Raw genomic sequence first — 138,238 nt, 5'->3', positions numbered from 1 at the left:
TCGTCACAGGGGTGTTTTTTTCACACCCCTGACCGACAAAAGGTTTACCAACAAAAGTGATAGTACACCTCTACCCCGATATAACGTGACCCAATATAACACAAATTTGGATAGACCGTGTTAAAGCAGCGCTCTGGGGGGGGCGGGGCTGCGCACTCCGGCGGATCAAAGCAAGTTCGATATAATGCGGTATCACCTATAATGCGGTAAGATTTTTTGGCTCCCGAGGACAGCGTATTATCGGGGCAGAGGTATATAGGCAAAACCTAAGTTAGGACCAAGTAAATGTAGACCTTCTCTGACAGATGTTTGTCCAATCTGTTCTTAAAAACCTCCAATGATGGAAATTCCACAATCTCCCTTGGAAGCCTATTCCAGAGTTTAACTATCCTTATAGTTAAAAAGTTTTATCTAATATTTAATCTAAATCTCCCTTGTTGCAGATTAAGCCCATTACCTCTGATCCTACCTTCAGTGGACATGGAGAACAATCGATCACAGTCCTGCCCTTAACATAGTTGAAGACTGTTTTCAGGTCTTCCCTCAGACTTCTTTTATCAAGACTAAAGATGCTGAAAAGAGCCATTTTAAAAAAGTTTCAAACACATACAATTAAATAAAATAAAGTGGCAAATGAACCTGCAAGAGTCAATTCAGATCATTTCATTTTAATTTTTTCTTTATATAATTTTTACTGGGCAACATCTGGAGCCACAAGTAAAGAACACAGGTTGGATATTTGAAAGTCGAAGGGAGATGATGGCTGCTAAATCCTGGGACTTTTAAAATCAATATGAAAGCAGGACTTAAAATGTGTATATTTTGAGTGTACAGTATATTAACAACCATCACCTGGTGAAATTAAAGTGGAATAATAGACAATTCTTGACTGCAGCTCCCCATTCAGGCACTTGTTTGTGCGTAAGGTCAGCTTTGGCTGTAGCATAAAGGCTGATACAGTTGGTTGACATTTTTCAAAATTGCAAAGAAATTTTTTTGCAAAAACATTTGGTTTTGACCAGTGGTTGAAATGTTCAGAAATTTTGGACCAGAAAAAAATGTCAACCAGTTCTGCAGATTATAGATTAAGTGCAGACTGCAAAATAGTATCTGTAGCTTCAGAGATACCCCCAGCCATCAGCTATTCTGAGAGAAAAAGATGGGATAATCCCTCTTTTTGAGATGGACAGGCACACAGATCTAGAAAGACAGACACGTTTGCTATTTCACAAATGGACGGCTACATGGACAGCTATATTTAGCTAGATATTATTTATAATTTGTTATGTGATTACAATGTGACTGACACCTTTGTTTTACTCGCACTTGTTCTACAGTTGGACAGACAGAACTACGATCCAAATCAACAAAACACTCGCATGTATTTAACTTGAAGCATGTGCTTAAGTCCTGTTGAACTGTATATGACTCAAGCATGCATTTAAAATTAAATGCATGCTGAAGTCCTTTGCTGATTCAGGGCCCGGGTCTAGATCAAACCAGTCTATCTAGCCATTCACCCATTTTTACATCATTGGTAACTGCAAAACTTGACTGATATCTGACTGTGTTCCTATCAGTCTGCATGGTTTTGCTGGGTCTGAACTCATCTACTCAGGGTTTTGTTTTTTGTCTGTTTTCTGCATACATAGATGTGCTTTGTGGAGTGGGTCATTGTTTTTTTATAGGAAGCAGCTGCAATGGGGGCAATGACAGATTATTTCTGCTGAAGACATGGCAAAAGTATAACCGTATGGTGAATAATCAGAGAGTTAGTTTTGCAAATTTGCCTATCCTCGTGTGAAGTTATAGTATGAAAAAGCAAAAAAAAAAAAAAAAACCCCAACCCCTTGTGCTTAGTTATACTTCCCTGTTGAAGAGATCAGCACCTCAGGGTCGAGGAGATACTGTATCAACACTCTGCATTGCCACGGAACAGTGCCCCAGGAAACTTAAGTATAAGCAGGCAGAATGTTGTTCTAATTGTTATGTTAGTAACTTCTGTAGCCAATTAATGCATGAAACATTTTCATTTCAGTGCATAAGCTTGTGTGTGTGTCTGAGTTAAACATTTATGTTAATGGTATAAAAATCTCTGGCCTAGAACTTCCCTTATCATAAATCTTGCTTCCAGCTCCTGGCATGGTCAACAGCACAAACATTTATTTCCTGTGTGATTTATACTGAGTAGAAGAACTGGTTAGAGCAGAAGACTGGGAATCCAGACCCCTGTTTCTATTACCTGCTTTCTGGGTGACTCTGAGGAAGTTCCTTAGCCCCAATTTTTCAAAACGTTGGTGCCTCTTTTTCTGTGTCCAGTGAGGCACCTGAGGCCAGACAGTCGTGGGTGCTGACCACCCACAACTCCAAATGATGATAGCACAAGCTTTGGGTGCTCATTACTGCTAAAAAAACAGGGTGTCTCCAGTTAACAATTTTAGAAAATGTTAGTCTTACCAATGGTACCTCAGTATACTAATCTGTACAACAGTTACTATTTATCAGGCATGGCAGAGATACAGGGAGCTCTAAAATACAAAACACTCGGATCAAAAGAACAGACAAAGTCTTGGTTGCAAACAGTGACACTTAGCTCCCTCGCAGGAGTACTATGGGGCTTAACTTATTAATTCGTGTTCGTAAAGCATGTTGGTGTCCTCAAAAGAAAATGTCTCATGTACATGTACACCACTTGCTTTAGTGTACGTGTCATTGCTGGGCGGAGGTATGTACTTAAGCATGTGTTATAGACCCTATACTACTAATACCTGCTAATGGCATTCCTTTACCGGCTCAAACTTTTGGTGCAAGAGGATCTGGGTTCAATCCCACAGTCACAATCAAGTTATGAGTGGCTGTGCTGTGCAGCATAAACAGAGGTAGCAGAGATTTAGCTGTTGCAAAATTGATGATGCAAAAGTTAGTTTATTGTGTTTATTGTTATGCAAAAGTTGGCCAGTTGTGAGAAGCTGTTGCAACAGTTTCCTCTAAAGACTGGCCTTAAATTAGAGAAATACTTTCTACTATCATGAGTCATCCCACGCAGATCCAGGAAAGTCTTGTGTTGTTTGTAATTTAAGACACACACACCCTCTTTTTTTCTTTACAGTATAAACAGTGGCAACCTGGATGCTAAGAAATATGACAGAAATGCAGCCCATATAAATTCAACAATCAATATCCTAGAAGAATGGAAAATGATGGCAAGGCTCATCACTGCTTTATGTCTCACTGAGGCAGGGATAGTGGAAAAGCAAATTCTGTGCCAAAACAAAATTAATGGGAATATTGGGCCTGAGTATTCTGATCTCTCCACAGAATAAGCCAAAGGGGATTTTCACTTCAAAGTGATATATGTTCTTAGGAATCATTATGGAAATGTTCCGGTGATTGGTTGAGGTTGGCACTAAAATAAAAATAAGGTTTCTGCTGTAAGACATGCAATAGTAAGGTCTTGTGGTGAAAGGCACTTGATTGGCCCTCAGAAGATGTAGGGTCAATCACCCAATGTGACTATCAGACTGTCACTGTGACTACGTGAATAACGTAGCTGAAGTTGATGTACTTAGATCTACTTACCGCGGTGTCTTCACTGCAGTAGGTCATAAGAACATAAGAATGGCCATACTGGGTCAGACCAAAGGTCCATCCAGCCCACTACCAATAGTGACCAATGCCAGGTGTCCCAGAGAGAGTGAACCTAACAGGTAATGATCAAGTGATCTGTCTCCTGCCATCCATCTCCACCATCTGACAAACAGAGTCTAGGGACACCATTCCTTACCCATCCTGGCTAATAGCCATTAATGGACTTAACCTTCATGAATTTATCTAGTTCTCTTTTAAACCCTGTTATAGTCCTAGCCTTCACAACCTCCTCAGGCAAGGAGTTCCACAGGTTGACTGTGCACTGTGTGAAGAAGAACTTCCTTTTATTTATTTTAAACCTGCTGCCCATTAATTTCATTTGGCTTCTCGCTCCGGTGGAATACCGGAGTCGGCGGGAGAGCACTCGATGGTCGATTTATCATGTCTTCACTAGATGCGATAAATCGACCCCTGATGGATCGATCACTCCAGAGGTAAGTGTAGACATGCCCTCAGTTCCCTGTCTGTTAAAGGGGAATAATAAATGCTTCCTTCGTCTATTTAGCTGGTAAGCTTTTCAGGGCAGGGGCTGTCTCTTACTATGTGTGTACAGTGCCTAGCACGCACAATGGAGTCTGATCTTGGTTAGAGCCTGTAGGTGTATTGTTACGTAGTAATATTATAGTGCAACGTAAATTTCCCTCCCCCCTTGCTTTGTTGAATGAGTTTAAACATCTATCTCTGTGGCAATTACAGCTCCTGACTGGCTAAGAGTTCAGCACTTTCAATTATTTTTGTCCCTGCTCTCATTCTCACCCCCTTGTTTGTCTCATCCAGCTTGTCTTTGCGATTGTCAGCTCTTTGGGGCAGGGACTGTCGTTTTCAATATTTCATACAATGCTGAGCATAATGGGGCCTAACCTAGTTGGCCTTTAGGTGTTATCACAATAGAAGAAAAAGGAGGAGGAGCAGGATAAACTGCACACAGTATAAGATTTGTATTTTCCTAGAGCCGTTTTGGATGAGAGGACCAGGAAACCGATGAAATAACTATATGGTTGCATGACGGAAGCAAGATATCCCCCCTCCAGGCTTCCTAGACAAATTGTGGGGAGCCTGCACCTCCAAGCCACGTGAGTTACGGACCGGGTATAGCATGATATGGCCCATGGACAAAGGGTGCATAGTGCATATATATGTGCATGGGAGCCCTGATTAGGAAACGATCCCTATGCACATCCCATTGCACATTTTATTCCCATTTTTAGCAACTGCCTCAAATTCTTTTCCCCAGCAAGGGTCTTTCGCACCCTTGTCAGACCTCTACGAACCCTTCCCCTAGCATGACTGGTTCCCCCAAGTCAGAGATACTATTCTTCCAGCTGAGAGATTAGACCGGAGCCCCTCTGATGCCCACAGTCATCCAAAGGAACACATGGTCTCCCCCAACATCCCTAGGGGTTAGGCATGCAGCCTCCATGGCAAGCCCGGCCTTTTTTCCCCATCAAAGAGGCTTGCAGACCGTTTTACCTTTATATACAAGCACCAGGACTTTTCAGCTTTAGTTGCAATGACAAAGTCCCATGCATGGAGTATGGCAGGAGGCCTGACTTCTACTTCTGGCTCTGCCACAGGCTGGCTTTGTGTTACTAGTTTAATTCCTCCCAAGTGCCTCCATTTCTCGTTCTGCTCAATGGGAGATAATGACACTTACCCGCTTTTGCAAAGCACTTTGGAATCCTTGGCTGCAAAGCAATAAACGAGAGCCCCGGGTGGGATTTTTCAAAAGTGCTCAGCTTTCGGCCTGACTTTCTTCCCGTTGAAGTCAATGGGCCTTACTGCCTTCAATGGGAGCAGAGTGAGGCCAAAGCTGAGTGCTTTTTAAAACCCCACTATTCGTGTTATTACGCTAATGAAACAACCTGAAGTATCTACTAAGGCTATTTATGGAAAATGCACATGCACGGAAAGCAACGGCTCTACAACAGCCTTGTTCCCAAAAGACGATTGCTGCGAGCTACTTGCTGGAATTCCTTGAATTAGGGGTTCACAGAGCCAGGCGTCTGTTTTAATTTTGTTCTTGATTAATATGAGAAGCAATTTGCTTGGACAGTTTCTAAAAATGTGGCAGAATGTGAATGGCAACTAAAGGGAAGTTGCAGTCCATCTGAGATGTTTGGAGGGACAATTATTTGTGGCTGATAATAGCGCCTAGCTCTTATCTAGCACTTTTCATTGGTAGAGCTCAAAGCGCTTTACAAAGGAGGCATCATTATCCCCATTTTACAGATTGGGAAACTGAGGCACAGGGTGATGAAGCGGCTAACCTAAGGTCACCCAGCAGCAGAGAATAGGTCCTGAGGCCCAATCCCGGGCTATATATCCACTAGGCAACACTGCCTCCCATCATCATGGGAGAAAAGATGGATAACATTTTTGAGGCTTCATTCTTACCCCAGTGCTTTACTCTAGTTTTATCCTGACAGGACTACAGTGTAATCAATGGCATGACAATGATGAGAAACTGGAGTTGTGCAGGACCAGGCCTTTTAAATGTGTTTTTTTGAAGTCATTGTTTGGCAGCCTGGCAGCCTCCGAATCTGCAGCCCTCCATCCTTTGAACAGGTACAGCACAGAAACAACAGTGCAGGGTCCTCTTTCCCATCTCCCCGTCAGCACTGCCGCGGACAGCCAGCCCCAAGCGCTGAGTAGATAGGTACAGCCTCTCCTTAGCCTCCTTTCTAGCTCTGCCAAGAAACCGTCCCGGCTCTGATGGGGTGTTCTGTGATGTGGACCTGCATTGAGACACCCCTCCCCTATTAAATCGTAATATCTTTTGTGGCCTGCCAACCTGAGCTTGAACTGGATGGCACAAAAGATGCGGCAGTCCACTTCTTATTCATTGATCCATCGGCTCCTCCACTATCAAAGAGCATTGCTTTGGTGACGTGAACGATGGTGGGGGCAGAAAGATTTCGCACTGTCTATTTCGGTGAGTGCTGCCTAGTGGCTAGGGTAGGGTAGACTCATCACAAAAGGTTGGTCCTGTTCTTGAGTTTGCCACAGAGCTGCTATGTGACCTTGGGCTCCTCACATACCTTTTCCGAGTCTCAGTGTCCCCACCTGGAATATGGGGATAAAACAATAGGTGTCTGCTCAGGGAAGGTGGTGAGGCTTTGTGAATTAATGGTTATTAAAGCGCTTGGAGCTCTGGGGATGGAAGGCACACTAGAAATGCAGAGCATTATTTAGTGGTTGTTTTAATTTCCATCAGCGCTGCCTTCAGCTGTGAATTAGACCGTACAAAGGTTGGGGTGAGGGGGCAAGAAGCAGCGTTAATGAGTTTCTTGCATCACTACTATGGTAGCAGAAACCCTGCCCATATTTCATTATGCTGGGTGGCCAGTGATGAGCTGCCAAAATCTTAACAACCAGTTCCCTATACAAAGTTCTGATTTAAGGGGGGGAGCGGGGGAGGGGCCGGGGCAGGGGGAGACATACTCGTGGGGCTGGAGGCCCCTGCAGGGCCTGGGGCAAATTGCCCCACTTGACACACACACCCCCGGCAGCCCTAGAGCTTGCAGCCCCCTCCCCCCTTACCTTGCCGGCAGCCCAAAGCAGCAGGATGACTCCGGAGCTCAGCTGAGCTGCCCAGCTGGTGCCGGCGGCTGGCCACGCTGCAGCTGGGGGGAAGCGGGGGAAGGGCCTGGGGAGCCTCAGCCTCCCCAGCTGGGAATCCTGGGAGCAACAGGATGGTCTGGCCCGCGGACTGGAGTTCTTTGCCCACCCCCTGGCCCTTTAGCAACCGGTTCTCCATGGAGGTCTAATTTTAGCAACCGGTTCTTGGGAACCTGTGGGAACCGGCTCCAGCTCACCACTGTGGGTGGCTCTTTTTGCTGAAATCATTCATCCCAAAGCCCAGTTCTGTGCCAGAGACCAGCAGTGAAAATGCAGAAGGCCCACGTCACCTTTTATTGACCAGATGATTTTAGGTCTTTCTGATACCCATTCCATGCCCCTGCCCCACCCCTTTTCGAATCCAATGAATATGGTCTTCTTTTTGGTCACTGTTTGTCTTAAATAAGTTTGAAAACTAGAATAATACTGTAGTTCTTCAATGGTGTGTTCCATCTCCAGGGATCTCCCAGCTCATTAAGGAACAAGGCCCTGATTCAGCAAAGCACTTAAGCACACGCTTAATTTTAAGCATGTGCAGAAGACCCACCGAATTAAAAGTTAAAGTTCAGCATGTGTACTGGGGCTTTGTTGAATGGTGACCCTTCTCTGCACAACGTCCCTGGGAGTTAAGAAGTGTGTTATCCCCATTTTACCAGTGGGGAACTCAGCCACAGAGAGGTTAAAGGTCACATTTTCCAAAGTGCCCTCTCCTTTTGTGTCCAATATGAGACACCAAGGGCTGGATTTTTCACAACTGCCACATACCCACAACTCCTGTAGAAATCAACAGGAGAGGCGGCTGCTCAGCACCACTCGTAATTAGACTCTTGAAAAATTGGTGCTAGGTGATTTGCCTAAAGTCACGTAGGGACGCTAGGACAAGCTGGAAATAGAATCCAGATTGCTTGAGTTCCACCAACATCCTTTAACCACTAGGCTATACTCTCCCTCCAAGCTCCTAGGGCTTTTCTGCACTTAAAAAGCTGTCGTGGCACTGCTGTGCTGTTGGAGTGCTTCAGTGTAGACACTACCAACATCAACGGGCGGGATTCTCCCGTCGGCATAGGTAATCCACCTCCCGAAGAGGCAGTAGCTGGGGTGACAGAAGAATTCTTCCATTGACCTAGCGCTGTTTACACTGGGACTCAGGCCTGGTCTACTAAAGTTAGGTCGAAGGTAGCTGCCTTAAGTCGACCTGTTAATGTGTGTGTCTACACTACCGGGTCCTTTACGCCAACCTAAGTTGCCTTTAATGTCGACTTCTGTAATCCACCTCTGCGAGAGGCGTAGCGCTTAATTCGACTTTCATGGGTCGACTGTGAGGTAGTGCAGGCTCATTTGACTTCCCGTGGTGCTATGGGGAAGGGCCATTGTTCAACTAGCTACCTCTGCTCCCGACATGAGCCTGCCATAAACTTCATTAAAACTGTGATCGCCCATGACCCAGGGTGGGCTGGAGCAGCAAAACAGCACAGTGCATGGTTACGGAGTCTGATTATGTTATGGCTCGCACCTAGTGTAATAAGAGGTTGGGTTTTATATGAAAACGGCCTTGCTACCGAAACATTTTATTTATGTAAAATGGCTCCTTTATTTTTTCCCCCTGACTGACAGCTGGAAATGTATCCTTCCGTGTGTCAGCCCCTGAAAGCAGACTTTCGCTGGTTGGAAGGAGGAGAGAGAGAACGCGGGAGGACATGTTCACTGAGATCATGAATGCCTCCGGGACAGCTGCCACAGAGCTGAGAACGTGGAGGATTTCACTCTCCAAGAAGTTAGACATGGACACGTAGAGCAGAAAAACCTCCAGTGAGCAAGAGCATGTGGTGCAGGATGAGATGCTTCCAGGGCCAGTGCAAGGTTATTTTGCACCCTAGGCAAAACTTCCACCTTGCACCCCCCCCCCCTGCTCCCCTCCCTCCCCCCGGAGCATCGCTTATTATAAACTTTCAAAAATGAATATTGCATCATGTGGCATTGTTCATTAGAATTAATACGTTCGGCTTGAAAATTTATGAATTTCATGATTTAGTCTACATATTTAATGAAAAGAAATGGCCTTGGGTCTCCTGCACATGGCTAGAGTCCCTCCTGCCCCCCCACCCCATGGATCTGGAAAGGGCTGTTTTGGGGATCAGAGCACAGAGCTGGGAGTCGGGATCTGGCGTCTAGTCTCCACCCTGGCACCAGCTCACTGGATGACTTCAGGCAAGTTACGTCCCCGTTCTGGGCTTCAGCTCCCCTCAGCGCTAAGGTGTGAAATGGTTCCTTGCTCCTGGGCTGGAAAGTGCAATGCAGACGGGAGGGGGTGGCTGAAGGCCTGTCTTCCCCACAGGTGTGAGACGAGGACAGAGTTCCAGCCTCCATCATGACCGTCCTGGTTGCTTTACTCTGACCCATGCCAATCGCTGCTGAAGCCCCTGACTCAGAGAGCTCTGGCCTGGGGCAGAGGCATCAGTGTCATCCTGGGCCTGATTTTCAGAGCTGCTGAGCACCTGCAGTTCCCCCGATGTCTGTGGGAACTCCAGGGTTCTCAGTACTTCTGAAACTCAGGGCAATTTATTTTGAATGCTGGGCCAGGACTGAGCCTGCAAAGGCAGGTCCATATACGTCCCTCAATCCACAGCAGATCTCCCGTCAATAGCAATACAAGCAATCAGGAGAATGATGAGGGGCAGTTGGCCCAATGCTGGGAGTGGGGAGGATATGGCCCTAATGTGGTCACTAAACTTCTACCTAGTAAAGTTACTGGTGCATCAGTGGGAGAACAAAAATCTCTTGGGTGCTGCAGCCTGCCCAGGGTTCAGCTGCACTTACCCTGAGTTGCTCACACACTTGCAGTGGTTGTGCACCACACAACTGGTCACCCAAGTTACATGAAAATCTGGCTCTGATGGTGTCATAATTAGACTTAACAGTTACTGCCCCATTTCCTAGAGCTGTTGTCCCAGGCTGGCTGCAGACTCAGGCAGACAGAACTGTGTCAGTTAGAGGCCCATCACCTTTGGAAGATTTTCCTTGTAGCCATAAGGGCTCGAGACAGCCGTGTTTCTTCACTGAAAACTTGCAGTGTGCTGCCCCTGAACCCCAGATTAATACCTTGTGTGGGCAGGGGCACAGCTCAGGGCTTGAAGGCCTCTGGTCTAATGGTCTGAGCCAGCACAGAACTAGGAGCCTCGATCTCCTGTGTTCAAAGCAGGATTCCGACAATGACTCCCCGGGTGACCTTGGGCAAGTCACGTCCCTGTTCTCTGCCTCAGTTTCCCCCCCAAATGGGGCTCTATTTACCTGCTCCACAGGGCTGCAGGGGTGGATGGGGATAAAGCCTTGGAAGGTGGCACGTGCTGAAGACGGTTACCCTTTTGCAGCTCTTTAACCCTGTATCCTCTGGCAGGGCCATGATCCACCCCCGCAGGTGGACCGGTGGCCAGGGGCTCCTCTTCCTTTCCCCCCGCCCACCCCTGCATTGCTGTCAATAGGGCCAGCTGCAGGTGGGCTGATGTCACCCACTCCAATCTGCAGCCGGCAGCCCTTGGGCAGCAGCCGCTGCTGCGGCAGGGGGTCCGGGAGAGCTGGAGGGAGTGGGCTAGGGAGCGATGCAGGAGCCCGGGGGCTTGGGGAGGAGACGGCTCCGGGCTGGCAGGGGGGCGCGGGCGGGCAGTGATGTGGGGTGCGGTGCAGGGAGGCGGCGGAGCCCACGGTTGCAGAGGACGCCCGCAGAGGTAGGTGCTAACGTGGCTGTGAATGGCCCATCCCCGCACCGGGAGCAATAGAGTAAAAAAAATTTGGGGCACCACTTTTTGGCGCCCCCAAATCTTGACGTCCTCGGTGGCAGCCTAGTTCGCCTAGTGGTTACACCGGCCCTGGATGCTTCAGATTATGAGGGACCAAACAGACGTGTTGAGGCGTCTGCTTGAACTGCAGGAACAGAAGCAGGAGGTTAGAGTCCCTATGCAGACCCTCGGGGACAGCCAGCCAGCATCGCCTGGCACAGAATCACCCTCCCCCAAGCATTCCCCAAGGCATGGGTGAAAAGTCCATCATCCCTTTCACTTAACTCAGGGGAAGGGTACAAGGAGCAGAAGGTGCCTATTCACAGACCTTTGATGGTCTGGAATGCGGTATTATTTTACACAGCTGAAAATGTTTCTCCCGTTCCAACTTTACAACCCCTTGTCCCCAAGGTTACCGTTTTTTCTGTTCTCCTGCTTTACTTATGTTTGTTAAATAAAGTAAACGGATTGGAGAAATAAATGTTCTTTACTGAGTAGAAGCAGTGGGCTTGGGCGGGGGGGTTGGCTTTACAGGGACAGCGATACAAGGCAGGTGAAGGTTTGGGAAAGCACAATGCAGACAAGCAGTTCACATTACTGTGACTCATTATTGAAACAGCTTTTCAAAGCCTCGCGGATACACAGCGCAATCTGTCTCAGCTGCCCACCCCCGTGGAAAATCCCCCCCCCTTTTCTTTTACAGATATTATGGAGCACACAGCAGGCAGCTATAACCATGGGGATTTTCTCTTCACTAAGGTCCAACCTTGTTAGTAAACTTCTCCAGCGCCCTTTCAAACGACCAAAGGCACAGTCACCCACCATTCTGCACTTGCTGAGCCTATAGTTGAAACGTTCCTTACTGCTGTCCAGACGGCCTATGTGTGGCTTTATGAGCTGTGGGAGCAAGGGGTAGGCTGGGTCCCCCAGGATAACTATAGGCATCTCAACGTCATCTATGTTTATTCTGTGGTTTGGAAAGAAAGTCCTGGATTGCAGCTTTTTTAACAGACCTGAATGCCTAAAGATGCATGTGTCATGAACCTTTTCCAGTCATCCTATGCTGATGTAAGTGAAACCCCCTCTGTGATCCACCAGCACTTGCAACACCATTGAAAAGTATCCCTTTCGGTTTAAGTACTCTTTGGTAAGGTGGTCTGGTGCCAAGATGGGGACATGCGTGCCATCTATTGCCCCACTGCAATTAAGAAACCCCATTGCAGCAAAACCATCCACTATGTCCTGCGCATTTCCCAGACTCACTACCCTTCGTAGCAGAAGTCAATTAATGGCCCTGCACACTTGGAGCACAGCAGCTCCCATGGTTGATTTACCTACTCCAAATTGATTCCCACTGACCAGTAACTGTCTGGCATTGCAAGCTTCCAAATAGCAATTGCCACTTGCTTCTCCACTGTCAGAGCAGCTCTCATTTTTGTGTTGCTGAACTGCAGGGCAGGGGAAAGCTCTGCACAAAGGTCCTGGAAGGTGGCTTCCGCATTCAAAAGTTCTGCAGCCGCTGCTCCTCATCCCATACCTGCAACATGATGCAGTCCCACCAGTCAGTGTTTGTTTCACAGGACCAGAAACAGTGCTCAGAGTGCAGCTGCTCTGTGACTACCAGCAGCAACTGTGAATTGTTTTTTTCAATGGCTTGCAGTAGGGCTGCTTGCAGGACATTGCTATGTTCCGCGTGGTGGACCCTACTTTGGCTCTGGAAATACTGCAGGAGAAGGCACGAGGTGTTTGAGAGCCTCACAGCAAGAGTGCACAACTGAGCAGGCTCCATGCTTCTGGGGTTATGGTGTACACGCAGCAGTTTTAAGGTGTGAAAACCATTGGGTTGTTTGCTGTTGAGCACAGTGCATCATGGGATGCTGACATAATGTTCCCATTTCCCCCTGCAACAATGTTTTGGTCCCATGAGGCATTGCACAAAGTTCCCAAAACACACTGCGGCAAGTTGCACTTTGGGATAGCTACCCATGATGCACTGCTTTGTGTATCAATGCAGGTGTAAGCAGAGTCAGGATGAGCTCTACCCTGATATCTGGTGGTGAATTGTGGCGAGTTGTGCAAAAGAACTTCAGGGGCTGGTCTTGTTTGCATAGGCACACCCACCCCGCCTAGCATGAGCCCACAGCCGCCCAAATGGTTACTTTGGCTGCTGTGGGATCCCCAGTTTCTCTGTTATTGGGGCAGGAAGAATAAAGTGTTGTTACTCTGATTATGCGAATCAAGGCCAGTGGAACTATTTTATGACAGAGGGACTCACCATCAACTAAGTAGCACTTGCTAGACAAGGGACATGGGTTCCAAACCCTCCAGTGACTTGAGAGAGAGGTTGGGATCAGGTATTTGTACTTGATGGTGTGAGCCCCCTTTGAGGGCCTGAAACCCCAGTTACACTGCTTCCTCTCTCCACCGTTGAATAGCAGAGCTAATTTTGATTCCATTAAACGTCTAGATATAGGCTGCTATGCTGAATTCACTTTAGGCCAAGGGTGCACCAGCACTGGGGCTCCCCTACTATGAGCTGAAATCGCTAACGAGCTACAATTACTAAGAGCTGAGATCACTGAGTGCTGTGTTAACTAGTTGGGGAGCCTGAAGAACTATTGCTAAGCGGCTGGCCAAACAGAGCAGTTTGCGGGACGGTTAGTGGAGTGGAGCGGAGCGGCTGGCAGAGCAGAGCAGTTTGTGGGACGGCTGGGGGAGTGGAGCAGCTCGTGGTGAAGGCTGCAGCAGAACCGCATGGAGAGGTGGGGCAGTCGGCCTTGAACCACATGAGGTGCCCATTAACACCCCGCATGCCCCCCCTCATTTCCACCCAGGCTGGGGGAGTAAAACTCTGCAGATAAACTTTGAACTCGGGGGCTGCACTGACCAGGGACAGAGACTTTTGGGGTGTTGGACTTTTGGGACGTTGGGTGATTTTTGGGTTGCTGGACTCAAGAACCAAAGGAAAGGACACAGCCCAATTTGCCAGGGTGGGTCTTTGCTCATGGTTTGGTCTATGAACCCTAGTTATGGTGTTTTCCCAATTTAATGCTGATGTTGTTTACCTCATGTTATTAAAAATTTTCTGCTACACTGAGACTCTGTGCTTGCGAGAGGGGAAGTATTAATAATAATAGGAGATATACCTATCTCCTAGAACTGGAAGGGACCTTGAAAGGTCATTGAGTCCAGCCCCCTGCCTTCACTAGCAAGACCAAGTACTGATTTTTGCCCCAGATCCCTCAAGGATTGCGCTCACAACCCTGGGTTTAGCAGGCCAATGCTCAAACCACTGAGCTATCCCTCCCCCAAGTATTGCATCTTTAAGGTGCCATGGGGTGTGTGTAAGATTTTCCCAGGTCACTGGGTGGGAGCTCAAGCTGGTTTTGCGTTACGTTGTTGGGAGGGGACCCCTATGTACTGAACCCGGCCCTTGCTGCTATCAACTCTGCATGGCAGAAGGGTTACACAGGCTAGTGAGGACGCACTCCATCGAGAAAATGAGCATGGTGTGGCCACGCACAATCGACTTAATTCATTCGGAGGCTCGAGGCCAAATTAGATAAAGTCGACTTAATTTTGTAGTGTAGACAAGCCCTTTAGGTCGGCTTAACTACGCTGTTCGGGGATGTGGATTTTTCACACCCCTGACCGATGTAGGTAAACCGACCTAATTTTGTAGTGTGGAGCAGGCCTTAATAAGAGACAATCTCTGCCTCTAAGAATTTACAATCTAAATAGCCAACCCAGCTAAAGGGGTGGGAGAAAGGAAGCTTTGTTATTTCTAACCACATTTGGCAGATGGGGAACTAATGCACAAAGACATGAAGTGACACACCCAACGTCACGTGGGAAGACCGTGACCACGGTGGGAACTGAACCTAGACTCCCAGCCCAGTTTCATTGCCTGGTTGGCTTTTTTCCTGCATGCTCAGGTATCAGGCTGTTATGATCAGATGTTGCTGCACTGCCTCTTGTATTGTTTGGATAAATGAGTAAAAATAGTTGAAATTCAGTAACAGGTGAGAGTCACTGAATCCAAGAGATTAAGGAGCAAACACAAGGAAACGTATAGCAGCTGGAAGTGTGAGTCAGAGAGAGACTCATTCCCCTTTATTCTTCATTAACACCTTGAAAAACAAACACGGAGCTAACCCGCTATTCACCCAGTTCACAGGGCTATTTCTATGCAGTCAGTAGCACTGCTCCCAGAGAAGGACACGCAAGGGGTGGCGCACGCTCTCCAAGACGAGTTTTCAAAGATCTGCCTTTCTGGGTACGGGCCGAAGTGCAAAACGGAGCAAGCCAATATGTACAAAACAACGACATTGTTTGTTTTCCATATTCTGTTCTGCTAGGGGCATTTACACACCTATAAAAGAATGGAACGGAACTTCATCAGTTCACGCTGACAGCTGGGGAGCTCGTTGCAGGTTACAGTGATTTGCAAATTAGCGGCAAGGATATGGCATCACCACATCTTTAGTTTACTTGTATGTATTTCTACACTCATCCAACAAATGCATTGCAACAGCGTTAAAAAAAAAAAGAAAAAGGGAACTCTCAGTAATATGTGACCTCATGGTGGCCGACATGCAGAAACACACTGAAGCATGTGCTTAACTTGATGCATGCGAATACCGGTTAAGTCAATGGGAGTACCTGCATGCTTATAGTTAAGGCTGCAAATCTTCCACGGAGGTCACGTAAGTCATGGTTTCCGTGACTTTCTGGGCCTCCGGGACTTCTGCATCTGCAGCGGCTGACCCCAGGGCTGCCCCCCCGAGCAGCTGGGGTGGCCCTGGGGCCAGCTGCACCGGCCGCTGCTCCAGCGGCCCCAGGCACTGGTCCCGGGCGCTGCCCCACAGCAAGGCCGCCCCCGCCCGGAGAAGCAGCAGCGGTGGTGGGGTCCCGGGCTGCCTTCTGCCCAGAGTAGCGGCAGCAGCGGGGTCCTGGGTTGGCCCCTGGCCTGGAATGGTGGCAGTGGGGCCGCCCCCCACCTGGAAGAGCAGTGGGGCCCCGGGCTCCCCCCCCATACCATGGAGCAGCAGCGGCAGGATCCCCAGGCTACCCCCCTGCAGGAGCAGCAGCAGTGGCAGGGCCCCAGGCCGCCCCCAACCCCAGGAACAGCAGCGTCCACTGGAGCACCTCCCCCACCCCCCAGAGGTAAGATTTTGTTAGGAGTATTTTTACTAAAAGTTTTTGGCTATTGCCCGTGACCTGTCCGTGACTTTTACTAAAAATGCCTGTGACTAAATTGTAACCTTACTCAGAGTCAAGGTCACACAGCAATTCTGTGCAGAGCTGCGAACAGAGCCAAGGAATCCTGTCTGCCTTCTGCTTTAAGTCCCTTAACCAGCAAATCACTTGAGAAAATATAACTCAGTCCTGCCCCTTGTGAAGTCAGTGGCGGTTCCCCCACTGAACTGCATGGGAGCAGGTGCGAACTTTTACTGGATCTAGCCAGTTGAATATTCTTTTTGTTCAAACGATTTACTATGAAAAATGGCTTTTCTGGAATGAACATTTTCATTGTGGTTGGGTTTTTCTGGCTTTTCAGTGAAAAAAGAAATGGAATTTTGGAGGGGTGTGGTAAAAATATTCAGTTTCTAGTTTCGGAAACTATTTTTTTAACCCCAAACCAACTTTTCTTTTACCCAAAATGGCTTTCAGAAAGTGAAAATGTGTGTGTGTTTGCAGGGCGGGGGTGGCGAGGGGTTGTTGGTGGGGTGGGGTGGGGTGGGGTGGGGGGGTTTTCGGACCCTTCTTCCAAAAAGCTGCCTGAAGCATTTTGGAAGGAAACTTTGAAAAAAAGAAAAGAAAAGTACTTGGCATGTTTTACCAGGGCTAATACTACATTTTTGGTACAGACATAATTCCCTTGGAGTCAGCGAGACCATTCACATGCTTAAAGGTTCCTGAGACCAGAGAGGAGAGCTTGATTCCCATAGAATGTCAGGACACTTCCAACGTTCCATAGGTGTCTGAATTGGGTTTACACTTATGTCCCATGTTAACTTCACTATATCAAACAGCTTCCCCTCCTGTCTCTGCGGAAGCAACGTTAGGTTCCCTTTTTCCTTTCTGCTTACAAATGAAGCTGACTTCTCTATCTGGGCTTCAGGCATGGCAGACGGAGAACAGAAAAGAAGCTGAGTCCCTGGGGAAGTTATTGCTGGTGTATGAAGCAGTTTTGTTTCCGGGGGAAGTGACAGCACAGGGCAGCAGCAGCCTTGTTATGATTTACCCAACGGCCTAAACGAGAGGGGATTCTCAGGACAGTGGAACAGGATATCAACTGTATGATGCTGTTGATTACGCTGGAGGATCTGTTACATAACAGTGTCACTTATACGGGCAGATCAGCAATTGAACACTGTCTTTTACATTGGGGGAGACATTTAAACCTTCCAACGATATTGAAATACTTCTTAAAAACACCAGTATCCAGACCTGTTTCCTATAACAATGATCTACAAATAAACCTCGTCTAGCAAGACCTGGATGGAAAAACAAACATGATTTAAAAGTCACTTGTATTCAAAGGAGGTAAATATCACACTGCCATGCAGTCTGTCTCTTTGTCTATTAATGCCTGCATGTCACTGGCCAGATTTTAAATACAGCCAGGTTTTGAATGAGGTATTGTCAGGTGACGCTCCTGTGCGATTTTTATTGTCTGAGGGTAATCTGAAGCAGAAAAAATTAACTCTTTGGATCCTGTAACATGCATAAAAGATTAATCATTTTTTCTCCAATACTAAAGGTCTCTTTGCATCCCAGAGTACAGTGTACTGAATATGTGTGTATGCCTTCTATGGAGTGGAACCTAACTGCGCCATTGTGTCATCTGCCCGATAGTGCTGGCATTTTAGCTCAAGTCAGGGTCCCATGTACAGAGTAGGAGCATCTCCGTTAGCTCTCCACTGCTATCATGAAGTTCAGGATGACCACAATGTGTGCAGAATAGTGACAACTCTGAAGTTTCTAGGTGGCCACAGATGGTTACCAAATAAAATGAGAACAGAGAAAACTTTCGAGCAAGTATCTCAGACTGGAAGTCATAACCACCCAGCCCGTCCCATATTGCTAAATTATCCTTCACAAACCTCCTGTGAAGTAGATAACATTTATACCCATTTTAGAAATAGGAAAATGGAGGTAGATGGGACAACTTGTAGTTCAATGGTTTAGAACAGTAACCTAAAACCCAGGAGATCGGGGTTCAAGTCCTTCTGCCGCAGCTTTCCTGGGTGATCTTGGCTAACTCACTTAGGCCCAGATCCTCAAAAGTTTTTAGGCACCTAACTCCCATGGAACTCAATAGAAGTTATTATGCAGATCTGGGCCTTTGTCTCCTTATGCCTCTGATCCCCATTGATCAGAAGCAATTCCTCACTTCCCAGAGGAACTGTGAGGATAAATACATTAAAGACAGCGATCACATCCTGTGGTGGTAGATCCATATAAGTACCTTAGCTAGATGTGAGCCAATGGCAGAGCTAGCACTCGAATGAAGGAATCCAGACACCAAGACCCCTGCTCTAACCACAGGACAACACTCTCTTTTACGACTGCTCAGCAGTAGAGCACATATGCCAAACCCATCTCTTGAGTGTGGTTGAGGCTAATTACCCACTCTGGCACTTTGAGTGCTGAAGGTGGGGGCCCGCAAGGATTCTAAAAATTAATACTGGCCACTCCAGGCTTGTATTAAACTTCCAAGGTTACAGCTTTTCTCTGACCTTGGATGGGTCAGTGCAAAACCCCTTTGGGAACCCAGGGAGGCGCACTTGGGAATTCCTTCCTGTGGGGTACCCTCAGGCCCTTTCACACACCCCTCTGGGGAAGGACTGAGAAAGGGAAAAAAATGAAAATCAGCTGTTGCCACCAGCTAATTAAACAACAGGTGCACAATTCCTTCTACAATGAGATAACTCTGTGGATATGGGGAAAGTGGTGGGTGTGATATATCTTGATTTTAACAAAGCTTTTGATACGGTGTCCCACAGCATTCTTGCCAGCAAGTTAAAAAAGTATGGATTGGATGAATGGACTATAAGGTGGATAGAAAGCTGGCTAGATTGTCAGGCTTAATGGGTAGTGATCAATGGCTCGATGTCTAGCTGGCAGATGGTATCAATAGGAGTACCCCAGGGGTCGGTCCTGGGGCCGGTTTTGTTCAATATTTTTATTAATGATCTGGATGCTGGGATTAATTGCACCCTCAGCAAGTACGCAGATGACACTAAGATAGGGAGAGAGGTAGATATACTGGAGGGTAGGGGTAGGGTCCAGGGTGACCTAGACAAATTGGAGGATTGGGCCAAAAGAAATCTGATAAGGTTCAACAAGGACAAGTGCAGAGTCCTGCACTTAGGAAAGAAGAATCCCATGCACCGCTACAGGCTGAGGACCGACTGGCTAAGCAGCAGTTCTGCAGAAAAGGACCCGGGGATTACCGTGGATGAGAAGCTGGATATGAGTCAGCAGTGTGCCCTTCTTGCCAAGAAGGCTAATGGCATATTGGGCTGCATTAGTAGGAGCATTGCCAGCAGATTGAGGGAAGTGATTATTCCCCTCTATTTGGCACTGGTGAGGCCACACCTGGAGTATTGTGTCCAGTTTTGGGTCCCCCACTACAGAAGGGATGTGGACAAATTGGAGAGAGTCCAGTGGAGGGCAACGAAAATGATCAGGGGGCTGGGGCACATGACTTACAAGGAGAAGCTGAGGGAACTCGGCTTGTTTAGTCTGCAGAAAAGAAGAGTGAGGGGGGATTTGATAGCAGCCTTCAACTACCTGAAGGGGGGTTGCAAAGAGGATGGAGTTTGGCTGTTCTCAGTGGTGGCAGATGACAGAACAAGGAGAAGTGGTCTCAAGTTGCAGTGGGGGAGGTCAAGGTTGGATATTAGGAAACACTATTTCACTAGGAGGGTGGTGAAGCACTGGAATGGGTTACCTAGAGAGGTGATGGAATCACATGCATCCGACGAAGTGGGTGTTCACCCACGAAAGCTCGTGCTCCAAAACGTCCGTTAGTCTATAAGGTGCCATGGGACTCTTTGCTGCTCTCCTTCCTTAGAGGTTTTTAAGGCCCGGCTTGACAAATCCCTGGCTGGGATGATTTAGTTGGGGATTGGTCCTGCTTTGAGCAGGGGGTTGGACTAGATGACCTCCTGAGGTCTCCTTCAACCCTAATCTATGATTCTATGATATACCTCTTAAGACACAAAAATCCAATTCTGTTATTAAAAAAGGTAAATTTTATGAATTAAAAAAAAATACATCTGGGAACTCGGGCTAATGCTAGATTTTAAAACAGCAACTACAAGGATTAAGCACCAGGAATAGCTTTCTTGAGGTCCAGCTTAAAGGTTACAAGCAAAACAAAAGCACCTGGGGTTAGCACAGAGGAATCCACAAGCCATAACGAAATAAAAGGGATAAACCTAATCGCATCTTCCTAGACATTTCCTGATTTACTTATGTATCTGGGGTTTCAAATGAATAGTTTCTAGGATTTTTTCATACCTGGCCCAAGCTTCTTACAGCATAGCTGCTGCCCTATCCATCTCCCCCTGGAAGAACAACAGACAGACAAAAGGGGAGTCTTTTTCACTTTGAAAAAGTTCTAGCCTTCTCATTGGCTCTTTTGGCCAGGTGCCCACTTCCTTCCTTTTACCTATGCAGAGCAGTGAGACTTTTTAACCCTTTATCGGTAGAGCAATTAGAGAAACAGCTACTGAGAGGGATTTTATAGCTACTGGCTGGTTGGGTGTCCATAAAAGGGAGCTACCCCCCTCCCTTCATTTATCACAGGTGTTAAGAGGTGGACTATCAGGTTGGCTCTGTTTGCACATGTGGCCCTCATCACTGGAGTACCTGAGCGCCTCAGTCATCCATGGATTTTATCCTTACAACAGCCCTGAGAGATAGGGAAGTATTATCACCATTTTACCGATGGGGAACACAGGCACAGGCAGAGGAAATGACTTGCCCAAGGTCACCCATAAGACTGTGTCTGAATCCAGGACCTTATCCACTAAGTTGCCCTTCCTACCATAAAAAAGCCCATTAAAATGTTAATTTCCTTTGTTTGCCTTTAAATAACGCCCAGGAAGATCAGCACAGCAACCGATAGATTTATTCCTGGAGTGAGGGGGGTTTTCCTGCCATATTTCAGCTCAGCTCAAACTTCGACTAGCTGGGTTTCTAAGCCCTGAAAAGAGAGATTTATCACGGAAACAGCACAGCAGCTCAGTCTTAATTATAATAATAGATTATTTGTACTTCCCTTTTCAAGTGTCGCTTTCACTTCCCACTCACGTCTACTTTCTCAGTTGTCACCTCCACTTGTCTCCCATTTACACTGAATCTTGTCAAACACGACTAGAAAAGATTTTTCAGTGTTGGGCTTTTTTTTGTATAAAATCTGTCTAATAGTTTGGAGCCAACTGCAGCTCCCATTGTAGCCAATGGCAAAAAAAACCCTGATGCCAATAAAACCAGGATTTGGCCCTTGAGATAGACGAGGGGGAGCAGTTTTTATGGGTTTTTTTTTGGCCAGGCAACATATTTTTGTGTGGAGGGTTTCCACCACCTACCAGTTCCTAGGCTGAGGATGGCATTCCCTGTCCATTCGGGATAAATGGAGAATGCACTAAGATGGTGACTAACAGAACAAGTGTATCACAATTATTATTGATTTCTCCTAGGTTAGTGCCTAGGCCAGAGGTCCCTAAACTGGGGGTGGGCCTTCCTAGGGGGACATGGAGGAACGTCCATGGGGGGGGTGCAGTGGGGCACAGGCGAGCCCCCATGGGGGGCAAGGAGGGAGTGCCACCCAGCCCTGCCCCACCCCCAGCTCTGGTCCTGCCCCCATCCCCGGCTCCCAGCCCCATTCCTGGCCCTGGCCCCATCCTTAGTGCAGCTCCGCTCCCAGCCGCACATCAGCCCCCAGCCTCAGCCGTTGGCCACAGCTCTGTTCCTGGCGAAGGACCGAGGCTGGGAGTGAGGCCGAGAGCGGAGCCACACCTGGCCACAGGCCCAGCTGCTGGCCCCCACCGCAGTCTGGTTGTGGCTCCACTCCCATCCCCTCTCCCAGCCTCAACCCCTGGCCGCTGCCCCACTCCTTGCCCCAGATTCACCCCCAGCTGCAGCCCCAGACTCGGCCTCTTACCCTTGTCCACATTCTCCCCAGAACCACATCTCCACTCCCGACTCCGGCTCGAGGCGGGGGGCAGGGAAGTGTTGACAGGGATAAGGAGGGGAACCCTCAAAAGTATGGGGACCGCTGCCCTAGGCACGCCAGTCAATTATCAGGGCCCCAGGGTGCTACCCGCAAATCACAGAAGACAGTCCCTGCCCCAGAAAGGTCATAATCTAAGTAGTCTCTCATTACTCAGCCACAGAATTGCATTAATTCTTTGCCAAGAGCCTGATTGTTCTTTCTCAAAACATGGGTTTCCAGCAATATTTCTAGGAGACCGTTGTATTATAAATGCAAAGGTTATGCTTTATTGTGGGATTGTGTATAACTTCTCTAGCGGGGAGACATGGCCTATGTAAACCCTGGGAAGTGTTACGAGCTTCAGAAGACGATGTGCCAGACAAGAAGGAACTTTTGGGACAAACAAAGTGAAGAGGGTTTCCTAGTAAATACCTGGGGGAGGTAAAGGCAAATTCCCACCTCCAGACCCCATCTTTTGAAGCTAGGCCTTGAGGAGAAAACCATTTTCTGCCGATTACCTGTTCACGCTCTCAGGAGATTGACGACCTAAGCTGTAGAAAGGGAAGGCTAACCTATGCATAGGGGTGCATGTTCTGAGCTAAAAGCTGTTATGAAATTGTAACCACATGAAAACCCCTGTGTGGGGTTTGAAGGATCTTCCCAGAGCCCTTGTTGGAGTTGGGGGAGATCTCTGGTAAGCTTCTTATAATACATTTAATTATTGGAGATATACCTATCTCCTGGAACTGGAAGGGACCTTGAAAGGTCATTGAGTCCAGCTCCCTGCCTTCACTAGCAGGGCCAAGTACTGATTTTTTACTCCAGATGCCTAAGTGGCCCTTTCAAGGGCTGAACTCACAACCCTGGGTTTAGCAGGCCAATGCTCAAACCATTGAACTATCCCTCCCCAGGTAGGTTCTCTTGTTGTTTTAAATATGTTGTTTTCTCTGTAATGCTTTCACTTTCAGAATAAATGTGCTTGCTTAGAAAAGGCGGTGCGGTAGCTTACAGCTGTGGGCAGTTACGTTGTTCACAGCTTTCAAAGAGGAAGCATTGCACCGATGCAGGCCAGCCTAGCCAGTCTGGCTTGCTGGGAATAATACAGTGTAGGCAGGGAACTGTGCAGCCTGGAAAGCCCCCAGTCAGAAAGGGGAGAGATGTGGGGCTCTCCCCAAAAGAGGTGACAGCTGGGGAGCAGAAACCTAAGAGTGCGTGCCCTTACTGGACTACGGAGGGGGAATACGGGTGCAGTGCTCTGACTGTGACCCTCTCTGCTTCTGGGAATATGGAAGGGGCCCAGCTTGGGCAGAGGCTGGTGGTGCCAAAGAAGAGAGGTGGACTGGCTCCCCGATATTTTTCTCCTCACTTCCTTGGACCTTGTGGAGGCCTCTCTGCTCGAGCTCAATGGAGTTGGGGCTCAGTGGCCCTGGAGTGCAGGATCATAGTGGGGGAATAGGGAGCATGCTATGCTGTGGAGCATGCTACCACGCGTCCAAAAGGAGTCCCCGGGGGACATTCACCTGGAGGTTACTGCTGGTTGGACCAACAGCAAAGCCCAGCGAATGCCTGCAGCTGATGCAGGAGACTTGAGGCTGCAGTCACTTTTCCAGAGCCATGTTCTGCCTCTTGGGGGAGTTGGGTGCACTGCTTTGAAGATGCCAAGGAGCCATGCTGTCAGGGAGCTGAGGGAGGTTCAGGGGAGCCCAGAGCTGGGATACAGGCACAGGACCTCCACATGAATGGTCTTTGCTACATGGATCCTGGGGGGATGGAGATTCCTCACCCCCAACCCCATCCTCGGAGGCTCCACCCTCACAGGAGGGGGTGATCAAGGCTTGCGGATTTATGAAGTGCTTTGAGATCCTCAGCTGTACGTTCAATCATTAATGCAAGGGCCAGGAGAACCAGGAAGGCTGTAATAGTCACAACTGAGTGAATTGCACTTTCCAGTTCCGGGAGCAGCTTTCTCTGCCAATAGCAGAGAAACAATGAAGATACATTGATCTGAATAAAATGTAACACCCAAGCACCTTGCCATTGTAACGATCAGGATTCTGATGAAGAACCATCAAGAGCAGGTTCCTAGGGCATGTCAGTGCTAAGCCAAAGCAACGGAAAATGTGGCTCGGCCTATTTGATTATGCGATATTGGTTTCAACAAGCTCGGGGATCGGGCGTGTCAGACTGGCAAGTGTGGTCAGAAATGAGTGCAGCTGTGTGTCTGAGCTGGAGAGAAAGGACTGTGGGGGCGTTTGCCCAGCAGGCACGGAGAGGCTGAGCCGAGGATGAATGCAAAGAGAAAAGGTCAGTGCGGTGTTTCCCTCCCCATGGGCACAGCCGTCTGAAATCTGAATGAAGGATGAAGGGCCACACAGAAGAATTCTCAATGCCAAGAAACCCACCCGTGTTTTCAGACACGGTTACAGCGACCTCGAGCCCTTCCTCGTAATGCTGAAGATTGTTTCCGCGTGGGCCTAAATGCATGTGCTGATATAGCCTTTGAACTGCTTTTAAAATTGTTTTAGTCCAGGGACCCTCTGAGCCAATAAACCCCGCATAAAGGCAGCACACTGTGCTCTTCCGTTCAGTCCTGCGCGTGACAGCCAGGATGTGGTCAGAAAGGCAACATCAACGTGAAGGAACAAGCCATGATTTTCAAAAACAGAGGCCTAAAATGAAGCGCCTACATCCATACCGAGATAGCTAAATATTTGGTCTGATTGAAAGGTGCCGAACGCTTTTTTTAATGAGTGGAGAGGGAGGGTGGCCCAGTGGTTAGGGTATGAGCCTTGGACTTGGGAGACCTGGGTTTAATATCTTGCCCTCTGTGACCTGGGGCAAGACACCTAGTCTCTCTGCGTATGTCTACACTGCACTGTGGACCTGGGTCTGTGGGACCTGGGCGCGTGGGGCTTGGGCTAAGGGGCTGTTTCACTGCAATGACTCAAACCAGAGTCAGATCCCACACAGATCCCAGGCTCAGTGTAGACATCCCCTTTGGGTCTCAGTTCCCAATTGGTACAATGGGGCTAACGGCACTGCCCTACCTCACAGAGGGGTTATGAGGGTGAATATATTAAACACTGTGAGGCGCTCAGGCACAACAGTAATGGGGGCGAGATAAGTACCGTAGATGACTATTTAGATATCTAACGATGGAGATGGGTGCTTAATTTCAGGCACGCCTCTTTGAAAGCCATGGCCCATATGTGTGTGTTTAAGTGGCTGGCATGTGTTACAAACAAGCCACAGGGTGATTGAAAGTGAAAAGATATTTTAAAATTCGGCAACGTTGTGTGATCTCTTGGAGAGAGGACTTGACTGGGACTGAGGACACCTGGGTTGTATTCCCAGCATTGCCACGAGCCTGATGGGTGACCCTGGGCGAATCACTTCACCCCTCTGTGCCTCAGTTTCCCCTCCCATCCTTTGTCTGGTCAGACTGTAAGTTTTTGAAGCAGGGACTGTCTCTTCTTATGTGTCCGTATGGTGGCTAGTACAATAGTGCTCTAATTTCAGTTCGGGCCACTGGGTGCTTCTTTAATATAAATAATAAATGTACTTTTTCAGCATTCATCTGGTTCTTTATTTCCTGTATTTCACTCAGTCTGAATAGGGGAACTCCACGGGACACTTTCACTTTCTGTTTAGTCACTTTCACTTTCTCATGAGCTACACCAGAGACCAGATCCCCAGTTGGTGGAAACTGGCAGAGTTTCACTGATATCTGGCTGAGAAGCAGGCCCACAGGGTCTGGCTTTGCAGCAATGGAGAGGAATGTTTACATACATAAATAAAAATACCTGTTTGCAATGAACATGAATCAAAATGTAAGGATGGCATTTCTGTCCATGTTCGTGCTGGAAACTCCATCCCTTCCCTTTACCGAAGCACAATCTACATTTTAGATATAAAATGAGAAAAAAGTATGGTCTGATGATCACCTTGTGAACCTTCACTCCAGCTGCTTCAGTCCTGGCCCTGCTGGAGAAGGTAACTGTTACTGATGACCACTGCGGTGGGTTAGATTCAAACAGGAACGCAGACCCAGAAAGGCTAGTTAACCCAGTACCAAGGCCCTGAGCTATCCAGCCCACCTTTCGTCTGCCCTAGTGATCACTCTCTCGATTTTATCACGAGTCTCAACATATGACAGTCTCCTAAAGACTGAACTCCGGGAGTCATGTGATTATGAGAGAATCTCAGTGTTTATTAAAGGAACTTTCTAGTGCTCATGGCTACTGAGAAAAGATTGAAAACATGAACCTTAAAGGCTCAAAAACCAGAAGGTGGATAAACAGTGCCCCACATTTATTATTACTGTTGGAAAGCTCCTGATGTTAAAACCAATCTCATCATTTTGGGGGGCCTGATTGGGGATTTTTTTGAACAGTTAGGGTCGGTGATCTGTGTGCACACGACTATGAATATATCTTCCCATGGTGCCAAGCATTTTCTCATTTCAGTTTCAATGGTGTTTTAAGAGTTAATGTTTGTGCTGTGTTCATTTAGTCCTCACTTCTGCCACCCTTATTTGCACGGAGCAGTACTTTGCTCTCAGCCGGTTTCTGATCCTGTTACTTGTGTCGAGAAGCAGCTTACTGTCTCCAGGCAGGGTGGCCTAGTGAATAGCGCAGTAGACTAGGCCTTGAGAGACCTGGGTTCTGGTTCTGCTATTAGTTTGCTGGGGTGACTAACTGAGGCCTGGGGCAGGTTAGCCCAGCCTGGCTACACCGGTGCAAAGTGTGGGAGTTAAAAGGAGGAAAACCCCAGAGTCAAGCACTGGCTGGGGAGCAGAGTGGATGGGGTGTTTTGATGTTGGCCTTGAGGTGGGAGGCTGGGATGGTATGTCAAGACTGAGCCTCAAAGGAGCCAGAGGTGTGTGGACTGGATTAGCACTTGGGGACTGAGGAAGAAAGCCTCTCAATTAAGTGCTAGCTGGGGTGAGACCAGACAGGAGCTCTGATGTGAGGCAAGAAGCTGGGCTTGAGTTAGGAGCTGGCTGACTGCTATCACAGAATCTCAGGGCTGGAAGGGACCTCAGGAGGTCATCTAGTCCAACCCCCTGCTCAAAGCAGGCCCAATCCCCAGACAGATTTTTGCCCCAGATCCCTAAATGGGCCCCTCAAGAATTGAACTCCCAACCCTCAGTTTTGCAGGCCAATGCTCAAGCCACTGAGCGATCCCTCCCCACCTTCAGCCTTGGAGCACCCATGGAAAAATAATAGTGCGTGCTCAGCACCCACCAGCTACAACTGTTTGGCAGCACCCACAATTAGCTGATTGGTGGCGCTGCCAAACAGCTGTTTGGCGACTGAAGGAGAGGGATGGGGGAGAGCAGCAAGCAGGTGGGAGCCTCAGGGTCGGGGGGTGGGGCCTCAGGGCAGATCAGGGTGGAGCACCCCCGGGGAAAAGAAAAACTCAACATCTACGGTTGTGAGGAAGATGAGCCACCAGAAAATGTAACGAATTCTCTGGAAGCTCTCACGGGGAAGGTCTTTTTTGAAAACTCCATTGTCCCGTCCCTGAATACCCTGCTATGAGATTATCAAACTGTCCACAGTACGTTGTCTGCAAAGCGACAATCAGTATGGATGGGGATGAGCATTTCCAGACTGAACAGCCCCAAGATTCTTTGTATCTTGACTTTTATCTGAGCCAAGAAAATAAAGACACGTAGCAGCCACACGGGGAGAACAATTGTCTTGTCCCTTCACGTGCTTACATTTATCTGCAAGCATTATACCCTCAAGAGGAGTGCTGGCTGATAGCTCTCAAGCTATACAGAGATGGGCCCTGTGGGATACGAGACGTCACAAGAAGATGCAGTGTTGCGGATCCTGTGGTGGTGATCCAATAGCTGGCACTGTTCTCTCCAAATGTGTCCCAAACCAAAATCCAGTGAGGTGCTAATGGAGGTGCCATCTCTCTGATCTGGCACAGTGGGACCCAATTTGATCAGGGGCTACTGTACTGATGATAAATCACAAGACAGGTTTTTCAAGAGCAGGGATATAATCCCAACAAGTATCCTGGCTTCATTTTTAATGCTTTTAAGTACGTGCTTAATTTTAAGCATGTGCTGAAATCTTATTCCTCTCAATGGGACTTAAGTAGGTGCTTAGCTGTCTGTATGGGCTGAAGTGTTTTCCTGAGTGAGCACCCGATCCAACCCATATTAAAGTCCATGGAAAGATTCCCAGTGTCTCTAATGAGAGTCAGAGTAGGTCTAAAATAGCCCATAAAAGTCATATGGTATCACTGGGTGCTGCTGAGAGCAGCTGTGACTCACCACCCTGGTGACAGGGAGGATTCCACTCTGTTCGAAGAAATTAGCTTCCAGATTGAATTTCCTTAATGCTTCAAATACAAAACCTCCACTCGCTCCTGTCAAGTCTTTCTGACATCCATTGATTGTCCCATCTGGCCAGGCCACAGTCCCTCCTGCTGTCTGCTGCCTGTCTCCCATTTATCAACCCCTCAGGAACATTTGATATCACTGAGTGTTACAGGCCTGTAATTTGAACCACTTAGACACCACTGCATTTTTAACAGAATAAAGTAACTCTTTGTGGCTGTCTGTACGATCCCTATGGGCTGTAACGATCCATTCGCGTAGGGACAGTAGCAGGATTAGCTACAGATGAGTTCGGTAGAATGTTGCACTGCAGAAATGCCTGAGTTTTAAGGCCACAGAGCTAAGCGCTCTCATGCTGACTCGTCTGGAATGCTAATGGGAGCCTGACTCTGCTACAGAATACAGGCCGGTAGCGCTCAGGAGGTTGAGAATATACACCGCATTTGTTTCCCTGGCAAACGTTAATGGGTGATGCCTGTGCTCCGGGAGCACTCAATGCAAAGCCGCGTAACTCTCTAAGGGAAGGTTAAAGGGGTCTGGAGACGTGCCTGCAAATACCCAGTGATAGGCCTTGATTAGATATCCTGAGCCAGTCTTTATTGTCAATGATGAAGAGTCTAATCAGATTACTGGATGCATTTCCACCATTATGAGGCTATGTCTCTGAGACTATAACAGGGTTCAAAAAAGAACTAGATAAATTCATGGAGGATAGGTCCATTAATGGCTATTAGCCAGGATGGGCAGGGATGGTGTCCCTAGCCTCTGTTTGCCAGAAGCTGGGAATGGGCGACAGGGGATGGATCACTTGATGATTACCTGTTCTGTCCATTCCCTCTGGGGCACCTGCCATTGGCCATTGTCAGAAGACAGGATACTGGGCCAATGAACCTTTGGTCTGACCCAGTATGGCCGTTCTTATGTGCATACACTACAGCTTATGTCAGCATAATTTTTGTTGCTCAGGGGTGTGAATAAAGCACCCCCCGAGCGACACAAGTTACACTGACATAACCATCAGTGTGGACAGCCCTATGTCGGCGGGAGAAGCTCTGCTGCTCGTGGAGGTGATTTTATTATGCCGACGGGAGAGCTCTCTTCTGGCAGCATAGAGTGTCTTCACCAGCCACGGTGCAGCTGCGCCACTGCAGTGCTGTACGTGTCCACATGCCCTAAGAGGTCGCATGTTCCGCTTGGCAGGGCACCAGATTGTTACTTAGGAGGCCTGGGTTGTGTTTCCAGTTCTGCCACTGACTGGCTGTGTCCTTGAGCATTAGAGAGGCAAGGTGGGTGAGGTAATATCTTTCATTGGACCAACTTCTGTTGATGGGCAAGACAAGCTTTCAAGCTACAAGCGCTCCTCAAGGTCTGGGAAATGTACTCAGGGGGTCACAGCTAAATGCTAGGTGGAACAGATTGGGCTAGGCACTTGTGTTATAATGTACATGATTAATAAGAGAGTTGCGTCGGTAATACTGGAAAATCCCTGCATTGCCAAGATTCTCTCCGGTACTGGTGCGTAGTATCAGAGCGCCTCACACGTCCATGCGTTTATCCTCACAACGACTCTGTGAGGTAAGAAAATATTATCCTCGTTTTACAGAGGAGGAAGCAGGCCCAGAGGTGTAAAGCGATGTGCCCAAGGTTTCGCAGGAAGTCAGCAGCCGAGCCGGGATCCGAACCCACCTTTCCACCACGCCGTTGACCAAATGCCATAAATGAGACCGTGCAAAAAGCAAAAGGATTTCCAGGATTGCCAACCCCAAATGCTCAAAAATGATGAGTCAGGCTCACCAACAATCATAAGACTGACTTTAAAATCATGAGATTATGTAAAAATAATAGATGTGGGGTTCTGCTTTTTGAGCCTTTAGGGTGCACTGGAGTCACACTCTGAAGCTTCCTCCACCACCATGAGGGCTAGGAACTGACTTTTCCTTTAAGAATGAAGGCTGAAATCATCACAGCTCCACGTGACTCCAGGAGCTGGGGCTTTAAGGGAAACAATAATTATCATGAGACTCATGACAAAATCATGAGAGCTGGGAACACTGGATTTCAGCATGCAGCTGAGTCTCTATAAATAACGGGGACGGACCTGTCACAGGATGAAAGCTTGTTGTAAGTGTATGGTTGCCCATAAAGCCAAGTGAATGCTCTAGATTTGTCCTTCAAGCTCTATGTATTTTTAAGGAGCCATCAAACAATGGCAGGCGGCGCTATATACAACAGCCTTGCCCAGGGGCTTTATGTAAGGATGCACTTTGGCTCAAGTCCTGATCACGCCGCCAACAAAACCAGAGGAAAACTTTGCAGGGGGAGGACTACGCAGGAGTTGTAGAAGGAGGGAGATGGAATGACCCCTCCCACCTGAAGGCAGCAGCAAAGCTGAGCCATGGTCCCTACCACAGCTGCTTGATGTGATATCAAATGTGGCCGGCCATGTTCCCCACCCGACCATGTGGTCATGTGCCAGCAGAACCACACTGTGCATCAGCCCTGCTCCTGTCTGCTCTTCATTGTCCCAAACAGTGATCCATAGACAGAAACCCAACCCCGTGGTTTCTCCACAGAGCATCCATCTCCCTGCACCAGGTTTTCACTCCTTTAATCCCTGCTGAGCTGCAGATCCTTGGCCTTTAAATTCCTTTTGATTCTATGGCCCCCACTTTGCGGGCCCAGGATTTGGGTCTTTCAAGACCATATTGGGTTGTAAAACAAAAATGTATCTTCGATTGTAAGCCCTTTGGGGCAGAGACCATCTTTTTGTTCTGGGTTTGTACAGCCCCCCCCCAGCACAATGGAGTCCTGATCCATGAGTAGGGCTCCTACAAACTACAGTAACGTAAGTAATACTAATGCTAATTAGTATTAGGTGGGTTTTCCCCTGTCTACTTTTCCAGGTGTGCAGCTGTACCGTGGTTACTTGCTTTCTAATGCATATATCGGACCCTGTACAAATGATGACAAGTTAGTTTGAGCATCTTTTTATTGGATGAAAGATCAGTACAAAGAGTCAAAAGAAGGATAAACGATAATTTTTTATTGCCAGAGACAAGTTATTCTATCTCTTCTTTATACAAGGAGCTTAACTCCTTAGACCCCGATCCTGTAAACTATTCCAGAGGTGCAGAACCAGTATTACCAATGTCAAGAAAATTCTTTCCTGGGTGCTGGCTGGTGAGTCTTGCCCACATGGTCAGGGTTTAACTGATTGCCATATTTGGGGTCGGGAAGGAATTTTCCTCCAGGGCAGATTGGCAGAGGCCCTGGAGGTTTTTCGCCTTCCTCTGCAGCATGGGGCACGGGTCACTTGCTGGAGGATTCTCTGCAGCTTGAGGTCTTCAAACCACAACTTGAGGACTTCAATAACTCAGACATAGGTTAGGGGTTTGTTATAGAAGTGGATGGGTGAGACTGTATGGCCTGCATTGTGCAGGAGGTCAGACTAGATGATCATAATGGTCCCTTCTGACCTTAAAGTCTATGAGTCTATCAGTAAGTGTTCAAAAATCATGAGTCAGGCCCCAAAAGCACAAGATCAGCTCTAAAAACATGAGATTTTTAAAATCATAGATGTTTGGGGGGGGGAAAAGGGGTCTCTTTCCCTTCCAGTTTCTGAGCTTCAGGATGCACTTACTTCACGTATTCAAGCTCTTCTCTGCAGCCATGAGGGCTAGAACCGTCCTGTTTTGAATAAAAGCAGAGATTCTCAAGTAATCTCTTAACTCCAGCAGCCAGGGCTTAATTTCTCCCCCGGCCCCCAACTATTGCAAGACTCATGATAAAATTGTGAGAGCTGGCAATGCTGCAGACCCTTCCACTACCATGGAGCAGCTTGCAGGGTTCAGTACAAAGGTATTTAGGCGCCAAAGGATGCAACTTGGCATCTAGTAAAGCGTAAATCGCAGTAGGCGCCTATCTGCATTTCTGAGCACCTAAATATTGCTTATTTCATCTGGCCCCAGATGCGTAAACCCTTACTCACACAGCCGGAGTCGTTCCAGCTGAAATCAATGGGACTGTGTGGAGTCAGGTGCTACTCAGCATGAGTAAAGGTAGCAGAATCGGCGCTCACCTCCCCGTCTGTATACACACGCATTCTTCTCATACAGAGCCGCTGACTGGGCTGAAATGTTAAAGAGCCATCTACAGTACAAACGTCTTCACAGAAGAGAGATTTTAAAGTTTCTTCTTCATAATGTCTCCCTCGAGGGTCCCTTGTTGCCAGGCAGATTATGGTAGAGTGTGTGGGTTGTATAACTAATTAAGTGGAGGTCATGTGGGCAGGGGGACTTCCCCTTACTCTCTTGGGGGGCCCTATCCCAGGTGTTTGCATTTTAAATGTACTAAAAAAAACCCTCAAGACACCTAGGAGCCATTATTTTTATGGCGCTTACAAAAGAGAAACCCATAATGCATTGGGCTGTCTCCACTGGCGTGGTAGCAACTGCAGCAGCTAGTTTACAAAGGCTATTTCAGAGCGACAGTGGCATCATCCAAGGATTCTAGTCCACAGAGGTTTGGAAATTATACGGTACTATTGTCATAAAACAAATACAGACATGTCAATTTCAGCTCTATTCCTAAGGAAGGAAATATATGTAAGAATATATAATGATAAAAGACAAAAACACCATACCACCCGTGGGCAAACACTTTTCACAAACAACCCCTCCATATCTGATCTTTCGATAGTTGTCCTCAAAGGAAACCTGCACAACACCTTCAAAAGGCAACCCTGGAGAACTTACATGCTTCACTCTGCTAGACACTATAAGCCCTGGACTTAAGAGAGACACTTGTTTTTATGGCTCATTACAACAAAATTTGTAACAAATCTTGCTGCCTGCTACCCTTAATGGCCCACTTCAGACCCTTTATGCATAACAAACTAGCCCCTAATTGCTCACTTCATTTCAAGTGACCACCTCTAGTATGTTTCAGAGTAGCAGCCCTGTAAGTCTGCATCCGCAAAAAGAACAGGAGTACTTGTGGCACCTTAGAGACTAACAAATTTATTTGCGCATAAGCTTTCATGGGCTGTTTAACAATCTGTCCCAACCTGCTCAAACACTCTGCTTCCTTCCCCAGACCTTACGAAGAGCTCTGCATAGCTGGAAAGCTTGTACCTTCCACCAACAGAAGTTGGTCCAGTAATAGATACTACTTCACCCACCTTCTCTCTCTCATATATATATATAACCACACTTTTCATTGTAAGAAATATTCCAAAATTATTATTCATAGATTCTAGGACTGGAAGGGATCTCGAGAGGTCATTGAGTCCAGTTCCTTGCCCTTATGGCAGGACCAAATACTGTCTAGATCATCCCTGATAGACATTTATCTACCTACTCTTAAGTATCTCCAGAGATGGAGATTCCACAACCTCCCTAAGCAATTTATTCCAGTGTTTAACCACCTTGACAGTTAAGAACTTTTTCCTAACGTCCAACCTAAACCTCCCTTGCTGCAGTTTAAGCCCATTGCTTCTTGTTCTATCCTTAGAGGCTAAAGTGAACAAGTTTTCTCCCTCCTCATGACACCCTTTTAGATACCTGAAAACTGCTCTCATGGCCCCTCTCAGTCTTTTCTTTTCCAAACTAAACAAACCCAGTTCTTTCAGCCTTTCTTCATAGGTCATGTTCTCTAGACCTTTAATCATTCTTGTTGCTCTTCTCTGGACTCTCTCCAGTTTCTCCACATCTTTCTTGAAATGCGGTGCCCAGAACTGGACACAATTATTGCTGGGTTGGCACTCAGTGTGATCAGTAATCCACAATTTAATGAAGAATGGGATCCCACACTGAAACTGCTGCTAATTTAGGACCTGACAACTTCTACTGAAGTCAATGGGAGACTTTCCATTGACTTCAGAGGGAGTTCAATTAAGCTCTCTGGGCCGAGTTCTGCCAACAGGGAGCCCGATGGCTCGTCTGAGAATTCCACACCTACACCCAAGCTCAGTATTCGACTCACACATTTTCTGTAACACATACTCTGGGACAAACTGCGACCTGATTAACTCCAACAGGTGCAGGGCTTTGGCGCTGAAAGTAAAGCAGAACAAAACACATCTGGCTACAGTTCTTTTAGCATCTGCTCTTACATGGGCAAGCAGGGTGTGAATGAGATCTCCTCTGACAACTTCAATGACTTCAGGAGCAGGCCATGTTTGCATAGACATGCCTACTCTGCCTCAGTGCGCAGCATGATGGAGCTGCTTTGCCAAAATGATCAATTTTGGCTGGTTTGGGTTACAAATCACTCTAATATTCGAATGTAGGGGTGACAGAAATATTGTTATTCTTATTGTACAAGTAAAGGACAGCAGGCCTGTGCTTAACATGCCCTGATTAAGGGGGTCACCCTAAACTGAACCTCACTTGCTAAGTAGAGGGGTAGGGATGCCAAAACCTAACAAAAAGAAGATTGGTGGTGGTGGTAGTAAAAAATATGTATATATGCTATTGGGGAAATCTACCTAAGGAGCCCTAGATACCACTTGACCTGTTCCACTCCAGCATTTAATAACAGAGCTGATTAGACTCAATTAAGAGTCCCTGTTGGTGATTCCTATATGAGTTTAGGAGCTAAGCCTTAGCTTTTGTGAGGAAACAGTGAAAGGTTACATAGAAACTGCACTGACAGTGAGAAGCTGAGGCAAAGGACAGTGCCTCGTGCTCTGTGGGGGTGGGTATTTGCCTATGGTTGTGGTGTTTTCCCAAATTAACATCAGGTTCTTTTTTCCCTTGTAACAAAAGTTTTAGTTTGTTGCAAAAAGACTCAGTGCTTGTGAGAGGGGAAGAATTGTTCTTAGAAGTGCCCAAAGGTGGTGTTTGGTTTTCCCAGATTATTGGATGGGGGCTCAAGCTGGTTCTATTTTCTGTTGTTAAGTGAATCCCTTAGGCATTGAAATCGGCCTTTGTTGGTACCAACTCCACTGGCAGAAGGGTTACACATGAAATTGGGATGTGCATTTATACCCATCCTCCCCCCTCCCATGAAATTGAACAGCATCTGCTCTGATGCTTCCTATCTAATTCCAGAATGAGCGTGTTTTACAGTCTTTAAAAACAAAAAATATAAAATCTAAACAACTCCTGTAGTTCTAGCGTGGTTCAATGTCCCAAACGGTGAGATGCTTACAAGGAGAGTGTTAAGCATACAGCTTATTTCCTGAATACTTCAAAGAGGAGGATTTCTTAATGGTGGTGAGACATGTCAGACTGACTGCAAGGGTTGTGGTGGATTCTCCATTCCTGACCATTTTTAAATCGGGATTGGATGTTTTTCTAAAAGATCTGCTGTAGGAATTATTTTGCAGATGTTGTAAGGGCCTGTGTTATACAGGCCGTCAGATCAGAGGATCACAATGGTCCCTTCTTGCCTTGGAATCTATGAATGCATGTTTTGGATAATGTATTTCTCTCTTTGAGCCTGATGCAGAGGCCAGTGGAAGTCTTCAATGTTTCTGTTGACTTCAACGGGCTTTGGCTCAGGCCTCTGCTCCACAGAAAACATATCACACGGGCAGAGGCTGTGCAAGCTTCCCCATGCTACTCACCAATGTTCTTCCATCCAGAGCTAGATGGCTGAGGGGGATCATTTCTTAGTGGAAAGGGTAATTGGTTCTCTGCCACCCTTGGCCTCTCGGTAACAGCTGCCAATTGTGGCAGTGGTTTTGTGCTGTCCCACCAGAAATTGGCCAGGTCCCACCAGCTCATTTCATACAGGCCATCGAACAGCCATCCAATTGTAGAACTATTACTATTAAACATTTATATTACAGTGATGTCCAAAGGCCTCAATGAAGATGTGGACCCCTCTGCGCTTGATGCAGTACAGACAAATAAAGAGACACTTAGGACTTGTCTACAAAAACACCACAGTGGTGCCGCTGTAGCGCTTCAACGAACCTGCTACCAACACCGACGGCAGGGGTTCTCCTGTCAGCGTAGGTACGCCACCTCCCCAAGAGACAGTAGCTAGGTTGGTGGGAGCGCTGGCTACACCAGGGGTTAGGTCGGTTTAACGGCGTTGCTCAGGGATGTGGATTTTTCAAACCCCTGAGTGACAGTTATCCTGACCTAATTTCCTAGTGTAGACCAGGCCTAAGTATGTGCGAACCAACCCAGCAACCAAATAGCTGGTGCGGGGATTGGCAGAGATCCTATGATGATGGAGCACTATACAAGTGTCTGTAAGTCCCATCCTGTGGAGTGTATTATCCCCATTATACCCTTGGGTCAAAATCTATTTAATATGAGCCATTCGGATGTAGCTTTATTCCTAATATATTTCCAATGAGTTCTTGCACTCAGCCCTTACTCAGCACAACTCCCATTGTCTTTGCCTGAGTCAGGCCCTCAGGATTGGCCCTTTGCGAATAGTTCTATCTGGCACGACACAAAACAGTGATGCTGAAAACAAACTTTTATTCTCTCCTCCGTCAGTTTCATGTGCTAACATTTATTCCCTTGAAAAGCTGTAGGACGTCCGGTTTCTTGGCAAGCTGCCGTGCAAATGTTCCAGTGTCGTCCAGGGAGTCCTGCAATCCAGCCTGCAGGAGAAGCCACGCACAGGCTGCGTGCTGGCCCGCACAGGCCATGTGCAGGGCTGTAAGGAGACAGGACAGTGACATGGAAATGAAATCCGCAAACAGGGATTTGTATTTCACATGCAACGCAAATGTCAGACTCCCCGGAAAGGGAATTAATTCAGGAAAAACTGGCCACAAGTGAACAATGACTTTAATTCCTTTTTCAATTATCCCATGCAATCAGCGCCCTGCACTCTGCAGCGGTGGGCCTTGAAACTGCACTGCTGTGTCCATTATGGAGGCAGACAACCGCGGTGGGAAATGAAGTAAGAATGTTTCCGTTTGTTTTGCGCAGTAAGGAGCTGCCCATTCAAATAAAGCACCATCCGCCTAATCACTGTACAATATCACTAGCAAGAATGACACTCCAAGATCCTTCCATCAATGGCTGCCACTTTAACAGGAGACTGGCCCCAGCAACCTACAGAATGTGGCCCTGAGAGTCCTGGCAAGGAAAGAACAGATTTGTCCTGTGTGTGGGGCTGGAATGGAACACACAGGATCAGCTTCGGTGTACACTGATGGCTAGATGCTCCACTGATTTCATGGACACAGGCCCTAACCATACAACGTAACGTGTGTGGGGGGGAGGGGTTTGTGGGGCCTGGGACAAATCCGCCTGTATGGGCCCTCCTGAACATTTTTCATACAGGTGAAATCTGGTGTGGGGAGTGGACACCAGTGCTGGGTGACAAGGAACGATGGACAGTCATAGGGTGGCACCTGTGCTAGGGGTGAGGAGGCCCCCTGTGCTGGGGGGGGTCCCGGAAAAGAGAGGGCTCCAGGGTGGAAAGGCAATGGATGGGGGCAGCCTAGCACTGGCGTTAGGACACTGGCAGCTGGTGCAACAGCGACCGAACAAGAAAAATAAATACAAGGCGCACTTCCTGCTGGTGAGTGTGGGCCTGATCCCTGCTGCCGGCACCAGGCCCCCAATTAACCCCCCGAACCTCTAACCCCACTCCTCGGGTTGGCCTACCGCCCCCCCCATGCACACTGAAGTGCAGGGCGCAAAGCACAGGGCCCGGAGCAGTCACCCCGATTCGCCATACCCAAAGGGACAGCTCTGACCATGTGTCAGTCCTGCAGAGTAGCAAACCTGCAGCGTGTTGACCAGGCTGCAACTGGGTTCTAGCATGGCTGTTGTACTGGTAGGAAGTACTGTCTGCACTTTGTCTGGATAGCTAGGTTAGCCAGTCTGCCTGGCTCCTTTCTTGGCCCAATCCTGCTAGATGCCAAGGGCCTTCTCAGAGTGCCAAGAGCCTTCCACTTGCTCTCAAATCAACTGGGAGTTGAGGATGTTCAGCATCTTGCAAGAGACACTCAGCACCTCACAGCTCTCTGTACAGGAGGATACCCCAAAATACATGACAGACACCCACAATCCTCTGTCACTAGCACAACCAGCTGAGGCAGTGTGGGACTGAGGTCCAGATTAAGCCAGTACGTGCCGATACTAATACAGTACGGCATCAAGGAGTGGATGAACAAGAGTGGCTGACTCAAGGTCATGGAGGAAAAAATGCTGCTGTACAGTGACCAGAACCGCTTGCACTGTAACCGGGGCGGGTGAGTGTAACAGAGTCTGAACACACCTGATCTATGTGTAGCCTGGGAGAGAGAGCGTCTGTGGGAGAAAGCAAGAGACTGACTGATTGACTGGCTGAGTAGGGGACTGTTCATGATGATTCTAAAGACAAGTATTTAGTCCAACCCGATCACTCTGGAGAAGCCGTGAGTTGCCAGTTTTGGCTGCGTTGAAAACCATTTCATTTTTAGAAACACTAATCCGAAGGGTGACTCATTTATTATTGTGCACAGATCATGACATTGCCAACTCAATGCAATTACTACGGTGACTAGCTTTGCATCCAAATTCCACTTACTATTCATTTACAAGTCATACGTCTGGCACTGGTTGCAGATTAGGCATTAAACACACTGTGCTGTGATCTTTCAGGGGCAGGGATCCTGTCTTCTTACCTGTTTTCAAATTGCCCTCTGCAGTATTGATGCTCTAGAAACAACAACCACCCAACCGACCAGAGGGCCTTACCAGATCGACTTTTCCCATCTTTAGCATGTAGATCAGCGCCGAGGGACAACAGCGTTTGGACGGTACTTGTATGTCCTTCCTGCATTTTTAAGCACAAACACGTCTGTTGCATGATTGTTAAGTAGAACCAGCCCTTTACATCTTTCACTTGTGAGCCTAATATAACCTACAGGAGTGGGAATAGAAAAATTCCTCTGTAAAGCAATGTTTAGAAGAGCTCGCTATATGGCCAATGAGCACCACCATAAGCAAACTGGCAAACCTGTGGAGAGCTATAGATAACTTAGGGTGACCAGATGTCCCGATTTTATAGGGACAGTCCCGATTTTTGGGTCTTTTTCCTATATAGGCAGGGGTGAGCTGCAGCGGGTTCGCACGGGTTCGCGGGAACCCGTTGTTAAATTTTAGCAGCCATTTTAGAACCGCTTGTTAAGGGCTGCTAAATTTAACAAAAGTTCCCGCCCACTCCTCTCCTGCTCCGCCCCCTTCTCCTCCCCCTCCCCTGCTTCCCGCGAATCAGATGTTCGCGGGAAGCCTGAACAAGCAGCATGGAGGCAGCCAGCAGGTAAGCTGGGGCGCGGAGGGGGAGGGGAGGTGCGGCTGGCTCAGCAGCTCCCGGTCCCAGACCGCGGCTCCCTCCAGCCCAGCGCCGGCCCGGGGAGTCGGGCCCCACGGCTGCCACCGAGCGGCCGGGCCCCCGTGCCGGCCCGGGGAATCGGGCCGCGCGGCCGGGCCCCGGTGCCGGCCCGGGGAGTCGGGCCGCGCGGCCCGGCGAGTCGGGCCCCGGTGCCGTCCCGGCCCGGGGAGTCGGGCCCCGGTGCCGGCCCGGCCCGGGGAGTCGGGCCCCGTGGCTGGGCCCCGGTGCCGGCCCGGCCCGGGGAGTCGGGCCCCGCGGCGCCGGTCGTGGTCCTGGCAGAGTGGACCTGGTCCCCAGGCAGTGTGGTAAGGGGGCAGGGAGGGGGTGGGTTGTGGGGGGGTGGATAGGGGTCAGGGCAGTCAGAGGGCAGGGAACAGGGGGATTGAATGGGGGCAAGGGTCCCGGGAAGCAGTCAGGAAAGAGCAGGGTTGGATGAGGTGGTGGGGGCACTCAGGGACAGAGAGAAGGGGTAGTTGTATGGGGTAGGGGTTCTGGGGGGCCATTGAGAATGAGAGGAGGGGTTGGGTGGGGCGGCAAGGGGCAGTCAGCGGACAGGGAAGGGGGGGATGGGTCAGGGGTCTCGGAGTGTGTGTGTTAAGGAACATGAGGGGTTGGATGGGGCACGACCCCCCCCCACGGAGGGGGGGGAAGGAGGGAACCCGTTGTTAAAATTTTGGAGGGAGGAGGGAACCCGTTGTTAAAAATTTGGCAGCTCATCACTGTATATAGGCTCCTATTACCCCCCACCCTCTGTCCTGATTTTTCACATTTGCTGTCTGGACACTCTACCCTAACTACAGCTGCACAGCCCCATAGTACAGACCACAGCCTATGGTGACAGACAGGGTTTTTCTGTCGCTGTAGGAACACTACCTCCATGAGCAATGGTAGCTAGATATACAGTATCCTTCTTCCATCAACCTAGCTGTGTTTACACTGGGGGTCAGGGCGGCATTGCTATGGTGCTCAGGTCTATGGATTTTTCATACCCCTTAGTGCCATAGCTATGTCAGCCTAAATTTGAACTGTAGACCAGGCCTGAATCAAATTGCTTTTATCATCTGCTGGCCAGTCAGCCCTAGAATCCCGATTTACTGTTAACAATACAAACATTGGCAGCTGATGATTTGTTAAAAGGATTAGGCTTCATTAGGAAACTGTTTTCTCCCATACTAAAAATCTGGTCTGATTACTACAGAAGTCTACGATTGCCACCATTGCATGTGTGCGTTTTAGATCAGAGACCTATGTCTTATTAATAGCTTCCAGCTGAGCTGGATTTGCTATCTATTTGCATTAGCCCATAGGGCACTGGCATTTTCCAAAGGATTTCTATGAGATTTGTAGAATCTTAGAAGAACACAGAGAGATTGCCTCAGTGACATGGACTAATGATCCATTGAGTCCTGGATCTTCTCTCTGGCTGTAGCCAATTTTGGATGCTTCAGAAGAAAATGTAACCCTCGCATTTCCCCTAAATAATGCATCTGATTTGGCTGTTTCTTCCTCACCCCTGTTAATTAGGCTTCGTTCTGCAGCATGAATGTGGATAGCCTGTATTTGCACCTCCCCATCCCTTTCTATTCCCCCGGTTCACAGCACCCAGTGCATTACTGCATGCACACACTGACAGCAATAAAAGTCGTGAGCTAGCAGATGGCTTAGCTACAACGGTCTTAGCAGCAAATTGAGTTGAAAGCATAATTTGATTTTAATGTATTTATAAATGCAAAAAAACCCAACAGCCCTAAAGCAAATTATGCTGCACAGTGCAAGAGACACTGATTCTCAGAGAGGAAGAAAAAACCGTCAAATGTTTTTGCAGATCAGACGGTGTAGCTGTTTGCCATGGCAGAGCTGGGATCTTTTCCAAAGCACATTTACATTCGCCCCCCACAAACACATGCTGGCAGCCAAGAGGGCTTTCAACAGAATTTCTCAGTGAATAAGGCAGATAAGCTGTGAGAAAGACCTCCTGCCATGGATGCGATGGGATGGGATAGAGGAGAATAATGTTACTCCTCTCGGTAAGTGCCATTGTTGCATTTGTAAATGAAGGATAAAGTATCTAGATTGTGCCCTCAAAGCTGCATGCTCGAGTTCCTGAGACCATGAGCTCCTCCAGGCAGGAACCATCCCTCTTTGTGTGGCTAGAAAGCACTCAGCACATCCTGGGGGCTGCTGCAAACACACACAATAATAGAAGGGATGCAGCAGGGCTGTACTTCCTGAGCCCCCAGGAGGGCTTCCAGACGACAGCCTCCAGGCTCCTGGGTAGAACACACTGGTGAAGCAACAATGCCACCACTCTTAGTACCGTATGACCAATCCTCTGTGTTCAGCCAGCACTGCTGGTCGATGCAGGGAGGCTGGGCAAAGAGCCATAGCCCATCCACAACCCGGCCCTCCTTCCCCCTTTTCATCCCCTAGGGGCACAGAGGTGTAGTAGGAAGGAGAGGACATTCTAGTCCTTTATTGGAATTCAAGACAGCCCCTGTGCAAGGGGCACAAATGGGAGTGTGGGAAGCTCCTCGTCCCCTCTCAGACCTTGTTCACCTGCCCAGGGTCTGGCCAGAATCCAACCCAACCTATTAGCATAAAGGGCTTCCCCTCTCACCACTGCATTGGCTGTTTCAGTAGGGTACCGTGCTACGGTCTGAAATTGATAGTTGCACTAATAACTTGCTAGTGCAGAGTCCCAAACTGCTAGGGAGGCAGGAAGAGGATAAGGAGGAAATTCAAACCCTGGGTTACTTCCACCTCCACTCCAACTACTGGTGAGTTGGCAAATTAAGCTGCTGAATCAGTCTACGACCAAGGGGAACCTCAAGCAAACATACATGCCAAAGGTCAGCCCTGCTGACTCCTGCTCTTGAGAGGTGTGTTGGTGCCATTAGGCATATTCCTAGGTAATTCAGGAGGGTGGAAAACCACAGTATTAATGAAGTCTTTCTGTACTAGGCCTGAATTGAACCAAAGTTATTTTATGCTGGTCTAAGAGTCCCTTTATGTTAAACTCTAGTTGAATTCCCAAGTTAGAAGTGAGAATGGAATGTGTAACTGCTTCTTATCAGTACAACACGGACAGCAGGAGATAGTAAAAAGAGGCCCCTTTTATTACTTGTGTTTAGTTTATAAAGAAGGGAGACAAGATAATAAATTCCGAAGTGAACCAGGCTAACAGCCTTGAAAAGTTACTAGCAGATAGATTGTTTGCTGTCAAGAATGATTTAACCTGTTAATGTAAACGCTAGCTATACAATGTGTCTACTATATGGGAGGAGGAAGGGGGGGGGTAGTAAGGGGAGGAGTGTGGGGGGTAATAGAGATGTGTAACTGAAATCATGTATAAGAAGAGACACACAGCTTGCATCTGTGTGCAGGATCTGAGATTGTAATATCTCCCTGGCACCTTACTTGAGCTCAAATAAACTTTTTCTGCATTCTCCACCCTGGTGTGATAATTAGTGCGACGCACACCGGGCAACGAACCACTGTTTGCTGCCTCAGGCCTTTTTGGGCCGGCAACAGTCTTGGCGTCCCTGGGTGGGCTCGAGGCAAAATTATGCCTTGCCCGGACTCCTCCAATGGCCGGTGGACGACAGTCACAGCCGATGCCAGCGCGCACCGGTGCTTTTACCGGGGGCCTCGGCAGGGACGTGTCAGACCGACCTTGGAAGGCACAACGGTGCAACGCACTCAGATAGTGGAGAAGCAGCTGCGGGCGACGGTGAGGAACCGGTCCTGTGGAAAAGGTAGGAACAGTTCAGTGCTGTTAACCTTTTGTTTGCCTGTTAAGACCTGGGGACGCCCAGTGTCTTCCCATAGGTATGGGGCAGGGATAGAGTACAGGCAGGGCACGGTGTATGCCCCCAGAATGCATTCTAGCAAATTGGAAAGTGTTTGGTTTGGATCCAATGATTAAGGGTAAACTAAAAAGGTTCTGTACAGTTGACTGGCCTCAATATCAACTAGAGAGCCAGGAAAGGTGGCCACCAGAAGGATCACTTAATTACAACATGATCCTTCAATTACTTTTGTTTTGTTAGCAAATGGGTAGCTTTTGAAACTGTTTGTATAAAGAGCTCTTGTAAAAATCCCCCATCATATGCCCCAGAGCTGCACTGGGAGGAGAACTGTCCCTGGGGATGTCTGTCTCTGTTGGGCTCATGCCATCTGAATTTATTGACTGTGCAGCAAGATAAGATGCATCGTGGTAATAGGAAATAATGGCTTTGGGGGGTGTGTGTGTGTGTGTGTGTGTGTGCACCCCCCCCCATTACTGGAAGACGCCCAGATTAACCTGTGAAGCAAATGCTAATGATCAGGAGTAGTCTAACGCAAGCCCAGTAACTAGTGGATCTTTAGGAGATCCGACCCACGGTGGGCTGACTCAGCCTGGCATCGTCCGGCGAGGAAGCTGCCTGGGTCTAGGAATGTGTGAACCTATCTTCCCTCCCCCCCCTTCCTTTCCGTGTGGGCTACTGACAGTCTGATCATCTCATTGAATGCAATTAGAGTATACGGCGTTGTGTCTCCCAGAGACTAGCCGACGCTCTTTGCTGAAAGGAGATGTAGAAGAGTCAGTCATCCTCGTTAATCTCTCCTGTGTGAGTGTCCTGTAGGGAGAGATTCTTAGTTTATGAGCCGCTAGCGCGGACAGGGCCCCCCTCTTTGTGTGTGTAAGTGGAAAAGGGGGGAAGGGACAGTCTAAACGTTCTACCTCACCCCCTAAGGGTACCCCAGCATAGTACATGTACGTACATTATGGTCCTGAAACCTGCAGGTATTTAGAGAATTGGAATCTTTACACGCGTAAAAATCCATCTAAACAATGTCCATTAGAAGGTACCTTCAATCTAGATAAGATCATATATCTCAGAGGAGCTTTTAATTACCAAAGGAAAAGCCTCTGACACGGTGTGAGCAATTCGTCTAGGAATGGGTTAATTTGAAACTCTGCTAAGGCCAGAGATAAAGAGAGAGCTGCTCTGCGTGTTAGGTCAGACTATGTTAAGTATAAAGAAAAATTTTTAGCCCCAGCTGGCTGTGGGAAAATATAGACAGAGGTAAATTAAAGGTAATCTAAGTTACAGAACTGAGATTGCATTTGCAAAGCTTAACTGTTCAGTGAGATTTAACAGTCTTTGCAATCCCAGAGCTGGTATGGCTTGGTGACCTGAACTGGGATCTCTGAAAGAGACACTGCAGGAGATTCCAGGGTGTAAAAGAACAGCTCTCCCAAGAGTGGAAGCATGTTGGAAATACTGGATAAGCTGTATACAGAATAATCTCCCGTCCACCTATTCCCCTTTTCTGAATGTTATATACAGACGTGGTCAGTCTGGATATGTGTGAGTATTAAAGTGGCTTAAGGCTTGGGGAAGCTTTGGGGTTTGGTTATATGGTGTGTTTTGTCCTCCCCCAACGTCCTGCAGTAGATAAATTGGTAACAGATTTGTTACAGTTTGGTGAGTAATTGAGAATGGGGGAGCCCTATAGAATTTACACCATCTATTTGTTTTACCTTTGTTATGTTGTGTTTTCTTTTGTTTGGAACTGTTGGTGTTATATGTTGAGGATTGCATGATTAAAGGTGAACCTACTCTCAGCTGCAGTAAGTCTGAGAACTAGAAAGGGGTTCTACCCCCAGTTGCAGCAGGACTGGGCAATAGAGTAGTTGGAGAAAAAGAACAAATATGTACTTGATAACTAGAATTGAGCAATTAAGAGCATAGATCATGACCCAGACAGCAACTCAAACCTGCACCCAGGGCAAGTTGCAGGCTTTGAGACAGGATTTCCAGTTAGAAAAGGAAGCCCTGGTTAAGCAAGTACCAGTCCTTCAGGGACTTGCCAAAATTTAACTATTTGTGCTCAGCATACACCGTAATAGTAGTGTGTTTGCTACAAGGGGAGATTAAATAATTAAACACCAGTGGGCCATGTGTTTTGCCCAGGTGGCAAGCCTCACAAGGGAAGACTTAGGTAGTCTTGTGAGTTAAAATGTTTTAGGGAAAAAGACCAGAAGGGTGGGGGCTAGTTGAGAAGCCAACCCCCCCCTTAGTTAAAACTGGCAGTGGAGCAAATTGGTGTCTAGGGAAAGAATGGTTCAGCTAGAAAAGAAGGATCGGGCCCAGGCAGGCAAACAACAGACGGAGAGATTGGAAAACGGGTTGGAAACTTTTGAGGGTCTAGTGGAAGAAAGGAGTAAATAGGTATAAACATGGGGATTTCAAATATCCAGGAGGATACTTGTAATAGTGATTTAAGTTGAGAAAAATGGTTGTTGAAGAAAACAAGTGAGTGATTTTAAGGCAGTGTGAAAAGTTAACTCCGTAGTTGCTGGAGGGAACAGCAGTTGAACTTTGTAAAAATGCTAAAGAGACAAATTCTTGGTGTTTTGGAAATGTTTGTAAATAAATTCAGGCAAAGAAATTATTAGATTGCAATCATTTGGTTATGACCCATTTAGTTGAATTATCTAAAAAATGTTTATATAGTGCTATGTAATTGAAATCTTATTAGGTTCTAAAGGCACTATAAGTGATGATGTTTTCTTTCAGTGTTTAAAAGCAGGAGTTAAAAGTACAAAGCAAGTCAGGAAGCATCTGTATTGATGCAAGTTATCTAACTGATAAAGTAGAAGTCACTGAGACCAAAGCTGCCTATGAAACATATATATGAAAATATGGGGTAATTCCCCTGTTTTGCCTGAAATCAACTAAGGTATTTGTATATTTTCAGTGATGATTGACTACCCAGAAAGGGTAGACTTCTGTTTTTGTCTTTCAGATAATCAGAGAAAACTGATGCTAGCTGAACAGCATTCAACATACCATGCCTTTGATGGCACAGTAAAAATTATGTTTTATGTTTTATGTTCTGTCTTGTGGTGTCTGTCTGGTGGCCAAAATTATTTTGTTTATGGGATGGTCTGGATTGGAATACAGATACTTGTTTTGTTCAACTTGGAATACAAAGTGCTTGGATAAATTGGGAAAAATATGGTATACTAAAGTCTAATACATCTCCTTAAGTAAGAGAAAGAGAAACTTTATTGGCCAAATCTTTTAATTGAAAATTGTTAATAAAACTTGCATACTAATAGTTTTTGGAAGCAAGGACATGGAAAGTTAACCCACTCCCCATATTGTACATGGGATCCTTCTGGCTATCTCAGATTTCTAGCCAGAGGGCTGGGGATGGTGGGAAACTATTGGACTAGAGGCTCTATGAAATAAACTCATCAAAGTGGGTGTGCTTGTCCTAACTTGTTGTCCCAAAGCTCTGGAAAAAGTTATTTTAGTGAAAGGATAGATGTGACAAACTTTAAATAATAAGACTAATGTACTGTATAAAGGCAATGTATATGTGTTCATTGTTAGAAAAAGATGTATAAGTGAAGACTAAGTTTCTTTTGTAGGTTAAAAGAAGCCAAACAGGACAAAGGAAGAAGGACGAGTTAACTGAGGAAAAATATCTAACATGCTGAGTTTAAAAATAGGGCATTAGCCCCATTTCAGGACACTGCTCTCAGCTAAGACTTAGCTAACAACCAAGACAAGGGAGGCTTAAATGTGCCCACACAGCTGTAAAGTCTGCAAATCGCTGACAGGCACTAATGCAATGTGTTAGGTTTCTTTTTTCACAGGTAAAGATGCACTACACAAAGACCCTAGGAGTCCTGCCACCCTTGGAACCAGGAAACTGGATCGATGTAAAGCTCCACCAACGAAAGACTGCTTTTGCTCTATGCTGGAAAGACCCTTATTAAGCCCTGCTGACCACCAACAGCGTTGTGCAGTGTCAGAATCCAGGATTTCCTGACCATAAAGGACATTAAGGACTGACCCTGGTGTAGAAACCAAGAATTATACACTGGCAGGAGGAAATTTGTGGGACCCCTGTTTGAGACTGTGGTATTGATTAGATTTTGGGGTTTATTCTACAGGCTGCGCCCTGTGGTTTGGATAAATCCTTCAGCATGTATTGCTCACAAGGGGCTGCCATACGATTAACACAACAGAGAGCCTGGGTTGTTTCCTCTGCAAGAAGAGGGAATTGATCAGATCTCTGTGGACTCAGGCCAATAATACAGCAGCCATTTGAAATATTCTTACAAGCTGGGAACATGATAAGTAATTGGGCCAACTAGAAGGGGCCACTAGCCTTATTTTTAGAGCTCAGCTATCCCAAATACAGGCTGGAGTTGGTGGGTTACATGTCATTTCCACCCTCAGTTCTATGACCCAGAAGTTGCTGACAGAGATGGTATTGAGAATCACTGAGACTGGGAAGGTATTGCAGTGGGATCTGGTATATTTAGATGGATCTTGAGCACCAGACTTGGCCCACTGCCCTTACAGACTATCAGGAACCATCTGATCTGTGGTCAGGGGGATGACATACTTGGACACTTTCTGGATGGAAGTATGAACATTCACAATGCTCCTTCCAGGCATGAGGACCGGTTAGGGTGGGTGTGGGCTTCCACATACCGAATCCTACCGGGTCCATAGGGAGGATGAATGTGGGACTGAATACCCCAGCTCCCTAGAGTTTAATTGTTTTTTGTCTTCAAAGTATGAGAAAACTCAACCAAATGTTTGTTGAGTATTCTCAAAGGGGGGAATTGTTGGTGCCATTAGGCATATTCCTAGGTAATTCAGGAGGGTGGAAAACCACAGTATTAATGAAGTCTTTCTGTACTAGGCCTGAATTGAACCAAAGTTATTTTATGCTGGTCTAAGAGTCCCTTTATGTTAAACTCTAGTTGAATTCCCAAGTTAGAAGTGAGAATGGAATGTGTAACTGCTTCTTATCAGTACAACACGGACAGCAGGAGATAGTAAAAAGAGGCCCCTTTTTATTACTTGTGTTTAGTTTATAAAGAAGGGAGACAAGATAATAAATTCCGAAGTGAACCAGGCTAACAGCCTTGAAAAGTTACTAGCAGATAGATTGTTTGCTGTCAAGAATGATTTAACCTGTTAATGTAAACGCTAGCTATACAATGTGTCTACTATATGGGAGGAGGAAGGGGGGGGGTAGTAAGGGGAGGAGTGTGGGGGGTAATAGAGATGTGTAACTGAAATCATGTATAAGAAGAGACACACAGCTTGCATCTGTGTGCAGGATCTGAGATTGTAATATCTCCCTGGCACCTTACTTGAGCTCAAATAAACTTTTTCTGCATTCTCCACCCTGGTGTGATAATTAGTGCGACGCACACCGGGCAACGAACCACTGTTTGCTGCCTCAGGCCTTTTTGGGCCGGCAACAGGTGCTAGGTACCTACTGCTCCCATTGGCTCCCTTCAGCTAGCAGACATCAGTACAGACCCCTGCAGACAACAGATTGGTGGGGCAACTCCTGTATATGGCAGAAGTCATGGGCAGAAGGTTTTGAAGGCCGTGGCCCCGCCCATGCTCTGTCCTGAGGCCTCACTCTCATTCCCCCTCTCCCCTGAAGCCAGTGGGGATTCAGCTCCAGACGGTGGCCTGGAGCTCGGGGTTCGGGCTGGCCGGCGGCCTGAGGCAGCTTGGGGTGGCCAGGGGGCTAGCTTCCCCAAAGGGGGGTTTCTTCCGCCGTCCAGGGCAGAAGTTGTACCATTCTGCAAGGTGCTAACAGCCAGTCTTCACGGCACTCAGGGCAAAGACCATGCTGACATATGCCATAAGAGAGATGATGGGGTGTCAGCTTACAGCCGCATTGCACAGGGAGCAATCGAAAGGAGACAGACCTTGGCTGCGTAATGTAGCGCCGTGAGTTGGACTGATGTTGCTCTCTCATTGACATTGGCACCGAGATCGGAGACAAGGAATCGGATGGCTTCGTCCTGGGCCGTGACTGCCGCCTGGTGCAACGGCTGAGCACCTAGTGCATCTGCAGCTGTATAACAGGCCTAGCGGGTGGGAAATAAGGAGCCATGAACAGCTTTGTCAAATTGCCATGAACGATTGCCAACTTGTGTACAAACGACGTGTCCGGCCATGACAATGACAATAATGAAAACACATGATATTTTACTCGGCCAGCAAAAAAAAATTACTCACCCTAGTCCAGCAGGATTCCGTAATGCTGGTATAAAACCTATGTGTGTACAGTTGCATCAGCTCATTTACCAAGCTTTGGAAATGATTAGCAAAGGCTTCTGGGCCCAGTTCTCCTTTCCTTTCCACTGGTGTAAATCAGGAGAAACTTTATTGACATCAATGAAGCTACACCTTTATAAAACCAGTACAGGCCCATTGTCTTTCCAAACGCATGCAACACAGCAGTCTAGCTACAACAAGCTCATCATTGCACAGGATGCTGACATTTTGATAAACATCTAGCAAATCAATGGAATCTGGTCCCAATATGTAAAGGGACACCGTCAAGTCGCATTTGGATTTGCAAATGCGTTTGTACAAGGAGCCCCAATTCTCATGCGGGCCTTCAGGCATGTGTGTTATACTTAATCATAATCATACTGTTCCATTATTTCTTTTCATTAAATTTCAGTTGAACCAGTTTAAGGTAAACATTCCCCTTTTCGGTGCTGCCAGGTCGCACAATTTTATAGCAAGTGTTGTGCCTATATTTAGTATTTTTCTTAAAACCCCAGCTTCTGGAGTCAGGTGAACAGCTTTCATTGAAAACACAAGTATGTTTTTAGCGTTGATGGTAAGCATAGAAAATTGTGAAGACCAGAAGGCAAATAAAAAGAATGCAAAATGCATTAATACTGTCATGGACCAGGATGTGTGTGGTTAGGCCCAGTGGCTGGAGCAGCAGCAGTCAGGCCTAGTGGTGGGAGCAGTGGCAGTCAAGAACTAGAAGTCAGAGTCAAGGACTAGAGCAGGGCTGGCACAGGAGTAATCACAACTTGCAGGCGTGTGCACTGAGCAGCCATTGGCCTAACGCTGCTGCTGGGCTTAAGAGCCCATCTCTTGGTTCTTCCGGCCACTTGGGCTGTCTGGCTAATCAAGTGATTCTGCCGCAAGCCACCTGTGCTTCAGCTGCGAGTCCTCAGTTGCTCACTAGGGAGGCAGAGCCAGCTGGTCCCAGGCTCAGCTGCAAACCCTAATTCCTGACAACTTTTTAAAAACAAATCTGATGGTTCTTAAGCCAATTTTCTGATTTTGAAGGCCTGACGCTTGATTTTTGAGAACTTGAAGTTGGCAGTACTGCCTGTTTAGCATTTGCCAACCAAACACTGCAGCACCAAGCTAGTGCACGAGGACCAGAAATGAAACTGTCTAGAAAACGAACAGTCTCTTCCCATTGTCCATGCAGGGAGAAATGCGAATGTAAACCAACCTCACAAACGTTGAGAAATAAATTCGATTTTTTAATATTCTTTGAGGGTTTCATAGTCTATGTTGACAACAGGACATAAGTAATGAAGTGTCTGTTATTCTGAATATGCAAATGGATCTAACAACAGCCCTATGAGCCTTTTAGAACAGGGGTGGGCAAACTTTTTGGCCTGAGGCCCACATTGGGGTTGTAAAACTGTATGGAGGGCTGGGTAGGGAAGGCTCCCCAAACAGCCTGGCCCCTGCCCCCTATCCGACCCCTCCCACTTCCCACCCCCGACTGCTCCCCTCAGAACTCCCAACCCATCCAAACCCCCCTGCTCCTTGTCCCCTAACCACCCTGTCCTGGGACCCCCCCGCCCCTAACCTCCCGCCGGGACCCCACCTCCTATCCAACCCCCCTGCTGCCAGTCCCCTGACTGCCCCGCCCCCTAGCCACACCCCTGCCCCCTGAGAGGCCCCCCCGGGATTCCCATGCTTTTCCAACCACCCCCCCATTCCATGTCCCCTGACCCCCCTCCAGAACCTCTGCCCTATCCAACCGCCCCCTGCTCTCTATCCCCTGACTGCCCCCCCGGAACTCCCCGCCCTATTCAACCCCCTGGCCCGCTTACTATGCCGCTCAGAGCAGCATATCTGGCAGCCACACCACCCGGCCGGAGCCAGACACGCTGCTGCGCACAACCCTGCTGCCCAGAGCGCAGCCCGCGCAGCGGCATGGCTGGGGGAAGGGAGGACAGCAGGGGAGGGGCCGCAGGCTAACCTCCCCGGCCGGGAGCTCAAGGGCCGGGCAGGACGGTCCCGTGGGCTGGATGTCGCCCAAGGGCTGTACTTTACCCACCTCTGTTTTAGAAGGAAATCAGAGGTCATTGGGAAGAAATACTGGGAGCTACAGCTGTTATAGGTAGGGAAAGTTCACTTCCTACACAGCCACAGCAGGAAAATCTACTGGTCCTCAGAAATCTACTGCCAGGAGAAACTCTACATGTGTGGTCTAAGCATAGGCTAGAGAGCCAGGAATGCCTGGGTTTTAATCTTGGCTTTGAGGCCAGCTCCTTCTGTAGCTTTGGGCAAGTACGTCGCTTTACCTACTCCGTGCCTCAGTTTCCCCATCTGTAAAATGGGGATGAGACTTGCATCCCTATGTCACAGGAGGGTTTGTGATGATCTGTTACCTAGCAAGTATTTATACAAATCATTCCGAAGAGGTAAAGCTCTAAGGCCCAGAGTCACAGGCACCTAGCTTCCACTGAAATCATTGGTTGTTAGGCGCTTACACACCTTGGGGAATCTGAGCCTAAGTATTGATCCTCGGGCTGTGACGTCCCTTCTTGCTACTCATGAGTAGCCCCACTGAGCCGGTGCTAACTTGGTAGCAGCTCACCAGTGGGAGTCGTGGGCACACATTCTGGTCTTTAGTGGAATCACCATCATTAGCCACACCACTCACTTTTTACTCAGTCCTTCTGTTAGCTTCAGTGGGAGCTTGCCTGAGTAAAGTCCTCCAGATATGGCCCCATACAAGTACAAGAGCTAATATTGTTCTCTTTGGTGGGTGGCGTTTTGTATCCAGAACCTGGAGAAACGGCAGTGTGGGTCTCTTGACACCATACCTTATGCTTTTCTAGAAGCAGCTGGGCTATGTCGATGTGCCCGTTCTGTATCGCATCCATAAAGGGAGTCACTCCACATTTGTCCCTGCTGTCAGGTTCATATGGGCACCTTGGAAAGATCATAAAACACATGCTTGAGACGTGTGCTCCCGGGCCGCTTTGTGTTGTTGGAGCAGTGCACAGCAGCTGGAGTATCCCACTGTATTTGACGGGAAGGCTTTAGATCTGGACGTGAGGCATTCCAGCTAAAATGATCACATGCTCCTCTCTCTTTGTCCTGTGTTGTATCGTACTGGGTGCTGGCAGGTGCCTTTAGAGTGACCCTGAGCTCTTTGGGGCAGGGAGCCGTTTGGCTCAATTCCCGCAAGGTGAATTTCTCCCCCAGGCATAAGAGGGGCAGAAGGTCTATGCGCCACTTACATCATTGGCCTGCTAAACCCAGGGTTGTGACTTCAATCCTTGAGGGGGCCACTTAGGGATCTGGGGCAAAAATTGGTCCTGCTAGTGAAGGCAGGGGGCTGGACTCGGATGACCTTTCAAGGTCCCTTCCAGTTCTAAGAGATTGGTATATCTCCAATTACAGTTGAACCCTGTTATGTCGCCGGCCTAGGGGTTTGCCAAAAATAGTCCAGATAACCGATGATCGAGATAAACCCCTATCCACCCCCCCACCCCTGAACTCCCCTGCCCTCTCTCCAACACCCCCTCCCTGCCCCCTTACCGCGGTGCCTGCACGTGGCTGGATCCAGCGAAGCAGGACGGGGAAGCGGGGCCGGGCGGCCGTGGACGGGGACCCGGAGCCGGGCAGCCAAAGAAGCGGGACCCGGTAAGCGGGCCGGGCGGCAGGCGAAGCGGGGACCGGGTAAGCGGGGCGGGCGGGCGGGGCCGGGCAGGGACCGGGTATGCGGGGCCGGGCTGGCGGGGATGGGCAGGGACCGGGTATGCGGGGCCGGGCGGGGACGGGCAGGGACCGGGTATGCGGGGCCGGGCAGGGGCTGGGCGGGGACGGGCAGGGACCGGGTATGCGGGGCTGGGCGGGGACGGGCAGGGACCGGGTATGCGGGGCCGGGCGGGCGGGGACGGGCAGGGACCGGGTATGCGGGGGCGGGCGGGCGGCTGGGGACGCGGGGAGCGGGCGGCTGGGGAACCGCGCGGCTGGAGAGCCAGGGAGCGGGCGGCTGGGGACGCAGGGAGCCGGGCTCGAGATATTAGGGTTGGGCAAATCGACGTAACGGATGAGAAACCCATAAGATAAAGAGGGAGTTTGGCGGTTCCACTTGTAAAACCTCGAGTTAATAGGATTGGCAAGTTAACCGAGGTCGAGATAAATGGGTTCGACTGTATTACCTTATTACCTTTATCACACTTAAAGTCTCCGAATAGAACTTCTGAGGGAGGTAAGTAGCGCACAGGCCATGGGCTGGCACAGGGATGAATTGCCCCAAACATGGCGCGACATACATCATTATTATTGCGAGCCAAATCCCAAGGACCCTACTCAGGCAGAACTCTCATTGGAGTGAATGGGAATTCAACCTGAGTAAAGACTGAGTCAAAACTGAGAATCTGGCCCAATGACAACACAGTGGGTCAAATCCACCCCATGCCAATTGTAAACCAGGGTTTAGTGGGGCTGGGAGGGGTGTGAAGTTTGATACTGGGAAGACTGTGGATGGAGATGGCGACAGCCTCCCTTCTTCCAAGTGCAGCTTCAACAGTGGGCAGCGCTAGTCAGGAAGGAAGTGTGGCCAGAATGATTCAATGCAGCTTCCCAGCAGACGCTCCACGGCGAGGACTCTGTGGAGCCCCAGGCAGAAAATACGGCTACCCCTGGCGGAAAGCAAGAAAGAAGGTGGTGCCCTCATCTCAGGGTGAACCCCTGCATTGTGGCACAGTGGGTCTCACTGGGGCAGGCAAATGCAGTAGCTGGGCTCAGACAAGCCCAGAGGACAAAGCCCAGATGGTTCTCTCCTTGTCGCAAGGACCCAGCCTGGTTTTGTAATTGGGGCCTATGTCACAGTGAATTCTGAGGCAACCCGGAGAGTAAATACATCTGAAATCACATAATCAGCTGTGAAAAGTGAGAGGAAATTGATAGGTTCTCAGGGTTCACAAACGTGCAGCTGGGATTTCTAAATGGCATCAATGTTCTCGGTGTCTGTTTAGTCAAGCAAGCCGTGTGCTGTAAATGGAAGGGGGGAGTGGGCTGGGAGGAGGGAAGGGAGAAAGAGAGCGTGTGGGTGGGTGGTTAAATTTCACAAAAAAATGAGGACAGGAAGCCTGCTTACCGCTCAAGAAGTGCTTTCACTACGTCAAAACAGCCGTGCATTGCTGTGAGAGAGAGGAAGTGGATGGTAATTCATGTTTTCATGTTTCCTCCCACCTACAAAGGAAAAATAAGTGGGTCTGTGCCCCTTTGGGCTTATTTGTGAAGTATAAAGAAGCCCTGAAAGACTTTTAATTAAAACCTTTTACTCCTTGTTATTTTTACGTTAGACGTATCAGGAATATCCAACCGTCTCTATGTCCTCCAAGGATTCTCCAGACAAAACAGGAGAGAGAAGTGAAGTGGAAGCTTTGTTTGCCTTGAACTGAAGTGTGCGTGTGTGTGTGTGTTTTGAATCTTAACAAACGGATTTTTCCCCCCCATTTTGTTAGGCCTTTAAGTTAAACAGGTGCTAAGCAACACTAGCACAGAACAAAGAGTTTTAAACAATCTGGAAAATATTCCTTTCCACTCTCAATTACTCAGGTTTTGCTTCCTTGATAATTCAGCTGGACATTTTTGGTGCACGGCACAGTACACCACACTGACCATTGGGAGCTGAGAACAGGCATGCTAAGAACATGCACTTAGCACATCTCCAGGCATCGAGCCTCCTCGGGATAAAAAACCCAGGGTAAAAAGGATCTGAATTGCAAATGTAAAATCCTCTCTGGCCTTCTTAATACATTATATTGATTCTATGATATTGCAGCAAAATGAGGGAGGAACTCTATTTTTTATTTTGTAGGCCACCTTCATATAATAAAACCAAACTCACAGCTGCTAATATCAAGTTATTTACTCATTTTGATTAAGGAGGACAACATAGTACATGTTTTGGTCCCAAAGCCAAACACAGAACTGCAGTTGAAGAAGGGCTCTCAGCATATGTTGCAAACTAGTGATAGCCTTAGCTTTAATAGCAGCATTGCCAACCTCAAGAGATCAAAAATCACAAGTCAGACCCTCAAAAAAATCACAAAATTGAAAAAATCATGAGATTTTTAGTTTGTCTTTTAACTTTAACTCCTGTCTATTCTTCTGCCAATATGTGAGAGGCAATTTTGGGTTGAAAAGTCAACCTCTAATGCTCCCAAAATGCACACCTCTCCCTGGCTGCTCGGATGGAGACTTCTGCCTCATCCCTAAGACAGGGGAACTGGCATCCTTTTCCTACTACTGTCTTCTGTTTAGATACAGCAGCAGCACTTCCCTGCCTCCCGCTACCCTGGGACCTCGCTACCTGAGACCCAGCAGTGCTACTTCCCTGACGTCCCATCTCCCAACCTCCAGCTGCCCTAGGACTCTCTCCCTGCTGTAGGGCCGTATGTGAAGGCAAGGCTCAGTGGCGGGGCAGGTCTGTGTCCTTAGCCCCAAGGTCCCCTCACAGAGCTCTGCCCCCATGCCCAGCCCTGAAAATCATAAGATCAGCAGAGTTTCTCATGTTGGGTGCCTGCAACAGTTTCTCCTGCAGGCACCCAAATCCTGTGACATGATCCATTTGCGAGAGGAGGCAACACTGCCTTCCCCTGGCTGCCGGAACAGGACTTCCCTTTTCCATCTCCATCATCATCCCCAAGCTGGGGAGCTGCCTCTAAATCCCCTCCATCTCCTGCCCCATCACGGTTCTCTCCACCCCACTCAGCCTCCCTCCTGCCCCCCGTGTGCCTTTGCTCCTCCCACTCCTCTGAACTCCCTGCAGCCTTCCTGCTGCCCCCACCACCTGCCTGCAACTCCCTTCTCAGCCTTTCCCTGCATCCCATTCATCTGCAACCCCTAAATCTGCCCCCTGCTCCTCCTCATTCTCCTCATCCACCCTTCACAGTGTCTCTGCTGGGGTGACCAGACAGCAAGTGTGAAAAATCGGGACGGGGGTGGGGGGTAACAGGAGCCTATATAAGAAAAAGCCCCCAAAACCGGGACTGTCCCTATAAAATCGGGACCTCTGGTCACCCTAGTCTCTGCTGCTCCTCACAGCCCCTTTGTTCTATCCAGCCCTCTGGGCCATACTGTGGCAGCCATTCTGCCTGTGGGCACGGCTTCTATCTCACTGCAAACAGTGGGAGGTGGCAGCCAACTTTATTAAGGGCAGCCTCCTTCCACATGCGGACAGACTGTAGGGAAAGAGCGGCCGTCTTGCTGGCTTCGAAGCTCAGCCCCATTGACAATTATAGGAGATGGGGGCCATTTTGAATAATTCACGAGTTGGCGCCCTTTGCCGTGTTTTCACCCCCAAAATCACTAGGGTCATGATAAAATTGTGGAAGTTGGCAATCCTGTAATAGCAACAGTCGAACAATGAAGCTGGTGTGTTGTGGCCGCGGTTTATAGCACTGATCAGTCCCTGTCTTTTGTGGTACCCACCCACTGTCTTGTCTTATACTCAGACTGCAAACTCTTTGGGGCAGGGACTATCTTTTTGTTACGTGTGTCTTCAGGGCCCAGCATAATCCTGATCGCTAATTTGGGTATCTAGGCGTTACTCTTGTCCTGGCTGAGCGGGGTGGTGGTAGGTATGTGATGTCTCCCATTCACACCCACATCTCTCAGGACGACAGCTGGGTGCCAAATGGGAATGCACCTCACACAAATGGGAGGGGGGCTTGGGGCAGCAGCAACCCTCAGCCCTGGGGAGAGCTGGGCACCCCCATGTGTGAACCAGTATCTACAGGGCCCTACTTCTTTGGGGGGGGGGCAGAGCCGCTCTCTCTGCCCCGCAATGTGAGCTGAGATCTAGAGGGGGCAGAGCATCCCATTTCCCCATGCTGCCTCCAGCAGCAGGGAAGGGCCTGGAGGCTCACCCTTCCCCTAGTGCTGCTGCGTCTAGGGGTAAAGGGAGGTCAGAGCAGTGCAGGGGAGTGTAGGGAGGAAAGGAGGAGGGGCCAGAACTATACAATAGGGGATGTGGGGCCTTCAACTCTGACCCCTCCCCAACCCCCCCCCCATCCACACACCCTATTTCTGTCCTCCATTCAAAACAGGCCCCCACAGTGCTGAGACCGGGATGGGGAGCTGGGAACAGGCATGTTCGGTGCATGGAACAGGCACATAATGCAAAGACTGGTGTGCAGAGCTGAGAACAGGTGTACTCTGCACATGCACTACACACAGCACTGAGATTGTGGTTGGGAGCTGAGAACAGACAGGCTCGAAGCATGTGCTGAGACCAGGGTAAAGAGCTATTGTAACAGGCTGATTTCATCTCCTGTGGGGTGGTCTCATGCAGCTGACAACATCTCATTGAGATGAATGGGCCATTTCACGCCTGGGTCTGTTATGCTGCAGAAGGACATGAGAGTTCATTCCCCATACATCAGGCCCAGATCTGCATTTCCATTCTCCTGCCACCCTCTCCTGCCTCCAGCTGGTATGTGCACTCTTGACAGCCACACCATCTTCCCACCTCCCCATGCCCCCTCCAAGCTTACCAGGGGCATGGAGTGGCAAGGAGCAGAGTTATGGTCACCCAGTGGTGCCTTGTGAGATTCAACAATATTTAGTTCAGCTGTATTGAAACCTCTGAAAGCCAGGAAATGAAGAGTTAAAGAAAAGCAAACAAACTTCAGAAATCCAGGAAGCACAGAAGGCGGATGCCACCCACACAAGGCAACCTTAGCTCTGTCTGCCCTCTTTGAGTGATGATCCAGTACACCCATCGCACACACTAGCACTCTGCAGAGCACTCTGAGAACAGAGCACGTGAGCACTGTTGGACAACGTCTAACTAACACTTTCTCTTCGCTAAAGCAAAACTCAGGTTTAGATCAGGTGTCGCAAACTGGAGCTACCTATACTACACCTGGGCCCACACTCAAACACGGAGCCACTCCCCACAGATGACCCTAGACTTGATAAATGTGACCATCCCTTTACCCTGGCCTTGAGGATTCCTTCTGATACATGGCCTTCACTCGCCCCTCCCTAAGCCCCAGAGACCACCACCCTGCTGACAGTCCCCACAGCAAGATGACCCCTATGTACTGCAGGTCGAGGGATGTGATCATTCCCCTCTATTCGACATTGGCAAGGCCTCATCTGGAGTACTATGTCCAGTTTGGGGCCCCACACTACAAGAAGGATGTGGAAAAATTGGAAAGAGTCCAGCGGAGGGCAACAAAAATGATTAGGGGGCTGGAGCACATGACTTATGAGGAGAGGCTGAGGGAATTGGGATTGTTTAGTCTGCAAAAGAGAAGAATGAGGAGGGATTTGATAGCTGCTTTCAACTACCTGAAAGGGGGTTCCAAAGAGGATGGATCTAGACTGTTCTCAGTGGTGGCAGATGACAGAACAAGGAGTAATGGTCTCAAGTTGCAGTGGGGGAGGGTCTAGGTTGGATATTAGGAAAAACTTTTTCACTAGGAGGGTGGTGAAGCACTGGAATGGGTTACCTAGGGAGTTGGTGGAATCTCCTTCCTTAGAGGTTTTTAAGGTCAGGCTTGACAAAGGCCTGGCTGGGATGATTTAGTTGGGGATTGGTCCTGCTTTGAGCAGGGGGTTGGACTAGATACCTCCTGAGGTCCTTTCCAACCCTGAAATTCTATGATACTGCTACTGACACAGCCTACAGAGCTCAGCACTGAAATAAGGTATTCTTGATACCGGAAGGTACATGTGGCCTTTTCTCATATTGCAGTCACAGCTCTGCCAAGCTATTCTAACTGGTCCCTCTATCATTCAGTACACCTCACACAGTGAATGCAGCCGCAGCACTTGCACATTAAATGCTGGAATTCCAATCTATGGAACACAACACAAACAATGATGGCACGTTCTCTTAGTCCTTCCTCATATCTACTTATTATAGACTCATACATTTTAAGGCCAGTGGGACTATTAACGAGTCTGACCTCCTATATAACATATGTCAGAGAATTCCATACAGTTCCATGCTCTGTTGCACCTAATACCTTGTGTTTGATTCTAGCATCTTCCAGAAAGGGTTAACTTGAAGATTCCAAGAGATGGAGAATCCACCATTTCCCTTCGCTGTTTGTTAAGTTTTGCACCATCCTTACTGACCCATTCCCTGTTGTGGGAGTGATGTGAACCTTAACTGTTCATTTCTTGGTTTTCAGAGGTTTGAGCGTAGCTGAACTCAACGTTCTGGAAGGGCACAAGACACAGCCAGGCAACCTTAACTCTGCGTTAATAAAATTTTGGGGCACTTAGTTAATTAATCCTCAAGGTACTCATGTGAGGCCTGGTAAGTATTATCCCCACTCACAGATTGTTAAACTGAGGCACCGACCTGTTAAGGGACACTGAGAGAATGAGGATCCGATCACTAGACCCCACTCCCTACCATGCGTATGACTAATGTTATTAGAATATAAAGCACACTTTGCACAGGTGTCAAAGTGTATGTAACATATAAAAGGTGTATATAACATTCAAGGCAGTGGAGAATCAGGCCTGCATGCTAATCCAAGTATGCTCCCAGTTTAGTAACAGCCCCAACACTGATTATTCATACCCCTAGCAGGAATACATTATCACCCTTCACACAGGCACAGATCAAAACTGCTCTTTTAGGGGTAACTGCAAGTGATAAAAATTATAGCCTTATGCGCTTCTAATCCCCGAATGACACAAACTCTTCTGGGGCCATTAGAAGTAGGGTCCATACCTGCCGTGTGCAGAGGAGTTCTCTTGATTTTGCTTTCTGTGTTCCAGCTGCTCGGAGACACAGTGAGCAAGTACTGGATGATCTGGGGATCACCCTCTCGACTTGCTATATGGAAGCAATTCCAGCCATCTTTGTTCTTTAACAATGGGTTTGCTCCATGCTCAATGAGATCTTTAATCACCTCCACATTCTTCCTGGTGCAAGCCATCATGAGAGGAGTCCTTGAAAAGAGAAGGGAGAATAAACACACAGTGCATCCTCATTATACCACCAGCTGCTCCACAGCAAGCCCCTTCCGAGCCAGACTCCATTGCTGTAACAATGGAGTCTGCAGCAAGATTTAAGGTTGGTTATGGCCAAAGAGGGTTCTAGCACAGCGTGTGGGTGCAGGTTACTTGCCAGGATTATTTGGGTATACCTCATTGGGATGATTTAGTTGGGAATTGGTCCTGCTTTGAGCAGGGGGTTGGACTAGATGACCTTCTGAGGTCCCTTCCAACCCTGATATTCTATGATTCTATGGTCATTTCCCTGGCATTTGCAGGAGCCTCCAGCAGGTCCCTCCTGTTCTCTGCCTATGGCATGAATCAGTCTAGTCTCTTGTGGGCTGCAATATTTTGGTCTCATTTTGGTTGTTGGGTTTAGTTTGAGGGTGCTGGATGATGTTGATGGCCTGTGACATTCAGCAGGTCAGATTGGCTGATCTAATGTTTCCCTTCCGGCCTGTGATTCTATGACAGTTTGGCCAGCCAGTGTGGACTAGAACTATGGACCCAGGGAACATGGTGTTGTCATCTTATCCTCTTGCAGCCGGCCTACAGACAGGATAGATGACCTACTAAAGCCACTACAAGCTGGGTGAGATCTCCTTTAGTTCAAGTGATTGAGGTGCTTTTGAAACCAAAGTCTGGGATTCTATCCCCAATGCCACATGTGGATGGTTTGGCTGATCATCAACATGCCTATACAAGTGCAGCATATGAACTCACGACAGATTCTAGAGCACCATTTTCTCAGTTAGTTTGTTCACTGTGCCCCCTGGCTGGCTGTACCACTTGGGCCCAAGTGAATTTAAACCAGTTTAAACATTGCTACAGCAGAATAACCGGAGAAAGAGCCAAAGGGTGACACTGGAAAATCTTGTCATCACAAGCAACCAATCAATTTATGTGCACATGTGCACAACACGCTCTTGTTTTCCACTAAAATAACAGAAAAGAAAGGCAGTATGTACTTGAGATTTTCTGTTGTAGCTGCAGCCGGTCAGATCAGTATTTTTACCCCTTACTGTCCCATTCCCTTCATCAGCATCAACAGGTGTGACTGTAGATAACAAATCACAAATTGGACTTTTCCAAGTCAATATCCGCTAGCCTCACAGTGAGATACTTATGCGGGGCAATCAGCACAAGCGTGATGCTTCATACAATTATTTTTTTAAACATTCAAGACTGTTCTTGTTACATTGTGGTGTGAAAACTTCATAAGACTATGGATCGCATTGGCATCTTCCTAAGGCCTTGAGGACCACCCCCAATTGGTCTATATAATAAAAGTAATGACTACTTGTACTTAATATTGTGACCCCTCCATCTGAGAATCTCAGCGTCCCTCATAAGCATTAACGACCACACTTGCATCCGAAGAAGTGGGTATTCACCCACGAAAGCTCATGCTGCAAAACGTCTATTAGTCTATAAGGTGCCACAGGATTCTTTGCTGCGACCACACTTATGGCCAGTAGAGAAGTAAAGAATTATTATTCTCCTTTAACAGATGGGGTAACTAAGATACAGTGTGATTTGCTGAAGGCCATAGTCTGGCAGAGTCAGGAACAGAACCCACCTAGCTTGACACCCAGTCTGACGTCCTAACCGCAAGACCCTCCTTTTATATGTAGGTAAAATAAGTGCACACAACTGTAATAATATTTGATTTCATGGTATCGCCCATTTTTTAATTTAACTGCAATAAACTACATTTGATCAGCTGTGGCTTCACCCTGCTGCCACAGTCCACATTTGAGTAGCAGGACACACTTTGGGCACCACCTGACTAGCATCTGATTCTTGCACTCATTTATGCACATGTTTAACTTTACACGCGTGAGTAATCCCATTGACTTCAAGTATCAGAGGGGTAGCCGTGTTAGTCTGGATCTGTAAAAGCAGCAAAGAGTCTTGTGGCACCTTATAGACTAACAGACGTTTGGGAGCATGAGCTTTCGACGAAGTGGGTATTCACCCATGAAAGCTCATGCTCCCAAACATCTGTTAGTCTATAAGGTGCAACAAGACTCTTTGCTGCTCCCATTGACTTCAATGGCACTACTCACATGCAAGGGTGCCTAGTGATTACAGGGTTAGGACCTACATTTGCAGTCTCCTAGTATTTCTTTCACCCTTGCAGCGTGTACTTTTTGAGCATTCTCGTGTGCTCTAAGCAGATCAGAAGACACGGTCCCTGTCCCCAAGCAGTTTACAACCTAAACTAATCATCTGCTGCACTAACATGTCTCCAGAAAAACAGCAGCAGCAAAGGTGCCATCCCTACCAGGCAGCACCACATTCAGCTCAATGTTAAATTCAGTCTAATTGGACCATATAAACACTAATGTAATGAAGAATTGACAAGTCTGAACAACACTCCACTAAATCCTCTCCCTTTTATCCCCAGGATGGGATTATAACCTATTTATTCTTGGGAGATTTCTTCAATCCAATCTAGGGCAGACACCCTGGAGGCTGTCTCTCTCTCTTCATCCTTAGAATGTTTCTCTTTCATTTTACAATCTCACCTCCTCTTTGATGCCATTAGGGAGCGACACATGGTGTCTTTATTTTAACAGCTGCTACAAGTAGTCTGGCATCTCAGGGGGCAGAGGCGGCTCTAGACATTTCGCCGCCCCAAGCACGGTGGCATGCCACGGGGAGCGCTCTGCAGGTCGCCGGGAGGGCAGCAGGCGGCTCCGGTGGACCTCCCGCAGGCGTGCCTGAGGAGGGTCCGCTGGTCCCGTGGTCCGCAGGTCCCGCGGCTTTGGTGGACCTCCCGTAGTCACGCCTGTGGTAGGTCCACCGGACCCGTGGGACCAGCGGACCCTCTGCAGGCATGCCTGCGGGAGGTCCACCGGAGCCGCCTGCTGCCCTCCCGGCGACCAGCAGAATGCCCCCCGTGGCGTGCTGCCCCAAGCATGCACTTGGCGTGCTGGGGCCTGGAGCCGCCCTGTCAGGGGGCATGCTGTATAGTCATACACGGTCTCTGCCTTAGTCCTGGCAAGACCATTGCATTACCCAGCTCCTTCCAAGGAAGACTGATTGCTCCAGATTGCATGCAATTTGCAGCAGAAGACTGCCGCTTGGCTGGCTGGGCTGCTGCCAAACAGTCACCCTGAGCTGCTCCTTCACTGACCTGTTTAGTCATCCTACATGCCAGTTTAAGGGACTATAACATGACATTGTAAGTAAGTAACTTTTGACCAAATACAGGCCAATCAGCATTGTCGTTAAACAATGAGTGCATAATAAATCATAATGTATAACAAAAGGGAGGGGGGAAAATCCCTTAGAGTAAAATCTTGAAAATCCTCCACTGATTTCCATACCCCCTGCTGCATGTGATGTCCAGTGGTAGGTACAGAACCACACAAGTTAGAGATGGAAAAAGACATCACCTGCTCCATCTTCCTGACAGTATTGTCTAGCCTTGTTTTCAATGTCCCAAACAAAGAGGCCTCCACCATTTTCACAGCATGAAGAGTCTAAGCTCTTTACTCAGGTTATATCTACAGTACAGAGCCTATGCTGGCATTGCCCCTACTGTAGATGCAATGTACCCTGACCAAACCAGGAATTCTGCTGGTGTAGGAACAGCCCCTCCTCAAACAACATTAGCAATGCTGACAGAAGCACTCTTCATTTGGCATAGCTGCGTCTACACTGACCATTTTAGCATAGCTATGTCACAAGGAATGTTGTTTTTCCACAACCATGACCAACACGGCTACCCAGTTTAAGTTTTAAGTGTAGATCAGGTCTCTGGTTTTAAACTGGGGCATAGGGTGAGTGGATGTATATTTCTGTTAAGGGTGAATCTTTTCCCTGTCCCCCAATTTTGTCATGCGTTGCATGAATAGTATCTGTGCGCCCAGAGAGTTTAGTAATTGGGTAAATAAATAAAGTGAACACTAGATCTCACTTTTAGAAAGTTTTCCCATACTACTGCTTACATTTATCTTTTTACCGCACTAACCTGATATTAGCAATGATTTAACAATTTAACTGCTAGCACAGATGGGACAAAACTCTTTGACATTTACAGAAAGCACGATCAGCAGAGAGTCCTGTGGCACCTTATAGACTAACAGACGTATTGGAGCATGAGCTTTCGTGGGTGAATACCCACTTCGTCGGATGCAAGTGGGTATTCACCCATGAAAGCTCATGCTCCAATACATCTGTTAGTCTATAAGGTGCCACAGGACTCTTTGATGCTTTTACAGATCCAGACTAACACGGCTACCCCTCTGATACTAGAAAGCACGATGTATTCTCAAATAGGTAGAGATTTAATCTTCTCTTTGCTAAACTATGCAATATATAAGGCCACAGATTGGTATGCATCTTCAATCCCAATGCAACTGTATTCCAGGGCCAGAGACTGGGAAAACAAGTATGTATTGTTGCTTTTGGAATTCGTAGGAATGAAAGATGCCATGGGAATATAAAGGTATCAACACATCTAGATTTGCTATATGAGACAAGTATCTTCTTCCCCTGCTCACACTTATTATGTCAATGTCAGGAGTACTAAACTGACTAAAGAATTTGTAATGATAAGGATTAGGTCAGTGCTCTAATTTCAACTTTAAATATTAACTGAGAATTCTTTGCTGCCTCATGTGATGGAAATCCTGTCCCTCCACCACCTTGGTGAATAATGCAGCTTCATTCTCTTGCCATAATACTTTACATTTATATGGCAATTTTCATCTGAGAATATTATTATTATTTGTATTACCGTATTGCTATTTGTGTTATCAGGTCCCCATTGTGCTAGCCATTGTAAGTGCTTTCCAAATATCAGTTAATTAAGGCTCACTATACCACTCAGAAGTAGGTATTATTATCTGCCCATGAATTTCTCATTCACTCATCCTTTTATCTGGGCACCCTAGATTTTAAAGGCAGAAAAATGAGCAAAAGAAGTTTAGTGATTTGACTGGGGTCATTCAGTGAGTCAGTGGGAGATCTGGATTAGATTATGATTCCTGGACCTATGTGCCAATTATTAGACAATGCTTTCTCCCCCCCTCCCCCCACAAACACATTTCAAACACTAACCAGATCCTACAGTGAAACAAGCCAGTCACTTACCAGTCTGCCTTTTTCAAGCAGTCAATCGTTGCACCTTTATCCAGCAGATACAACACGCAGTCCCTGTGACCCATGGAAGCCGCTTCATGGAGGGGCCTTTTGTAGTCATTATTAAACATCTCGATGTCCATTTCCAAGGCTTCTACTAAATGGGTCAAAACATGCAGGTGACCGTGCCTGGCTGCATAGTGCAGTAGAGTGTCCCCAGATTTCCCATAGTGTTTCCGCCTCACTTCCTTGCTCATTTCCTCATCTCTCTGCAACTCCTCTTTGAAAAGGTCTAGCCTGCCTTCTTGAATCAGCCTGAGAAGTTGTTTCTGATTTTCTGCTTCAGCCATAGAGGAACGTGTGGCTCCTAAGACATTAAAACAAACAAACAACAAGCAGGTTTGGGGGAGGGGGATTTCAAAATAAAATTAGTGATGCGATTTTGAAGGCTAATTGGAAAATCTATTATCATAAAAACAGTCTTAATTTAAATCCAAAACAAAGGTGTCTCCCACCCAATGAATCGAAGGTGGCAAGTCTCTGATATCTGACATCACCGGCTTAAAATGTCCACAGGAAAATATCCAGAGACGGTGTATGTTTGTGAGCAAGTGGAGGTTCCTAAGTTGGCAGGGAAACTTAAGTGGATAAGAAATTCTTACAATCGGTGTCATAAAAAAAGCTTTTATAAATAAAAATGCTCCCTCCCATACCTGAACTGAAGATGCAGTAAATAAGTCAGTATAGGAGCTTATGCATAAAGACAGCAGTTATTATTTAATACCAGGCTTTTCAACCGTCAGCTGTAAAATTATCATCTTAACAACGCTAAAAAAGCTTGCCGGATCAGCTACACAAAATGAAAAAGACCCAGGCTACTTGCATGTGTCACATTAAAATGAGTAAAGGCTCACATCAGATGCACCAGAGTCCACTGATGACTTCTATAGCTGCTGCTGCAGGGCTGTGCTGCACTGAATTCCTTCCCCTTACACAAGCTGTCTTCTTCGTGTGGACAAACAGTGTTTGCCCTGATGCTTTATTTTAGGCTAGTGGGTAAGGCTGCAACTGGTAGGGGACCCATATGTCCCATTTTGGCCAGGATAGTCCCTTTCTTAAGCCCTGTCCTGGTCTTCCTGACTTTTTTTTTTTGCCAAAAGGAGGCATTTGTCCCATTGGTCTTGCCAACTTGATCAGTTGGCAAGAGCAAATGGGGCTAATCCCCACTTTTTTGACAAAAGTGGGGTGTTGTGCGATGGAACATGGGGGGGAGGGGATAGAGGGGGGGCGAGGAGTTCCAGCATGCAGGGGAGGGGGCTGGCAGGGTTCCAGCGACAAGCAACAGCCTCCTGAGGGGGCCCCGCAGGGTTCCAGCGATGGACAACAGCACTGAGTGGGGGTTGGATGAGGCCCTCTGCCAAGCAGCTCAGGGCGTCCCGTTTTCTCTTTGGGAAATATGGTCACCCTAGCAACTGTGGACTTTGGAGCCCTTAGTTCAAGTCCCTGCCTTGCTGGTAGCCAGATGGGTGATGTTGGGCCAGTCACTTCACTAATCTGTTCCTTGGTTTCCGCATCTGTAAAATGGGGACCCCAAGCTCTTTTGTAAAGTGCTGGGAGATCTACTGCTGAGACGGGCTGGAGAAGAGCCAGGTATTATTATTACCGGCTGGGCTAGTCTGGCACCCGGCTTCCCCCAGCGGTCACTGCTGGCCGCGGCCGATGAAAGCCTAACACCCCCCAGCAAGGTACGGCGGGGGCAGGAGAGAGGGGCCATCGCTTCCCGGCTCCAGCACCTTGGCCCACTGCCCTATATTGCCCCTTCTGAGCAGGCTGCCCCCGAATGCTGGGGGGGGGGGTCTGTCTGAGCGGGGCAGCAGGCCCCTCGAGAGACGCTCGGGCCCTGGCACATGGTGTGACCCGGGCCCCACCCGCCGGAGGGGCGTTAGTTACACAATACGTCCCCCCTCCCGTCAGCCCCACGGCGACGCAGAGCCCAGGTCCCTGGGGCTTTGCCATGGCGACGCTCCCCATCCCCCACCCCCGCTGCAGGGTGACATCACCATGGAGTGGCCTGATACCGCCACATTACATCAGCGTGACGTCACAACTGCCAATGACGCCAGCGTGACGTTGCGATGACATCACAGCGTGTGACCTGCGGGCGGGGCTGTGGATGTTACCGGCAGCCCCAGCGTTACGGCCCCCGCGTTTAGATTAAACTGGAGACGGGGGGCGAGGGGCGGCAGCGGGTGAAGTAAACAAACTCTGGGAACGTTTTCGCTCGTCCCTTGGCCGCGTCCCGCCCCTCACTGAGCCAGGACGAGTCTCATTGGATGGGCGCTGAGCCCGCGCGCTCTCTGATTGGCGCGCGGCGGAGTCAGTCAGGCGGGGGCCGGGAGCGGGATCCCGGGAAGCCAGGCGGGTTAGGCGAGCAGGACTTTGGAGTCGGGAAGCCGAACTGCCCCGGCAGGCTCCGAGCGCCGGCGGGACCAGAGTGAGGCTGGCTCGGCTCGGGCGGGGCTGGGACACTGTCCGGGGGCGGGGCTGGGGTCTGCGTTGGGGGCAGGGATCGGGGTCTGCATTGGGGTGGGGATAGGGTCTGGGGGTGCAGGGATCTGCATTGGGGGCAGGGATCGGGGTGGAGGGGTCTGTACTGGGGGCAGGGATCGGGGTCTGCATTGAGGGCAGGGATAGGGCCTGGGGGTGCAGTGGTCTGCATTGGGTTTGGGGCAGGGATTGGGGTCTGTACTGGGGGCAGGGATCGGGGTCTGCATTGGGGGCAGGGATCGGGGTTTGCATTGGGGGCAGGGATCAGGGTGGAGGGGTCTGTACTGGGGGTAGGGATCGGGGTCTGCATTGGGATGGGGGGCAGGGATCGAGGTCTGCATTGAGGGTAGGGATAGGGCCTGGGGGTGCAGGGATCTGCATTGGAGTGGGGGCAGGGATCGGGGTCTGCATTGGAGTGGGGGCAGGGATCGGGGTCTGCATTGGGGTGGGGGGCAGGGATCGGGGTCTGCCTTGGGAGCAGGGATCAGGGTGGAGGGGTCTGTACTGGGGGCAGGGATCGGGGTCTGCATTGGGGTGGGGGCAGGGATCGGGGTCTGCATTGAGGGCAGGGATAGGGCCTGGGGGTGCAGGGATCTGCATTGGAGTGGGGGCAGGGATCGGGGTCTGCATTGGGGTGGGGGGCAGGGATCGGGGTCTGCCTTGGGAGCAGGGAGCAGGGTGGAGGGGTCTGTATTGGGGGCAGGGATCGGGGTCTGCCTTGGGAGCAGGGTGGAGGGGTCTGTATTGGGGGCAGGGATCGGGGTCTGCATTGGGGTGGGGGCAGGGATCGAGGTCTGCATTGAGGGCAGGGATAGGGCCTGGGGGTGCAGGGATCTGCATTGGAGTGGGGGCAGGGATCGGGGTCTGCATTGGAGTGGGGGCAGGGATCGGGGTCTGCATTGGGAGCAGGGAGCAGGGTGGAGGGGTCTGTACTGGGGGCAGGGATCGGGGTCTGCATTGGGGTGGGGGGCAGGGATCGAGGTCTGCGTTGAGGGCAGGGATAGGGCCTGGGGGTGCAGGGGTCTGCATTGGGTTTGGGGCAGGGATCGGGGTCTGCATTGGAGTGGGGGCAGGGATCGGGGTCTGTACTGGGGGCAGGGATCGGGGTCTGCATTGGGGTGGAGGGCAGGGATCGGGGTCTGCATTGAGGCCAGGGATAGGGCCTGGGGATGCAGGGGTCTGCATTGGGGTGGGGGCAGGGATCGGGGTCTGCATTGGGGGCAGGGATCGGGGTCAGCATTTGGGTTGGGGCAGGGATAGGGTCTGGAATGGGAGGGGTCTGGACTGGGGGAAGAGATCAGGGTGGAGGGGTCTGCATTGGGGGCAGGGATTGGGGTCTGCATTGGGAGAAGGGATCAGGGTCTGCATTGAAGTGGGGGCAGGGATAGGGCCTGGGGATGGACGGGTCTGTACTGGGGGCTGGGATCGAGTTGCGGGGGGTCTACATTGAGGGCAGGGATTGGACCCGGGGGTGGGGTCTGCTTTGGGGATGGGGGTGGAGGGGGCATGTAGAATAGATAATGCTTATAGGAGCCTTGGTGTGGCATTGGAGAATTAATGTCCTGGATAGTATTCCCAAGGTGGGGGGCTTCATTCAGTTGTTCATTGGGAACTTTAAGATTTTCAACCATTAAAGCAAAAATGCTATGATTTGGTTTTAAAATAATAATTCAGATTGGTATTCCTGTTAATGAAGTATTTGCATTCCCTACTTTGACTTCTGTGTCCACCCTCCTTTTAAGAGAGAAACAATTTTTTTTTTAATTGGAATATTTTTCAAAAGCATCTGATCTTGAAGAGCAAATCATTTTTCCTTCCTTAGACATTTGCTTCAGGTATGTTTTGGGGCAGTGAAGTGTTGGTTGTACACCTCTACCCCGATATAACGCCGCTGTGGGGAGACAAAAATCCCTACTGTGTTATAGGTGAAACGCCATTATATCGGGGTAGTGGTGGCAGGGCTGCAGCTGTGACTTAAAGAGCCTGGAGCCCCAGCCGCGGGGAGCCCCAAGCCCTTTAAATTGCCGGCAGAGCCCTGCTGCTGCAGCCTTGGGGTAGCAGCGGCAGGGCTCCAGCGGTGATTTAAAGGGCCCGGGGCTCCCCGCAGCAGCCAGAGCCCCGGACCCTTTAAAGCACCGCCGGAGCCCCGCTGCTACCACGCTATATGTGAACCCAGGTTATATCGGGTCGCGTTATAGTGGGGTACAGGTATATAAGGCATCAGAAACCCCAGGGGTTGTTGCTAAAGCTCTTAGTGGTGTGTAATAGCTCTGAGGCAGAGGAAGAAGTGAAGGAAAATGACTTGATCTTTTGATGCTAACGTAAACCAAAAGCACTTACTGGCTTCATAGATATCCTGGGTATGGTGTATGTATGGGATCTCCTTCTCTACCATGTGATTATAATAAAGAACCAAAGCCAAGTGATCAGTGTGGGCTGGATGCTTTTATTGCAGCTGGAAGCTTTATTGCACATGGTCATTTTAGATGTTAACTCATCATTCTGTAACTGGAAGTTAGGTCATCTATCTTTGTCAGTCCCTGTTACCAAAATAAATGTGTTCTTGCACATTTCTGTTTACAGTATAACATTTTAAAATTGCTCACAAGGTTTTCTAGTTTACTACCAACAGTAAAGATAAGAGCAACACTGCAAATATATCTGAGTAGAGGGCCCAGTTACGAATTTGCAGCTTTTGTGTGTAGGTAAAAGTTTAACAGGCCTAATGTCCTGGATATATCCAAAGCTTTAGCCCATTTATGCAACAGGCTTGAAGACTCATCTACATTACAGTTTTTTGGTTGTTGTAACCAAATCCCTAGACTTAGGCCTGGTCTACACTGGAAACTTAGGTTGACCTAGCTATGTTGCTTAGAGGAGTGGAAAATTCACAGCCTCGAGAAACAGAGTTAACCTAAGCCCAGGTGCGGCTGCCACTAGGTCGATGGACGAATTCTTCTGTTGATCTAGCTACTGCCTCTCCAGGGGGCAGATTTACTACAGCATTGGCAAAACTCCTTCTGCCGCTATAGCAGCTGTCTACAGTGGCGTAGCCAATTCATACTGGAGGATATCCCAAAGTTCTGCACAGTGATGAATTAGACACCAGGAGTGAAGTTATTGTGTAAACGTTATAAGTTCCACATAGCTTTGAATGTTGCCAAGTGTCTTGATGATGTATTTTACTCTCCAGTGTATCTTCAAAGCTCTGTATAAATTTCTGCATAGGCTACTGAAAGAGAGTATGTTGGCTAAGATGTGGGGATCATCGCATAAGGCTTTTATAAATGAACTGATCCCTGATGAACTGATTGTCGCAGTCTACGAAAGGCACAGCATGTCACTTGAAAATAAACATAAACTTAATTCAATTAACAGCCGTGCGATTTTCTTTTCATGTTGGTGACAGTGAGAGCATTTAAACGAAAGCACCTTACAGCCAGTGACTGTGAAGCATTCAGCCAGAGCAGAGACGGCTCATCTTCCCTGACACAGCCTTTCAGTCAAAGACGGGCGAGCGGAGATCTAAACAGGGGCCTCTACCCTACATACAGGACCAAGAAACTGCAAGAAGGTACAGGGTTTCCGAACAGGTTAAGAGCTGAGAGAAAACTGTTAATATTGCTTCTGTGCAATTTAACCCCAATTACAGCTCTACCCCGATATAACGCCACCCGATATAACCTGAATTTGGATACAATGTGGTAAAGCAGTGCTCTGGGGGGGCAGGGCTGCGCGCTCCAGCGGATCAAATCAAGTTTGATATAACGCGGTTTCACCTATAACGCGATACGATTTTTTGGCCCCCGAGGACGATGTTATATCGAGGTAGAGGTTTACTGTCAGCAGTTACTGAGGGAAGAGCAGTGGAGGAGGTTTCATTGAATGTCCACAATGAAAGAAGTTGATTGATCCATACTGTAATCACCCTTTGGTATAACTGTACTTAAGCAATGACGAGCGATTTAGGAGAGAGCTACTTTTAGAGTCATGAATCCTTTCTCCCCCCAAGGTGGGCGAGTCCCACACCAGGGCGGCGCTAAGTCCTGGTTAACACCAACTCCAAATGTCTCCTGCCTTTCTCTTGCTTTGAAAAGCTGAGCTGCATTCACCAGCCTCATTAGACCAGCCTGCTTGGTGCAAATGGCAGCCCTAATTGAGATACACTGCAGCATCTGCAGTTACGGAAATACTCCTGGATATTCATTATTTAATATGTGTTCTCATTTAGTTCGTTCTCTAATTGTTTGTTGGCTAATACTCTATAGCACCTTCCATTCAGGATCTCAGTGCACTTCACAGCATTAACTAATGAATCCTCACAACCTCTCTGTGAATGAGGGAACTGTTGTTATACCCATTTTCCACACATGGGGGACACTTTTCAGAAGTGCCCAAGTTTCATTTTCAAAAGTGATTTAGGTGCTTGGGAGCCTGAGTAGTAGTTAAGTTGCTTTTGAAAGCGAGACTTAGATTCCTAAGTCACTTAAACATTTTTGGAAATTTTCCTCGGGGGAACTGAGGTGAATTGACTTGCTCAGCATCAGAGAGAGAGAGTCTGTGGCTGGGTCAGGACTAGAACTCAGGGCTCCTGATTCTCTGTTCTGTGCCTTAACCGGTGGATCATGAGTCATTTCCATTGTAGACTCTGAATACATGTCTTCAGCCAAGTCATTTTTGAAAATTAGTAATTTTTGAATGCTGTACATTTTGGGTGTTCAGCTCAGGCCCTTTAAGGCACGCCAACATGGGCATTCAAAATCAGCAATTGCTTTTGAAAATTTTGGCCCCGTTTGTTTTTCCAACACTGCTTCTTGATTAAACATTAGGAAGCACAAAATAATCGCTGTGAGTTGCAGACTAGGAAGAGTATGGAACTTGCATGGACCAGAAAGGGTGTCTAATGTCAGCATAGGTACGGGCTAATATCCAAACCAAAAATAGGATTGCTTAGGTGAAGTGCACCTCTAGTGTGGGTTGCTGTGTTAGTAAAAGGACGGGCTGCTGAGGGTAGAGTCCATCGTATACTTTCAGTTTCACTTCTGTGCTATAATCTTTTTGCAGTCAAATCAATGGGTGGCTGGTAATTTAGCTTAATTACTTTTTAAAAAAAAAGTTGATCTCTTTTCTTAAAATTTCAGTAAGTAGTTAAGGCCTGTTCCATTTAGGGCCAGGGTTCTCGCAACAAAATTTTGGTGGCTTCAGAGTGCGGTTACTGACTCTTTCTGTTGGCCATTCTGACAATTTTTCCAAGCTGGAGTCCTGCCGCCTCAGGTTGCAGCCTGAAGTGGGAGCCCCAGCCCTGCAGCCTGAGCCCCACCGCCCCCAAGAAGGAAGGTCAGGAACTCATCAGCCACCTGCGGAGCCCCAGGTTCCTCTGGTACCGTGCACACCAGCGCCATGTTCTCTAGAGACACTGCCTGGAGGCTGCACGGTGCAGGGCACTGAACCCTGCTGGCAGCGCCAAGGGAGCTCATCCAGGAGCAAAAGCTGGGTGCTGCAGGGTGGCACTGCTGCTTTGTCCCCCTAATCTCTGCCCAGGAGGCTGTTGTGGCTGCAAAAAATGCGCTGGTGGCCGCAGATGAGTTATGGTGATTTACAGTTTTATGCTGCGATTTTTCACATTAAGCTCAGAACGGTTTGCGGCTTTGCTGTTGTTTCAACTTGTTTTCTTCTTCACCGGAATCTGAAAAGTAAACTGCAGCAGGGAGAGCTTTATACTGATCTAAGAGGTTGACCACGGTGGTTCTATTTATCGTCCTATCTCTCTGCTTCCTTCCTTTGTCTCCGTGTTTGTCCGTTCAGAGGAAATAATTAATGTGAAGTAGAAATTACATCGTTCTTTCTATGTATTTATTTGTGTGTAAAGATCATGGTGGGGGGCGGGCAGTAGCGGGATGTTAGCATGTTGCCTTTTTGTTTTAAAGGCTCCTAGAGGCTTTCAGGCATTGGATATCCACAGAGAAACACATTTTGCTTGTGTTCTTTCCTCTTGTCTTCGCTGTAGGACAGGGTCATCAGAGGAGCATCACTGATTACTTCAAAGTCATTAAGACGCCACCCCCCGGTAACCAAGTGGCAAAAAGCAATGAAGTTGAAGAAGAGTCGTTGGATTCCTTCTTCATGGACGAGGGGTTGGAGGATCACTGTGCCCTCCTTGGATGTGATGGAGATGCTAAAACGGCTCCCTGGGGTCCTGTGGCCTCTAGGAAACGGCCTCTCTGCTCAGAAGGAGCTGGCAGTAATTATACAGAATACAGTAAATGTGGTGGGACTGATAAGAAGCCCACGATGGACAGTTCCCTCAAGTATTCTCCAGGACACACAGAAATCAGACAAGACCCTGATGTCATAGAAATTGATCCAATTCCTGATTCATATTTTGGGCTCCTAGGGACTTCATGCGGTAAAGAACCCCAAGGACACATTGACCAGCTGCCCAGTGAAGTCCTGAGCATTATCTTTGCTTTCCTCCCTGTGACCGATCTCTGTCTGAACCTGAGCTTGGTGTGTCATCGCTGGAGAGAGATTATCGGTGATCCATTGGTGAGAGTGTTGTTTTACTGATTTAATCCAGATTCTTTTGCTGCCGTTCTCACGTCCCGTTCTTGCTGATGCACTAGGAACGTTCTCCCTGTTCTGGTTAGCTAAGTGACCTCTCTCTTTCTTCCTCTGAATCCATTTATCTATCCCATCAGTAATCGCCACAACCTCCCTTACTTCACTCTTTTGTGAAGCCTTGTCTATGGGGTGCCTCGTGTCTGCTAGGAGGTGACACTGAACATCCTCAATTCCTGCCCCCATCACCACCACCACCTGGTCAGTGACTCCAGCCTTCATCGGCCACCAGTTACATTTTTGAACCCGTTACCTTTGTGCTTTCTCCTCTGTGGGCTCCACCTGCTTTGGAGGAGCTGCCTGTAAACATCTGCAAGGCCATCCCACTGTCCTTAAAACAGCCCTCTGCCATGATCCCTCTGTTGTTAGCTCGTGCACTGTGACCACTGGCTGTCTTGCTGAGCAGTATTGCCTCACTGTTACCAGGCACTAGTCCATCTGCCTGCATCCACCCATTATCACTTGCCTTACAGGCAGGCTGTTCGTTTTTGGAGGCGAGGGACCATCTTCTGGTTCTTTGTTTGTATAGCGTCAAGCACAGTGGTGCCCTGATCCATGACTGTGCAGTACAAATAATAAATAATGGTGAACTTGTTGGGAGTTGCTTTAGATTTGGAGACAGTAAGAGATGATGAGCCCTTAGCATTGTCTACCAAAAAAGTCCCAAAGGGGTAGTTACAGTGGAAGGGCTCGTGTGGACAGGCTCCAGAGAGCCGCAGGATGTCTGAAGCACGATATTTTCTAATCCTATTCAAAGTAGGTCTGAGTGACGGTGTTAAAAATGCTGGTGGCTGATAGTGCCTTGCCAGCATTGGTGCTTCACCTGTGTGGTTAAGCCAGGAGTACCTATAGTGAGAAATTCTAGAGAAACAAGCCTTTTGTAGACAAGTCCTTAGACTGCAAGGAGCAGGAATTTTCACTCTTTCCTCCTCCATCCCTCCTTTTTCTCCATCTTCTTTTTGCCCCATCATGAGCCACCTGCTTGTTTTTATCGAGCTGCGGGGTCTTGCTAAACTGAAATTACATGTCTCCCCCAGGAGCAATGCTGCTTCTTAGTGCTTGTCAGAAGAAGCCTATTTATAAAGTGTTTAGGGTTGTAAGGTGCTGTTCAGATAGGGGCATTCATTGATTTGCATTTTAGTTTATCCTATGGAAAAAGCTGTACCGTCAGTACCTCATGAAGGAGGCCCAGGCTCTGCTCACAGTTGAATGGATTCTGGATCATTACGGTATAACCCAAGAGCAGGATCAGTGCATGCTGGGATTTATAAGGTGAGTTTGTTTCATTGTGTGATTTTACAGCTGTACATCAGCAGGTGGGGGAAGCAGCCCCGCAAGTGCTTTGCCTTGTTTCCAGTCTCTTGCTGTAGGTTTGCCTTCATTTTATGCTGTGCTTTGCCAAGAAAGGTGATTAACTTCCTCTCACACATCTACCACCTGCTTCACATGATTGGGGTGTGCAGGGGAGAGGAGGAATTAGTTATGAGAAGGAAAAATGATCAGTGGACCTCCTGGGCTAGGCAAAAAATGCCGCCTTCGCTCTCCCCACTCCACCCAAAAATCTCCTGTTTCCGTTTTCTCTTACTCGGATGCCTTAACTGCTCAAGTTTTTATGCCATAAAAAGATAACCTAGAGGTGATGCTCTAAATGTCCAAATCATTCCATTTTCTGGCTACTATTATTTATTATATGTATTACAGTAGTGCCTAGGAACCCTAGTCACGGCCCAGAACCCCATTGTGCTGGGCACTGTACAGATACAGAACAAAAAGACAGTTCCTGCCCCAAAGAGCTTACAATCGAAGTATGAGATAACAGGTGGATACAGACAGACGGGGAAGCCAAGGAAACAGTGAGACAGTATAGCTCAGCATGGTAGACAGTGGCCTCAGCACACCAGAGGCCTAACCATTGTCAAGTGAATTGTAGGTAACGTGACAAAGGAGAGTTTTAAGGAAGATAACGTGTTAGCTTTGCAGGTGATTGCTGGGAGCTCCTCCCAAGTATGAGAAGCAGCATGGGAAAATATTAACAAGTGGGCAATGGAGGCTGGCAGAAAGGCCGATTGGAGGTGAAAGTTGACATCCAGATAGCAAATGAGAGATGATACGTAGGGTGAGGAATAGGCCACGAGGCCCTTGAAAGTGAAGAGTAATTGCTTGTGTTTGATGCACTAGAGAAGGGGGAGCCCGTGAAGGGGTGCAAAGAGAGGGACGACGTGGTCAAAGCGATTGACTAGGAAAGTTATCTTTGTGGCACCATACTGAATGGATGTGAGCAGGGCAAGATGGCATTTGTCAAGGCCAGAGGGAAGGATGTTACAGTAATTGAGACGTGAGATGATGAGAGCCTGGCTGAGAGTTTGAGTTGTGTGGATGGATAAGGCCATATGTTAGAGGTGTTATCCTGAAAGAGTCTGCAAGATTTAAATACAGCCTGGGTCTGAGGACCTAGAGAGCGGTCTGGGTGACAGGCACAATGGTGGTGCACCAGCGAGCATTGATTTTAAATAAAAGCGATTTAAATCACTTATTTTAATCATGATTTAAACCAGCAAACACTGATTTTTAAATCAACTTTAATCATGTATTTCATTTGTACTTTATTTGCCTAAGCAAAGGTTGATGCTCATTGGCTGATAATCATTAAACCACTAAACAGCCAACTAGATAGACACGCCAACCAATTGGATGTAACTATTTAGTGCTGGTCCGGAATTCTAAGGGTTAAAATTATTAAGGGTTAAGTTAATTATTAGTTAACAAATGGTAACCATTAGAACGTGTTGATTGGCAACTAAATATAGCCTTCACACTAAATTTGGGGCTTCTTTTTGCTAGTCTTGATACACTATATCTATACACATTTATTTAAACAATTACATAGCTTACCTTAACATATAGTCATTCTTAATTTTTATTTTTTTATTATGTTAGTAAATGGTGAATAATGCACCTCTATTTATTAGATTAATAGTTTATTTTTGATTTACATCAGACTCGCTGGATGGAAACTCAAATTCAATTAAAACGGTACAAACAGCATTTTAATTTTGTAACCTTTAAATGTTCTGGGTACATAAGAAAAAAGTTTACCAAAACATGTTTTTCATTTAAAACTAACTGATTTATTAAACAAAGGAAGTATGAACTGTAATTAGCGAATGGTATTGATTGTTTCTGGTCACCATGTCCTTCAAGATTTTGATGCTAGTAGATCTCATCCTCTCACACACAGTTCTTATTAATAGATTGGAAGAGGAAAACGAGCTTTCCTGCTTTTTTCAACACCCATTTGGTTTCTTAACTTTGAATCAACCAGTCAGTGAACTGCACTAGTTGAATAAACAGATACGAAGAAAATATTCTCTCTGCACCTGTAGAAGAGGCTACTGCTGTCAAAAGCTGTTTTAGCATTTCAACAAACTCTGGTTCCAGGTGCTTAGCTGGTGACTTCAGTCATTTGACTTTAACACTTGGCTGCGAACATTTTCTGCTTAATATTATATTTTTATTGATTTTAAAAGATTATAATAAATGTAGGCCTTAAAATAGGTTGTCAATTTCAAATTTAATTTAAATTTTTTTTTAAAACAAACCAGTGTTTAATTTAAATAAATAAATCGGACTTTTTATTGTTTTTTAATAAATCAATTATTATCCACCCTGTGTTGTCCATAGTGATGGAGAAAAGAGGTACCAGGAAGGGAGTGGTGGGAAGAGTAAAAGCTCTGTTTTAGCTGTGCTGAGCTTTAGCTGATGTCTAAACGTCCACAAGGAGATGTCAAAGAGACAGGCCACAGTTTTAATGTGGACAAAAGGAGGCAGGGCTGGAGTAAAGAGGTAGATTGGAGACTCATCAGCATAGAGATGGTGTCTGAATTTGCATTTGTGGATGAGATTACCCAGAAACAAGGTATAGGGGGAGACAGACTGCTGTGGAACCTCCACAGGAAGTTGGAGATGGGATGAGGAGAAGCCTTTGAAGGACACACTGAAGGAACAATGGAGGAGGAGGAAGAGAACCGGGAGAGGACAGTCATGGAAGTCAAGGGAAGACATGATTGCAAGACGAAGAGCATGGCCAGTGCTATCCAAAGCAGCTGACAAGCAAAGAGGCTGAGGCTGAAGTACTGGTTCTGAGCTTTGTCTAGGAAGAGGTCTTAAGAGATTGTGGCGAGTGGTTTCAGTGGAGCGCCTGGGCCTGAAGCCAGATTGGAGAGGGTGGAGGAGAGGAACTCCAGACTGTGATTGTAAACTGTGTATTCTGTGAGGTTGGATATGAAAGGGAGAAGGAAGATGAGGTGGAAGTTGGAGAGGCAAATGGGGTCAAAAGTAGTGGAATTTTGTTAAGATGTGAGAGATTGAAATACCCAACGTGTAAAAGAAGTGATCTTTTCTCTGATCAGTGCACGCTGGATTTCCACAGGCCATCCTCATTACTAGCAGTAATGGCTGCGAGGATCACAGCTCCCTCTCATCTCCTTTCCCTGTGCATTATCATTTATACTCTAGCGCCCACAGCATGCTACACGCTGTCTACACGTGCAGGAAGACACGATCCCTGCCTTGAAGAGTTTACAATCCAGGGCCCTGATTCCACAAAGTACTTAAGCACGTGCTTCACTTAACTTTTAATCCCTGGAAGTCAATGAGACTAGGAACTGGTCACATGCTCAGGTGCCTTGCTAGATTGGAGCCAGAGTGCTCAATGCCTGGCAGGATCGAGCCCATCTGGCTACATGCATACTGTAGGCTAAATGGGGTACACAACAGGGCCGGCTTAATGGTACTGCAGATGACCTAACTCATTCCTTGACTTTTGGGCACTTTCTGCACAGGTATATGGCCACCTCCAACGCTGCCCGGAGAATGGACCCTGATGCAGTTCTCAGATGCTTGAAGCAGCACCATCTATTTACCAAGGCAGAAATATGCATCATCCAGAGACTGCCTGATTTACAGGGCGCTGCGGGGGTAGGTTAAAGATTCCTTGGGGGTTTTTTTGGTCTTACATTTTACTTTGTGGGCAATGGGCATAAAGGGTTTTCCTAAGGAAAAGCATTTGCTAGTGATAAGTTGTTAGCGTAAATAGGAAATGTTAAATAGTCGGGGGGCAGAGGGGGATTGGCTGAGGAAATTTGTTACTGATGCTATTAATAATCACAGGGATCTTTTTGCAATGCCTGCCTCTCTCCCTCTCCTTCCCTTCCCCCAATGCCTTGAGCAGACAAACTGTGTAGTCCTCTTGGTTCTCTCCATTCTTCTTTTTGCCATCACCCTCTCTAGGCTGTGAACGTGTGGGCTGTGATGGCAGCTATTGTGCTGTTCTCCGATGGCGTTCGTGACATCCAGAAGCTGATGGCTTGTCTTAGGAGACCCAGCTCTACCCTTTCACTCCTGGACATCACAGAGATGTTGTACTGTATGGCCACACTGCTGAATGCAATGAGGGAGAAGGGCATCAATATAAGTAACAGGTGAGGAGGGTGAGAGTCTTGTATCTTAAAATGAAAATCTGCAGCTGGAATGGTTATTTATTGTGAGCACATCCTTGCCCCATCAAACTTAGTTCACAGCAGCTAAGAGTCCAGTATATTAGTAGTTCAGGGTGGTTTTTAAGTGCTGTTATTTTCAGAAAAGTGACTGTATAAAACAAATACTTCCATACACAGATCAACTGTCTGGAGTCCTTGTTGCTTATCCCAGTTATGAAAGCCAGTTGTTGTTTCTGCTCCTGTTAGTACAGCAGAATTAACCCAGCTATGAGAAGCAGTGAGTTTCTAAGGAAAGTTATGAGTTTCAGTCAGCTATCATTGACTCACCATGTAGGCTCGGGCAAGTCACTTCACATCTCTACCTGCGTTTTCTAATGCACCTTCTGTGGGTGTTGCGAGGATTAATTCGTTAATCAAAGCATTGTGTAGACATAATGTAAAATGCTATCTGTGATTATTATTCTGAGTGATCTGGATTCTCTTATAACTCAGATATCAGCAACGGGGTGATTAATTAGGCTTCAGTTGCAGAATATTTATTCCAGGTGTTGACCCATGAGAAGGAAAGGACCCAGCTTGATTGGCCAATCCTTGGTTATGTTTGTGGAGCGGATGGTTATAAAGATAATCTTTTTACAAGATGGGCGAACTTGCTCTTGCGTCCGTGAGAGGCAGTAAGCAGGGAGCCCCCTCCTGGCGGCTTTTACAGTCACTTTTCAGACTATAACAGCGCTTTAAATGATAACGTTGTCTCCCTGTTTCGACTCATTGAATGTTTGTGGCCTGCCTTGTTTTCCGATTTGTGTAAGCGATGGCTGTCTACACATCTGATGAAAATCTTGGGTACGCTAATATCCCAAATGCTGCCCACTTAGGGGACACTTTGTTATATAGTGATGGGAAATCTCCAGTCTGTCCACTGAAACAGGAAGGATCTTGGCTGGCTGTTTTCCTCAGCACCTTCAGCTCTTTATTGCTGGGGGCGCTATGTTATCTTTTCATGTGCATCTTATCTCAGAAACAAATTTGAAGTCCCCTGGTCCAGTCTGGCACCTTATTGAATAAGTCAGCTAGCGAGCTCTCCGAGTATTGCTTTATTGGCAGCATAAACAGCTTCTGGGGTCTTTTGTAAGGGCAGAGGGAGGTAACTGACATCTAATTGAGCGTTGTTAAAGAGCCTCTTACATTAGATTTGTTATCTGTCTTTATATTTTCTGTTAGGTTTCACTACAGTATTTTCTACTGCTTGTATTTGATGGAGAACTCGTGCCCTGTTACTAAGACGACCACGCTGGAAACACCCAGTTCAAACTGTGGCAGAGGCGCTTGGCCCAGGTACTGCTCATGTGTTTAATCTAAATGAGAGGGCCAAATACACAGATCCCTGTAAAGTCCTGGAGACTGAGCAAACACTTCACAGAAAGGGCTCGTTTACAGAGTCTCATTCTCACTGGCGACAGAGTCGCTTCTTTGTCTCATTGGAGTGTCATTAATCTGCACCAGAGGGACAGCAGAGTCAGACCCATAAACTATAAAAATTCAATATATTTTATTGCTTTACTAAAATGAGGGATTTCTGCTCATTACAATGACTGCAGTTGGTAAAAACATCTATTAAACACAGTTATCTGCCTATAACATGACTACTGCTGGCTAAAATGACTGTTCTCACCCCAGGTTCCTGGGGAAGACTCCTGCCCCCTCCCTGTCCATGGGGATGTTTTGGGGGATGAAGGGAGTGTGGCTGGGCTAATTTAAGCTTGATGGTCCCTTTAGAAAAGCTTGTTTGTTTTGTGTGTGTGGCGCCGAGCACAATGGGGTCTCAACCCCTCATGTTGCTACCACAAAGAAAATAATAAATGCATGTTTATTATCATCGCCTCCTTATTCAAGAGAGACTGAGGCAAACCAGCCATCAGACATTTGCTGATATATCTCTTGCCCACGCAAACTCCATCCTGTCATCTGTATTGATACAAGTCGCTGAAAGTTTGCTACTTAAAGGAGAGATTGTCCAGTGGTTAGAGCACTAGCCTGGGCCTTTGGGAAATCAGATTCAATTCCTGCTCTGCCACAAACATCCTGGGTGACCCCGGGCAAGCCACTTAGCCTTTCTGTGCCTCAGTTCCTCATCTGTAAAATGGGAATAATAGCACTGCCCTACCTCACAGGTGAGGTGATGGGAATTCCATAGGTACTTTGAACATGTGGGATTCAGCCCTCTTGTTTCCCAGGTCTTAGTTCCATTCCCTCACCCAGAAATCTTCATTTAACTATGGTTCATTCACAGTTGCAGTCAGTAGAAAGGGAGTTTTCTGGGAATAGTCATTTGTTAATGAATGGCTTTGGAAGAATCAGCAGGGTATACCTAGGTGGAGGAATTTTCTCTTGGTATCTCACACCAACTTTCTGGAAAAAGGTAGTTTGCTGTGTAGGTTTATTACAATTAATTATATTTTTATTTATAAAAACAACACTGAAATGCTGAATTGCTTTACAAACGTTAATTAAACCTCACAGCTTCTCTGCGAGATAAAGGATAACGATCCCCCATGCTATAGCTGGGGAACTGAGGTGAGGCAAAGAGAGGTTAACAGTCAAATGTTGAAAAGAGCCTAAGTTCTGTTTTCATATGGGGCTCAGGGGACTGTCTCATTGAATTTTTTCAGTGAGATTTAGGAGCCGAAGTCGTTTTTGGAAGTGGAATTTAGCACCCGAGTGACTTAGGCTTAACGGCTCCCAAGTGACCTTATACAAGGTCAGACCCCTTCTTTCTCCCATCTGCAGTCATGTTGTTTTTTTTCTCTCCAATATCCGCCCGTTCTGCACGGTCCCCACTGCTACAGCCCTCCTTCTGGCCCTTGTTATCTCTGGCCTTATACGGCTGTAGCCTTTTCCTGTCTGACTTGGCTGCCTCTTATCTCCCCCCAGTCCAGCCTTTCCAATAGGAGGGCGTTATCATTCCATGCGCAGGCACGTCATTGCTATATGTTCCTCATCGTTGGTTGTGTATATTAACACAGAAAAGTAATTTGTTTTTCTCTTACTTTATTTTTAGTAATAAGCTTGACATAAAACTAACCCACGAACAGCAAAGGATCCTAAACCACACAATCTTGCCTGGTCAAGTAGTGAAAATTATGGCATTTGCAGGTAAGAAAGCTGACTGTGAAACAAGTTGCAGGGATGCTTTATCAAAATATATATATATATATAGGCTTATTAGACAATTAAGCGAACTCCAGTTCTGTTGTGTAAAAGCAGCAAAGAATCCTGTGGCACCTTATAGACTAACAGACGTTTTGCAGCATGAGCTTTCGTGGGTGAATGCATCCGAAGAAGTGGGTATTCACCCACGAAAGCTCATGCTGCAAAACGTCTGTTAGTCTATAAGGTGCCACAGGATTCTTTGCTGCTTTTACAGAACCAGACTAACACGGCTACCCCTCTGATACTTGAGTTCTGTTGTGGTTTTCCTTTGTTGGAGCTGACAACATGGCCTGGCAAACACTGCCGACAGCTAACAAAAATGAATCAAGAGGTAGATTTTTTTTGTGTAGAAATCAAATACCTGTTTAAACATGTAGGCAGGAAATAAGCAGCGTTTCAGAATACTCGTACACAACTCTAGCTCCTCATACAAATGGAAGAAAAGTGGGTGTCTTATAATAGCACAAAAAAGAAATGAAGGGCAGTAAATTATAAAAGGAAATGCATGTTTGACCTCGCTCTTAGTAGCAGTATTGCAGTAGTGGCAGTTTTAGATTAGGGCTCCCTTGTGCTAGGCACCATGGAAACAGGTAAATAAAGCAGCCCCTGCCCTGGAGAGCACACAGACCAGGATAATATGATGCAATAGGTAGAAATAATAGAAAAGGGGTGGGGAAGGGTGAGGAACACATTATGAAATGTTACGTCCTGAGGTCGCCCCCTTGGGGTGAGAGAGGGCACTTTGCTTATGTCATGCATAGTTCTCTATGTAGCTGCAAACCTCTGATCTGGGTCTGGGGGACAGTCCTTTAGCTGTGCCTTTTAGGGAAGCTGTCCCCTTTTGGGGGATAGAAAGCAGTCCTGACAACAGGAAAAGACTCCCATAGCCTTTTTCCTTGAGCCAGGGAGAGGGAAGCAATCTGTCAGGCCCCATAGGCAGTCGAGGTTCCCACTCTTCAGTGCAAGCTGGGGCTGAATCTGGGAGCAGGGCTTCAATGCAGAAAAACAGATTGGCCCGTCGTCTTCCTTAGAGGGCCAAGGCAGGCAGCGTTTGCAAGGCACAGGGTCACAGTCTGGCGCCCCGGCTCTATTTGCTTCTGAGTGCCGCCTCAGCTGCGTGAGGTCCTCCCTTTTGAGCGCCTGCCTCCAACCCTGACTTGCCATGTGAGTTTGGTCTGATTGTGACCACAGGAGTTCCTTAGCCCCTGACTGGCTGGTGGGGTGTCATCTGTTCCACCACACCCACACAAGACAGTAAGATCAGCTTACCACCTGTCTAGACAACTGGTGCAATTCATTTTCCCAGAACGTTCTCATGTCAGGTAGGTTAGCTGGAGTGTTTCAAAAGTACTGCATGATTTTGTAACTGTTCATAACATTTGTGGCTACAGGTTGAGCTTTCCAAAGCTGCCTTAGCCATGCACCTCCCATTAATTTCACTGGAGGTTGGTTGGCTAAATGCCTTAGATGGCTTTGAAAATCTCAATCACATTGCGCAGGCTAAGCTAATGATATAGGGGTGATAAAGAGCCTGATGGGAGAGAAGTGCTGAGAATACAGGTAGGATTCTGACACCCTTTCTTTCTTTTGCTCTTCAGGTACGGGAAAGACCTCGACTTTGGTCAAGTATGCAGAGAAGTTTCCCCATCTCCGCTTTCTGTATGTGGCATTTAACAAGGCCATCGTGGAGAACGGAAAGAGTGTCTTCCCCCCTAACGTTATGTGCAAGACTTTCCATTCATTAGCATACGCGAGTGTTGGCAAACAGTAAGTAGCAATCTTCTCGTTTCCCTGTTCATAGAGCAGGGTGGGGCAAAGTGTGCTGTTCAGAATCTCAGCATGTAGGCCACCAGCCAGCGCCTTCCTCTGTGGTCAGCAGAGAAACCAAGGACTGAATTAGCCTCGGAGCTGTAGGATGATTCTTCTATATCTGTCGAGGGCAGTGCATGGGGGAAGTTTGCACTGTTGCCTCCTGGATAATATAGGCCACACTTGGAAGGGCACTAAATTGGCATAGAAATCTTTAAGGTATTTAAAAGGGGTGAATAAAAGAAATGGCCATGGGCATCTTGCAGGGAATTTTGCAAAACATCCTATTTGAATTTCATTTCTGTTTATGGGCATCACCTTTTATATTTCTTTTTCATTGTTTTGTGGGGTTAAAAGAAAAAAAAAGTATCTTTCATTGCTCCTTTCTGAGGTTTAAAGAAGACCTGTGAGGGATTTTTTGTTTTTCCTTGTTTTTTTTACGCTAGAAATATGTGTCTCGTCTTCCCTGTCTCTTCTTGGATGAGCCTGTGAATGACTGGATTGCTGGTAGGATTAAAACACTAGAGAAACCATATAATCAGGCTTCCTTATGTCCCTTTGAGCACATCCTCAAAATTAAACATGTGCTTTCCTGAATTGGCTTTTGATGCCTTGTCTGTATTGAAAGTCACAAAAGTTTAAAATCGCTAGTTAAACCACTAGTTAAACCGATGCAAAGTCCTGTGTGGACACACTCTTAATGCTGTTTAAACGTGGCATACATTGAGGGCATGGCTACACTTGCAGATGTAGAGCGCCAGGAGTTAAACCAGCCCTCGGAGACAGCAACCAGGAAAGCGCTGGCCATGTGTTTACACCGTCAGCCGCAAGCGCGGTGGCATGGCCACATTAGCAGCTCTTGCAATGCCCCAGAGAGCAGTGCACTGTGGTAGCTATCCCAGTGTGCAAGTGACTGCAGCGTGCTTTTCAAATGGGTGGAGGAGAGGAGGGAAGTGTGACAGGGAGTGTGTTGTGTGTATGTGGGGGGAGAGACTTTGTGCTTTGGGGGGCTGAGTGTGTGTCAGAATGCTGTTCAGACAGCCACAGGGGGAAACTCCAACATTCAAAACAATGTCAAGAGTGGCCACTTGTTGTCAAGGGATTATGGGAAGTTTCTGAAGGCCAATTGGAGATATACCAATACCAATCAATCTGCTAGAACTGGAAGGGACCTTGAAAGGTCATCGAGTCCAGCCCCCTGCCTTCACTAGCAGGACCAGTTTTTTTGCCCCATATCCCTAAGTGGCCCCCTCAAGGATTGAACTCACAACCCTGGGTTTAGCAGGCCAATGCTCAAACCACTGAGCTATCCCTCCCCTATCAATCACAGCACAGTAATGCAACATGTCGTCTACACTGACACCTGGGCGTTTCTATGTTTCTCGTGGAGGTAGATTTCCAGGAGCGTTCCAGCTGCAGAGTCCAGGCGCTCTAAGTGCCTTGCCGGTGTGGACAACTTAGGAATTAGAGCGCCCAGGGCTGATTTAATGCACTTTAACTTGCAAGTGTAGCCAAGGCCGAGTTAGCTTTAGACCACACAGTTTTGCACTGGTTTAACAAAATCAGTTTTAAACTGGTTTAAAGATAAACAAGAGCAATTTCGAATATAGACAAGGCCTGAGCAGGGAGAGGCTTTTTTTTTTTTTTTTTATCAAAAGGGTTTAATGTCTTTTTGTTGTTTGTTAAAACCTGTTTAACCCAAAGGCCTACAATAAACAATTGGAAAGAAAACCTCTTTTGTTAAAAATTCAGCATCTTCCACTCCTTCAGTTAAGGGCTGTGTGGGCACCAAATCAACATATCTAGGTCCTCCATAAAGTCCTCCAGCAAAACATGGAAGACCAGAATTGACAGGCCTGGTATTTCTAAGGTAAAAGGTGTGGAAGAAAAAGAGCCCTTCTTTTGAAATAGCCTTTCCAGACTTCTTAGATATCAGGAAGAAGCAAACAAGGGCTGGCACTCAATTTTCAACCCCTCACATGTCACCTTTAAACCAGTTTGCAACCAGCAGTTTTTGAATTCTTTCATATAGGATGGCCCAGTGGTGGTGCTGCTAGGCTGGGATTCTAGAGATGTGAGTTCAATTCCCTGCCCTGCCACAGATTCCTTATGTGACATAAGGAATCTGTGGCAGGGCAGGGAATTGAAGGGTTGAAAATTGAGTGCCAGCCCTTGTCAGATAGGGAAAACTGAGGCACACAGAGAGGCTATCTGTAAAATGGGGATAATAGGACTTCCCTACATCATAGGGCTGTTGTGAAGGTAGATACATTAAGGATTGTGAGGTTCCCAGATCTGTAGTAATGTGGGAGGGCCATATAAATACCTTAGATAGCTCCTCTTCGCTCCTTTGAGCGTTAGTAATAGAAGGAAAGGCTATGACGCTTCTCAGATAAGTTTTCTTGCAAACTAATAATGTGGTGGGTTTTTTTGTTTTGTTTTGTCTGTGGCACAGCTATAATGAAAAAGGCAAACTAAATTTTTCCAACCTGTCACCCTACACGATCAGCTTCATCCTCAAACACCGCACGGGACAATCTCTCTTCGTAAGAGCAAAGACAGTAACTCAGACGCTTGAAAGCTTTTTTGCTTCTTCAGATGAATTCATATCAGTGGAGCACACCCCCATATGGTGCAAAAATACACACGGTATGAGGGTCCTAGTCTGTGAAGAAGAGAAGCAAGTGAGTATTGATGGAGAGGCCAGCTGGGAAGGAGTGGAATGTGCATCAAAGGCAGACTCCAGTGATACAGTGGTTCTTATGATTCAGCAGTCGGAAATTACCAATCAAATACATTTCTCTTGTTTCTGCTGGGTTGGTCTATGAAAAAGGAATACGTCTTCCTTGTGTGATCCCCTTGCAGGAGAAGAGACAAGAAACTCATTGTAGCTCTGATTCAAAGTCTTTTAAAGTCATTGGGAGATTTTTCCAGTGGGTTTAGACCAGACTCAGGATACGTATGAGGAACAGAGGGAGAAACTTGAGATCCCATGTATTTCTGTTAATATTTGGAAGGCATTTCAGTACTACAATGTTGACAGTGGTAGCAAAATAACTGGATAGATTTAAGAGGGCCAGTTCTGGCTTACGAATACAGTTCATTTACTGTGTCTAAAAGTAGCTGTATGGCTGAACAAAACTTTGGCAGTAGTTAGTTGATTGGCTGGGACTTTTTATTTGAGTTTTGTGTTTTAACCCATTCATACACTGTTGTTAAAATCACATCATTTTATCATTTAGGAAGAGTCTAGAACAGGTTTATTTTTAACCAGGGCTTTAGTTTTTTATTTTGGTTTTTTAATATTTTGAATGCCTGTAATTATCACTTAACATGTTAATTTTTTCAAGTACGTAATTTTTTATTTCATCATCCAAGTACATAATAGAGATTCATTTCTAGAGGCCAAAACTCTGTCAGTTGATAAAATGAATTTTCACAAGGACTTAAGTTCTTCAAATTATTTCCTGTAAAGCACAATTTTTAACCCTCAATAAATGGGGTCTGGAAATGAGATAATGAGTCTTCCACCTCTAGATCACCATTTCAAATCCACCTCAGGTCAGAATTGGCTGACTGAAATTCATTTCACAGAGGGCTACTAAATGACTGCATGCTGAGAATTAAATACTGGACTCAGTCCAGTTCCCAGTGACACGTGCTGGCATATTAATTTAGCGGTAATATATAAGCCCAAAAAGTTAAAGGTGCCGACCTGACTCTGTCACCGTCCAACATTAAACAGTGTTAGACGAAGTTTGGAGTTGGATATACAGACGCCTCGATTTGTTTCATGGCAAACGCACAAAGGGCTGGTCTACACTACAAAGTTGGGTTAGCTTAACTATGGTGTTCAGGGCTGTGAAAAATTTCATGCCCTGTGCAGTGTAATTAAGCCAACCTAAGTCCTGGTGTAGACACCGCTAGGTTGGTGGAAAAACTTTTCCTTGACTTGCCTATAGCCTCTTGAAGAGATGGATTTACTGTAGTGACAGAAGAACCCCTTCCATCAGCGTAGTGTCTATGCTACTGTAGTGTTCCTGCTATAGACATATTCTAAGAATATGATGCCAACATTTAGGAATTTATTAACTAAAATACGGGTGTGAGGGGGAAGGTAAAACAAGTTATTGAAATTAGAGTACATGAGACAAACTTAATCGGCACTTATTAAAAGACCATTTTAAAGAAAGGACATCAGTTAGAGTCCCTTTATTTTGCTGAACAACCCTTCTAAGTGTGGAGGAAAGGCATAGTTTTGTTGCTCAGTTTAACGATGTAAAGGATGGTTACTTTTCCTGCTTTTATAAACAGACGCAAGGGGAGGAAGAGACAGGATAGTAAAGGTGAAAGAAATTCGGCTCTTGTTGATGTTCTTGGGATTCCAGGCAGCAAGTCAGTCATGGACAGATGCTCTGGGTTGGTAGGTTACCCACAAAAACAGCTCATGGGGCTCTGGCTCATTTCCCAGTCTGGAGTCTGAGATGTCATCAGGTTGATCTGGTTCCTCTCTTGTACCATTCTCTCTCTGGCTTGGCGGGATGGGCTGTCTCATCCCATTGTGTTGGTGCTATGTGTTAGTTGATTTCAGGATCCGATGGAAAGCCAGAGAGAACAAGAGGAAAAATAGGGGGCAGAGAGGAACATACAAAGGAAGGAGAGGCAAAGCAGGATCTCACCTAGCTCTGCTGGTTCAGCAGTGAGGATCAGGTATCTGATATCAGGGTCTGGACTTCACATTGATGCAGTGACCTTCGGGATCCCTGGATGAAGGACAGTGTCCTTGGAGTGGAGTGGGACGGAGGCCTGATGGCCTTCCCCCTCCTGCCGGAATTCCGCCAATTGATTTGCCAGTCCCTACCCCCAACAATCTTTTTATTAAGGGCCCTGAAAGAGGGGTGATGAGTGGAGTAGTCCATCCTCCCATTTTGTTCACCCATCAGGCCTAACTTCTGACGTGCCAAGCGTAGTCCACTGATTTCCAGTCCCACACCGTTCTCGTTTACCAGGTGCAGTCTTCACACAGTCCTTGAGGTATATCAGTAGCCCTTTCTGTTTGGATTAATTTAGTCTCTCTCTTCTGCACCTTTTCTCATCAACCTTTGTAATTGGTTATTGTGACCTTCTGTGAACTTTCACTCATTTTTTACAATGGAGCTTACAATGAGGTTACATTTGTGGGCCCAGTTCTCCCAACGTTGCCTACACCACACAACAAGCAAAGCAACCTGTACAGCTGGGGCTAATGGGCAAACTTACCAGAAAGGCCAAGGGATGAATAGGCATGAAGACGGGACTTCCCATTCACCCTTAGAAGCCAGTGGGACTATTCCCGTGCACAAGTCTTTGCAGAATTGGGACCTACGTTTTAGATACGATGGGTGACAAACAAGAGGATTGGGTGAGGAAGAAAAAGTGTTACAGCAAAATGGTCACATGGCGACTCTTGATTGACCACATGCATATCCTGAGTTTCTGCTCTATAGAAGTGTTGTTTTGGGCTATTTCAAATTCACTTTGTGGCATGGCAGACGTGAGGTTTTCAGGAGGGATTTCAGTTAGGAGTGGACAGATTTAACCAATAAGTCTTGGGGAGGGAGTTCCCCATGCCGGGGGAGCTCAGTGTTATTTGCCATGTGGAGGGTCCACACAGGAGGGAAATATGTCAGGAGGTGAGGTCAGAGATGGAAGCCAGGGGAAGAATGGCTATGATCTTTCAGGGCTAAGTGAGAAACTGAAGCTTGATAGGTGAGTCATTGGGGATACCAGAGGAGGGATAATGTGATTAGGCATGACACAGACTATAGGTTTGTCATCTCAGTTATACCAAAGTAGTTGAGGCAGCTGAGAGTGAAATTTTGTGCATAAAAAATCTACCTGGATTCTTCTGATGTTTCTTTCCAGATCATTGTTGAAGAAGCAAGACGGATATGGGACAATATGAAAATGCTAAATGGAAATACAGAACTGAATTGCAAAATGACATCGGATGGTATGTTGTCACAGAGCGTACAGATGTTAAAAGGGACATCATCAAACAGCAAAAATAGTAACACCTGCGATGGCTTTTACTGGCCGCAATCAGAGGGAGAAGAAACCGATCTTTTCCCAGTTTGCTTTGTGCAAACAGCTCTTGTGTGCCTTCGATAGTTCCTGGAGTATGGTCAGAATTGCAGAAACTGTAGTTAGTTTCCCCTTTGGTGGTTTGTCTTCCACAAGCAGCAAGGGAGAAGGCGGCATACAGGAGCAAATAAATAATATGGATAAACCCACAAATCTGTGGTCAGAAACTGCTTTTAAATCACTCTTTTAAAAACTGATTGGCTTTCAGATTGATTGTGTCTCATGAAACTGAAAGTAATTTGCCCTTAGTTGTGACTTTTACATCTGAATTACCTGATAGTCTCATCCTTCTTCCAGGGTATTTGAAGCTTTGGCAGCTTAGGAAGCCGCGGCTTTTTGCATATGATGCCATATTTGTGGATGAAGCACAAGACTGCACGCCAGGTGACTAAGGCAGGAGACCAGCTGAACAAATAGTGACCTAATTAACTCTATTATTCCTATGCCACCAAAAGGGAAATAAAGACACCGAGGGCATTGGTAACTGAGCTAGGAGGGGAACTTGGTTTCTCTGCCTGTGCTCAGATCACTAACCCACACATATGGAACTGGTTGTTTGGGGTAGGGGGGGTGCATCAGGAGGGGTGGGGTTATGTTTTTCACAAATGCCTTCCATTTCTGTACAGCATCATCATTATTATTTATAAGTAGTGCCTTGAGGCCCCAACCAAGCTAAGGACCCTGTTGTGCTAGGCCAGAGGTGGGCAAACTTTTTGGCCTGAGGGCCACATCGGTGTGGGAAAATTGTATGCAGGGCCATGAATGTAGGGCTGGGGCAGGAGGGTGGGGTGCGGGGTGCGGGAGGGGGCTCAGGGTTTGGGGTTGTGATGCGGAGTGCAGGAAGGGTTCGGGGTGCAGGCTTCGGCCTGGCACTGCTTATGTCGAGCAGCTCCGGGGTGACAGAGGGGTTAAGGCAGGCTCCCTGCCTGCCCTGGCCACTCGCCACTCCTGGAAGTGGCCCGCATGTCTGGCAGTGGCTCCTGGCGGTGGGGTGGGAACAGCAGCTCCCGTGCGCGCTGCCCTCGCCTGTGGGTACCATCCCCGAAGCTCGCATTGGCCGTGGTTCCCCTTTCCCAGCCAGTGGGAGCTGCGGGGGGCGGTGCCTGCAGGCGAGGGCAGTGCACAGAGCCCTCTGCTCCTCCCTCTTCAGGGGCCGTAGAGACATGGTGCTGTCCGCTTCCAGGAGCGGCGCAGGGCCAGGGCAGGCAGGGAGCCTGCCTTAGCTCCGCTGCACCACAGGGCTGGCAATCCCGTGGACCGGATTGAAAGCCCTGATGGGCCGGATCCAGCCCATGGGCCGTAGCTCACCCTCCCCTTTGCTAAGCCCTGTAGAAACACATAGGGGACAGTCCTTGTGCTGAAGAGCTCATGGTCTCCGTAAACAAGACCGATAAAGTGGCGGGGCTGGGGAAAATGGGAGGATTGTTCTGGCTTTACAGTTGGAGAACTAAAACACAGATGGTGATTTTTGCCTAAGGTTGTCACACAGGGAGTTCACGGTGGAGAAGGAAATTGAACCCAGGCGTCCTATGTCCCTGTTCGGTATCTTAACCACAGAACCGTCAATATGTTCTAATAATTTCTTGTCATTTATGTGGTTAAAGGGCTTGTTTATTTCCCACTTCCTTGTTTGGGCTGGAGCCATTTTCTTAACCACGTGAAGTTTGTTTTGGTTTGGCGAGCGGGTCCCTTTGAGTTTCGTTCATGCTTCACTTTTTGCTGCAGCCATCATGGACATTGTGCTGTCCCAGACCTGTGGAATAATCTTTGTCGGAGACCCACACCAACAGATCTATACCTTCCGAGGTGCTGTCAATGCGCTCTTCGCAGTGCCACACACCCACATCTTCTATCTCACACAGGTAAGACTGGGCAGTGTGTGCATATGTATCCCAGTGCTGAAGACCCATCATTCTCTCCAGTAATAGGCTTACATCAGTTTAAAATTTAAAAAGGAATGACCGTGCCTCTTCCAGGCGCTAGCAGCGAGAAAACGTCCCATGTTGTCTGTTAATCAAAGTGGGTCATCTTTGTTTCATAAGCTGGTGTAATTTCCTGTGTACTTTTGGTGTAGAATTTATTTCTGTTTGCTTGACCTCTGCTTCCTTTGCTCCATCTTGTAGAGTTTCAGATTTGGCCCCGAAATAGCTTACGTTGGATCTACTATCTTGGACGTCTGCAAGAAAATCCGAAAAAAGATGTTAGTGGGTGGAAATCAAGAGGGTAAGAAATTAAATTGTGTTCATACAGCGCCTAGCACAGGTCCTGATCCAGGACCGGGGCTCCTAGGCACTATTGCAATACAAATAATAATAATAATAATATGCTTTTAAAAAAGAATTTCATACTTGCTTTTCTTCATCTCCCAGGTGATGTCAGAGGCAGCATGAATGGGAAGACTGCTTTCTTATCACGGGGCAATTTGAATGTGTTTGAGAACGCAGTGACAATTACTGGAGGAGAGAGACCAACAAAAATACACTTGCTTGGGGTAGGGCAGATTTCTTACATTGTATGTGGAAGCTGTGAAAGCTTCTTGGGGAGGGGGCATTGAAATGACTCTAGTTGGAGGCCCTCCTCTCTCTAAGCAGTTTCAGTCACAAGTATAAACTCTTGTTTTGAAGTATGTGTCCCAGATCCTCCAGAGTCTATAAGAACGGTCATACTGTGTCAGACCAAAGGTCCATCTAGCCCAGTGTCCTGTCTTCTGACAGTGGCCAATACCAGGTGCCCCAGAGGGAATGAACAGAACAGGTAATCCTCAAGCGATCCATCCCCTGTCACCAAATCCCAGCTTCTGGCAAATAGAGGCTAGGGACACCATCCCTGCCATCCTGGCTAATAGCCATAGATGGACCTAACCTCCATGAATTTATCTAGTAAGCCACAAAGCAAAGTAATTCATGGTGAGAGCAGCTGCTCTCTCACTAATGGGAAAAGTGTATTATAGTTGATCAAGGTGAAACTTTGAACATTGGGACCGATAGTCTCCACAAGCCATGAACTCTGCTTGCCTGTGTGTAGTGACACCTAATTTTCAGTTATACTTCTGTGAAGGAGGCAGTATCAAATTTAACTCTTAATTCTCAAGCTTCTCTGGGTGTACGTCAGTCTATAAAAGTTATCGGTGCACTCAGCATTGTCCTAACTCCGCTGCTATTGCAGTCATTGGTAAAGCTCCGATTGGCGTCCGTGAAAGCAGAGTTAAGCCAGCACCAAACGCTTTGATGTAGTTCTTGTGGTTTCAGTTAACTTTCTTAATTTTCAGATTGTTGTCACAGGATCCTAGTGGCTTTCACCTATTGAGCATTTTGTAAAACCCAGAAAAAATGTTGTTGTTAATAATAACTGAACAGGTACTAGTAGTATCGACAAGGTGTTTGATTTTTTGCATTTTATCTCTATGTAGAATTTTTTTCAGGACTGCAGATAAAGGTGACTAAAAGGTTTTTGGAGTCGTGTTTTCAAAATTCGTACTAATTTTGCATCTGCAAAAAGTGTGTGTGCACTTGTAGTATGAGCATAAACATTTATTCGTGCTGTTGCATGCTCAGATCTTGCAGGTGCACTTTAATAATTATACTTCACACTTGAATAGTACAATCCCTCTGAAGCACTCAGAGTGTTTTACAAAGAGTTATGAGGTAAGGCCCTCCAATCCCTATGCAAAATGGGGGAGTTATTTTCATTGTACCAGTGGGGAACTGGAGGCACAAAGAGGTTAAGTGACCTGCCCAGGTTACTCAGCAAGTCTGTGGCAGAGCCAGGAATAGGACTCTGATCTTTTGAATTTCAATCCTGTGCTGTTAGCACTAGACCATCTGGTCTTTCCTTTAGTCATGAAGCTGTAAACTAACGCTGAGCAAAAATTGGAATCTCCATCCGATGGGAAATTCCGATGTGTCAATATTTTTGCGTCCTGAGTTGGACTGAAAAGCCCCAAAATTTCCTGAAACAAAAACTCAAAAAAAAATCTTGATTTGGAAATGAGGAAATGTTTTATTTTGACACTTTTTTGATTTTTAAATGAAAGGTTTCATCATTATCAAAACTAATGTTTCCTTTTGGTTTGTTGAACCAAATTACAACATCAAACTGCAGTTCCCTTTAATGCTCCTCTGTCTCATGGGAGTTGTAGTTCCAGTGTCTCATGGCCTCGTTCTTCCCTATTAGTTGGGCTCCCTGGCCAGATTCCATCTCCCATGATGCCCCATGGTCCTGTGACTGCCATGATGCATCCCACAGTTCAGGGGGGACAACATGTGGTGTGTCATGGGAGATGAAGTCCAGCCATGGAGCCAAGGCTATATGGGAGGATAGAGTCATGAAGCACCCAGAACTGCAACTTCCATGGAGCAAGATAAGGGAAATGCAATTTAATGTCAAACTGACTTGAAATGAAATGTTTTGTTTCAGTTCAACAAACAGAAATATTTCTATTTGAACTGAAAATTGTTGGAAAATCAAAATTTTACTGCAAAATTGACATTTTCCATGGAATTTTTTTTAATTGAAACTGCATTTTCTTGAAAAAATCATTGTGATGAAAAAATTCCCAACCAGTTCTAATGCAAATTAATCCACAAAATACATTCCTGGCCACAAAACATGATGACCAGCTGGGATTTTGTTTTCCATTGCTCATTCTGTGTGTTGTTGGTTGGTGTGTTTCATCTGGGATCATCCACTAGTTTTAGCCTAGATTATTTCTTTCTAGTTTAATATTGATCATGCATACTATACTGTGCACTTTAGGAATATAGTTTCACCTTTGAGTCTTCTGAGTTTTTTTCCCTATTTGCATGCTGGTGAATCTGATACATTTTGGCAGGAAACAAGCTCATTTGTAAACTTTAAGTATAACCTTCAATTAGGTCAATTTTAAGAGAATCTTTATCTGTTTAGGGGCCTAAAAATTTTGGACTAGACAAAATTCATGATATTTGGAAACTCCTTCAACCTGAAGAGGCCCGTGTGAGATGTGAGTATATTCTCCTGTCTTCTTCCCCTAAAGTTATGTACCATGATGTTAACTTTTCTAGCTTCTACTGTATCTCCAACTGCCCCAGCTGATACATGTAAACCTCTTTCCCTTCAGTGTGACTGGGAATCACGTTGTTTGTTCATCTTCTGGGTGGTTGTGTGACGGGAACGGCTATCGGTGATGGTTATTTCTGTGTTTCTACTGGTGCAGTGGAAATGTGGAATCTGACCTCATAAGAACAGTTTACAATTCCAGATCCTGTCCTCCTGAGATTCTTGGTCTCAACTAGAAAAACTATGTTTTATCTCCGTCCTTTCCATTTCTTTGACATAAAATGGAGTTATTTATTAGACATTTTGCACGCAGGTGAACACCTTTTATTTAATTTGAGGGTGTCATTCAGAAAAACATTGTCCAATTCACTTAAAAAACAAACAAACAAACAAAAAAAACCCCACAACAAACTACCTCCACCTTGGACCTAATCTACCAGTATTTGTTTGTTGATGTTAGGTGGAGCCTGGGAGCGAATCAGGGGTTATAATGGAAACTTAGTTGCAGCATGTAACATGGGAGTGGCTATAGAATATGAGCCATTAGGCGAAGTGCCTTTGTGTAAGAACATAACCTCTATGGGATTGGATGGATCTTGGCTCTCTATAAGTTAAAAATGTGATTTGTCCCCTCTAAATTCATTCATAAATTCAGTCATTGAGTCCAAGGCCAGAAGGGACATCGTGATCAGCTACTCTGACCTCCTGTGTAACACAAGCCAGAGAACTTCCCCAGAAGAGTTCCTACAGCAGATCTTGTGTAGAAGAACATCCACTATTGATTTTAAGAATTGGCAGTGTTGGAGAATCCACCATATCCTTTGGTAGATTGCTCCAGTGGTTATTTACCCTCACTGTTAAAAATTCATGCCTTATTTCCAGTCTCAATTTGGGTAGCATCAACTTCCAGCCACTGGATCTTGTTATACCTTTCTCTGCTAGATTGAAGAGCCAAATTCAGAGATAAACTAACCTCTCTACTCCTAGTTGAGATTCCCCTGTTTATGCATCTCAGGATTGCATTCACTCTTTTGGACACATCATCACATTGGGAGCTCATGTTCAGTGATTATCCACCACAACGCCCAAATCTTTTTCGGAGTCACTGCTTCCCCATATCGAATCCCCAATCCTGTAATTACGGCTGGCATTTTTTGTTCCTATATGTATACATTTAGTCATATTAAAATGCATATTGTTAAAAGCGTAGGGCCAAGAACTCATCCCTCTGGTAACCCACTGGAAACACACCCATTCAATGATGATTCCCCGTTTACAATTACATTTAGAGACCTACCAGTTAGCCAGTTTTTAATCCATTTAATGTGTCATGTTAATTTTATATCTTTCTAATTTTTTAATCAAAAAGTCAAGTCAAAGTATTACATCAACACCGTTACCTTTATCAACCAAACTTGTAGTCTCATAAAAATAAGATATCAAGTTAGTTTGACAGGATCTGTTTTCTATAAACCCATGTTGAGTTGCATTAATTACATTGCCCTCCTTTAATACTTTATTAATGGAGTCCCAAATCAGCAGCTCCATATCTTGTTCGGGATAGATATATGAACCATCTCCAATGGAGCCTTGCCTGTTGACTTAATTATTTATCCAATTTTAGAGTGAGTCTTGTCTCAGCTTTGGGAAGGCAGCCCACTATCTTGTTGTCATCCTGTCCACCTTTTTTTAATTCTTCTTAGTATTGAATCTCCAGTAAGGATTGTCTGTTTTCCTTGGGTAGTTGGAGAACTCTTGGCGAGTTAGCTTGATTTTCTTACATATTAGGCTGAGCTGCCATCTACATGAGTATTCTGTACATCTCTCTGTTTCCTTGGAACTGCTTGATCTCAAGAGGTATTTTCCAAAGTTTCCATGCTGAGGACCTGGTATCAATTTTAAAGCTACTAGCTGTGTGGAATTCATCCCAGTCCTCTTTCTCCAGCCATGTAGAATGCTGCCGTGATCTCCTGCGTCTCGTGGTTGTGAACCTCCAGGTCTCCTCTCTGACTTCCTCTCTCTCCGATTCCTGGCTGGCAAGCATCATGCTCCCTTGAGCCTGTTGTTTCCCAAACCTGGCTGTCTAGGAATGCCTCAACTTCACTGATTTTCAGTAGTGTCTCTACTTGTCCCTTCAATCCAAGAACCTTTCCCTTCAGTACAGCCACCAACTTGTACTTTGTGAACAGAAAATCCCTTCTGTCAGGAAAGAGAATATGGCATATCCATTTCAGCTCATCATCACTGGCCATCTTCCTAGCTATAAGAATATCTTGACTTCTGTAAGAATCCACCCCATATACTGTTCTGCTAACCTAAAAGTATCCCAGTATCTCCAAAAGGACATCTACCATTTAGAAAAATGATAAACATAGGCTTTTTGAGACACTTGCTACTGCTAATCATACCTAGCTCTTATATAGAACTTTGCATTGGTACAACTCAAGTGCTTTATGGTAAAGGAGGTCAGTATCATCATGCCCATTTTACAGATGGAGAAACTGAGGCACAGTGAAGTGACTTGCCCAAACTCTCCTAGCAGAGCAGGGTTGGAGTTGGGAATAGAACCCAAGTCTCCTGAGTCCTAGTCCAGTGCTCTCTCCGCTAGGCCTTGTTGCCTCCCCTACTCGCTCTATATCCATTTCATTTGAAGTTAAAAATGCGACCAATGGTGCCTTTCTTGTGTATTGACATTATCCAATGCGCTTCTCACTAGTGAAACTCCAAATTGGTGACCACTTTATCAAAAAGTGGGTTGAGAAGGATGGCTTCCAGGGTTTAAAGAACTATGCAGCCAAAACTGAAGACAGGGAGCTGGAGGTGAAGATCGCAATAGTGGAGAAATACAATGTCCGCATTCCCGAGCTGGTGGCGAGGATAAAGAACAGTCATGTATCAAATATAGCATTTGCAGGTAAAGCAAAACACACCTTTTTTGGCTTTTTTCCCCCCCAAGAAGGAAATTGATTCCCTTTTTTTAATCCAACCTCACTTCCCCCTGCTCCTCAGAAATAGTGCACTTGGTCCAAGATCGTCTTGTGCCCAGGAAGGAATAAGACAGCTCCTTCTGGGACATGCCTGGGGTCACAGTACTGATAAGTGAGGTTCTGCTGGAGCTGAATGATGATTCAGTCAGTATTTCCTGGGATCTAGCCCTAATGCCTTATCTTATCCTGCCTGTTAAAACTCTCATTCAGTACATCTCCTGGATACTGGCCTACATTTGCAGTGATTTCTGGAAGAATACTGGTGGACTATCAAAATACAACAAACCATTCTTGTTTAAGTTCAGGTCTGGACTGGGGTGTGAGGCACCTGGGCATTTTCTTGAGGGGGCCAGTCCTGGTTAATGGGTTGGTGGATTAGTGCAGAACAGGAACTCTGGTCTGGGGGGGGTTTCCCTCTCTCTCTGCTTTGCTTCCAGTTTGCAGTGTTGTTGTAGCTGTCTTGGTCCCAGGATATTAGGAAGACAAGGTAAGTGAGATAATATCTTTTATTAGACTAAAAGCAGTTGGTCCAATAAAAAATATTACCTCCCCCACCCTGTCTGGCTTCCAGTTCACATTTAAAAGGAAGTGAAACTATAAATGCAGAATATCGTAAATTAATCTGTACATCATATTCAGTAAACAAGAAGATATAAAAACAGCAGTACAGATATATTGGCTAATATCCCCTCTCTCTCTCTCTCTCTCTCTCCCCTTCCCCCCCCCCTTGTTCCCTGATGTTTGTTGGTTCTAGATTACGTGATAGGCACCGTGTACAAAGCCAAAGGCCTGGAGTTTGATACTGTGCTGGTTGCAGATGATTTTATGAAAGTCCCTTGTGCCAGGCATAATCTCCAGAGGCTGCCTCGCTTTATCACTGGTAAGGGAGATCCTTTAGGGAAAAGAATGGTTCCAGTATAAAGGGAAAGGCGATGCATAGGCATACCCATTGGCACTCCCCTATCAGTCAGCACTCTTTGGAGGTCGGCTTGGGGTTGTCTCTGGCTGTACCTAGCAATATCCTCTCTCAAGCTTACTGTCATTTACTGACTTCTTACTTGTGGTGCAGTTTCTTTGTGTAAGTCTGTACCTGGGAAATGGACATGGCACTTAAGGGCAGGTTCATCACTCAGGGAACAACGCATTGTTCCTGCTTTGATCAGCAACGAATGTGTATGCTCCAAGGGGAGAGAATATTGGTTCTGTTTGCTGTCACTGATGTCTCACACAAGTCCTGTCGTGGTTGTGTAACAAACACATGGCAGGGTACCGTGCAGCCATGCTACTCTGCTTATTATCTCCTTCTTAACAGAGACACCAACCATGTTTCTGTGACATACCCAGCTCTTGTCTTAAATGTTCATCCTAATTCAGCAGTGAATTAGAACTAGCTGAAATACCAGAACAAATTCGGAAGTTTTATCAATCAGTTATCTTGTAACACTTATTTTTTTTCTGACTTCTTCTCTCTAATCTCTGCCTAGACATGTCTGCTGAAGATGAATGCAACTTGCTGTATGTTGCAGTGACTCGTGCCAAAAAGCATCTGTTAATGACAAAGTCCCTGGAATACCTTTTGACTTTGGCCGGGGTGAGTTAAACATGCCATGGCAAAGTGACTGTAATTTAGATCTGTGAGCAGCTGGAGTGGGATATTACCATAGGCACTGACTTTTCAAAGTGCCGGGGGGTGCTTGACCCCCAGCTCTACCCCAGGCCCCACCTCCACTCCACCCCTTCCCTCAAGGCCCCACTCCCCTCTCTCCAGAGTGCACCACGTCCTCCCCCATCCCTCCCAGCCTCTCTGCATGCTGCAAACAGCTGATTTGCGGTGGGTGGGAGGCATGGGGAGGGAGAAGGAGGCGCTGATCTGCAGGGCCCACTGGTGGGTGAGGGGCACTGGCGGTGGGGGGAGGGGAACTGATGGGGGGATGCTGGTGGGTGCTCAGCACCCATCATTTTTTCCCTGTGGGTGCTCCAGCCCTGGAGCACCCACGGAGTCGGCGCCTGTGAAAGTTACAATGAGTCATTGGCAAGTTAACAAGAAAACAGTATATGTAACTTTGAGTGCTTGCTCCGTGTAGAGAAGTTAGCCCGGGCTCGTCTCTCTCCGGGGCAGCAAGGAACCACACCGCCTAATTATGGTCTGTTAATGTATTTGGGAATCAGCTCGGCCGCGGGAGTCCTCCCTGGTGAGGGCAGAAATAAGTCCAGTTAGGCCGGGGCCCTAGGTCAGGGCGGGGCAGTAATGAGTCCGGAGCTCAGGGCTGAGCAACAACAGTAGGCCCAAGCCTCCAAACAGCCTGGGAGAGGGGGAGACGGTCACCCGTGAGTTGGGTGGCAGGGGGGACGCAGGCCCTCCCACTCCACTGCGTCCCAGCCTGGGGCCTAGCAGTGGCAGAAGACCCGCTGCTGTGTCAGTAAGATCCTGGCCGCAACACACGGACATCGGCTCTGGCAGTGCTGCAGCCAGACTAGGCTCGGCTGCCCCCAGGCTACTGCCTAACTCCCCCTCGTGTGGTACCTGGGTCGGGGTGGTGTCCTCTGGGGGGGCCAGCGCCATGGGCTCCGCGGGGTAGCTGGTGAGAGGCAGGCCCGGCAACTCCTCCGGGTGCAAGCGCAGGGCAGGTCGGGCCAGTCTTTGCATGGGCTGTGGGTCACTGGTGCTTCCCAGTCACAGCCTAGGCCAGAGGCATCTGGCCTCTCCAGCGGCTGCTTTCCCAGTGAGCTCTGAGGTTTAGCCTTTATACTTCCAGGGCACCATCTGACCCTCTGGGGGGCGGGCTCAGAGCTCCCTAGCTCCGCCCACTCTGGTGTCCGGAGGGGCTCGTCTCTCTCCGGGGCGGCGGAAACCACACCGCCTCACTACACTCCCCATAACATCTATGCTAAAGTGTCCTATGCTTGAGGGGTTTAGGAGGTCTGGTGACTGGATAGGAGCAGAATAAAGGACGGTTAAATTAAATAGTAAGGAGGGAAACTAAGATTCATATTGTTCCCTGAACAATGGGCTGAATTCTCCTCTTAGTTACACCAGTTTAGGTCCAGAGTAACTGAGGAGATATTTGGTTCTTAGCCTTCCCGTTTCCTGACGCTGTGGTTTTCAGTGCAGCCTTAGTGTTGAATGACTACTGCTTTTAGACTCGTATCTGACTGACTGAAATATAGCACTGATTCTGCCTCTCTCCCTTACCACAAGTGGACGTGTTCCCTTTCCTGTGTGTCTAGGCCTCATAGTCTCGTTCCAGTTCCTTCCTTTCAAGTGTGTTCTTGTGGTTGGATTTTTTTAAGCTCTGATGTTGCAGATTACCCCCACTGCTCACAGCGCATTCTGATGCACTGAGTTCACCGCAAGCCTTGTTCTTTCCCTTTTCAGGAGTATTTCTTGCGGCCAGAGTTGACTAGTGAGGCCTTAAAGGAAGGGGCAATTCATTGCTCCGTGTCACAGTGCCACAACGCTGTGCCTGCCGGCTCGATTCTAACCATGAAGAAAGTGCCCCTCACTTACGTAAGTCTCCTCTCCTCTCCTTTCTGCTTGTTAGTTGTGTTTTTGTGACCTTGGTGCCAATGAAATGTGCCAGGTTGATAGCCCTGGAGATGTCACTTATCAGCCTTTTAGCCATGGGCGGTGGGTGAACCCCTGGCTTGGGGAGGGTAGCTCCCCCAACCCCACCCCTTCTGCCCAAGGCCCCACCCATTCTGCGCCCACTGGAGCCCAGCTCCCACTGTGTTCGTTGGCCCCCGCCCCAGGCTAACACCCCCAGCCCTGGAGCACTGGAGAGCCGGGCAGTGCGGCCACAGCCTCCCTGGGTGGCGCCGCCTGGCCCAACCCCCATCTGGCATGCCTCAGCCTCCCTGCACAGCGCTGCTGGGCCCAACCCCTGGCCTGCAGGCCTCCCGTCCCAGAATGTGTCCCCTGGCCAAGCTGCCAGCCCCAGCACGGAGCAGGTGGCACAGCCGGAGAGGCCCCAGCGCTGGGCAGGCGGCGTGGCCCCAGCACCAGGAGGACAGGCACCGTGGCACGGCCTCGGGGGTGCACCGCAGCCCCCAACCTACCTGTCCCAGGGAACAGCAGGCAGGATGGAGACTGGGGGTGGAGCATGGGCGGGGGGACATCAGGCTGTTTGGACATCAGGCGGGGGGACATCAGACAACGCCTTCCCGTGCCTACCATACCTGCCGCCCATGGTTTTAGCCATGATCACAGAAATAGCAGATCAGATCTGCCCGTGCACAAAATGGACTGGCACAAGGCAGCCATCTTCCACCATTGTAACTCAGCCCTGTCCTGGTCTCTAGGCTTCTGAGGGGTATTTCAGTCTTCGTGGCTCATTCCAGCCTTGCCCTCTCAGCCATGTCTACACTGCAGTTAAAAACCCACAGCTGACCTTGCCAGCTGACTCCAGCTCACGAGGCTCAGATATTCTGGCTTGTGCTGCAACCCAAGCTGTAGGACCCTCCCACCTCGCAAGGTCCTGGAGCCTGGACTCCAGCCTGCTCCTGAATGTCTACACTGCAATTAAACAGTCCCTTAGCCTGAGCCCTGTGAACCTGCAGTGTAGACATACCCAAAAACTAAAATAGGCTCAGTTTGTGCCAGTTGTGGGTGTTTTTTGTTGTTGTGTGTGATGTAGACACCTACCTTCTGGACTTGGACCCACCATTTCCTTTCACATAGACTATGGTTGATAAATAGAATAATCTTGACCCCCTACCAAACAGGGCTGGGTTTGAACCTGGATGAGACATTTGTTATCTCAGCAGCATGGCCTTGGAGTTAAGGTGCTCCAGAGATCTTGGATCAGTTCCCAGCTCTGCCAAAGACTTGGTGTGTGACCGTGGGCAAGTCACTGCGGGACAGATCCTTATGTTGACGTCCATGGAGCAGCGCCAACTTAACACCAGCTGAGGAACTGGCTCGTGATTTCTCCACTCTCCCTCTGTAAAACAGAGATAATTTTAGTTGTCTCCCCAGGAAGGTGGGGAAGAAAAACATTCATTAACCATATCTGAGAGGTGCATGATGCTACTGTGATAGGAACCGTACAAGTACATAGCTATATACCTGTCCCTTGAGCCTTCATCACCCCACTGGATCAGGCCCCGGTATAATGAAATTGCATGTATAATTTTTATTGCAGGATGCTTTATAAGGTGTTTCTTTAGCGAGAAAGAGGTGACAGATACAAAACATACTGGGCCAGTGTATACGTTGAACTGAGACACAGGATGAAATAGGAGTTGGGGACATGGCTTCCCCAACTCCTATTTCATCCTGTGTCTGAGTTCAATGTATACATTGGCCAAGTATGTCTGAGGGAGACGAGGCAGAGACTCTGTATTTCTCAGTCCTTCTCCTTTTACAATTTCCTATTGGTCCTTTTCCCACAGAGCAATGGCAGCAAAGACCAAGGTGGCTACCTGTGCCATGCTTGCGTGCAGCAGCGTCTCGGCCCCTTGACACAGCTAACCATTTCCCCTGAGCTGGTCCAGGCCATGGATGTCATCGAGGAAGTGTTAGAAATTCCGAGGCACCTTGCTGTCCTCTATGGCCTGTTTTGAAAACAGGAGGGGGCTGTTTTTATGTCCTAGATCTGGCTCTGAAGTGTTGGAAGTGAGGAGGTCTGTAGCTAGCATCTCTGTATTGTTACTGATGTCCTTGGAGAAGTGAAGTTGATGGTCCTTGGATGAGCTCATCAAAAGAAGGACAAGACGAGCTGTTCATGAGGACGCTGTGAATAAGGTCTGAGGTTATCCCTCTGTTACAAGAGGGTACCTTGGTCGATGTGTGTTCCAGGTGGCTGTCTATTTCGTCTCAGTGTAAGAAACCCGGACTGCGTAACTTGTACAATACTAGATGCACTTGGACTTGACAGATTTTCTTTCTGAACGTTGGCACGCGTGTCCCACATGTTGCCCCTCAGGGTGGCTAGTTTCTGTCAGTGGTGCACATTCAGGTGACTGGCTTTTATGATTGCCAGACTTTCTGCAATATTTAAGCCTTATCCCAGTGCATTTTGGTCATTGGGCAAACTGAGATGAACATGCCAAACTAAGGGAGATGATATAAAAGCATTTTATTACTAATGAAAGAACTCATTCATGGAGTTAATTTTCATAGGGCTAATCTCATCTCCGGGGAGGAATAGCTGACTTCCCATGCATCAAGTCGAGAACGTCTTTTTTTTAAACATGTAATCTTTGGGTGTTCCCCAGTCTCTCCATCTCTGCCTCTTTCTCTCATCCTTGGTTCTCTCTTCCCCGTACATCAATCTCTTCAACAAAACAAAATCAGTTCTTCAGTTAAACCTCAGGATGATGATCGTAGAGAACCAGAGTGTCTTATGCTGTGATCAGGTATGTTTGTATTAAACAGTACTGGTTTTTTTTAACTGGAGAAAAAGCTGTTTTTGATTGTATTTATTTACTGAAATCTCATTAGAGATTAAACCACACTATGCATTGCTTTAATGATAGATTTAACCCTGTATCTGAGGACGCGAGACACAAGGTTATCCCCCTTAGGAACACACTTACTTCTGGGCTTTTTACTCTAGAATTGTTATAGCATCAAGGCATCTGACTTGACTGTACAATTTTTATGACAATGATCAAAGGAGAAACATACCTCAGAAGGAGCCTGATCTTGGGCACCCTGTCTTATTTGTTCATGTACCTTACAGGGTATATGCATTTCATGGGACACAGTTTCGGGTCAATTCAGTGTGGTCCAAAGCAATTTCTTATGCGAGCCTCGTGAAGTCATGTAGTCGCTCTCCACCTAACCCGGACAAATGTGGATGATTCTAGATCGGGGTCGGCAACCTTTCATAAGTGGTGTGCCGAGTCTTCATTTATTCACTCTTAATTTAAGGTTTCGCATGCCAGTATTACATTTTAACATTTTTAAAAGGTCTCTTTCTATAAGTCTATAATATATAACTGAACTATTGTTGTATTTAAAGTAAATAAGGTTTTAAAAATGTTTAAGAAGCTTCATTTAAAATTAAATTAAAATACAGAACCCCCTGGACCGGTGGCCAGGACCCAGGCAGTGTGAGTGCCACTGAAAATCAGCTTGCGGGCCACTTTCAGCACCTGTGCCATAGGTTGCCTACCCCTGTTCTAGATTAATTTCTTGTTTTCATCTGGTCCTAACTTGAGCAGAGATTGTCTGTCTGAAACATTTCCATGTCCAGTCTCTGAGAGCATTTGATCCGGTTCCAATTGGTACCATTATAGCAGGTTTGCCTTTGTTTCTGGGCTACAATGTTCCTTATGGCAACACACTGGTTTTCCCCCATTCTGATGTCCCAGGGAGAAGCAGAGAAGTCATTTAAGTGCTAGAATGACAGATTGGAGGTAGAGAGGAGTGGAACAGGGGAGAGCATTCAAGGAACCACTAGATAACACACAGGTGCATTCTCATTGTCCTTTCATTACATAGTTTACACACCCCTAGTTGCTTTTAGGAATTATCTGTAAAAATCCTTTGCCTTTCATAAGAGGGCAGATCTCTGATGGGGTGATTACATCCTGCCACCTTTAAATTCACCTTGCAACTTCAGTTTACAAAAAGTATTCCTTGCTCCCAGGTCTGTAAGGCCATGTAACAGTGCTGTGTATTGATCAAACAGCTGCTGCTCTCTGCAGCTGCGTCCTGGGGAGGGACGAAGTGATCTCTGGGCCAGTCTACACTATCGTGCTACATCGGCGCAGCTGCAGCGCGTCTGATGAAGATACGCTATGCCGACAGGAGAGCGGTCTCTCATTGGCATAATTATTCCATTTCCGAGTTAGGTCTGTAGGAGAGCGTCTCCCACCAACATAGCACGGTGCGGACAGTGCTTTAAGTCGATGTAACTTACGTCACTCGGGGGTGTGTGTGTCTTTTTCACACCCCTGAGCAATGTAAGTTACATCGATTTAAGCAGTCGTGTAGACCAGCCCTGTGGTCTAGCTGGTACATCAGTCAGCTACATTTGTAAAGCACCAGGGCCCCTTCAGAGTGAAAGGCCCTAGGGAAGTGCAAGGTCATTAGCATGTATGTGACAGCATCCTTCGTTTTAAACAAGGGAGCGTCTACCTAACAGGCCCAGTTTCCAGCACAATTTTCTGTGTGATGAGCTGTGAGGCCCCATTCAGTGGCATTTGGAACTAATTTAAGTGCGTGTTAATTTCTAGATGAGCTTAAAAAGGAACTCTTGACTGCAGTGCATAAATAACCAGTCACTAGATGGCAGCACTGCATTAGTTAAACTAAAGTTAAAAAGGAATGTACTGGCTCCTTAGAGCTAAGAGGTGAAAATATTATCTAGTCAGTCTCTGGGCTGGTCTACACTGGGGGGGCGGGGATCGATCTAAGATACGCAACTTCAGCTACGTGAATAGCGTAGTTGAGGTTGAAGTATCTTAGATCGAGTTACCTACCGTCCTCACGGCGCGGGATCGACGTCCACGGCTCCCCCGTCGACTCCGCTACCGCCGTTCGCGTTGGTGGAGTTCCAGAGTCGACAGGAGCGCGTTCGGGGATTGATATATCACGTCTAGATGAGACGCGATATATCGATCCCCGAGAAATCGATTGCTACCCGCCGATACGGCCGGTAGTGAAGACGTACCCTCTGGAAAGAACATTTAATCCAGTTTTGGCCTCCTCCCTTACTCTAGGACTGCAGTATGATACCCTTCGGCCTTTGGGACATGGTACTGTCTTCAGCAGTGGATGTTTCACAAGGGACATGGGAGTTGTTGTATTAATTTAGATGGAATATACAGGCCCAGAGCTGAAGGTGTTAAAATGACCCTGTCGCTACCCAACATTAAACAAGGTTGGGGCTTTGACAGGGGCGGCTCCAGGCACCAGCACACCAAGCGCGTGCTTGGGGCGGCAAGCCACGGGGGGCGCTCTGCCGGTTGCCATGAGGGCGGCAGGCAGGTTGCCTTCGGCGGCATGCCTGCGGAGGGTCCGCTGGTCCTGCGGCTTCAGCGGACCTCCCGCAGGCGTGCTGCCGAATCCACAGGACCGGGGACCTCCCACAGGCAAGCCACCGAAGGCAGCTCGCATGCCGTGCTTGGGGCGGCAAAATACCTAGAGCCGCCCCTGGGCTTTGATATACAAAGACTTCAGCCTGTGTAGTACCATGACAAATAGATCATTAAGCATTATTTTGACCTTTTATTAAAGATACAGTAAAGGAGGGAAATAGTTAAAAAGCATTTGAAAAATAAAGTATTAAGGCTTCTATTTTAACAACATCCTTCATTCACTTTCACTTTAGTCGAAAAGCATTTTTAGAAAGAGCTTCCCCCTTGTGTGATGGTTTTTTAGATGGTGGTAACTTTCCTATTTTGGGAAAAAGAGAAAATAGTTGAGATAGGCTTGGGCTGTTGTTAAAGTCTGACTTTCTTTCCTAAGAGATGAAACAAGACAAACACATACAAGAAGGGAGAGAGAAGAACAACAGAGCCAGAAAATGCAGCTTGTGGGTTTGGTGTTGACTCTCACTTTTAGCCTCGCTGCTGGAAAAACGCAGGCACAACACATGGTCTTGTTATTACTTGTAGACTTGGCAAATTCAGACCAGCAGCAGGCTGTTTAGAACATTGTGTTTAGCTGCCTCTTTCTGGTCACAAGCATACAACGGTGTTGAAAAACGTAGTCTTCACCAGCTAAGCCAGACTCTCATTAGACAGAAGGAAAAAGGAGAGAGAGAAAGGAAGGAGAAGACATAAAGTGAGGAAGGGTTTTTTTGGATTTAAGTGGAGCCCAGGGGAGGTGGCAGTATCATCTGGGTCCCTCTCTCTGGTCTGGTCTGGTCTGGACATCCTCTCAGGATTAGGACGAAAGGCCTGGGGTCCCAGGAGATGGTGGGGTGGCAGCCTGATGGTGAAGCTCTCTTCTTCCCTTTCTCACATCTTTCGGTCAGCATAGTCAGCTTCCTCTTCCCTCACCAATGTCTCTTCTCTTAAAGACCCCAAAAAGGAGTGATGGGCGGAACCCATCCCTTCATTAGTTTGTTCATCAATTAGGCCTGGTTTCCGACGCACCAGTTTTGGTTCATTCATTTCCAGTCCCCCACTTCCCTTGTTTACCAACCTTTAAATAGTCCTTGAGTTATCATAGCAGCCCTTTTTGTTCCAACTAATCTTTGTGACTCATGTTTGCACCTTTTCCCCATCAACATTTATTGTTATAGGTTATTGCAACACTTTATAAACTTTATTACTATTGAGTTTACAGTTAAGGTAATTTGTAGGCCTAGTTGTTACAACATGGTGGTGAACCCCATATTGGATTTCTGTGCTTGGCAGAAATGACTTCTGCTTTCTAGTATTTACGGTATTGCTGGAGATAAAAGCGAGGTTTTAAAATTAGAAAACCAACACTATAGTGACAGCAAGTATGGGCTAAGTCTGTTTATATCGTCATCTTTCCTGTACATTGCTACATAAGGTAGCTAGATGATTTGGACGATGAGCTATTTGGTGGTAATCTGTACCACTTACACTGAAACGCAATAGATACTTTTAAAAAAAAAACAAAGCTCCTGCATTTACCACAGCTCAAGGTAATTGTTGAAGGCTGGAATCTCATTGCCTCAGTAACACTGTTCAGGTTGCTTAATGCTTCTGTCCTTGGAGCTCCAGTGTTATCCGTATTAGCAGATACTGTAGCATGTTAATTCAGCAGACCTCAATGTTATTCATAAAGAAAGACCACTGGCACGGTTCGGTGGTGAAGGCGCTCGACCAGGTTTATTGTCCTCGAGACACAGTACTAGAGTCCCAGATCAGTGTCTACAGATACACTAATACATGAGTGCCCAGTGGCAGGGACTCAGCTCCGTAGCAGTGGGACATTCTGCATCTCCCTAGGCTGGACAAAGGGTTAAGGCAGGGGTCGGCAACCTTTTGGAAGTGGTGTGCCGAGTTTTCATTTATTCACTCTAATTTAAGGTTCCGCATGCCAGTAATACATTTTAACGTTTTTAGACGATCTCTTTCTATAAGTCTATAATATATAACTAAACTATTCTTGTATGTAAAGTAAATAAGGTTTTAAAAATGTTTAAGAAGCTTCATTTAAAATTAAATTAAAATACAGAGCCCCCCGGACTGGTGGTCAGGACCTGGGCAGTGTGAGTGCCACTGAAAATCAGCTTGCGTGCTGCCTTCGGCACCCGTGCCATAGGTTGCCTACCCCTGGGTTAAGGCAAGGTAACCTGACATTTATAGCCTGAGACAAACAATTTACGTACCACCTTAGGTGTTTCATGACTAATATCTTGGAATAAACATCCTTGTTCATTATTTTATCAATCCATCTTTTCTTGTTCTAGATTGGAATATATCTGTACTAACAGAAATATATTTTTGTAAATATCTAGTGCCTAGTAAGCTAGCATGAGCTTTATTAAATTCATGTATTGAACAGCAAGTCGGGTGCGGTGGTGCGTGCCTGTAATCCTGGCTACTTGGGAGGCTAAGGCTGGCAGATCGCAAGAGCTCAGGGGTTCTGGGCTGTTATGCTCATTGGGTGTCCGGTGCTACTGCCAGCCTGGCCAGTGGGTGACTGAAAGACTGGCTAGAGCAACACAAATGGCATGTTGTGATCGGCACTGCTTCTGTGAGGGCTGATGGACCGATCAGTCAACGTGACTGAACCATGATCTTGTACGTATCTGCTTTAATACATGACCCGACTTTGGTTCCCAGCCTCTGGTTCAGGCCTTAGATTTTGCACGAGGTCCAGTGCTCCAGGCTTTGTCTATTACAGCAAGAACATAGAGAAATACTGAGGTGGTGTCCAATGGCTAAGGCACTGGCCTGCAAGTCAGGAGACCTGAGCTCTGCCACTGACCTGGTATGTGACCTTTGGCAAGTTCATTCACCCCCTTGTGCTTCTGTTTCCCCATCCACCTTTAGTGTCTGCTCCAGAGCACTTTCAATATCAATAGACAATTTCTTATGTGTTTGTATATTGCTTAGAACAGAGTCCCTAATCTCAGATGGGCCCTCTAGGCATTACTGCAATACTGTTGATATTTTTCCCAGCTTGAAGTAACTATAAAACTTCCACTGTGCATGTGGAAGTGCCTTGCTGTTTGTTTGGAATAAGCAGCTGGACTTATTCTCTGTGTGGTCAGCAGAGAGTCTCAGAATAACATAATGCTGAAAGCATCAGCAATAATAGCTGAATAATACATCGTGGCATTGCCAGCTCTTATTACTCCATGTCTTCATCTACTCTTGCATTTAGAATATCAGCCCCCTCCCTATGCAAGAAATAGCAATTTTCTATAGGTAGCAATCAAATTATCACATGTAATTCCTTTCCAGAGGTTTTGATCAAATTACCCAGTGAGTGAATGAAGTGGCAGGTGCTGTGGCATAAAATTGAGACTAAACTCTCCAATTGATCTAGATAGTCATGATATCACTTAGATGTGGTACCTAGGCATGGAAATTGTGACCTTTGCCTCCCATATCACAAAACTTTCTGGGTGAAATGATACCAGATCATGTGTGACTGCCCATATTGATCGTAACTAACTCAACTGTCTGAAATGAGAAAATACATGAGAATTATTAACATGTATTATTCACTGACATGTAGGTTACTCATTAAATAGCTTGTTTGCGTCTTCAGTCTTTTGCCTCCTAACATTTGCAGCTCTTACAGGTGCTACTGATGTTCAGATTACATATAATGGAGAAAGAGGTAAAATCTAGTGGTTGGAACATTGGACTGGGTGCTAAGAACTCTGTGGGTTTTCATTGTGACTCTGACATTGAACTTGGGCAAGTCTCTGCTTCAGATTTTTCCATCTGTAAAATGGGGATAATACCCCAGTGTGACATACTGTACCTCAAAGTAGCACCCTAGAACACCCATATTCATCATTTATATGTAGTTATGATATTTCATACAAAGCATGCCATGTAAGATATATGAAAGGTCATGACCTGCTGAAACCCATTGCTCTGTCAAAATATGTATAGCGTTAGTGTGTATGAAGTTATGAGATTTTGCTGTATGGTTGTTATTGAAATATTTTGTGAGTTTGGAAGTCACACGCTGGTAGTTCTCCAGAGACGACAAGGGAGATGACCCACAGGCCAGCGAGCATTAAACAATCATTAATCAGCAGGGGAGTTGTAAACAGGGGATTTACAATTCTGAAAGAGATTTGCATAAGCATCACACAATGGGGATTGCTCAACTCCGACTCAGCAAGGCTCACCAGGACATGTCTGGGCTAGTATTTTCCAGGCACATGGACTGAGGGTATAAAATAAGAGACAGTGGCATCATGCACGATTCCCTCTCTACTCCCTCACCTATGCTGAAGGCAACAACACTGGGAAGACAAAGACTTGAAGCAGTGAGAGGCAAAAAGGCATCCTTTAAAAAGTGGAAGTTAAATCCTAGTGAGGAAAATAGAAAGGAGCATAAACTCTGGAAAATAAAGTATATAAATATAATTAGGAAGGCCAAAAAAGAATTTGAAGAACAGCTAGCCAAAGACTCAAAGTAATAGCAAAAAAAATTTTTTAAGTACATCAGAAGCCTGCTAAACAACCAGTGGGGCCACCAGTGGGGGTGATTGGGGTGCTAAAGGAGCACTCAAGGACGATAAGGCCATTGCAGAGAAACTAAATGAATTATTTGCATCGGTCTTCATGGCTGAGGATGTGAGAGAGATTCCCACACCCGAGCCATTCTTTTTAGGTGACAAATTTGAGGAACTGTCCCAGGTTGAGGTGTCATTAGAGGAGGTTTTGGAACAAATTGATAAACTAAACAGTAATAAGTTACCAGGACCAGATGGGATTCACACAAGAGTTCTGAAGGAACTCAAATGTGAAATTGAAGAACTACTAACTATAGTCTGTAACCTATCATTTAAATCAGCTTCTGTACCAAATGACTGGAGGATAGCTATTGTGATGCCAATTTTAAAAAAGGCTCCAGAGGTGATCCTGGCAATTATAGGCCGGTAAGCCTGACTTCAGTACTGGGCAAACTGGTTGAAACTATAGTCAAGAACAAAATTGCCAGACACATAGATGAACATAATTTGTTGGGGAAGAGTCAACATGGTTTTTGTAAAGGGAAATGATGCCTTTGTCCCTCTCTGGGTTTCCACCCCTCCTAAATGGAAAAAACACCAGGTTAAAGATGGATTCTAGTTCAGGTGACATGATCACATGTCACTGTAAGACTTCATTACCCACTTGCCAGCACACAGGTATACAGGAAGACTTACAAGTAAAACAGAGCCATCTACAGACAATTGTCCTGGTTAATGGGAGCCATCAAGATTCCAAACCACCATTAATGGCCCACACTTTGCATAATTACAATAGACCCTCAGAGTTATATTTCATATTTCTAGTTTCAGGTACAATAATGATACATTCATACATATCGGATAAACACATTCAGTAGATAATCAGCTTTGTAATGGTACCTTACAAGACACTTTTTGCATGAAGCATATTCCAGTTACATTATATTCACACTCATTAGCATATTTTCATAAAATAGAGAGTGCAACGTCACAGATACAAAGCTACTCAAGATAGCTAAGTTCCAGTCGGATTGCGAAGAGCTACAAAATGATCTCTCGAAACTGGGTTACTGGGCAACAAAATGGCAGAAGACATTCAATATTGATAAATGCAAAGTACTGCACATTGGAAAACATAATCCCAACTATACATATAAAATGATGGGGGGTCTAGATTAGCTGTTACTACTCAAGAAAGATCTTGGACTCATTGTGGATAGTTCTCTGAAAAACATCCACTCAATGTGCAGCAGCAGTCAAAAAAGCGAGCAGAATGTTGGGAGTCATTAAGAAAGGGGTAGATAATAAGATAGAAAATATCATATTGCCTCTATATAAATCCATGGTACGCCCACATCTTGAATACTGTGTGCAGAGGTGGTCGCCACATCTCAAAAAAGATATATTGGAATTGGAAAAGGTTCAGGAAAAGGTAACAGAAATGTTTAGGCATATGGGACGGATTCTGTATGAGGAGAGATTAATAAGACTAAATTAGAAAAGAGACAGCTAATGGGGGATATGATTGAGGTCTATAAAATCATGACGGGTGGAGAAAGTAAAAGGAGTAAATAATGCTCAACACAATAACTAGGGGTCACCAAATGAATTGAGTAGGCAGCAGGTTTAAAACAAAAGGAAGTATTTCTTCACACAACGCACAGTCAACCTCTGGGACTCCTTGCCAGAGGATGTTGTGAAGCCCAAGACTATAACAGAGTTAAAAAAAAAAAAAAAAAAGAACTAGATAAATTCATGGAGGGTAGGTCAATTAGCCAGGATGGGCAGGGATAGTGTCCCTAGCCTCTGTTTGCCAGAAACTGTGAATGAGCGACAGGGAATGGATCACTTGATGATTCCCTGTTCTATTCATTCCCTCTGGGGCACCTGGCATTGGCCGCTGTCAGAAGACAGGATACTGGGGCCTTGTCTACACTACAGGACTATTTCGAATCTACTTAAGTCGAATTTGTGGATTCGACCTTAATAAGTCGAATTTGTGTATCCATACTAAATACACAAATTCGAACTTCTGAGTCCACATTCACGGGGCCAGCTTCGACTTTGGAAGCGGTGCACTGTGGGAAGCTATCCCACAGTTCCCACACTCCCCGCTGCCCATTGGAATGCTGGGTAGAGCTCGCAATGCCTGCTGGGTGAAAAAATGTGTCGAGGGTGGTTTTGGGTAACTGTCATCATTCAACCGTCACTCACAACAGCCCTCCCTCACTGAAAGCGCCGGCGGGAAATCTGATCGCGCCCTTCTCTGGTCAGTGACAGCGCGGACGCCACAGCACTGCGAGCATGGAGCCCGCTGCGATCATCGCTGCACTTATGGCCGTTGTCAACTCCTCGCACCTTATCGTCCACCTCTGCAACAGTCAGCTGCTGAGAAATCGGGCGAGGAGGCTCCGGCAGCGCGGTGAGGAGAGTGGCACAGACCTCTCAGAAACCAGGGTACGCCGCGCAGTGGAGATCATGGTGGCAATGGGTCACGTTCATGGTGTGGAACGGCGATTCTGGGCCCGGGAAACAAGCACAGACTGGTGGGACTGCATAGTGCTGCAGGTCTGGGATGACACAGAGTGGCTGCGAAACTTCAGGATGCGTAAGGGCACTTTCCTTGAACTCTGTGACTTGCTGGCCCCTGCCCTGAAGCGCCAGGACACAAGGATGCGAGCAGCCCTGAGTGTGCAGAAGCGAGTGGCCATAGCCCTCTGGAAACTTGCCACGCCAGACAGCTACCGGTCAGTAGCGAACCACTTTGGCGTGGGCAAATCTACCGTGGGGATTGCTGTCATTCAAGTAGCCCACGCAATCGTTGAGCAACTGCTCTCAAAGGTAGTGACTCTCGGAAATGTCCAGGTCATCATAGATGGCTTCGCCGCGATGGGATTCCCAAACTGCGGTGGGGCTATAGATGGGACTCACATCCCTATCCTGGCACCAGCCCACCAGGCCAGCGAGTACATTAACCGAAAGGGCTACTTTTCAATGGTGCTGCAAGCTGTGGTGGACCATAGGGGACGTTTTACCAACATCAACGTCGGGTGGGCGGGCAAGGTTCATGACGCGCGTGTGTTCAGGAACTCTGGTCTGTTTAGACGCCTCCAGGCAGGTACTTTCTTCCCGGACCACAAAATAACGGTTGGGGATGTGCAGATGCCTACAGTGATCCTCGGGGACCCGGCCTACCCGCTAATGCCCTGGCTCATGAAGCCCTATACAGGCGCCTTGGACAGTGAAAAGGAACTCTTCAACTACCGGCTGAGCAAGTGCAGAATGGTGGTGGAGTGTGCTTTCGGACGTCTCAAGGGGAGATGGCGGAGCTTACTGACTCGCTCGGACATCAGCGAAAAGAATATCCCCGTAGTTATTGCTGTGTGCTCCACAATCTCTGTGAGAGCAAGGGCGAGACCTTTTTGGCCGCTTGGGAGGTTGAGGCAAATCGCCTGGCTGCTGTTTACGATCAGCCAGACACCCGTGCTGAGAGAATATCCCAGCGGGAAGCGATATGCATCAGGGAGGCTTTGAAAGCGAGTTTCCTCGCAGAGCAGGGTAACCTGTGACTGTCCACTTGATTTTAAGAGAGCCTGATCATAAACCAAGTTTCCCCCACTTCCGAAGGACGTTTTAAAACTAAGGACATGTTTTAGTAATTAATAATAAATCTTTCGTTGACTTTGCATTTCTGTTTCTTGGTTGAAACATGGAAGCATTCTGTGCTGGGTAAGGTGTGCACTGATGGGTGGGTTTGCAGGAAGGGGCGAGGGGTGCCGTCTTTGGATAGGGGTTAACATGACGGCTGTGGGTTTGGGCGTTGGAAGGGGTGAGGGGTGTGGGGGAAGGGTGAGTATCTGCCCCTGGATGAGGTCTCTTTTTGGGGCTCAGGGCACCGGGGAGGATCGTGACTACGGTCCAAGTGCATGTGAAGGGAAGCCTGCCTTTACATTCGGGGACGGCAGGCACCAGGACCCTGCACAAGCATACACATCAAGGAAAGACCCGGGGCAGCATACACCACACAGACTGTCCCTGGTGCCTAGTGACTGCAGTCTGTGTGTGCCCTGCAGTTGACCCTGCAGCCAAGTCTGTAGCATGGCACTGTGGGCTATGCACTGAAATTACAATTCCCCCCCCCCCACACACACAACAATAGAAAGTCTTCTGACACCAGAAACGTGACGGAAACAGTCAGTAACACCAAACCGCTTTTAGTAATGTAGTACACAGTGGGGGGTTTGAACTTGGAGTTGGGACTGGTTGATGCTGTAAGGAAAGAGCTTGTACAAATTTACAGCGCGAGAGTTGTCTCGAACATTATCGGTGTGCTGCGGTGCAGGGACAGTTCTCACGGCCCCTACCGCCCCTCCTTCTTGTAACTTTGGGTGAGGGGGGGACAGGACTTCCTGGCGTTGGAGGGCGGTTGCAGATGCACTGCAGGGGGGCTCTCTCCTCCTGCCTGCGGTCTTGCAGAACATCTACAAGGCGCCGGAGCGTGTCCGTTTGCTCCCTCATTAGACCAAGCAGCGTTTGAGTCGCCTGCTGGTCTTCCTGCCGCCACCTATCCTCCCGTTCCAGGTGTGTGCGATGCTGCTGACACAGGCTCTCCCTCGACTGTCTCTGCTCTGCCGCCTCCGCTCTGGAGCTGGCCATCAGTTCCTGGAACATCTCGTCCCTAGTCTTTTTCTTTCGGCGTCTAATCTGAGCCAGCCTCTGTGAGGGGGATGCCGGGGCAGTCCGGGAAGGAGCTGAAGCTGTGTGATGCGAAAAAGTAGGTGATTTCCTTGAACAAATACATGTTTGCCAACAGTAAACACAGTCTAGTCAGTTTCAGTTAAGAAGACCAAAGAGGGAACCAAGTCTCAGGAGATCTCAGAACTAGTCCGAGATTTCGGAATACGCTCTCATTGGCGGCGCCATTGCACTGGATAGCGCACAAGCGAGGAGAGACAGCTGCATCCCTCTTGCACAAAGTCCTGGTAAGCCTTACAGTACAGAGTGCTTATCAGTTAGTGCTTAGCTGTGCTCTCCTGCTGGAGGCAATGTGCAAAGCAGAAAAGATGACCGTTTTGCGGCCCCTCCCGCCAGTGCACGGGAAAGATCACTGTATGCTTTTCCTCTGTGGCCTCCAACACGTGGCTGTTAAGCGAGGGTCATTCTTATGCAAAGTAAAAGTCTGTTAAGCGAGGGTCATTCTTATGCAAAGTAAAACTCTGTTAAGCGAGGGTCTTATGCAAAGTAAAAGTCTACCATTCACAATAGTAACAGTACACTAATTCCACTAATTAGATGCAGCACTTCCACAACGACATCACCCTGAGGCGTGTCAGGCGGACTGAGAGAGAGCGGATGCTAACAGAAGCCCTGCACAGACCAGGACCATACGCTGCCATGCTCGTCGAGGCGATGGTCCCCCTTTACCTGAGGATGGCCTGGCGCGGAAGAGTGTGCTTCAACGGAGCACCCAACAAGGCACCTCTACCAAGGAACCTCCTGCTGAGGCTTTTCCAGCTGCTCTCTGAGAGCTTTTTTGAACTGTCCCCAGAGTACTATTGCTCCATTCCTATGTGTGTAGACCTGCTGTTTGTATAGTTTCATATTTAAAATTTTTTATATAGAATTTCTATTTTTTATATATATCCCTGTTTCTTAAAAAAATAAATGTTTCCCTGTTTGTAGCACTTACCGCCTGATCCTTCCCCTGATTCCGAGTCCGGGTTAACGGGCGGGGACGGTTGGTAGGGGATCTCTGTGAGGGTGATGAAGAGATCCTGGCTGTCAGGGAAAGCGGGAGTGGGTTCGATGTCGCCTGCGCCGTCCTCAAAAGACCCTTCCTCATCTTCCCCATCGGCGAACAGGGAGGAGGAACTGTCCCGGTACACTATTCCGTCCTCGGAGTCCACCGTCACTGGTGGGGCACTGGTGGCAGACCCACCTAGAATGGCATGCAGTGCCTCGTAGAAGCGGCATGTCTGGGGCTGGGCTCTGGAGCGTCCGTTTGCCGCTCTGACTTTTTGATACCCTTGTCTTAGGTCCTTCACTTTCACGCGGCACTGCATCGCATCCCGGCTGTATCCTTTCTCTTTCATGGCTTTAGAGACCTTCTCGAAGGTCTTCGCGTTCCGCTTGTTGGAGCGCAGCTCCGAGAGCACAGACTCCTCGCCCCACACAGCGATCAGATCCTGGACTTCCCGGTCACTCCATGCTGGGGACCTCTTTCTATTCTGGGATTGCCCGGACTTCTCTGCTGGAGAGCTCTGCATCGTTGCAGGTGCTGCGGAGCTCGCCCCGATGTGCAACCAGAACGTCAGATTCAAACCGCCCAGACAGGAAAATGAATTCAAATTTTCGCGGGTCATTTCCTGTGTGGCTGGCCAGAGAATCCAAGCTCGGACTGCTGTCCAGAGCGTCAACAGAGTGGTGCACTGTGGGATAGCTCCCGGAGCTGCTAAGTTCGATTAGCATCCACACCTAGCCTAATTCGAGCTAGCCATGTCGAATTTAGCGTTACTCCACCTGCCGGGGTGGAGTACCAAATTCGAACTAAAGAGCCCTCTAGTTCGAATTAAATGGCTTCCTGGTGTGGACGGTTGAGCGGTTAGTTCGAATTAACGCTGATAAATTCGAATTAAAGTCCTAGTGTAGACCAGGCCTGGGCTAGATGAACCTTTTGTCTGACCCAGTCTGGCCATTCTTATGAACTGAGGAGACTGGTCCCAGGCTGAGAAGGAAAGTGAGCCTGTGTATTAAGGACCGTAACCTACCTGCAACATCCAGTGGGGTGTGAAAAACTGCTTGATCCAAATACTGCTTAGTCTAATAAGGTTTAGGATTTAGACTGTGTACTTACTTTTTATTTTTGTTGGTAACGATCTCTTACCTTTATGCCTATAACTTATAATCACTTAAAATCTTTCTATAGTTAAACTTATTTTAATGTTTTATCCTTATCAGTGAGTTTGTCTAAAGTGTTTGGGAAATATGCTCAGGTTACAAATGCTGGTGCATATCCACTTTCCTTTGATTAAGTGGTGAATTAATAAGCTTTCACTGTTCAAGAGAAGGTCTTGAGCAGTGTAAGATAGTATACGTCTGGAGTGCAAGGCTGGGGGCTTGGAAGATTTGCTGGTGTTTCCCTGTGTATGGTTCATGATGGGCTGGAGGAGCCTTCATGCAACTTAGCTGGGTGTGCCTCTGCATGCTGGTGGCTGAGTGACAGCAGCGCCTGAAGGGGTTTGCTGTTTGTCACGGACAAAGCATCATAACCCTCCAGCCTGGTTTGTTGCTTAAGTGGGCACAGCGATCCCACAGTTCCAGGTTGTACCCTGGGGGCTCCATCAGACCCAGGCATGTTGTGAGTTCCAGCTAACATTGACATGTGCCGCTATCTATCGATAGAGATACTTGTTGGTCCCTATTTCTGTAGTATGTGAGCATGCCTCAGTACTTGATAAACTTATCTTCACAACACCACTCTGCGATAGGGAAGTGCTATTATCCCCTTTGTACAGATGAGGGACTGAGCCATAGAGAAGCTTAAGTGACTTTCATAGAGTTAAGGGACAGAAGGGACCATTGGATCATGTAGTCTGAACTTTATAACAGAGGCCATTAAATTTCATCCAGTTACCCAGTACTGAGGCCAATAACTTGTGTTTGGCTAAAGCATATCTTCTCGAAAGCTATCCAGCCAGCCTAAGGTCCCACAGGAAGGCTGCTGGTCCCCTAAGTCCTAATCTAGTACCTTATACCCTGGACCATCCTTCCTTATACTTGCACTGAATTTGAGATAGAAGTGGGAGGCAGACCTGTCAGAAGTCTCTGGGTAAGAATGAAAGGGGTAAAAAGAAGGGTGATATCATACGTGTCTACTATAGACCACCTAATCTGGAGGAAGAGTTAGATGAGGCTTTTTTTAAACAACTAACAATCGTCCAAAACACAGGACTTGGTGGTGATGGGGAACTTCAACTACCCAGAAATCTGTTGGGAAAATAATTCAGCAGGGCACAGATTATCCAACAAGTTCTTGAAATGCATTGGAAACAACTTTTTATTAGAGGTGGAGAAATCAACTAGAGGAGAGGCTGCTCTCGATGTGATTCTGACAAATAGGGAGATCGTGGTTGGGAATTTGGAAGCAGGAGACAGCTTGGGTGAAAGTGATCGTGAAATGAGAGAGTTCATGATTCTAGGGAATGGTGGGAGGGAAAACAGCAGAATAAAGATAATGGATTTTAAGAAGGCAAACTTGAGCAAACTCAGAGAATGGGTAGGTAAGATCCTGTGGGAAGCAAGTTTAAGGGGAAAAAACGTTCAGGAGATTTGGCAGTTTTTGAAAGAAACATTATTAAGGGCACAAGAGCAAACTATCCCAATGCGTAGGAAAGATAGTAAGTATGGTAAGAGACCACCCTGGCTTACCCAGGAGATGTTCAATGTCCTGAAATTCAAAAAAGAATCATACAAAAAGTGGAAACTAGGTCAAATTATGAAGGATGAATATTAAAAAAAAACCCACAAGTATGTAGGAACAAAATTAGAAAGGCCATGGCAAAAAATAAGATTCAAGGAGCTAGGGACATAAAAGTAACAAGAAAACATTTTATAGATACGTAAGAAACAAAAGGAAGACCAAGGACAGAGTAGGCCTATTACTCAATGAGGAGGGAAGACAATAACAGAAAATGCAGCAATGGCTGAAGTGTTAAATGCCTTTTTTGTTTGTTTTTAGCAAAAACGTTAGCAGCAGTCGGCCGACTAACATAGTGAACATCAGCATAAATGGGGTAGGATCTGAGGCTAATATAGGAAAGAACTAGTTAATAAATATGTAGATGTCTTCAAGAAGGCAGGGCCTGATGAAATACACCTTAGAATACTCAAGGAGCTGACTGAAGAGAGATCCGAGACATTAGCGATTATCTTTAAAAACTCATGGAGGATGGGGGAGATACCCAAGTTCTGGAAAAGGGCATATAGAGTACTAATCTATAAAAAGGGGCATAAGGACAACCAGGGGAACTACAGATCAGTGAGCTTACCTTCAGTACCAGGAAAGATCATGGAGCAAATAATCAAACAATCGATTTGTAAGCACCTAGAAGAAAATAAGGTGATAAGTAACAGTCAACAAATTTGTCAAGAACTAATAATGTCAGACCAACCGAATATCCTTCTTTGACAGGGTAACAAGCCTCATGGATGGGGGTGGGGAAACAGTACATGTGATCTATCTTGACTTTAGTAAGACTTTTGATGCTGTCTTAGATGACCTCATAAACAAGCTAGAGAAATATAGCCTAGATCAGTGGTCACCAACTGGTCGATCGTGATCGACTAGTCGATCCTAGATGATCTCCCAGTCGATCCCAATCTCTGGTGGCGCAGCAGGGCTGCTACTAAGACAGGCTCCCTGCTGGCCCCATGCCATGGGAGCTGTGGGGGAGCGGAGCCACTTGCTTCCTGCCCTTCCCCTGGCACCTCGGGAGCGTTGGCCCCTTCCAGGAGCAGCGTGGGGGCTAGGGTAGGCAGCGAGCCTGCTTTAGTGGCAGTCATGCTGTGCCACCAACTGGGAGCTGCTGGAGGTAAGTGCTGCCCGGTGGAAGGCCGAACCCCAATTCCTAGCCCACTCCTGGAGCCAGCACCCCATAATGTTGGGATGGACGGACGGACACACACACACTATATATAATATGGTATAGGTCATTGAGGCCTGGTATAAATGATGCGTGCTTGACACAAATGTGTGTGTTGCAAGTTGGCAACCGAAACAAGAGCGTAAGGTCAAGAACTATTAGAACTATTTGTGCAAAAACAATCTTGTTATGTTCTAGGAAAAATATGAAGAATTGTATAAGAATTGGAGGCTATGGCATGCCTTGGATTATGGTGGCCCGCCCAGGCTTGTCTCTTTGGAATTGTGTGGGTAGAAGGCCTACTAAACAAAGGCAAAGAACTGATGATCCGATGGAATGGACTATAAATGGTTGCCTATGATTTCTGCAAATCTGAGTCATTTATTGATCCAGAGCCCTGTGTGGATATAGATGTGGTTTTCACCAGCTCCCTGTATCTTATGATCAGAAGGAATCTCGACTGGCCATCAGGACCATTCAGACCTTTGGACTCTGGTATAGTATGTTTGGGGTGTGAAGGTGGAGTGAGTAAGGTTTGTTTTGTAATCAATAAAGAGCATTTAGAGTATTGAATATCAACATGTCCGGTATCTGTCTGCTCCCCATCCCCTAGGGAGACCTCTTTTGGGGCTAACATATGGTGGAGAATGCGGGATGGGGGGAGCTATAAAGGAGTGTCGTATTTCGGGACGGGGTCTTACAGTGACGGGTCTTAGTTATTTAAGACTAATAAGGGTGACTCCTTATATGTGAGAGAAAAAAAACAGATGGGGAGATACCATGTGGTATTAGTGTAATAATGTTTAAAACACTGTTTAAGAAAAGAAGTAAAGGGTTGGGAGAGGGACCCCAGTATTCTAAAGTTAAAGCCTCTTCTCTGTTAGAGAAGGAGATTATTGCATTTGGATGGAAGGTGCATTGGAACCGTATGTAATATTTGATACTTTAGAAAACATGTTTGAGAAATATGTATAGCTGTACAAGCCTAATGCCAGTAAAAAGCCATAGTAGCTGTTGTGGCAAGCTGTAAAAAAGGCAATTGCATGTAAGTGGGGAATCTATGCAGAGTTACAAACATTACAAGAGAATTTCAAAACTTGCCAGGAAAATTTGGAGCAGGAAGTGAGGCAGGCACAGATAATGTTAACTCAGAACAGATAGGGAAACAAAATAGGGAATTGTGGAAAAGAATGATGGATTGGGAAAAAATTAAAGCAGACAAAGATAAATTAGACCATCAAGTGATAAGAATCAAATAGTTATTTCGAGATTTGACTAAGGAAAAGGAGATCACAAGCCTTTCTCACAGTTGGTGCCAGGAAACTATAGCAGCATTGAAAAAGCAAGTGAAACTACAGGAGCTGCAAGTTGTGACTGTGTGTCAAAAAGAGATTTGAATTCCAATGATATTTGGTATGGAGAGGATCTGTGAAGGGATCAAGAGAATAGGGAATTTGACCGACCTTGAGAGGGGCTTTATACTAAGTTGAGGGAAGAAATAAGAAACTAGCTGGGAGAGCCTAAGCCAGAAAAGTCGGTAGCAGTGATAGAATGGAGATCGCTATTAAGGATACAGCGGGAGCGATACAGTCAGAGCAGACACAAATAATTCCTGCAAGTTAGTCTGATTTACAGTTGATGAAATCCATCAACCTCATGAAGAAACTTGCACAAATACAGACAGATATCATCTTCCTTTCCAAATGCAAACGGATGGACATCATACCAAATGGACTAAAGGTAAAAAATCCACTGCTATCTACATACTACACAGACCACAGTGAGAGACTATGCCATACTCTATCAAAGAAACTGAGGAACCACCTGATCAGCATCCTATACAGCAAACAGGAAAACATCAAAAAAGAGCTCTCCAACCTGGAGACTCTCATTAATAACCAAACTTCCATACAAACGGACTTCACTAAAATAAGACAGGAGATCTACATTACTCACTTCACCTCTCTACAAAGGAAAAAGGACTGCAAGCTGTCTAAACTCCTACCTGCCACATGGGGCCGCAACCATGGTAACCCTAACCCACCCAGCAATATCGTCAATCTATCCAACCACACACTCAGCCCAGAAGAAAAGTCTGTCCTATCTTGGGGACTCTCTTTCTGCCCTGCCACCCCCACTAACATGATACAGTTCTGCGGCGATCTGGAAGCCTACTTTCGCCATCTCCGACTCAAAGAATACTTTCAGGATAACACTGAACAGCCCACTGATACACAGTTACCCTCCCACCAACAGCACAAGAAGAAGAACTCCACATGGACTCCTCCTGAGGGTCGAAATGACAGTCTGGACCTATACATAGAATGCTTCCGCCGACGTGCACAGGCAGAAATTGTGGAAAAACAACATCGCTTGCCTCATAACCTAAGTCGTGCAGAACGCAATGCCATCCACAGCCTCAGAAACCACCCTGACATTATAATCAAAGAGGCTGATAAAGGAGGTGCTGTTGTCATCATGAACAGGTCTGACTACCAAAAGGAGGCCGCCAGACAACTCTCCAATACCAAATTCTACAGGCCACTTCCCTCAGATCCCACTGAGGAATACACTAAGAAACTGCACCATCTACTCAGAACACTCCCTACACTAACACCGGAACAAATCAACATACCCTTAGAGCCCCGACCAGGGTTATTGTATTTACTACCCAAGATTCACAAACCCGGAAATCCTGGACGCCCCATCATCTCGGGCATTGGCACTCTCACTGAAGGACTGTCTGGATATGTGGACTCTCTACTCAGACCCTATGCCACCAGCACTCCCAGCTATCTATGTGACACCACTGATTTCCTGAGGAAACTACAATGCATTGGTGACCTTCCAGAAAACACCATCCTAGCCACCATGGATGTGTAGAGGCTCTCTACACAAACATCCCACACACTGATGGAATACAAGCTGTCAGGAACAGTATCCCTGATGATGCCACAGCACAACTGGTTGCTGAGCTCTGTGTCTTTATCCTCACACACAACTATTTCAAATTTGATGATAATATATATCTCCAGATCAGTGGCACTGCTATGGGCACCCGCATGGCCCCACAATATGCCAACATTTTTATGGCTGACCTGGAACAACGCTTCCTCAGCTCTTGTCCACTCACACCCCTTCTCTACCTACGCTACATTGATGACATCTTCATCATCTGGACCATGGGAAGGAGACTCTGGAAAAATTCCACCACGATTTCAACAGCTTCCACCCCACCATCAACCTCAGCCTGGACCAATCTACACGGGAGGTCCACTTCCTAGACACCACGGTGCAAATAAGTGATGGTCACATTAACACCACCTTATACCGAAAACCTACCGACCGCTATGCCTACCTTCATGCCTCCAGCTTCCATCCCGGGCACACCACACGATCCATTGTCTACAGCCAAGCACTGAGGTACAACTGTATCTGCTCTACCCCCTCAGACAGAGACCAACACCTACAAAATCTCCATCAAGCATTCTCAAAACTACAATACCCGCATGAGGAAATAAGGAAACAGATCAACAGAGCCAGCTGTGTACCCAGAAGCCTCCTACTGCAAGACAAACCCAAGAAAGAAACCAACAGGACTCTACTAGCCATCACATACAGTCCCCAGCTCAAACCCCTCCAACGCATCATCAGGGATCTACAACCCATCCTGGACAATGATCCCACACTTTCACAGGCCTTGGGTGGCAGGCCAGTCCTCGCCCACAGACAACCTGCCAACCTGAAGCATATTCTCACCAGTAACTGCACACTGCACCATAGTAACTGTAACTCAGGAACCAATCCATGCAACAAACCTCAATGCCAACTCTGCCCACATATCTACACCAGCGACACCATCACAGGACCTAACCAGATCAGCCACACCATCACCGGCTCATTCACCTGCACGTCCACCAATGTAATATACGCCATCATATGCCAGCAATGCCCCTCTGCTATGTACGTCGGCCAAACTGGACAGTCTCTACGGAAAAGGATAAATGGATGTAAATCAGATATTAAAAATGGCAATATACAAAAACCTTTAGGAGAACACTTCAACCTCCCTGGCCACACAATAGCAGATCTTAAGGTGGCCATCCTGCAGCAAAAAAACTTCAGGACCAGACTTCAAAGAGAAACAGCTGAGCTTCAGTTCATCTGCAAATTTGACACCATCAGCTCAGGATTAAACAAAGACTGTGAATGGCTTGCCAACTACAAAACCAGTTTCTCCTCTCTTGGTTTTCACACCTCAGCTGCTAGAAGAGGGCCTCATCCTCCCTGATTGAACTAACCTCGTTATCTCTAGCCTGCTTCTTGCTTGCTTATATATACCTGCCCCTGGAAATTTCCACGACATGCATCCGACGAAGTGGGTATTCACCCACGAAAGTTCATGCTCCCAAACATCTGTTAGTCTATAAGGTGCCACAAGACTCTTTGCTGCTTTTACAGTTGATGTAAAATCATTAGGCCCAGTGAATACGAAAAATTTAACTACATAGCTAGTACAGTGGGCAGAGTTAGGAGGAACAGAGAACTTAAATATGAGTGAATTTTATAGGTTAATCAGGGCAGCTACCACTGGAGAGATTAGACAGGCAGTAGATCGAGTGACAAATGCTTTGGACAGGCAGCCAGAAGCACACCAACTGATACCACAATTTATTATGCGGTTAGCGAAAGAGAGAGGTCAAAGACCCATGAAGGTGTTATCTAGTGCAGATCCAGGAAGCCTGGAAATTCACCCAGGGCTTACCTGTTAAAGAGAATAACATTGGGATTATTGGCTGGAGAAATACAACCGGTGACTAATCCCAGGGTGGAGGTCACCAGACATGTCACAGCTGATTGTCTGATGGCAGTTGATTTGAATCAGAGGGAATTTCAGAATGATGTGTTTGAAGGATTGGACAGAAATTTATTAGCGATGTCTACTAATTTGATGAACCAAGCAGCCCTGGATGAGAGGTTAATTGTTATGGATGCACTGGATAGTATGCCAATGAATGATGAAAGGGGGAAGCCAGGTAGAAGGATTGAAACCCGGAGTACCTTTTGTTGAAGCAATAACATTCAGATGAGAGTGCTTATAGATCAGGATACTGTGAGAGAGAAAGAGGTCACGGTAGAGGACAAAACACCCTACCCCACCCCAAGGAGGTAGAATAATCAAAATGAGCCCCAGAAGGGAGCAGATGTGATTCAGAATATCACTTGGAGGTATTTGAAATTGAGGGGAGTAGATATGGATAAGTGGAATGGGAGACATACTGATGAATTGATCAAAGAAAAGCAAAGGATGGAAGAAGAAATGTTTAAGGAGCAGGAAAAGGTTGTAGCTATGCAAGCTGAGGATTCAGAGAAACCTGCTCTATAGGCAAAAAGAACAGGAGTACTTGTGGCACCTTAGAGACTAACAAATTTATTTCAGCATAAGCTTTCATGAGCTACAGCCCACTTCATCGGATGCATGTAGTGGAAAAATACAGTAAGAAGATATATACACACAGAGAACATGAAACAATGGGTGTTGCCATACACACTATAAGGAGAGTGATCAGTTAAGGTGAGCTATTATCAGCCGGAGAGAATAAGAACTGTTTGTAGTGGCAATGAAAATGGCCCATTTCCAGCACTTGACAAGGAGATGTGAGGAACTGTGTGGGGGGAAAATAAGCATGGGGAAATAGTTTTACTTTGTGTAATGGTGTAACTATTTCCCCATGCTTATTTCTCCCCCCCCCCCCACACACACACAGATCCTCACATCTCCTTGTCAATTGCTGGAAATGGGCCATTTTCATTGCCACTACAAACAGTTCTTTTTCTCTCCTGCAGATAATAGCTCACCTTAACTGATCACTCTCCTTAGAGTGCGTATGGTAACACCCATTGTTTCATGTTCCCTGTGTATATATATCTTCCTACTGTACTTTCCACTGCATGCATCCGATGAAGTGGGCTGTAGCCCACGAAAGCTTATGCTCAAATAAATTTGTTCGTCTCTAAGGTGCCACAAGGACTCCTGTTCTTTTTGCGGATTCAGACTAACATGGCTGCTGCTCTGAAACCTGCTCTATGGGGAAGCCCCGATGACAAGTTGCTCCCACTGGAAATGGGTCCTCAGAAGTGGGAGATGGTAATTAGATAACAATTGGATTCAAATGGGAGGCCTAGGACAACTGTCATTGTGGGAGATAATGGACCCAAAGATGCCCTATTGGATAGTGGGGCTGGTGTAAATAGAAGTTGTGATTTGACCCGATATGTGTCAGAGATCATTAGAGCAGCCTCCTTTACTGGGGCAGGAGTGACAGGAAAAAAGTATCATTCATTAGAAATAGCTATATCCAGAGAGAGAATGGGGGTTTTTTGTTGTAAAGAACAAATGCTTCAGATAGATCAGGCAGCTGAGCCAGTAATATTGGGGACTCCTTTTTTGAAGAGGAATGGGTTAGTTTTGGATTTAACTCATGGAGTTATGTGGCGTGTGCCCAGCTGGACCGAAAGTGTCCTGACAGCAAGGTACATTCCAAGAACATGTGCTGCAGAAGCAGTGGAGGAGATTATATTGGATCAACAGGATGTGGGTAAGGAGTTGCCTGATGTATGGACTTAGAATAAATCAGAATGTGGTAAAATCAAAGCATGTGTTAAAATTGTGGGGGACGAAATGCCTCCACAGAGACCATTATAAATATCCTGTGCAAGCAGAGGCCGGAATTGAGAAAATAATTGAATCATTAGAACAACAGGGAGCAACTGAAAAGGGGAATTCCGCATATGATAGCCCAATTTGGCCCGTATTAAAAGCCTTAGGAGATTGGAGATTGACAGTGAGTTTTAGATAAATTAATAAAGCTACCCTCCCATGGCACCAATAGTAGCAGATCTACCTCAAGTGATGGCAAGAATACAGGGGACCCCTAAATGGTTCTCTGTCATAGGTTTGGCAAATTGTTTTTTCGCTATCCCATTGCATCCCGATTCTTGGGCCTGCTTTGCGTTTACTTTTAAGGGACAACAGTACTTATTTAAAAGAATTCCCCAGGGCCCACACTGCGCTCTGGCTATTGCGCACCAACATGTGGTGTGAATGTTGGATTAATTATCCAAAGAGGATCGGGCGAATGTCACCTCATATGTAAACGACATATTAGTGTGGGGGGACACCGAAGAGGAGGTGACTGAGCAGACTTAAAAAGTGCTGAGACTCATCCAGGAAACGGGTTTCAAGACTAATAAAGAGAAAGCCCAACTAGTGCAGAGGAGAGTGAATTATTTGCAGGTGACCCTAGGGGAACAAAGAATTCAGGTAGATCAACAAAAGGTGTAATCATTAATGAACTTACCAAGGCCAGAGGATTCTCATGCGTTGAGGGTGATGTTTTAGCTATTTAAGGGGAAACATCTGGAATTTTGCCGCTATAACTGGACCCTTGTGGCGTTTACTAAAAAAGAAAGTAGAATGGGAGTGGAAGCGTGAACAAGAAAACACTTGGTCATTTAAAACAAGCCTTGGTGCAAGCTCCAGCATTGAAATTCCCAGAGATAAACAAGACGTTTGTGATTGAGTTGGCAGGAACCCAATGAAGTCTAGCAGCGGTAGTAATGCAGGAAATGGATAGGAAGTTAATACTGGTAGCATAGGCATCTGAAAGATTAATCCCTCGGCGCAGCAATTTGGGATCTGTGAAAGAGAATGTTTAGCTGCCGTGTGGGCCATTGAAGCTTTTGCTTTGACTACTGGCACAGCCCCTCACTCTCCCCTGAAGTATATTTTATCAGGGAAACTGCAGGGGAAAGGAGTATTGAATGCCAGGATGACCCAATGGACCTTGATGTTAACTAGTAGAGATGTTACTTATGAGAATAACAAACAAACAAACAATTATGTTACCGTATGCCCTTCTGAAGGAAGGCAAGGAGCCTGAATGCCCACTTCCAGAAACTGAAGTTAGTTGAAGAAGCACTCCCGGCAGATGAAGTGTTAAGCCTCAGAGAAAGAGGTTTGGTTTACAAGTGTGGCAACAACAGTGGGGAGACAGGACTATATGAAATAAGAGAGGTATAGGGGAATATATCATAGGTAGTATTGGTGATAGAGCTGGAGTTTTAAACTCATTTGATATTGAGACGTTACAAGGGAAAATGTCATCTTTGGGTAAGATTTTGGAAACTATACAGACACACGTGACACAAAATTTTGGTGCATTATCGGAACAAGGAATAAGAAGTGTGGAACTCCAGTTGAAACAAGCCCAAGCCTTGAAAATGTCTCTAAATGTAAATCTGTTTGGTGTGTCTGAGATTGACAATAAAACTGAACTAGCAATACGATGTATACAGATACAATACATAAAGAGAATGGTTAATCTGTTAAGTAATGGGCAATGGCCTTTTGAGCGGTTCAAAGTGTGACGTTGCGCTCCATAATGTTTTATGGAAATGTGCTTCTGAGTGTGAATATAATGTAACTGGAATATGCTTTATGCAAAAGGTCTCTTATAAGGTATCATTACAAAGTTTATAATCTACTGCCTATTTCTATGAATGTATCACTCTTGTATCTGAAACTAGGAATGTGATGTATAACTCTGAGGTCCTGTTGTAATTATGCAAAGTGTGGCCATTAATGGTGGTTTGGAATCTTGATGGATCCCATTGACTAGGACAATTGATTGTAAATGGTCTGTTTACTTGTGACCAAACCCATCACACAAAGATCCTGATATATGGAATCAACGAATTTCAGGATAGAAGAAATATATGGAGTTTAATTGGGATCAAGCCACTCTGAGGGGAGAGTGGAAAGGCAGACTGTGTTACACAACACAGGGAAGCAAAGAAAAGCAACAATGGCCTGAATGTTGTCAAAAATTATTAATGAAGAGTTATGGCAAATAGAAATAAGTGGGACACACTTGATTCAAGAAGAAGGAGATTATAAATTAGTAGAATTAACAAAACATTGTGAAGAGTGGGGATGAAGTAAATGAGTGTGCCCACAACTAACTTGGTTCCTAGAGGGACGTCATTTGAACCATTCAAGCGGACAATGTACCATGCAATATTTAGCCTCTAATGGCAAAAGAGTGTTTGATTTAGGCAATGGGTGTATTTGTGTGGTAACCACTGAGAAACATGTATTTGGGGGAAGTATGACAGTAAAAGGCCCAACTGAGTCATGTAAATGTAATGTAACAGAGGTCATTATTAATCTAATTAATTACCGAGGTCCTCTATTTAAAAAAAAAAAGGAAATTGGGAACCAAAAGCTGTGGACTGATCCTTTGATTTGGGGATACATTGAAAACAATGGGAAAAATTGATTGATGAAAGCTAAAAATATCAGGCAATATGCAAAAGATGTATCTAAGTCTGCTCTGCTGGGAAAAATAAACATTTTGATCCACAATGGTCAAATATTAAAATTGGAGAAAGAAAGAGAAGAGCTGGCAATTTCTCCTTGGCATGATGTTTTTAAAGGGCTCCCAGCTTCATCGTTCTTCCAGATTTAATGCTACATTCTATTGTCATATATTTGTATTAATGATTTTTTTAACCTTTATTATGCTATGTTTAGATTGCCCAATAAGAAAGCGACAAGATGTTTTTGAGCAAGTGACATATAAAATTGAATTGCTTGCCAAATTATAAAGTGATACAATGATTAATGGCATTAATCATATATCAAGAGGGAGGAATGTTGGGATATATGTATATATCAATATACATTGTGATTCATATATCCATGTACTATGGTATAGGTCACTGAGGCCTGGTATGAATGACACATGCTTGACATGAATATGTGTGTTGCAAGTTGGCAACTGAAGCAGGAACTTAAGGCCAAGAACTATTAGAACTATTTGTTCAAAAACAATCTTGTTATATGAGGGGAGAGAGATAGCTCAGTGGTTTGAGCATTGGCCTGCTAAACCCAGGGTTGTGAGTTCAATCCTTGAGGGGGCCACTTAGGGATCGGGAGCAAAAATCTGTCTGATGATTGATCCTGCTTTAAGCAGGGGGTTGGACTAGATGACCTCCTGAGGTCCTTTCCAACCCTGACATTCTATGTTCTGGGAAACACTGTGTCTGGTATCTGCTCCCCATCCCATAGGTAGACCTCTATTGTGGATCTAACAATACCCCCAGCCCTGACCCCCTCCAGGAGCCAGCATCCTCTGCACCCCAAAACTCTGCCCCAGCACAGAGCCACCTCCTGCACCCAAATGACCTCCCAGAGCTTGCACCCTTCACCCCCTCCTGCACCCCACTGCTCAGCCCAGAGCCCCCTGCAAACCCCTCAGCCCCAGCCCAGAGCCTGCACCCCAACCCACTACCCCAGCCTAGTGAAAGTAAGTGAGGGTGGGGTAGAGCGAGCGATGGAGCGGGGTGTGTGTGGAGTGGGCAGGGCTTTGGGGAAGAGGTGGGGCCTTGAAGGGGCGGGTAGATCCTGGGGCTGACCAGCAGGCTGATTCTTTGGCTGACGCAGACGTATTGGTTTAAGCTGAAGCCACGTAAACATTCTGGGGCGCGGGGCAGAGGGGAGGAATCTGTAACAAGTACATAAGAACGGCTGTACTGCATCAGACCAAAGGTCCATCCAGCTCAGTATCCTGTCTACTGACAGTGGACAATGCCAGGTGTCCCAGAGGGAGTGAACCTAACAGGTAATGATCAAGTGATCTCTCTCCTGCTGTCCATCACCATCCTCTGACAAACAGAGGCTAGGAACACCATTCCTTATCCATCCTGGCTAATCATAGAATATCAGGGTTGGAAGGGACCTCAGGAGGTCATCTAGTCCAACCCCCTGCTCAAAGCAGGATCAATCCCCAGACAGATTTTTGCCCCAGATCCCTAAGTGGCCCCCTCAAGGACTGAACTCACAACCCTGGGTTTAGCAGGCCAGTGCTCAAACCACTGAGCTAATAGCCATTAATGGACTTAACATTCATGAATTTATCCAGTTCTGAAACCCTGTTATAGTCCTAGCCTTCACAACCTCCTCAGGCAAGGAGTTCCACAAGTAAAGGTGATTGCAAGTGTGTTGAGTAGGACTTAGACAAAAACGAGGTCACTTTATAGCCCCAGAACAGTATCATTTTCAAAGGAGCGCGTGGTGGGATATACAAACCTCACACTGGCTGGGAAAGAGTTAATAAGCTGATGTGTGCTCAGTCAGCCCCCCCTGCTACACCCTGCAAGTAGTGTCGGGCTTGGAAGGAGGGATTATAAGGGGAGAGCCCAGGTCAGTTGTCGGGGGCTGGTTGGGAGGGTGAGCAGACCTCATTCTGTGAGAGGAGCCTTGCTGGGGCCAGAAACTGCTCGAGGCATTGCGGCCTACCTGAGGGAAGGCAGGCCTGAGGCGGGCCGGCGGTTGTGCTGTGCTATCAGTGCCTTGCTCGTTGGCGTTGAGCACTACTGCTGAAGGTGGTGCTGTGCCTGAAGGGGGCGATAGCTAAAATAAAACCCATTAGACTGTGCACCTGACCAAGGAGTCAGCTGTGGTTGGCCACGAACCTAGACGCGACCCTGTCATTGGGCACAGTCAGTTTCTCTGGGCCCTAAGAAAGGGGGTTTGTGTAACTCCGCATGAAGAGCAAATGTTCATTTTATTAATTTAAAGAACACTTTTTGGGGGGGTGGAAGGGCATGACTTGAATCCCTCACCGTTGTATTGCTTCATAAATACAACAGCCTGGCGCGAGGGCTGGCAGAAACTCAAAGGAATTCTTACGTGACAGAGAAAAATCCATCCAAATGGAACGCAAGTGGCAAAGTTAACATCTAAGATAAGCTGGAGAGCAAGTAGTGTTTTCTCTGAATAAGTCTTCCAGTGATAACCCTCTAAGGTGGGATCTGAATCAGTATTTTGCCTAGCACAATGAATTCTGGGTCTGTGACTGGAGCTTCTAGGTCCAACCGCAAAATAAATAATAAAAGAACAAGCTGATTTTTAACTTGTTAGTGGGCATACAACATGGCAGCAATTTATGCAGAAACCTTTGGAAAAGAGAAGAGAGGTAGTTATAGCAATTTGTGGACAGCAAATCATGTTCCAGCTCGGGCCATCACTGCACCGTTTTATAAGGGGTAGTCGTGCATCTTATTTGTCTATAGGAATTCAGGTAGCACCTTGTATAATATATCCATTATTAACCCTCAGAATTTAATGTGTCTAGGTATCCCTCTTTTATCAGGGGTGAGTGACTTCATTTACCCTGGGGAAAGGTAATGGACATAGTGAAGTAGCTGGATGTGTATCTAGATCAGGGGGTTGAACCGTTTTTCATTTGTGGACCCCTAGCAAATTTCGAATGGAGGTGTGGACCCTTTTGGTAATCTTAGACATAGTCTGTGGACCCCAAGGGGTCTGTGTACCACAGGTTGAAAGCCACTGATTTAGATGAAGGGGAAGAAATCAAATTCCAGTTCTGTGCACCGTCAACTCCCTGCAGGGGGTGTGCTGACTTGAGCAGAACCAGTTCCAAACTGTGCATTGCAAAGACAATGAATATTTCAGGAGCTGTCTGTAGGGCAGGAATAATTGGCATGTGTGCTGCTCTGCCTGCAGCATATTCATATCTGCTGCCACACGTCCCAGGGTTTACACTTCTTGTCGTAGTATGTTTATTATCTTTTGCAGAATGAGCTTCATTTCTTGCACTGGGTGACTCATACCCTCAAAAGGAGGTAGTCTCGGCACATGTAAATATGTGCTGGGATGTCAGCAAAGCAACAAGGGAGTTATGCCAGTTATCTTAACCAAAGGCCAATAAACCCCCTCTAATACCTTCCTCCACCACCACCACCACCATATTCTTTATAGTCTATTTTACCTAACAGCTGCTTGAATCCTTTCACTGGCACTGTGGTTTTTTGTACGTCTCCTTTTGTAAAGTGAGATTACCTTGAGTCATGCTGTACAAGGCTCAGAGGGGGAGGCCCTATAAACCATACATTACAACTGCCAAAAATATGTAAAATAGCTTTCCTCCACCTAGCTGTACGGTGGTGATTTTAAGGCCTGGGTCCTGCCAGATCTATAAGCAGATGCTGGGTCCCAAAATTTTCATAAGTGGCTGCCCAACGTTAGTCACTTAAATCCGTATTTACACACCTAAATAAACAGGCCAATTTTCACTAGTGCTGCCTGAGCCGACTGGACTTCCCATTGTTTTCAGTGGGACTTGTGACTGGGCCTCACCTCTGAAAATCAGGCCACATAAGTGTGTAAACACAGCCACCCGGGGCGGGCTTAGAAATGTTAGCCCCTAGGCCTGGCTCTAGCAGATCGACTGAGCACATGCAGTATATCCTGTAGTGGTCGTTTCGGCGGATTCCCTGAAAACAGAGTTGTCATGCCAGCCCCTGTTTATTGACATGAAAGATCCCACAACACTCCCTGTATAAGAGAGAAGCGTTTGCACCGATATCCCTGGCCAAAACTTCACTCTGCCATGCAACATGGTGCACCAGTTCCTCCCCAAGCTTAGCTGGTAGGTGTGTAGTTCGCCAAGTGCTCTCGAATGAGCCACAGTGGCAGGGGTGATGAGGCAAACCCTGCATCTTGGCAGGGGGTAGATTAGATGACCCTTGCGGGCCCTTCTAACTCCTTTTGGAGCCACAGTAGAGTTAACTGCAAGAGGAGGCTGACTTTGCTCCAAGTCTATCAAGGTGCTAGAAGGCTGGGAGGGAAGATGGGCTGGGGACAGCTTCTGAGAAATAGCTTCTTGTAGTTTAACAAGCTGGAGGATTGCGCAAAGCTTTATCTATGGGAGGGGTGATGCATTTGAGATTAAAAGCGAGTTCTGAGGTGGAGCCCTTTGGGTGCCAGACAGGGGCAAAGAGTAATTAGTTTGGCAGCAAGGAATGTTATCCTGAGAGGAAAGTTCTTGGTTTTTCGACATTGGCACTTGTAGTTGAGCTGTGAGGCACCCTGTTGCTCCTCAGAGTGAATCATGCTCTGTTTGCCATACCAATAGCCTCTGTCATTAAGGCTGTTATTCACCACTGTGCTGTAGAATCACTTTACCCTGCAGCTCGCCCAGGGTAATATGCTTTCCATGCCCTGGAGGCACGTGAATGAGGCATGTAGCAATCTAGCAGCCAATAAGAGAAGCAGCCGTTGCACAGTGGATAACCTTACAGAACTGAATCCTTAAACTGCTAGCATTCTCCACCCCATCCCCACCCCCTCCAAACCTCTGAGAGGAATCCAAATGACTGCTTAGGAGGACGGTGTCATAAGCACACAAGGATCTAAAAATGTTCAAAGGACTAGGCAAGGCTGCTGGAGGAAAGGGATGTGCCCATTTATACTGGCTGAGACGCGTTTCTGTTGTGTAGAGGGGATTGCATCAGGTTGGGCGATCAAGGGGAGGATTGCGGCAGCTGGAAATCTCGCTGTGTGAAAATGTCACCCACTTTCTCAAGGGATCAACTTAGGCATCAGCAGAGGCCTTAGCGTTTCACTCCCAGCCACTCGGATTCCTGTGCAGTTTTGTTGTCTCAGAACTAATAGTGGGGGTGGTTTTGTAACCCCACAAAATAAAAACAGCCCTTTGAAACTGTTAAACAGACGTGGCAGGCGCTGTCCCTGTAGAGCAGTGGTTCCCAAACTTTAACAGCCTGCGAACCCCTTTCACTAAATTGTCAAATCTTGTGAACCCCCCTCCTAAAAATGAATATTTCCAGGATTTAAGTTTAAATTTCCTCAGTGTGATGGATGTGCTTGCTTTGCTCTGCATAGCTCTTGGAAGTCTGGAACCACTGGAGAAAGATAAAGTCTCAGGTCCTGGTTCGGCATCAAGTCTGTTTCTGTATTTGGTTTTCAGATGTGCATACAAGGAAAATGCTTTCTCACATAAGTATGTTGTTGAAAATGGTAACAACACTGCAGCAGCTTTTTCTGCCAGAAGGGGGTACTCGTTTCTTAAACTCAGCCAAAAGTTGATCAATGACAGATTCCTGAAACTCCTTTTCAGTTCGTAATCACAGGAGATCTCAATAAATTTCTCTTTTTCCTCAGTGTTCAATATCTGTGTTGAGAAAATAGTATCATCAAAAGG

General features: G+C 46.9%; 2 protein-coding genes across 9 annotated transcripts; one reads left to right on the top strand and one right to left on the bottom strand.

Annotated features, from left to right (window-relative positions):
- Window positions 1-37,062: 37,062 nt before the first annotated feature.
- Window positions 37,063-68,383, bottom strand: ANKRD16 (ankyrin repeat domain 16). Of its 4 annotated transcripts, none has more exons than XM_045028551.1 (8): window positions 67,766-68,383; window positions 66,115-66,469; window positions 60,743-60,963; window positions 55,136-55,178; window positions 52,848-52,956; window positions 49,674-49,835; window positions 39,292-39,370; window positions 37,063-37,252 (listed from the first exon to the last, which is right to left on the bottom strand). In XM_045028551.1, exons 2-8 carry the CDS (start codon window positions 66,450-66,452, stop codon window positions 37,092-37,094), a joined length of 1,113 nt encoding a protein of 370 aa, XP_044884486.1. In that variant the 5' UTR covers window positions 66,453-66,469; window positions 67,766-68,383; the 3' UTR covers window positions 37,063-37,091. The 4 variants fall into 4 exon arrangements, with proteins under 4 accessions (XP_044884486.1, XP_044884470.1, XP_044884478.1 ...); XM_045028535.1 differs by lacking the exon at window positions 67,766-68,383 and adding an exon at window positions 67,017-67,321; XM_045028543.1 differs by lacking the exon at window positions 67,766-68,383 and adding an exon at window positions 66,816-67,005.
- FBH1 (F-box DNA helicase 1) lies at window positions 68,339-123,693 on the top strand. 5 transcript variants are annotated; one of them, XR_006581808.1, is made up of 22 exons: window positions 68,368-68,596; window positions 72,059-72,223; window positions 74,657-75,195; window positions 76,409-76,539; window positions 80,109-80,244; window positions 80,557-80,747; window positions 81,987-82,100; window positions 83,824-83,918; window positions 85,574-85,742; window positions 88,240-88,468; window positions 91,689-91,776; window positions 92,205-92,291; window positions 93,633-93,769; window positions 94,031-94,130; window positions 94,277-94,398; window positions 96,813-96,888; window positions 99,661-99,858; window positions 100,686-100,811; window positions 101,416-101,522; window positions 103,308-103,439; window positions 105,323-106,288; window positions 123,348-123,367. XR_006581808.1 is itself a non-coding variant. In XM_045028507.1 (21 exons), coding segments are annotated over exons 1-21 (3,114 nt in total). In that variant the 5' UTR covers window positions 68,339-68,355; the 3' UTR covers window positions 105,494-106,288. The 5 variants fall into 5 exon arrangements, 4 of the variants coding, with proteins under 4 accessions (XP_044884442.1, XP_044884452.1, XP_044884430.1 ...); XM_045028507.1 differs by lacking the exons at window positions 68,368-68,596; window positions 123,348-123,367 and adding an exon at window positions 68,339-68,356; XM_045028517.1 differs by lacking the exon at window positions 105,323-106,288 and having other exon boundaries at window positions 68,366-68,596; window positions 123,348-123,693.
- Window positions 123,694-138,238: the final 14,545 nt, after the last annotated feature.

The sequence above is a fragment of the Mauremys mutica genome, chromosome 1, assembly GCF_020497125.1.
Source record: "Mauremys mutica isolate MM-2020 ecotype Southern chromosome 1, ASM2049712v1, whole genome shotgun sequence".
NCBI classification, from domain to species: domain Eukaryota; kingdom Metazoa; phylum Chordata; order Testudines; family Geoemydidae; genus Mauremys; species Mauremys mutica.
This window is presented reverse-complemented; position numbering and strand designations above follow the sequence as displayed.

Coding starts and splice junctions, on each gene's coding strand:
- ANKRD16 (XM_045028551.1), bottom strand. CDS start 66,452: ATGGCTGAAGCAGAAAATCAGAAACAACTTCTCAGGCTGATTCAAGAA. Junction 52,957..55,135: donor GTGAAAGCACTTCTTGAGCG/GTAAGCAGGCTT, acceptor GATCTTTCCAAG/GTGCCCATATGAACCTGACA. Junction 37,253..39,291: donor AGATGGGAAAAGTCGATCTG/GTAAGGCCCTCT, acceptor GTCTCCTTACAG/CCCTGCACATGGCCTGTGCG.
- FBH1 (XM_045028495.1), top strand. Junction 76,540..80,108: donor TGCATGCTGGGATTTATAAG/GTGAGTTTGTTT, acceptor CTTTCTGCACAG/GTATATGGCCACCTCCAACG. Junction 91,777..92,204: donor TTGCAAAATGACATCGGATG/GTATGTTGTCAC, acceptor TCCTTCTTCCAG/GGTATTTGAAGCTTTGGCAG.